Source organism: Alnus glutinosa, chromosome 10 (genome assembly GCF_958979055.1).
Source record: "Alnus glutinosa chromosome 10, dhAlnGlut1.1, whole genome shotgun sequence".
In the NCBI taxonomy this organism is placed as follows: Eukaryota; Viridiplantae; Streptophyta; class Magnoliopsida; order Fagales; family Betulaceae; genus Alnus; species Alnus glutinosa.
In genome coordinates, this window is record NC_084895.1 from 28,592,323 (window position 1) to 28,734,928 (window position 142,606).

The 142,606-nt window shown below is 35.9% G+C and overlaps 10 protein-coding genes and 3 long non-coding RNA genes across 19 annotated transcripts; 4 read left to right on the top strand and 9 right to left on the bottom strand.

Moving 5' to 3' along the window:
- Positions 1–2,454: 2,454 nt before the first annotated feature.
- Positions 2,455–3,160, bottom strand: LOC133880126 (uncharacterized). Its single transcript, XM_062319008.1, has one exon. The coding sequence runs from the start codon at positions 3,005–3,007 to the stop codon at positions 2,630–2,632; it is 378 nt and encodes a 125-aa protein (XP_062174992.1). The 5' UTR covers positions 3,008–3,160; the 3' UTR covers positions 2,455–2,629.
- Positions 3,161–6,568: 3,408 nt separating this feature from the next.
- LOC133880125 (non-specific lipid transfer protein GPI-anchored 14-like) lies at positions 6,569–7,657 on the top strand. 2 transcript variants are annotated; one of them, XM_062319006.1, is made up of 3 exons: positions 6,569–6,984; positions 7,147–7,259; positions 7,407–7,657. In XM_062319006.1, exons 1-3 carry the CDS (start codon positions 6,603–6,605, stop codon positions 7,542–7,544), a joined length of 633 nt encoding a protein of 210 aa, XP_062174990.1. In that variant the 5' UTR covers positions 6,569–6,602; the 3' UTR covers positions 7,545–7,657. The 2 variants fall into 2 exon arrangements, with proteins under 2 accessions (XP_062174990.1, XP_062174991.1); XM_062319007.1 differs by having other exon boundaries at positions 7,147–7,254; positions 7,408–7,657.
- Positions 7,658–9,653: 1,996 nt separating this feature from the next.
- LOC133880237 (uncharacterized) lies at positions 9,654–20,456 on the top strand. The gene is made up of 13 exons (XM_062319149.1): positions 9,654–9,882; positions 11,257–11,439; positions 13,424–13,493; positions 15,813–16,009; positions 16,454–16,529; positions 16,632–16,715; positions 16,796–16,875; positions 17,172–17,292; positions 17,535–17,594; positions 17,696–17,746; positions 17,838–17,996; positions 19,082–19,214; positions 19,810–20,456. The coding sequence occupies exons 2-13, from the start codon at positions 11,276–11,278 to the stop codon at positions 19,980–19,982; spliced, it is 1,368 nt and encodes a 455-aa protein (XP_062175133.1). The 5' UTR covers positions 9,654–9,882; positions 11,257–11,275; the 3' UTR covers positions 19,983–20,456.
- Positions 20,457–25,122: 4,666 nt separating this feature from the next.
- LOC133878781 (uncharacterized) lies at positions 25,123–26,885 on the bottom strand. Its single transcript, XR_009901982.1, has 5 exons — positions 26,795–26,885; positions 26,127–26,168; positions 25,630–25,695; positions 25,454–25,519; positions 25,123–25,293 (listed from the first exon to the last, which is right to left on the bottom strand). It is a non-coding gene; the product is annotated as an uncharacterized LOC133878781 (long non-coding RNA).
- Positions 26,886–27,929: 1,044 nt separating this feature from the next.
- On the bottom strand, positions 27,930–38,952 carry LOC133880769 (serrate RNA effector molecule-like). Of its 2 annotated transcripts, none has more exons than XM_062319766.1 (3): positions 38,532–38,952; positions 32,192–32,286; positions 27,930–28,350 (listed from the first exon to the last, which is right to left on the bottom strand). In XM_062319766.1, exons 1-3 carry the CDS (start codon positions 38,773–38,775, stop codon positions 28,294–28,296), a joined length of 396 nt encoding a protein of 131 aa, XP_062175750.1. In that variant the 5' UTR covers positions 38,776–38,952; the 3' UTR covers positions 27,930–28,293. The 2 variants fall into 2 exon arrangements, with proteins under 2 accessions (XP_062175750.1, XP_062175752.1); XM_062319768.1 differs by lacking the exon at positions 27,930–28,350 and adding an exon at positions 30,782–30,945.
- A 2,861-nt stretch (positions 38,953–41,813) lies between these two features.
- Positions 41,814–43,207, bottom strand: LOC133878858 (uncharacterized). The gene is made up of 3 exons (XR_009902009.1): positions 43,013–43,207; positions 42,426–42,849; positions 41,814–42,144 (listed from the first exon to the last, which is right to left on the bottom strand). It is a non-coding gene; the product is annotated as an uncharacterized LOC133878858 (long non-coding RNA).
- Positions 43,208–79,170: 35,963 nt separating this feature from the next.
- Positions 79,171–80,900, bottom strand: LOC133879648 (uncharacterized). The gene is made up of 2 exons (XR_009902132.1): positions 80,339–80,900; positions 79,171–79,534 (listed from the first exon to the last, which is right to left on the bottom strand). It is a non-coding gene; the product is annotated as an uncharacterized LOC133879648 (long non-coding RNA).
- A 143-nt stretch (positions 80,901–81,043) lies between these two features.
- LOC133879646 (uncharacterized) lies at positions 81,044–90,451 on the top strand. Of its 5 annotated transcripts, none has more exons than XM_062318293.1 (14): positions 81,047–81,280; positions 82,711–82,893; positions 83,159–83,341; positions 84,721–84,790; positions 86,028–86,224; positions 86,669–86,744; positions 86,843–86,926; positions 87,007–87,086; positions 87,380–87,500; positions 87,767–87,826; positions 87,928–87,978; positions 88,071–88,229; positions 89,280–89,412; positions 90,018–90,451. In XM_062318293.1, the coding sequence occupies exons 4-14, from the start codon at positions 84,737–84,739 to the stop codon at positions 90,188–90,190; spliced, it is 1,188 nt and encodes a 395-aa protein (XP_062174277.1). In that variant the 5' UTR covers positions 81,047–81,280; positions 82,711–82,893; positions 83,159–83,341; positions 84,721–84,736; the 3' UTR covers positions 90,191–90,451. The 5 variants fall into 5 exon arrangements, with proteins under 5 accessions (XP_062174275.1, XP_062174276.1, XP_062174277.1 ...); XM_062318294.1 differs by having other exon boundaries at positions 83,159–83,334; positions 84,720–84,790; XM_062318291.1 differs by lacking the exon at positions 83,159–83,341 and having other exon boundaries at positions 81,044–81,280; positions 86,032–86,213.
- A 1,035-nt stretch (positions 90,452–91,486) lies between these two features.
- On the bottom strand, positions 91,487–92,228 carry LOC133880497 (uncharacterized). The gene has a single exon (XM_062319449.1). The coding sequence runs from the start codon at positions 92,109–92,111 to the stop codon at positions 91,689–91,691; it is 423 nt and encodes a 140-aa protein (XP_062175433.1). The 5' UTR covers positions 92,112–92,228; the 3' UTR covers positions 91,487–91,688.
- A 2,891-nt stretch (positions 92,229–95,119) lies between these two features.
- Positions 95,120–99,023, top strand: LOC133879484 (uncharacterized). Its single transcript, XM_062318058.1, has 4 exons — positions 95,120–96,075; positions 96,534–96,788; positions 96,882–96,973; positions 97,986–99,023. Exons 1-4 carry the CDS (start codon positions 95,437–95,439, stop codon positions 98,770–98,772), a joined length of 1,773 nt encoding a protein of 590 aa, XP_062174042.1. The 5' UTR covers positions 95,120–95,436; the 3' UTR covers positions 98,773–99,023.
- Positions 99,024–99,583: 560 nt separating this feature from the next.
- On the bottom strand, positions 99,584–103,145 carry LOC133880759 (protein SOSEKI 1). The gene is made up of 7 exons (XM_062319757.1): positions 102,826–103,145; positions 102,314–102,493; positions 102,145–102,214; positions 101,955–102,067; positions 101,123–101,765; positions 100,907–101,002; positions 99,584–99,904 (listed from the first exon to the last, which is right to left on the bottom strand). The coding sequence occupies exons 2-7, from the start codon at positions 102,435–102,437 to the stop codon at positions 99,742–99,744; spliced, it is 1,209 nt and encodes a 402-aa protein (XP_062175741.1). The 5' UTR covers positions 102,438–102,493; positions 102,826–103,145; the 3' UTR covers positions 99,584–99,741.
- A 9,328-nt stretch (positions 103,146–112,473) lies between these two features.
- LOC133879301 (cation/H(+) antiporter 15-like) lies at positions 112,474–115,497 on the bottom strand. Its single transcript, XM_062317828.1, has 4 exons — positions 115,264–115,497; positions 114,117–115,088; positions 113,282–113,963; positions 112,474–113,192 (listed from the first exon to the last, which is right to left on the bottom strand). Exons 1-4 carry the CDS (start codon positions 115,495–115,497, stop codon positions 112,474–112,476), a joined length of 2,607 nt encoding a protein of 868 aa, XP_062173812.1.
- Positions 115,498–117,482: 1,985 nt separating this feature from the next.
- Positions 117,483–119,611, bottom strand: LOC133879782 (hypothetical protein At1g04090). The gene is made up of 3 exons (XM_062318554.1): positions 119,339–119,611; positions 118,788–119,246; positions 117,483–118,705 (listed from the first exon to the last, which is right to left on the bottom strand). Exons 1-3 carry the CDS (start codon positions 119,454–119,456, stop codon positions 117,606–117,608), a joined length of 1,677 nt encoding a protein of 558 aa, XP_062174538.1. The 5' UTR covers positions 119,457–119,611; the 3' UTR covers positions 117,483–117,605.
- Between the last annotated feature and the right edge of the window lie 22,995 nt (positions 119,612–142,606).

The window sequence follows — 142,606 nt, forward strand, 5'->3', positions numbered from 1 at the left end:
CCAGTCAAAAGAGGTTAGTTGGTTGGGGTGTCTTGATCAGTCTTCTCGACATGGTCAGGGAGCTTGAAGTGGAGCCAGTACATATGTGAATAAAGCATTGGAATTGATTCTACTTTAATTTAAGCTTTCCGCTTTTTACACTTTTTGTGGAGGAGGAGAAGGAAAAAGTAACTCGAGAAACTTTGGATGGATGGGCACTTTATCTACAACTACGTACATCCATGATTTGTGAGCTGAAAATGAGTGTAGCCTAGCTAGTGTTGGGGACGACTCTTTTGAGTTAATATGTCTTGTGTGATGCGATTTTGAATGCTATAAAAAGTTTTGAATTTATTCACTAAACACTAATTAATTTTCAAACGAGATGGTCAAATGCCCGATTCAACCGCAAGAAAACCAAAAAAAAAAAGATGGGTTGGGAGCATGAAAGATGTGTATAAAAAAAACTTTATCCAAATACTTCCCCAACCCAAAAGAAATAAAGAATGGGACAATAGAATTTGTTGTTACTCTTAGGGTTGCAAGCATTCAAGTTAATGTAAACAACAACAACACCACCCAAAAAAAATAAAAAAAAATGGTCCACCTTCTTTCCTCTACATGATTTAATTTGTGGCTCATGTGGCAAGATTGGAAAAAGAAAAAGTAAAAAAGAGGTAGTTGGACCCCGAGCTAGGCTCACCTACGTACCATATATCCGGCCAAACTCCAAAAACCCTTTCAGACCGCTGCCATTTGAACCCAATCCCCAAAGTCCCCAAAAGGGGCCCAAACACCAATTTTCATATATGGTCCCAAGCTATTGCTACTGGGCACCTAAATTTGCAGACAGGGAAAATTCTAGGGCCAGAAACTTAGAATTTCCCACATGCCCAAGAAGCCCAATCTGCTCACAAGGACGAATTGATCTCATTTCGTTTTTGGTTCATCAATCGCAGACTAATCCCAGACCGAAGGCAAGAAGTTTCGGACAACCTGAAATTTAGAGGTCCATTAGAGTAGTTTAATTTAGAGTTTACAGATTAGAGTTTAGGATCGGACACCTATTAGGGCTGTCCATAAATCTGTCCCAATAAAATCAGCTCAAATACCTTCTTACATGTAGGGTCGAGAATTAGATAACTTGGTAACAGAATAGCCATTTTTGTATTTCGCACTAGTACAGTTGGTAAAATTTGAATTTTCACTGACTTTTTTTTGGCAATCAACATTTTCATCACCGATCGATATGTTAGTTACGATAACGGTTGGTAATGTCGGGCATGAGCAGTAGAGAAATCAAAGAGAAATTGAGACAGAAAGGATGAGGGTTTGAGAAATGGGAGGCTTCAAGCCATCTCAAAACGACATCGTTTTGAAAGATAAAAACAATGCCGTTTTAGATTATTATCTATTATTAATAAGTAATCATTTAAAACTGTGTTGTTTTGGCAGATAAAAACGATGTCGTTTCAATATTTTATTGTAATCTCGGTAATGTTGGGTTAGTTTTGATTGAGATACCGGCTTCTTAAAACCTATTCCACCTACCAAGTCGATCGGCTTTGTTAAAAGATCGGCTTTGTTAAAAATGGAAAAAGTCTACCTCCTACTTGCAGCTGGTTAGACGGTGTCGTCGGTTCTCGGCCCGCAGGCCGGTAGTGGGTGTTTTGTTTGCACATGCCTACTTACATGACTTACCCATACACATGTAATAAGCAGGCTCTCATTGGATTCGAGATCCATCTGGTCCAACGCTTTGACATCATTACCAGAATTAGCTGAAATATGAGACCACATGATGTTTGACACTCAACTTTTCATAAAGAAAGTCTCAACAAGTAACTATCAAGAAATAAAGTCCTTTTCCTTCAAAGATTCCGAGCATCAGTTCACAACCTAACAAATATTTGCTTGTACCCATGACGACGAATATATATTAATTAGTCGTGGCACACATTTTATGACCGTTAAATAGGTGGGGCTCGATCAATTTGGACAAATCAAAGTCACAGGGTTGAAAGGATTATTATAAATTAGTTAATTAATTTAGGTTCACATACAGAAAACCTTCGGAGATTTTTTTATGATTTTTTTGTAAATTTGGGCCTTTTATCGTACTAGATTTTCTCCAAATTTTGCCATGCCATGATCATTCCTAGTTCCATTAGTAGACTGATTTTATGTAATAATTATTATTATTATTATTTTTGGCAAAATTTGGTTTTACTCAGTTATTTAAGTACTTTTGGTATTTATGTGAACTCCTCTGTACGTACGGCGCCTTCAATTATATAAGATTTAAGTTGGATGAAAAATTGTGGAGAAACAAATTTGATTATTTAAATACATGCACTAATATTACAGAACGTTCTCAGCAATGCTACACAGCAAAAATCTAATCGGAATTCCTCACCTAATTAAAGAGAGAGAATTGAAGAAGCCAAGACAAATAATAATAAAAATAAAAATTAATAAAGTAATTTTTTTTTGACATGAATTAATAAAGTAAGTAAACGTACAATTTGTGCATACAAAATGAAAACCACATACTCATCGAACTTTTGTTTAACAATAATTACATAACAGAAATTTGATCATGGATGGCGCCATGCATGCATTAATTAACTAATGGTTGCCATAATATTAATTATCTGCTTAGGAGAGGAAACCAGCGTTCTTGAAAGTAAGAGTGGTAAGAAATCATGAAAAGAAGAAGGACAAGCAGAAATCCGACTCCCCAAGGAGTTCCCCCAGCCCTATGGAGGGAGTCTCTCTCTGGCAGTGGGACGAGGTCGGAGAACCGCCGGCGTTCATCGTTGGAGAGGAAGTGGACAACCAGCAGAAGCAGCAAGGGGGACACCACCAGAACCATCTTCACCTGATCGAACAAGCTCTCTAGCACCGGCTCGTAGTTTATGTACCATGACAAGCCCAGGAACATGAGCAGTATAAGGAAGAAGAAGCATAGATGCAAGGGCACAGGAGGCTCACGAGACTGCGAAGAAGAGTAGTATCCTTCGGCCATGTGGATCGATCGATCTCCTTAATTAAAGGGTGCTTAATTTGTTAATTCTTGAGTGGCCGGGTTTGTTTGTGGAGAAAATTCTGTAGTGAATATGGTTTATATATATAGAAGGCTTAGGGAAGAAAAGAGAGGCTTCGGGAGGCTTACTTACTGCAATAAACAATTACAGATTCTTGCTTTTGACAAATCCAGAAGGATAATTCCAAGGGACGGTGGGACTTTTATATGGTTCAGATTCACGTAATGAAAAGCTGACTAGTGAGGAGCTGACACGTACCACCGACCATGCTTCAGATGATAAATAAATTATTTTATAAAATGACCAGATATTTGATCAGGCTCACAGTCACAGATTGGTAGGCCAGGCCACATCGATTTTGTCAAGCTTCCGGTCTTTTATCATATTTTAAAAGCAATTGAAGGAAGATCTGTATATCCATCCACCCCTAATCAGGAAAGGTATTTTATTATTATTGTGGACCTATATTCCTGCAATCGGGGCAGACAATTGTAAAAGGCTATCAATAGAGTTTATGTGCCTGAACAAGTGTTTAGACAAATAGGCCTCTTACAATTATAATCAAGCAAAGCTAGAAGATCCGACATATATATATATATATATATATATATATATATAGCTGATGTATGTCTTGTAAGAAAGAAAAATATCGATCACTTACTCTAGCTTAATTACACATGGTTTACATCCATACACTTAACCCCTAAACATTGATTAGCTAGCTAGTAGCTAGTAGCTAGTGTCTCTCTTTCTACTACTTTTGTGAGAAAAGAAAGTGGGATCCCATTCAGCAACTCTTTATGGGTACGAATTAAGGAGTAAAAAGAAAAAGAGGAGTCTGGGACAGCTTTAGAGCTGCAACCCACCCGCAAGTGTTTGTCTTAAACATATTGCACACACACATAACTGTGGATGCATGTCTTGGATGCTCCTGCTTTATACTGTTTCGCCACATGTGGCAACCACATACATGTATAATATCATATATATTATGTAGTAAATCCACCAATTAGAGATGGCTCGATGGGTCACAAAAGAGTTCTGCTTTAACTCTTTATGAATCATTATAAAGTCGATCTTAAGGTTTAAGTAATTCATATATAGCATTAATTGGACTCTTTTTTCTGAATCAATAAATAATTAAATCAAAAGAAAAAGGCCCCACAAATATCATAGAAGCTCCAAATATATATCCACAGCAAAAAGACGAACAAGTACATGAAAAGGGGGGGGGGGGGGGAACGTGGATCGATGGAATCATCTTTTTGAGATTTCCGTTTGGACATGTGATTTCGTACGTACGTTGGTTAATAGTGAAATTTTAAACAAAATTGTGAAAAATGTTTTGTCTAGAATAGCATTTTTAAAAATTTGTTGTTTGAAAAGTAAAGAAAAATATGCATTTTTAAATTGTTGGCAATGAGAGCTATATCGTAATTTTACCAAACGTTTAATTGCGTTTTTAAAATTTATATTTTTTAAAACGTACTGTAAATTCAAACTCATCATAAGTTGAATTGTCTCAAATGTTGAAGTTAAGAAGAACAACTTGTATGGCCGTGTTGAGGGACTGAAAGAAGGCTTAACAACAAGAGCATCACATAATCAGGTGGGCGTGCATGGGTCAGGATGTCACAAGCAAGCTTTCGCAACTGCTCAAGCTCAACTGCCTTTGATTTTGAATTTAGCTACTTAATTGTCTTTGAGAGGAGGTCTTTCTTTTTATTTTAGGTTCCATGGACCTTTTTCAGGCTTTATGGGGCTCTTTTGAAAGTGTGCCTTTAATTTGATTAAGCCTTAGGCCTTGGGCCTAGACTTTAATTTCTATCCACATGACCTTACATTAGACAAGCCATGGATAATTCATTGGGCCAAGGCCAACACAAGCTTTTGGTGGTACCTCAAACCTCATCCTTGCTTGCATGAATGCATGTCCTTCCTCCCACTAGCTACTTTATCTTGCTGCTCTCTCTAGGGAAGACCGAAGATGATAATATAATTAATGGCCCAAAAATGAGCTCAGGCCTAAAAGCAAATGTGGCCCAAAAAGTGGAGAGAAAGAAGACTGGTCCAAGCTGTGCTAGGGTTGTGGTGATGTCATTGAAACGGTGGATGATATCATATGATTCCAAAGCCAAGAGCATGGATGCTGAGACTGCTCAGTGCTCACATGCATCATTGCCATTGGTTTGTTTCCCTTTGGGTGGGTTGGTGAAGTGATGCACTTGTGTGTCCACGATTCCACTTTGTTGCTTCAAGCCTTCTATTCTCACCTACCTTGCAACTGTGTCTAAAGAAAGAACTAGGTGCGTGCGTGGTAGATTTCATCTCTGCATTTCGATGTATCCAAGTTTTTGGTAAGCATCACAATGGTTTATGCATTTTAGATTTTATGTAAAATGACTAACTAAAAATCTCTAAAAAAAAAAATTTCATCCAATTCTCTAAATGCAATTTGTATTTCATCTTAAATACTTACCCAAATGTAATAAAGCACTGTATCTATATACATAAGTTTTTAATTACATTAAATCATTTGTGGTTACAGAGAAATTCTTTGCTCCATGGACCGAAGAAAAGATGATATCTAGAATTAGATGGAAAGTTAAAACTAGGGTTTTGACTAAGTTCCCTATGAAACTAGCTACCCTTGTAGTGTCTGGATTGTTTTTCTGTTGAGCTTTTTTGGTTGATGTTTTGTGTGTAGCTGAAGTTACGGCTTGGTTGTAATTCTTGTTGGAACTCTTGTTTCCAGTTTTGATTGGAGTGTTGAGTTTGGTTTATAAAGCTCTTAATTCATAAAAATAAAAATAAAAGTTTTTAATTACATTCTCTCTCATGATTAAAAATATTAATTTAATAGAATAGAGAAAAAATTTAGATAAGCCATTAGGATGCTCATCATCACCACTTTTCTTGGCCCTTGCACTCCATTGAGCTCTTAAAATTTAAATAGTGGAAAGAATGTTCTGATCTTTTGGTGGCCCCATTTAACTTAAACTATTAGAAACAATGTGTTTGATGCTACAATTTCGTAGGTTAAACAAGTGTTTTTAAACAAAATAATTGAAGCGTCTCTATTTGGCTGTGCGTTTAAAAAAATGAAAGTATCCAAGTTTTCAAACCAAAAGCAAGAGAGCCTGTTTTTAAAGATCAATTAAATCACTATTTTACCAAAAAAATAAACTTCATTTTTCAAACTAACTGCACATTTTGAAATCACTAAACCTAGCCGACTCAAATTCATCTATTCCAACAATCCAATCAATTTATCAACATCTTTTCTTCTTGTAATTTTTTCCTAGCTTTCTTTGCATCCTCCAATCGTGGCGACGTGGCGTGCCGTATTTTACTCGATATCAATTGTTAAAATCAATATCATTGAATAACGTGGAATGTAATCAATATGTGAAAGTCCAAAAGTACCATGTCGTGGCCTTATTATTGGAGACTAATAATAAAAGAAGTGACTATTGGGGTGCATATGATAGCACACTCCACTACCACTAGCTCCTTCCTTTATATATACCCAAAAGCATAGCTTTGAGTTTGGACCCTCGATCTCTTTCTATCTCTATGTGCTTCTTTTTTCAAACAAAACCGCAATTAATGGGCTTACACTTGCACCACACCACTGTGAGACTAGGATTCATCTTGGTGCTGCTAATATCAGTCATGGTTAGCTACACAATGGCAGATGCAGCCAAAGATAGAGAGGAGTGTCAACAGCAGTTGGTATCGATGGCCACCTGTCTGCCTTACGTTGGTGGTGAAGCAAAAGCCCCTACACCAGACTGTTGCTCTGGTCTCAAACAAGTCCTCAAGAACAACAAGAAGTGTTTGTGTGTTATCATCAGAGATCGTAATGATCCAGACCTGGGACTCCAGATTAATGTTACACTCGCTTTGAGCTTGCCTTCTGTTTGCCATGCCCCTGCTAATGTCTCCCAGTGTCCCGGTACGCGTTCTGTAGTTTCTGTTAAATCATCGACTTATTCTAAAAGCATAAACTAATAGAAAATGATACCCTGCCAAAGAGATTAATGCTAAATATAACTAAAATAGGAAATTGTATGACAGACTTAATTATATGATTTTGCTGATATGGCCGTCGATGCAGCTCTTCTACACATGGATCCTAATTCACCAGAAGCTCAAGTTTTCTACCAACTGGGAGGGAGCTCTAATCAAAGTGTCGGTAGTCCTGCTCCTAGTCCTACATCTACTGGTAATGTTACATACACTAGTCATCTCTGTCCTTTCAATTTACCTTTCACTTGATAGAAGTCTAAGATTCTTAAAATTTCATGTTTTAAAACTGCAAATCCAAATTAATAGATCATAAATGTCGTTTAATTTATGGTAATTTTGCTGGGTGCAGTTGGAGTGAGTCCCACGAGTGGCCAAGACTCAAATGGTGGTTATTGCAGTGGAAAGAGGTGGTTTGGAATGGAGATTGCTACTGGAGGGGTCTTAATTTGGTGTTTCATGATCAGTTCACACTTGTTCATAATATAGGCACTTGGTTTCTCACTTTTTAATAACTTCGGCCTTGACTTCTCTGTTGTATAATTGTCACCCCCATTTTATCTTCCTTTAGTTTATATATAGACACTCTCTGCCCTTCCCCTTGTCTCAGCTTTTTCTCAAAGGGTGTGATTACAATTAAAGTTAGTTGGTAATTTTTTATACCGACTAATGAACTTAATGCAAATTTAATATGAAATTAGTAAATTAAGGTAAAAAAGTCTTATTTGAATTGAGTTAAGGTCCGGAGCTAATCTACCAAAATCAGGTGAGTTCTACAACCTCTACTTTGTTGTTTGGAGAATCAATTTTAAGAGATTTTGATTCCTAATTCAAGTGAAACTTAGGGGAGTTGAGTAAAGCAGGAAGTTTCTTGAAAATCTTCAACGTTCTTTACCTTAGCTAATAGCTAGCCACGTATAAAATCTGCAAATAAAAGGCTTGATATCCGCGCCAACATCCCACCACCACACGAAGTGCCTTTTGAATCCTTACATGGTAAAGTCGTGACTTGTGATTTGGCAGCAAGACTTTCGATCCCCTAAATCTTTTTGGGATAAGCCCAGTACCAGCTATATTGACATGAACCAGGTCTAGGCTCTTCCAAGCCCCTTGGAGTAATTGATATAGTAATCGCACAAGCCTAGTAAAAAGATTTCATTGATGGATTCAGCTCTGGCCCATGACCAAATTTCACTTTTCATCCATAATGTGTGAGGTACGCGAGGGCCGGTGACAGTGACGGTGATGGTGACACGACATGCAAATTCGATAGGAATATAACACAAAAAACTAATGGATTATGACTGAAAATTTTGACCCGATCAATTAAATAGATTAGATTAGATTAGGGTAATACATTTCAAGATACATCGAACATGTAAAAGATAAAGAATTAGTTCATATTTTTTCCCTACATAAGCAATTGTGCGTCTCTCAACCATTATCTTCAAACAACTTTAAAAAGAATCACAACTTGTTAAAGATTATTATTACGCTCGTCGTGTAAAAGATTGAACAATAACAGGTCTTTAATATAACTACAAATTCATCTCTTATCCTTCAACAATCTTTGAAATTAAAAAAAAAAAAAAAAATTGAAGAACAAAATAACTAAGGAGAATATCCCTTTTTAGAAGAAGAAAGAAATTTGTAAATGGATTATATATAGCAAAAGTTTTAATACTCATTTTTTTAAAAAAAGAAAATTAATTTATAAATGGACCTCATCATATTTAGGGTCACAATTCGTGTTGTAAATCTCCCGTTAATTTCGCGTTTAATTCATGTCCAGTTCACAGGTCATATATATAGGTCAACCTTAATTCGACTCATTTAATTAAACATGTAAAACTCATTAACCCTAATTTAGTAATTTCATATCGAATTCATATCATGTTTATAGGTCGTATCAAAAATTGTTAATCATAAATGTCGCGTGTCGGGTTGTGTTGATACATGAGTATAAGACTATATAAATCAACATTAACCTGACTTATTTAATTAAATTGGTCAGTCCCGGCTTCAACTATAATTCACAAATTTTATATTAAGTTTCAATAAATTTGGAGATTTGATTCATACACAACACCATCACAACAATCACACAACAACCCCTCACATGATGGTGGGTCCCAGTATGTGGGGTCCACCATCATGTGAGAGGTTGTTTTGTGATTGTTGTGTTGGTGTTGTAAATTTAACATTTTCACTAAATTTGAGAATCATGTAAATAGTTTTGTCTGTTATAGTCATATTCACCCATTCACAATGACCCACGTCCCACGTAATCTTCGGGTCGAAACTTTTGGATAGTACGTGGGAGTTTTAGGACCGGTAGTTTTAGAATCTGGGCGGAATCAGTTGAAGTTGTGGGGCCCTTCCGCGACGTTTTGATGGATAAAGCGGTTGATGGTCTGAAACTGAAAAAGCATTTAGAAGCCCCCCGGGTCTTGACGTTACCAATAAGAGACAAACACGTCCCTAGTAATTGTAAATGATATCCTCCTTAAAGACAATGATACCCTCCGTGTGATTGTCTATAAAATTGATCTCAAATGGACAATACTGTCTTTTGGCTTGTTCTATACAATAACTCCAAAAACTCCCCTGGCTGAACTCCTCTCCAATTTCATATGAAATGGAGAGGATCGGTTTCCTGAAGCACACACTTCAACGAAGAAAAGAAAAGGAAATTATGGAGAAGAGAACAAACGAATTGCTTAGATGTCAAAGGAGACATGGGTTTCTCTTCTGCAGGAAGGTTTCTTCTGCTAACGTTTGGGAGGCTCTTGTCGATGGGTTCTGTTTAGCTTAATCTTCTGTATTTGTATGTTCCTAACTTTCCTTTGACTCTTTCTTTTCTTTCCGGTTTTGTTTTTTGTTACATTTTCTTTTACTGATTTGTTTTACATGGTTCTTCTTTGATATGGATGAAGGGGATGTTTAGTTAATCATGATTTGTTTTATTAGCAGTTTAAATTCTAAATTTAGTAACTTTCAACTTTGGGGATTATAAGCGTACAGTCAGGGTTTTCTTCCCTTGACTTTTCCGGGGAATGTTATGTGGGTTCTGCTTTGTTCTTGGATTGGGGATGCCTGTGGCTCAGAAAGTCATATTTAGCATGTAAACAACAATTTACTTTGAAAAGATTTGTCTTTTCTTTTGGCTGTTTGATGGAGTGCTTGGGGGGAGGGGGGGGATTTGGTTACTTTTTTTCTATCATACTAAACAGTTTTGATGATTGGGGTTCACATGCTCATCATGGAATTGATCAGAATGCTGTGTGGAGCATAAAATGGTCTAATCCAGTTTCTACATTATCACATGTTTTTGAAAATTGTATACTTTTGACCATTTAAACATTCCGAGCCTATGAGTATATAAGCATCTCTAGCCTCTAAATGAATGATGCAGAAAGAAAATGGGATTATTTACCTGTTTGGCTGGACAACTGGGGAATTTCTTTGATGTGCCAAAAGAATTGCCCAAAGTTACTTTAATAAACCAAATTACTGTGTTGACTTTTCATCAAATGAGGAATAAATGAATGACTTATGTTTAGGGGGTTAGTTACGAACAAGATTCGGGGTTTGTTAAACAGAGGAGATGGAATGGAGACCTAATTTGAGAATAGAGTAGTGGAATAATATGATTATAGGAAGTTTTCCATTTAGATAGCGCAATACATAGTCAGCGCAAAACAGAATTGGTTTTGAGCTTTGGAATTGAAGTGATATCTGAAGACTGAAATGTATATCAGGGTGTGCCTCCCCCCTCCCCTTCCCCCCTTCCTGAAAAAAAATGCACACACACATAGGAAGGGTGCTTCCACCAATCAAATGTAGTCCTTCCTCCAACCCTGCTATCCTTGGAAGTGTAGGTGCTATTGGTGACTCCTTGGGGCTGCAAAAACTTGCTCTTCCATGAGCTTTGCTAGTTCTCAGTAGTCTGGGGTTCCATCATGGTCCTATATGATGCTGACACACAGTTCCCATTTATTTTAACACATGGCCCCTTAAACTTGACTAGCAACAGATTTGTTGGATATATTTAGGGTGTTTAAAATACAGCTTTTTGTGGTAAAATTATTCATAACCTCATTGTATGGATGACAAAGAACTATCATCAGTATAGTTCTAGTTATTCTGGTGAATTCCTACATATGCTTGTTCTCTCAAAGTTTCAGTTCATACTTTTCAGGTTCCCATTTGTTAAAACTATGATGATGGGTAATGATACTGAAGATGATGCTTCATTCTCCAAGCCCCTTGGAAGACGGTCTGTCCTTTACTATGGCATGGGGCACATGCTGAATGACATCACTGCTGCCTGTTGGTTTACTTATCTCTTATTGTTCTTGACTGACATTGGACTTTCTCCAAGGTATATCTTATCAGCTGGTCAGCAGTTTATATAATCAGAATAGTTGTGATACATTTTCCTTTTTAAATTTTCTAGCTGGGCATGCCATGTGTATATGTCTTCTTTTTATGTTGTTTTGGACGAACATTATGTCGAAAAAGAAAGATACCTGAAAGGTGTTACTTGACATCCATCAAGTCACAATCATGTGAGCTGTTTTTTTTATAAAAAATAAAAATAAAAATAAAAAAAAAAAAAAAATTGTTTCAATTTATTTATTTAGTTAAGTTGTTCTTTGTTGCCAGCTTGGCAGCAGCCTACAAAACCTAGCTGCCTAGGTTTTTTGACCTCATGATCAGCTGGTTTTTTGGGAAATTTTTCCCTAAGGCTAGCCGAATTTGGAGTATGCTTAGCTACCTTTTGCCTATTATGTAAACCAAGTATTTGGCATTCAAGAAACAAGAGAAAGACATGGGATGTGAGAGACTCTATTGAGAGGTGTGTCAACGCCAAAGAAAAGAATCTAATTCTCTTGTTATTGTTGAGCTTTTCACTCTCAATTTTGTGAGCCGTACTGCAAGAAGAAAGTGTATAGAGAAGCTTCTCAGTCAGTTGCGTTAAGAGGACTGGAGAAATTTTTTCTTTTGTGAAAGTTCTCTATCATGTGATAGTGAGGCTTGGTTGTACTGGAGTTATGGGTTTTGAGTGATTTTCTACTTCACTATTCTGTACTCTTATCTTTTTCACTACTCTGTACTATGCTTTTTTAATAGTGTAATTTCTTATTGATCATCTATGCCCGTGGATGTAGGCTTTTCAAGCCGAACTGCGTAAATCTTGATGTCTTGTGTAATTGATTTATTTTATTTCGCACTTTTTACTTCTTTCCGATCCAAAATATCAATTTGGCACAACAAAAGGAATATAGAGTTTATCCTAGGTAATGTTGCCTCTGGTAGCTTGGGTTATGAGGTAATGGTTGTATATGGCACTTGTGAAAAGTAAATCTGGTTGTACCAAACTCAAACTCTTCCTGTGTCCAGCATGATGAGATTTATAGTCTCTTGATAATGAATAAGTAGTTTTTTAAAGGGAATTGAAGTGTCTTTTTCTGTTTTTGTTTGTTTATTGTTTTTTTTCCTTTCTCCCCTTATGGCTTCCCATTTGAAGACTGTGTTGGGTATTGTTTTAATATATGTAAAGGAGATATTAAATGTTCTAATCTGGAGTTTCCAATGACTTGGGAATGTCATTCTATAAAGTATTCTGTGCTGAAACAGATTATGGAGCAAATTATACTCACATTGTGCACAAATATATATTTCTTTGAAGAGGAGATTGTTCTAGGACTAAGATTTCCACACAATAGAAGATAGAGTTTATGCTGATATAATAATGAAATATGTTAGTCTCATTATAATGTCCAAAACTGTGCTACGCAAAGGCATTTTCTTGCTGGCTGTTGTTCTGCCCCTGATATGAGGTGGTAAAACACAAAAATGCTCCATATCCTAGGTATTAGAACTGTTAGAAACATGGAAAGCAAATTCAAGAAATAACCTTAAATCTCTATGTATTGACCCTGAATCAAATTCCGTCAGACCACATAGCTTAAGCTATCAAGAAGTGGGCCTACATTTTATATCGAGCATGTGCAGCTCGAAACTTCATGTAAACCTCGAAATAGACATAAAAATAGAAAAAACAACAAAACATAAACAGGAAACAAATGGGAGTTCCAAGGATTTGAACACCAGGACTTTTTGTATGAACCATGGGTAATACAATGTTAGGAACTATTTGGAACTCAGCAAACAATGTATAATAAGCACTCACTGACAACAATAACAAGAACATTTTGATTTCCTTGTGTTTTCATCAAAATTGTTTCTGAATTGGATTAGTTATTTTCAGTGCGTTGGTTCACTGATTCTGTTTACCTTATGGTATACTGATCTTTTAGCTCCTTTACCCTTTTTTATGACATCGATATATTATTTCATAGGGATGCTGCTACGGTTATGCTTTCGGGTCAAGTAGCTGATGGATTCACAACCATATTTGCTGGTGAACTGGTAGTTTGGAACTAAATGTTTACTTTTCTGGACTCAAAATTTAATATGCTGTACATACATGACCAGTTATTGCAGAATTGAAAATACTTCCACATTATGTGTATCCCATCCATTTTTTGTTTTGCTTACTTTTTAAGAACACTCTTTTGTTTTATTTGTGACATCCAAGCATCTACGATTTAGAGTAATGTAGATGATCTTATTGGGTGGTCTTGGGCCTCTCTCAACTCCAAAAGTTAGCTCATGAAGTGAGGTTTTTCCTCACACTTATAAACTGACCACCAACCCCTTCCACAACCAATGTGGGATAAATCCCAACAATCTCCCCCCTTACATATTGGGCTTGGATCGGCTAACATCAGCCCCTTTCATGGATTGGGTTGAGACTTGTTGTAACCTGAGCTCTGATACCAGTGTTGGGTGATCTTGAGCCTCTCTCAACCTCAAAAGCTAGCTCATGAAGTGAGGCTTTCTCTCACACTTATAAACTGATCACCAGCCCCTTCCACAACCAATGTGGGATAAATCTCAACAGATCTGTAGTCACCATTCTGACCATTAACTTTCTTTAACAAGATTTGGGAAGTCTACATTTTTTGAGTTGGTATCTGCAGGAAAACATTTTAGGTGACCTTCTTTTTCGGTGAATGCTAAATTTGAAAGTGTTGGAGTTGGAAATTTTCAGCATATATCACATGAATTTTAAGAATAACGAGGAAAAACATTAAATTTCAAGATAAGCATATATATATATATATAACTCAATCGAAACTTCAAAACAGTGGATGAGTTTGAGTCTAACACACATTAACATGTGCTTCCTAGAATTTTTACCTGGGAAGTCTTCTAATTTAGGCAGTTAATTGTAAACAAATTAAGGATTTGAAGTTTGCAATTTAGCATGTTCTCCTTTGGAATTTTTTCCTTTAAGAATTTATTCTCCTTTGAATCAGATAATTGCCTAGATTGCTTCTAGTACAATATCAAAAAGAAAAAAGGAAACACCAAGCACTTTCTCTAACTGGTGGCTGTGGGTCTTCAAGTGATTTTTCACATTTGCATAACAGAAGCTCCTCTACTGAATTTAAGTTGGTTACAACGTAAATCTGATTCTCTCTCTCAAGCTTTGGTTGAAGCACATAACTTTAGCATGTCCATACCATATCTGTTATGAAATGTCAAAAATGCTTGATATACCCTCCCAATATTCTAGAAAACGAATGAAATTATATGTGTTTATCAAATTGGTAGTATAAAATGGTCCAAAATTAAGCACTAAAACCTAACCGAAAGAAAATCATTTATACAGCACCAGTGAACTAGGGAATAGCTGCTGACATCATTTGGACTAGCTGCTGACATCATTTATAGAGAGCAAAGTAGGGATTCTGGTTTTTTGGTCTTCAATTAACTTTTAATTTCTTTAAGGAGTATATGAAGTTTCTGCTAGTTTGTCTAATTTGCATTTCTTTCTAAATCCAAGTCTGTGTTTGATAAGAACCAAGAGAAAAAAATGTTGACAAGTAGGAATTACCTACAACACAACAATTGTTTTCTTATCGGTAACGAGCATATTAATTAAATGATTAAATCAACTTTTTTTTTTATTAATTTAAGCTTTTGAAAAATTTGATCTCTTCAATCATTCTCATTTTAATTAAAATATTCCACACAGCTTAAACTTTAATTTGGAACAGGTGGAAATTTTTAACATCCCTACATCAATCATTAAAACCCAACAAGTCAATTTTCAGTGCACTTAATACTGTGAACTTGTCACGTGGATCATCAAGCATGCATTTTCAAAAGTACTAGCAATATAAAATGGGAGAAATGGAATGATTATAAATAACATGGATGTGAAGAGTAGCATCAGTTAATAATAAATAATGACAAGTTATGAACTTTCACTTCTAATCGAAGATAATAAAACAAATAAAAAAGAAAAGAAAAAGAGACATTGAAAGCACCATATTCAACAAGAGAATTTTACATATATGCAAATTTTTCTTGAAGAAAGTATAAATTCAGATATCATGTCACTGTGTTATGTTTTTATGTCCTAGTCTAGGCTGTATGTACATATTGTAATTGCTGGGGTTTTGATATTCAGTTGTTCTGTCTTCTAGATGATTGAAATTACTTTACCTTTACAAGTTTTTTATTATATAGATGTTCCTTCTTCTTCTTCTTCTTCTTCTTTTTTTTTCTTTTTTTTTTTCTTTTATTTTTTTTTTCCTTTTTTCTTTTTTGTGTTGAATGGGGATGGTGACTTTCACTTGCTGGAAATAATTTTGCTTCCTATTGTTTCCTTGATAGATAGACAGGTTCGGACATTTCAAAGTATGGCATGGTGCAGGATCCATTTTGGTTGCCGTTTCATTTTCTTCTGTTTTTGGTGGTTGCATACCTTGTAAAATCTTTGCTACCTCTTCATCAACATTGCAAACTGTTGGCTACAGCGTGTTTGCAGCAATCTTCAATGTGGGTTGGGCTGCTACTCAGGTTTCACATATGTAATAATCTTTTCAATTTACAATTTTCTATTTGAAAATGTGCAATTCATCATTTCTATTTTTTCTCCCATATAAGCACAAGGCAAGAGGCCCTGTGCCGCTCCTTTAAGTGGCTTTTATGCTGTGAACCCGCATAATTCTTTTGGGCATTTCTTTGAGACCCAAAACGGGTTAAACTGATCAGTTTCAAATGGACTTTTATTCTTATCTGGCCTTTACGTATATGCGGAGGGACTAGCCTGAAAGTTTCAGTATTTTACAAATGGATGATCGCATAAAATTAACAGTGGGACAAAATGGAAGTTCCTCAAACCGTGTAGACACCATTGAAACTCTTCACCCCCGACCCTTTATGTTGGGAGAAATAAAGAGGAAGAAACACGTTTCCTTGGGCTTGGAAGTATTTTGTCACTAATGCTATGAACCTTAACTGTTTTGTTGAAGGTCTATGGTGAATTGCATCACGCTGAATTCAACGAGTCGAATAGTGCTGAATAGCTGTCGCAATGCTTTTACAATGGTCAGGTCCTAACTGAATTTTTATTTTATTTGTTCTCATCTTATGTTGTTACATAGGGCCAGGCCAATGAAGATGGTGTTGATTTTCTTTTCTTTTTTAAAGGTTGCCAATCTCACCTTATACGCAGTTGCTCTAATAGTCTTTGCTGTCACCAAAGCAGAAACAAATGCTGGTGTTGAAAATCAGGTATGTCTATTAAATGAGTTTTTGATTAATTGTTAAATTTCTTTCTTGTATTTAACCACAGTTCTTTCTGAAATGAGCAGTATCGCTGGATTGCATATTCGTCAATTTTTTTCGGATGCTTCTTCGTGGGTATATTTCATCTTAGAACCAAAGAGCCAAGGTGAGATAAGTGCAGGCATAATTTGACGTTTGATTGTTTTCCTTGGACTTGGATGGATAAGGACCTCATGTTTTAAGACTACGTGTTAATTGTCAAAGGAAGTGTGGGTAGTTTATTGAAGCATTTGGTAAGGAACTGGCCATAAGAAATTTCGACAACAAATACTCATAAATGTTCTTGATCATTTGTTTATGCATTAGACAAATGTGCCAGTTGGACCCCTTAGTCCCCATGTCAAGATTGTCATGCATATCTGCGACTTAATTACAGCAGTTATTTATTTTTATCTTATGTAGATCAAAGGTACAAGGAAATAGTCATGCAAGGATTGCATGGGGTTACTGGTTCAAGAGAGTTCTGTATTATGAAGTTGCTCTTGTTTATGTGCTCACCAGATTAGTAATCAATGTTTCACAGGTCAGCACATTTTCTTGCTTAGTGGTGCTCATTTTTTTAAATGGAAAAATAAAGAAAAAAACTTGGACTTTATTTTTTGTAAGAACATATAAGGAGATGATATTCAAGGTGAAAAGTCCCTTGAAAGCTACCTCCTTGGAAAAATCACTCCCCAAATACTAGCAGCCTATAGAAGAAGTGATTTGCTGAAATGGTTCAGCTACCTTTCTAGTTCTGATATAAACATAGCTTCTTGTGCTCAGGCTTATCTTGCATTCTATGTTATTAATGATCTACGAATGGCCCAATCAGCTAAAGCTCTGGTACATGGACAAACCTTGTCAAATCCTAATTTCTTTCTATCTTATGTCATTTTGAAAAAAGAGTGCAAGGCTGATACTTTTTGTCAAAATTATGGGAGCAGGTTCCAGCCATAATCTACATTTGCAGCTTTATCGTATCTGTGATTCTACAGGCAATCTTACGAACTCAGTTCTTTGGTTGAAATTATTTATGTGTTTTGTACGTATTCTTTGCTTTATTGATATTTAACTTGCACTTTACAGGAGATTGCATGGACCGGCCAACGCCTGAAGGCCTACTATTCTGCTGGAGGCATTCTTTGGATATTTTGTGGTGCAGCGATCCTTCTGTTACCTAGAAGCATGAGTGCTTTCATGTACATTATATCAATATTTATTGGTATAGCAAATGCTTTGATGACGGTATGACCTAATTCTCTGAGCTATTAATCTTTCTCATTTCAAATGATTTATAAGTCCACTTCAATGACATTTTGAAGCATTGTCCTTACTTATCAATAAAAAGTTAAATAAAAAAAAAACAAAACAAAACAAAAAGAAGCATTTTCCTGGTTGTTACAAAAACCCTTTAACTATAACTCTTTATTGACATTAGTCATAATAAGTTAGTGATGGCTATGGTGTAGTTTGTAAAGAGAACCAAATCTTACATGAAATATAAGTGCCTGTCATCATTGATATGTTGGTACAGGGCTTGTTTGTTTCTGTTACAGCTAGTAATTTCTCCCGCATTTTCGTGGCAGTCATGTCAAAAGATATACTTAAAACATAGGCATATTGCCCTTATGATAGTGGAACTGGTTGGATCTTCACATCTGGTTGTTGTTATCACTATATGGCACATACGTGTGGACAATGGATAAAATTTCAATTGTCCTTGTAAAGTGTTATAGAAAGGACTGGTAGTTCATGGAAATTTGCACCTTTTAGAGCATATTAGATCAAGTATTTTGGTTTTGCCATAACTTCGATTGTTCAAGATTTCTTCCATGCTTTTAGCCATTTCAGAGTGTCAACATCTTAAACCATTCACAAACTTAGATGGAACTATGTACAAAATCTCACATTTTCAATACACTTGAAAATTTTGGGAATTTTGCTTCTTTTTTTTTTTTTTTTTTTCCTCTCAGAATCATCTGTGTCAAAGTCAAAATCAAGAAACTTGGGTTGGATCAGGAGAATACAATGTTCTTAGTTAATGCTAAAAAAGCAAGTTATCTGTTATGAAGCATTACTATTCAGGGAAAACATTTTTAAACTGTAAGGTTGCCAAATTGTTATGAAAATTCCTAGAAGACTGGTTGTTTATCATGTCATAATATTATGATTCTTAAATCCAGCATATTTTTTGTGTATATGTGCATGGAGAATGGGGGCAGGGTCCTTGCTGTAAATATCCCAATACCTTAGTTGTATATGATCTCATTTGTAATTACTTTCATTTTGTTATTTTTTAAAATTTGAACTTTTTTTCTCAATCATAACAGGTGACTGGAGTAAGCATGCAAAGTGTTCTAATTGGTGGGAATCTTGGTGGCTGTGCATTTGTGTGTGGATCATTGAGCTTCTTGGACAAAATCTCATGCGGGCTTGCCTTGTATGTTCTTCAATCGTTCCAAAGTAAGTCATCTGAATCTTCATTTTCTGCAACAGCTTAACATAAAGGATTCTCTTATATGATACTAGGTACTTTGTTGAGAGTATCTGCACTTCCATGATTGTTCAACTATTATGGCCCTGTTTATTTCGGAGTACAATATTTTTTGGAAAACAATTTTTTTTTTTTTTTTCCTTTTTTGCGTGTTTGGTGTGGCGTAAAATAGTGGTCAACATGAAAATGTTTTCCATGTGAGTTTAATTAGTGAAGCAGTTGGATATTTTATTACATAAACAATCTTGGAAGCTCATGTAGCTTTATTTAAGTGATCTAGCAGATTTAGAGAATTTGCTTGAAACATTACTTATCTGGGTTTGGAAGTTTGATACTGGTTTTTCCGGACATGTAGTTTATTCTAATTGCCAGATTAATTCCTCTGTTAATTGTTGTCGTCTTAATTTGTAATTTGCTGACTTCATTAGTAGCATTGACACTTCTTTTTCCTTTTTTTTTTTTTTCTTTATTTTTCCTTTTTTGTGTAAAATTCATGAGTTCTTACTCTTAAATGAATAGTTCTCAATTTAAACTCCGTTTGACTTCATATATGCTCATCTGCAGGTCCCTCTCCAGAACTTCATTTGACCAATCCAATGCATGTCTATATTTCAGTTACAAGGATTGGTTTGGGTCTCATACCACCATTTTGTTCACTAGTTGGGGTGGCAGTAACATACACCATGAAACTCCATACCCCCTTTTCGAAACCCATAATGGAGCCACTGTTGGAATAGAGTCTGAAAAAACAATTTCCTTAAGAGAACTCTTACTGTAAGATGTTGGAGCATTTGCTGTAGGTTGGATTATTTCCCTGGAAAAATGCTCTACAGTGAAGCAATTACATAGGAAAGGACACAATATTTGGATACAGATCTGGTTCACAAAGCATGTGAATTCCTTCTTCTTCATTGAATTTAATTCTTTCATTGAAGTCATTGTTGTTATGCCCGCCGGACTTGGTTCTATATATATTCATTGATGAAATTTCATTCATTGTGAGTTTTCAAATTTGAATGTATCCTCACAATTATATGGAAGACATTTTTTTGTTCTAGATTTAAGAATTGAAACTTTTGGGTTGATTTGATGATGTGATCAATGACCTATTGACCTGAGTTGAGCCCCATCACACTAAAAGATGGTTATCTTGAGATTCAATTGGAATTCCATCATTGCTTAGTTCTTGCAATATTTGCTGGCAATCTAAATTTTGTTGTGCACCTATCTTGTTGAGCAAAATAAGAATGGAGTATAATTCTGACCACAATTAGTGTGCACAAAAAAATCACTCTACAGAAGGTAAGATTGATAGATACAAGGCAAGATTGATTGCAAAGGCTAAAACCAGAAAAATGGATTTGATTATAATGAAGTTTACCCACTTTGGATACTGCAAGGTTGATCATTTCTCTTTAGCACGTTATCATTGGAAGAATTATATATATCAAATGAATGTGAGGATGATATTTATTAATAGCTACTTGGGAGAAGTGTATATACCGAACGGATCCACATTCTCAACAATTTGTTGTCTGGATTGTTAGAATTGGGGTAGCAAGAGAGCCCAAAACCTACTCAGACAGGTATGTCCTATAGAAGCTCTTTCACATCAATCATGAAGCACGTTCATCTCCTTGTCTTAAAATTGTCCGAGTCTGTTGAGGTGACTATTCACACTGCCAATATCAAGGTGATCACGTGACTGTTCAGTTGAAAAAACATTACTCACCAACTCCTCGTCTGGTGTATTATTCATTCATTTCCCAGATATTTCATTGCAATGCCTTTGCCCAAACAATTAAATCACGTCAATCAATACACGTGAAAACATTAAAGGTTGGAATGCCTTTGGTTAATGATTTCTAATCTCTAGTGCAAACATTGATAAGTTTACAATAAATTGGCTTTTTTTGAGCGGGGAATGAAATAATTCTTCAAAGTTCAATTAAAAGTCTGTAGTAGTAAATTAGTAATGGTGGAGGCAAGATATATATCATGTCACAACACATTGGGCTCGGGAGAATTGCTAAGGTTATCATATACGGACCCAATTTAGCAAGACCAGATGCCAATATGGATCGTCTCAATTGCTCTCTTTATGGACCTACGAAAGGCATCGGCCCAAAACCTAATGGGTGTAGTATTTGAAAGAGAGCACACCTTTACTATTTAGATGTGTAATAATATTTGTTTTTGGTTTGTTTGGTAATTCTTCGAATCCTTATTATTGTTTTTAAACTAAATGGTTGAAAATGTCATATAAACATTTATGGCTTATAAAATATGATAGATAATAACTCACAAATATTTCGTTGAAATTTTCCAACTTTTTTCTTTCTTATTATTTTTTTTTTTTGGATCACTTTTTTCAGTTCGTTCAATGGGGAATAAGGAAGGTGGCAGTTAAAGCATCCATGGAAAGTATCATCATAGGACCCCACTTAGGACATGGTCTTGTGCAGCCAAATAGATCTGTGTAAAAACCCATTTTACCCTCCATTTACTCGGTCAACTTGACCCTTTTCTTGCAACGAAAAGGCTGAACTGGGCATTCAAAGTCATCGGAGATGCATTTTTTACTTTTCAAGCAGAGATGCTTACTCGCATGTTTCTGCACATATGTAAAGCACATTTTTTTTCCTTGACTGCCACGTCATTGTCATATTTGAGTACTATAATATAAATATAAAAAAATTATTTTCTTAAAAATCACTTGATATTTGAGAGGAAGTTCGGTTTGACACGGAAAGCACTTAAGACAATGAAGATACAGCTTCAATTTCTTTAGTATAATCACTTTTCTTTTCTGTTTTTTTCTAAGCCAAATTGATACATAAAAAATAAATAAATAAAGAAGAAGAAGATTAAAACTCCCTCCCTTTCCTTCTTCTCTTTTTATAGGGATAATTTTTTTGTTGAGTAAAAGTAAAAAGTAATTGATGTGATATAAAATTAAAAGAGTTTATATGAAAAACTAAAAAAAAATTGTATTATGAGTTTTTTATTTAATTAATAATAAAAAATTATTGATATAATATAAAAATTAAAAAATGTTACGAATATTTTAAAGTTGATATTTTTTGAAAAATAAAAAATAAAGAGAGAAACGCGGGGGAGGGGTGTTTAGAGAGTTATTAAATGGGGTCACGTTACCTTTTCTCTATTCACTTTTAAAATATATGCCAGTTAAATAATGATAATAAATTAAAATAAATGCGATATTCTATTTAAGGATTGTGGTCCATCTGTTCAACTTCTAAAAATGGTAAGCTAGCTAGGATTGTGGTCCATCTAAAAGGAGCTTTGCCTTGAATGCCACGCGGCCCACGCTGTTGCAAAAGAATATTGAAAAGCAACACAAACCGGACACACTTTAGCTTCGTACACTCTGAAGAAGACCAATTTCAGTGGACCCCTGGCAGGCATTAATGATCATCGCCTTGCTTTAACAGGTCCCGTGAAAAAGCTGCAGAAATCAGTTCGTACATGGCCCATGCAAAAGATGTGTGGAAGGGGATTAATCCCTTATAATACTTCCACATAGAAATGGCTTCTTGGGATTCGTAGCCTACAAAGATCTCTGAAAACTCAGTTCTTCTGGGTGTTTTGGTAAATTGGTAGGAGGAGGTTACGAAAATAATCATTAAATTAAAACATAACATGTCGTGTGGCGGCTAAGCTTGTAGTTTGTGTACCAGGTATAGTCTTTTGGGCCGTGATTAGGGCTGGCTTAGTATGTTGTGAGGTTTAAAGTGACAATTTGGGTTAAAGCCATGTTATATTTAATAATGTTTTAAAATTTTATATTATATTTATATTTCGATTTTTAGATACAACTTTATCATATTGATAGTAATAAATTTGGTAGAAATTCTTTTTTAGATTTAATTAATTTTTTTATTATTTTATTTTTAACGTTTCTCATATCTAATGCATGCATATTTTTAGTTAACACTTATAAATAAAAATTTTACCCTAGAGAATAATTAAACTTGATTTATCAGCTTATTTTCATAACAAGATAATATAACACTTTTGACCTGCATAATAATTATTAATCTGTTAATTAATAATTGACTATAATCATTTTATTTGCCTAATATTGATTTAGGAATTTAAGTTTTTATTGACAAAAATAAAACATAATACTGTTTTATAAAAATATAAAAATGTAAAATGTACTGTTTATGTTTATGAATAATAACACTTCAATAACCCCTTTTATGTAATTATGTCTTTAATATTAATTTGCTAATTTAAGTTTTATTGACAAAAATAATATAATACTATTTTATTAAAAAAAATAAAAAATAAAGCATGGCTATTAACACAACCCCGAATGATATTGAAAAGTTACTAAAAAAAAGAATACCATTTAATAAAACTAATACTATTTTGAAATGATTGTATCGCCTTAAGCTTCCAGATCCTTCTTCCTTGTCAGCTTTCTACTGTTTCCATCACTCCAGTCGACTTCACGCCATGCTCGATGCTAGACTATTCGAACACTCAAACTCAAATCCCAACATCCACATGCTACTCTTTTCTTCTTATCTCTCTTTTCGTTCGTCTTCTTTCTTCCTCTTACAAAAATGAAAGCTAACGGTGCGAGAGATTTTTGAAAGGGGAGGCAGAGAGGCTAAGGCGAGAGTTGGCTGGGGTCAAGTGGGCGAGCTCGTGGCTGTGGAACATTGCAATGCATTTTAGGGAGTTGTTTTGATAATTTGCTAGAGAGAGACTATTGATTTGTACGTTTGTGTCTGCTTTTTTTTTTAAAATATATATATATATATATATATATTTGTGTTCTTAGATTCTAACGGTTGATTTTTATATGTGGGAGTTCTAGAGTTGTTGAACGGGCAATGATTTTTTTTTATTTTTTATTTTTTTTTACAAAATCGTTGTGTTCCCAAACATGTAATGATTGGTTTTTCTATGCGGGAGTAAAAAAGTCTGCAAAAAGATAAATCACTTTTTTTTTTTTTTTTGCAAAATCATTTGAATATTGTAATTGGGCCATTTTTTTTTTTCCTCTCCCTTTCCTGATTGCAAAAAAAGGAGCTCTTTTTCTTTTTTGCTTTTTTTTTTTCCTCTCTCCCTCTCCTCATTGCAAAAACAAAGATCATTTTTTATTTTTGGGGGCTTAGGCAACTTCCTAAGGGTAGAGCCAGGTCTAACTGTGATACAAGCATTACAAGTGCTCAACTTCTAAGACACGTCAAGGTGGGACCTTCACATGTGAGTTTCCTTCAATATATCTTGAAGGTGTGCAGTAGTTGTGCACTTATTATATTTTTAGCATTTCCCATAGTCTTATGGAGGAGGACGATCATTACATTACTTTCTGTTGTTCCTGTTCCTCTACCAGTTTACTCAGATTTTTTTTTTTTTTTTTTTTTTTAAAAAAAATTTTAATTTTAATTATTGGGTATGAAATAATTGAGGGGCTTATTTGGTTTTCTATCTAAGAAGTCTAGATCTATTTTGGATGTATTTATATCATGCTGCATTGACCCACTTTAGAGAGAGAGAGAGAGAGATATCAAATGATGAACATGGCTTTATCTGATCTTCTGGGCTAGTTTGGCAACTCATTGTAAGTTTAATCATTTTAATAATTGACTATAATCATTTTATTTGCCTAATATTAATTTAGGAATTTAAGTTTTTATTGACAAAAATAAAACATAATACTGTTTTATAAAAATATAAAAATGTAAAATGTACTGTTTATGTTTATGAATAACAACACTTCAATAACCCCTTTTACGTAATTATGTTTTTAATATTAATTTGCTAATTTAAGTTTTATTGACAAAAATAATATAATACTATTTTATTAAAAAAAATAAAAAATAAAGCATGGCTATTAACACAACCCCGAATGATATTGAAAAGTTACTAAAAAAAAAAGAATACCATTTAATAAAACTAATACTATTTTGAAAAGAGAAGACCCTCAGGCAAGGGTTCTCCTTCGGGCTTTGCAGCTGGTAATAACTTCTGACATTCTGGGATTGACAAATCTCTAAAGCGAATTCCCTGTAAGATCAGAAGCCAACCTTTCAGATCTATAGCAGACAGAACTTGAGTCATGTCCAATATTTAATCAATTAATCATTAAAATTCAAGCAAAAGAAGATATCTACTTCAATGAAATTCATCATGAAAACGATCAGGATTTGGTAATTGAAAGGTATACCTCATCTGGGTCAAGTAATGAAGTTTCCCACAGTAACCCTGCCATTCCTCTCATTCCACCAAGCACCTTGCCATCAATGAGAAGTTACAAAAATACTATTATATCTCGTTTCTGCCATTGATATTATTAGATAGAAGCAATAGAATGAACACAAATGTTACAAAAAGCATATGTACCATATCAACGGTGATATTTCCAAGTTGAACCTTTCCATGTTCTGCCTTAAATTTCTTCAGGCGCTCCTGTAACCAAATAAAATTCAAAAAACTGAGAAAATGAACTTATAATGAAGATTATTTCAAAAATATTTTACTAGCCATGATCACGAGCATGATCATTTGTAGCATATTCAACTAGTCTAGAATTGTAACACCAAAACACACCCTAGTCTGACACAGGTTGAATCCTTAGCAATGAAAAGGGAAAGGATTCCTAATTAGCTCTCTCATCAAATGCACATGCCATTTACAGCACTACACAAAATGCAAGAATAGGAGATCAAACAGATACACACTTTGTATCACAACTGGGACAGTTAGACTGCTTTATACTCAAAAGCACAAAACTGAAAACAGAAGAATAATACTAATAAAAACCTAACAAGTTTATCGGACAAGAGGGGAGGGAACAGGAATATGAGTTACAGTCAAAAGCAAAAATTGGTAACACAAACCTGTTGCTCAGGAATCAACTCCTTCAACTGAGAATGAAGGTCCTGTTTGGCAAAAATGACTAGCATGAGCAAGGTTATGGTAGACAATGTTTCAAAAACAAGCAATTACTTCCAAATACAAGCAAGTGTTAACCAATACCAACCCACGAGATATGCTCAAAAGCTTTACCACTTTCATACACTAGCATGTAGATAACATATAGCAGTCAGAGCAATTTTCGTAAAGCAGTGGAAAAACAAGTAAAATACACAGCGGTAGAAGGACAACTGAACAAGTAGAATCCGGTTAAAATGGGTTCAGAAGTAATCCTAGGTTTAGAATCAATTGCTGTGTATTACTGTACCCTAATATGTACCATATTATTAGTTTTCATGATTTTCTTGATATTTTTTTATACTTCCTGTTTATTTGGGTTGCTTCGCTTCTTTTTAATGAAATTTTGATTACTCGTAAAAAAAAAAAAAAAACATATATATGTAGCATACGGCAAGCAACTGAATCTAACGAGCAGGTTGCAGAAATACATCAACTAAAGGCGCTAAAAATTGCGTGAAACACACATCATACAACCGGCAATGTTTCTTAGTAGGAAAAGTTGAGATGTTAATTGTAAATGAACTCACAAAAATAAGAAACAGGGAAAAAGAGAGAGAGAAAGAAAGATTACAAGATCAGAGGAGCTCTATATTTGGAGCCATCTAACGGAACTCTTGAGACTAGGCTGCTCGCCCTGCAAATTCATGTAATCTTTAACTTCCATTTCAATCAAATTCGAACAAGTGCTGGCACAATCGAAGAAATTCAATCCCAAATATCTCTCAATCCTCATGGCAAAGAAAAAAGAGAAACTTACAATGCGAGAGCACAGTTTGGAAAGCAAAGACACGCCTCTGAACATCACTCTCTACGCTAATCAGCGCGCAAATAGATTAAGAGCATTCGCATAATAAATCAGAATAAATCTCCATTCTCCACAAATAACATTAATTTATAACAGACCAAGTGGAGGCCAGACTAGGTATCGATCGAAGAGGAGAGAACATGTCAAATGCATTCGTGTTTTGTTTTTTTTATATTGGATGAAGTTAAGGAAGAGAGGACTGTGAAGGAAAGGGATGTTCTCTTTTGGGTTGGGACCCAGTGGAGACCCTTCTCTGAGTCGTGGCAAGCGAGGGAAGGGTCTGATGACTATCTTCAGCTAAAGTCTAAAGAGAATGCGGTCAATTTCAAACATCTCATGAACTGTCTTTTGAAACTAATCTAGTTAGGACGGATGTGATACCCCAAACTCCAAAGGATTTCGGTATATTAATGAAATGTTGAATATTTAGGTAAAACATTTATTTGAAATTTAGACCCATTTGGCATGCCCCGGTCAGTTAACAACCCACGTTTAAATGATGAGCCCAAAAATCTTACTTCTTTAATTACATGACCATACTATAGTAAAAAAAAAAAGCCAAAAAAATAATAAATAAAAAATAAAATAAAATAAAATCAATAATAATAATAATAATAAAAAAAAAAATCAATACTGAGAATCTCCTCTTCCATCAATCCTCGGCCATTTCCAGAAAAATATATGTAATTATTATCAATCTTTTTAAATATTTAAACATTTTGCATTAATAAGTAATGATGACACCAACCACCATAGGAGATTATATATGGTTTTCAAGGATTAACTGATAAATCGTCAGATATCTCTCTCTATCGCTTTTTATAAGTTCATTATGTATATAATAATACAAATTTCCGTGCCCTAACGTACTGAATAGCACCTAAAGTTTTGTGGTGGCAAACCTTTTGTTTGTTATTATTATTATTATTATTATTATTATTATTATTATTATTATTTTTGGTGCCTGGCAAAAATTTACTACACATCAACGTATTATTGGTGACTGTTGTCTTATTTAATAGTAATTAAGCGTAAATCACACAACCTAGAAGTAGTAAAAGTTGGCAAAAAGGCTGGTACTTCTCCTGTAGCCATAACCAACTCACATATGATTTTCCATGACAGCAAAATTGTTAACAAAATAAGTCTTTGCTTTGCTAATTACACTATATACCATAATAACTAAAGACAACAAAAAGATTGACAACCGAACCCGAGCAAGAAAGGACAATGGAAAGTGAGAAGCTTGCCAGTCAATGACAGAGTCAAGAAAAAATTCCACTATACACCCTTGCAGCCACCTTTCCCAATAACACCTCTATCTGTAAAGAAAATAAAAGACACAATCAAACGCAATGGGTTAATATCTCAAGTTACGAGCTTCACTATATAAATAAACGTCACTCAACAGACAAGTCAACAAAAAATAGACCGGTCTTCTCACATTCTCGACTCTCAGCTCTCTTCTTCCTTTTTTTGATGTTGAATAGCGAGCTTAACGACTCCAATTTCATCTCTTTCCTTTAGGACTCTCCCAGAAAATGTCTTCTAATGATGCAAGCTTAGTATTCTCCCCCTTGATGGCCAAATACAAGCAGATGAAGGCCAAACTCGATAGCGAGTGTGAGGAGGATAGCTCTGACGATGCAAGCTCAGTCACTTCATCTTCTCCAGCAGACACTTTAGCTTCTCCAGCAGACACTTCAGCTTCTCCATCGGACGCTTCATCTTCTCCAGCGGAGGATGTGACTGGCCGTTTCAGGTCTTTCAATTTATCAAAGTTTCCGATTTTAATTGATTTTCATCAAGTTTTGGAAGCTCGTCTTGCTGTCACTTCAGCTTCTTTAGCGGACACTCTAGCTGCTCCAGCGGACACTTCAGCTTCTCCATCGGGCACTTCATCTTCTCTAGCGGACACTTCAGCTGCTCCAGCAGACACTTCAGCTTCTCCATCAGGCACTTCAGCTGCTCCATCGGACACTTCAGCTTCTCCATCGGACACTTCATCTTCTTTGGTGGACACTTCAGCTGCTCCAGCAGACACTTCAGCTTCTCTATCGGACACTTCATGTTCTCCAAGGGTGGAAGTGATTGACTGTTTCGGGTTTTTAAATTCATCAACGTTGCCGTTGCCGCACCCTGAATTATCTGCATCGTTGAATGAATCAACGGAGCTCATTTTTTGCCATCAAGAAGGGATTCGCTTTAGGGTTAGCTCTAACCCTTTTTCCAATAAATTTGCTTAAGGCTCATGACTTGGATTTAAAGTTGCAAACTCACGTATTATTTTTTCATTGCAGAACACCCTTATTGAACGGTTCGTAACGTTTCTCAACACTGCCACCGAGTAAGTTTTTATGTGTTATCAAAGTTTTTATATTTTTTATTTTGCTTAAACTGTCTCCGTATTTGGATTTAAGGCGGGTTTTGTAATGTTGTGAAAGTGGGCTTAAAAAAAATTGAATAGAATAGGAGGGAGAGAGGAATTGACCTAGATTTCTAGGGATTGATCTTGTTTTGACACATAGGCTGCTTTTGAGTTGCTGTATTTTAATGCCACTTTACATGCTAATTTGCTAACCTTTGTGTTTTGTTTATCTTTTTCAATTCTCAAATCAACAGGGATAATTTGTGGAAGATTGAGGTGAACAACACTTCTTATTAAATGTTATTATGGCTACTTTGTATTATGTCATAACTTTATAGAGATTGTTTGTTTTAATATAGGGTCTGGGAGATGCAAGGATAAAATATATCCTTAAACTCCGTAAAGAATCCCCTAAGCCATTTGAGACTGTAAGTGGCTTGAAAAAAAAACTTAAAAATAAAAATGCACTAGATCCTTTTTGGATTTCAGAAACTCATGAGAATTTATTTTTTTTATAAAAAAATTAAATTGAAATTTTTTTGTTTTACAGATTCTTGATTTGGCCAAGATAGGACTCTCAGAAAAATAGAAGAATAATACCTGCTTTTTCGAGAGTCCTATCTTGGCCAAATCAAGAATCTGTAAAACAAAAAAATTTCAATTTAATTTTTTTTAAAAAAAAATAAATTCTCATAAATATAAAAACTTTGATAACACATAAAAACTTACTCGGTGGCAGTGTTGAGAAACGTTACGAACCGTTCAATAAGGGTGTTCTGCAACGAAAAAATAATACGTGAGTTTGCAACTTTAAATCCAAGTCATGAGCCTTAAGCAAATTTATTGGAAAAAGGGTTAGAGCTAACCCTAAAGCGAATCCCTTCTTGATGGCCAAAAATGAGCTCCGTTGATTCATTCAACGATGCAGATAATTCAGGGTGCGGCAACGGCAACGTTGATGAATTTAAAAACCCGAAACAGTCAATCACTTCCACCCTTGGAGAACATGAAGTGTCCGATAGAGAAGCTGAAGTGTCTGCTGGAGCAGCTGAAGTGTCCACCAAAGAAGATGAAGTGTCCGATGGAGAAGTTGAAGTGTCCGATGGAGCAGCTGAAGTGCCTGATGGAGAAGCTGAAGTGTCTGCTGGAGCAGCTGAAGTGTCCGCTGGAGAAGATGAAGTGCCCGATGGAGAAGCTGAAGTGTCCGCTGGAGCAGCTAGAGTGTCCGCTAAAGAAGCTGAAGTGACAGCAAGACGAGCTTCCAAAACTTGATGAAAATCAATTAAAATCGGAAACTTTGATAAATTGAAAGACCTGAAACGGCCAGTCACATCCTCCGCTGGAGAAGATGAAGCGTCCGATGGAGAAGCTGAAGTGTCTGCTGGAGAAGCTAAAGTGTCTGCTGGAGAAGATGAAGTGACTGAGCTTGCATCGTCAGAGCTATCCTCCTCACACTCGCTATCGAGTTTGGCCTTCATCTGCTTGTATTTGGCCATCAAGGGGGAGAATACTAAGCTTGCATCATTAGAAGACATTTTCTGGGAGAGTCCTAAAGGAAAGAGATGAAATTGGAGTCGTTAAGCTCGCTATTCAACATCAAAAAAAGGAAGAAGAGAGCTGAGAGTCGAGAATGTGAGAAGACCGGTTTATTGCTGACAAAACAAAGTTTTTTGTAACTAGATCGGTAACTAGAAAGAACTTCCTAATCAATTGATATGACAACTGAGATAAAATAGAAGGTTGTGAAGCCTATACTTATTAGAAGGTTGTGAATTGATTATTACATGTCCGTTCTTTCAAAGCTTTGGGCCGTTGAAAAGTTTTTCATATTATTATTTTTTTTTTAATTTTTAAAAGAAAAAAAAAGCAACAAGTAATTGAACTTTTATGTCAAATTAAATGTTTATCTCTTCTGTGGTCAATACTCTACAAGTTTTAGGACGTCAATATATTTAAAAGGAATTATATATGAATTGTCGAGTTACAATTCTCATGATGTATTTTATGACCGAGTGCTTATATTGTTATTGACTGAATCATGCTTGACAATGGGCATAACCCACTCATCTCTTAATAGTTGATTATTTGTAATTTGAGGTGGTAGTCCCAGTGGTTTGTTTAGGGTGTATATTTAGATCCAAGTGGCTTTTGTTCTTTTGGCAATTGTGGCTCTAGTTCTTGTTAAAAAGTGGTTATCGATATGTAAGAACTAAGATGGATATGACAACTTAGATTAAGTAGGGCCTGAGACGAATCATTTGATTGTGGAATTTCAAAGTTAGAGTTGATTAACATTCATTTTTTTTAAAAAAAAAAAAAAATTATGTTTATTATATTTTTAATTAGCCCCTTCAACGTAAATTTTTTACTCTGCCACTGGCTAGAAGCTTATGTTGTAATCGAACAAAATTTTATTTACCATGCATTCATTTTATCCATGTAGCAACGATTTACTTGGATTAACAACTTCTGAAGTTTGCCCAGTCGTCATATGTCAAACTTTGTATTTTTATATTTCTTTGACCTTGTAGCCGAGCATTTATAGGCAAGCTAGAGGATTTCATGAGACTTACTATTTAGTATATATGATTTTTTTTTAAAAAAAAAAAAAATTATTTAATTTGTACATGCAATCGATATGTATAGATTTTCGAAATTCAATAATTGATTTTTTAAAAATAATATGATAAGAAAAAAGTAAAAAATAAAAATAAATACAATTATGAAATAGGATAAGGAAAAAGAAAAAGTTCAATAATCAATTGTTATATCCAAGGTTGGAAGAAGGGACAAACCTGCACCATTAACGTCCTATAATTTGTTATAGCAGCCGAAAACCTCCCAATCTCAGCAGCCTTCGAAGTCCGACCAAAGAAAGAGAAATAAAAACCTAAAGAGATCAAACTCCAAAACCAGTCAAAAATTGAAAGGAAGACATTGAGAAAAAACAAAAAAAAAACAAAAACAAAAGGTTGTTTTCTAGGATTTTCTCAGAATGCCTAGCCATAACGGAGAGAACATTAATTTGTTCGAATGAGAGGAAATTTTGTGAGAGAGCAAGATTAACATCCTATAATTTATACCTATAACGTATCTTCAAAAAGAGCTGGTGAATTTGTGAGAGACTTTGAACTATTCTTTGAGAATCAAAGCACAGAAGTCGCCATTGATGGTAAGATCAAGGCGCAATAGCTTTTGTTGTTTCGTTCTCCTTCTTCTTCTTTTTCTTTGGGTCTCTGTGTCTTTTTGGAGAGTACGGAATGAATTGAGTGAGGGAGTGTGTACAAAACGGACAGAGACTAGAGAGGTAGGTACATTTGTCAGACTAAATTCTTTTTAAACCGTGTTTTACGTCCGAATTTGCTAATTTCGATATATTCTAGACTAATATTATTTACGAAACTGACATGGCATTATACTTAGAGTTTAAAATACCCTTCCAGCCACGAACGGATCACTCCAGTAGTCCAGTAGCGTTGTAGTCCCGGCCAGAACGGCCGGATCCCGGCCGTATGTCCGGGATCCGGCCCATCCCCGGCCGGATCCCGACTGTCTGTCTGGGATCCGGCCCATCCTCGACCAGAACGATCGGATCTCGGCCGTATGTCTGGGATCCTGGCCATCCCCGGCCAGAACAGCTGCATCCCAGCCATATGTCCGGGATCCGGCCCATCTCCAGCCAGAACTGCCGGATCCCGGCTGTATGTCTAGAATCCAGCCCATCCTTGGCCAAAACGGCTCGATCCTGACCGGCTGGCCGGGATCTAGCCTTTCCCCGACCAAAATCGTGGTCGGAGTTGTGGTGGCCGGAGTGCTGAATTTCCGGCAATGTGATGGTTTTCGGGGAAGTGGGTTCAACAGGAGATGAAAGGGTATTTTTGTCTATGTACAAAAAATTTGTTTTAACTTATTTGAATACTAAGTTGACATGGAGTCTCTCAGTTTGTAAATTTCTTTTTGTAAAAGTTTTTGTAACCCTGGAATTTTTCTTATTTAAATGGACTGTTAAGGATAACAATCCCTATAATTTCTTTGATTTTCCAATTATTTGAATTTAGACTTTGCCAAAACAAGAACAATTTGAATCAGTAGTTAAACAAGCAACAATTCTGCTCAATCAGAAACCAGATAAGATGCAAAACTGTGTGAAATTGAATAAAGACATACAAGAACACAACAACCATGGAATAGTTTCAATTATGTCAAGCTAGTGGCACTCCTAAAAATCTTGCTTGGGTCACTACTTGAGCAAGGATTCTGTAAGTTGAAAAATAGACCTTAATTTCTAGTTATCAATTAGGAGGGAGAGAGAGATTAATTTTCATATATTACACATCTCTCCCAGTTGCCAGACTAAAAACAGAAGGGATTTACGGACCCTCAATGCTCAAATCTTAACCTTAACACAAGCATGGGCCCTAATTGAGTTAAAATTGGAGATTGTAATACTCAAAACCCATCTCCATTTCAGCTTAAAATCTCATTGAAATTAACACAATATGATCTGAAATCTAAAACCCATCTCCATTTCAACTTAGAAATTAAAAAGAACCATGACGCTCAAACTAATACTACCAGTAAATGAAGAACACAACAGAAAGGAAACAACTGTTACGCAAAGAGTAATGGTCAAACCCTAGACCCAAAACCCAATCCATCCCCAGAGATTGATATGAGAATAAAGCTCAGCCCATATTCTTTTCGCAGCTAATCAGAGAAATTTAGGACAAGCGTAGACAGAGAGAGAAGGAGAAAACTTACAGCAGGAAAACGGCGAGAGAGAGGGGGGTGCTCCGATGGGTGGCGGTCGGTGGGTCTGCAACGAGAGAGAACGGAAAGCTGAGAGAGAGAGAGAGAGAGAGAGAGAGAGAGAGAGAGAGAGAGAGAGAGAGAGAGAGAGAGAGAGAGAGAGAGAGAGAGACCTGGTCTGAGGGGGGAGGGCCGGACAGTGGTCTGAGAGGGCCGGAAGGTGTTGGCCGTTTGGTGGGGGAGCCGGACGGTGGGGGAGGGCGGCAGTAGGTGGTCGGCGCCGGAAATGGGAAGAAATGGGGGGAAGTCGTTAAGCCGGTCGTTGGGCGCCGATCTTCGGTGGAAGCTGGTCGATAGGTGTCGGCCGTTTGTTGGGGAAGCGGGACGGTGGGGAGGGCTGCGGTAGGTGGTCGGCGCCCGAAATGGGGAGAAATGGGGGGAAACTGAAAATTGGGAGGAAAGCCGAAAGGGAAATGATTTTTGGGGGACTTTTTTCCGTCCCCCAACCGTCGTTTTTTATTAAAAATTATCAGAAAAAATCCCTCGTGAATCACTGCTCCATTCTTAGTTTAAACCCCCGTGTTTTCAACATTTTTTTTTTTGTTAAAAAAACAAAAAAGAACGAAAAAAAATGACGCAGTACAAAAACGACGGAAGAGGGACGGCTGAAGGGCGCATGAATAGAACAACTCTTTTGTCCTCTCCTCATTTGCCGATTTTTTTTTTTTAATTAATTAAGAATTGTGATTTTTTTTTTTTTTTTTTTTTTTTGAAGTTTTGATGATAGTATTTAACATTGTCAAGTAAATTTAAGTGGTTTTCGGATGGTTTTCAATCAAGTGAGAACAATATTTTTTGTACCAACCAAATTAAATAAGAGAAGATATATATTTTCATTTTTTTCTTAGACCCATCCAAAAATGAAAAATTATTGATTTTTTGCAAAAGAAAAAAAAATCCTCTCAGAATTCATTTTACATCTAAACAAACACAACCTTCAATGTTTTAGTCAATTACAAATCTGATATGTTGTTGTATGCTTAAATGCTAATTGAGGTGAGGTGTTAGAGATTTTTCAACATGCATGAGACTCAAACTTTATGCTTTCTCGATCTACTTTCAAATACAAATGGTAAGGAACAAAAGAAAAAGAAAAAAAAGGGATAATCGAGACAATCGAGACAGATTTTAGTAAATGTATGAAATAGATTCTTGTGTCTATAAGAAATTTGTCCCACTAATTCCTTCTTATGTCCAGAATAATAATGTGTGTTAAAATAAATATATGAAATATAAAATATATGTGAAAGAGAGAAATAGTGGAAGAGAGAGCGGAAGTATATCCATAACATATTACAAGAGACTATGAGTAGTGACCAAAAAACTCTAGAGTAATAGTAACTAAGGTAGGAAATAAATTCTAATAGGAAAGGCAATAACATATATTATAACAATCCTAATAGAAAATGCAATAATATATTCTAATATCCCCCTTAAATTCAAGGTGGAAGATTATGGAACCTTGAATTTGAAATTAGAAGCCGGATTTAAATGCAGCCGTAGTCGATGCATGGTTAGATCAAAATGGTGCCGGCGAGAAAGGCTGAAAGTAACGGCCAGAGAACGGAGACAAGCTGTTAATCCCATGAGGGGCCAAGCCCCAACTGACAATGATGGTCGGAGAACAGTAACTAACTATCAATCTTGTAAAGGGCCAAACCACATTGTGTCAAAAGGCTAAAGGAGATGGCTGGAAAATAGAGAATATCTGTTAATCCTATGAGGGGCCAAACTGCAACTTACAATGATGGTCGGAAATAGAAATTAGCCGTTAATCCTGTGAAAGGCCTAACCATATTGTGCAAAGTTTTGTCAATGAATTGAGCCGCATATCACAACAAAATAGGCACAAAAAAAAAAAAAAAAAAAAAAAAAAAAAAAAAAATCGAAAAGAGGGGTTTACCTTTTTTTTCTTTTCTTTTTTTTTTTCTTTTTTTTTTTTTTGCTATTGAAGGGTTTGGATCTGGTGCATGCAGGAGCACTATAAGCTTGTGAGCCCTCAAGGCTACAATCTGGTGTGGCGCAATTCAGGTGGAATTGCGGGTTGGGATCCGGTGTGGTGCAGGTGTAGGTGGATGATGGTGGCGGCACGTTATGGATGGCATAGAGTAGATTAGCAGCCTCCGAGCAAGAATCCGGTGGTCGTGCCTACAAATGGCGGAAGGAGGCGGTACGCGGAGTTGAGCAGCATAATTTTGTGGAGGCTTGTTGAAAGGCGTGATCAAACTACTAGGCGCGTGCTGTCCATGAACGGAAAAGATCGACCAATTCTGATCCTGGATTTGTTCTGAACGGCGGAAGATGACAGACAAAAGAAGCAAGTGGTGGTCGGTAGCGGTGTGTGGAGTGCGTGAGAGACCTGCAGGGACTTCTGGTGACGCATGAGAGTGCATGCAGCGTCCTATGGCGTTGATTTCGGCGGCGTTGAACAGCTCTCTGGATGAGCTTTCCAATTGTGGTGGCACCTTGGTGTAATAGTAATCGGAAAGCGAAGTCGGAAAAGGTAGAGAGAGGTGGCGGCGCGTGAGTTAGTGAATGACAAAGTTTCTTTCACGAGAGGGAAATCTCGTACCTTGCAAATCTGTTTCTGAACTTTTTATTCCAAATTGGACTGCAAAAATGCTGAAAAGAACCCCAAACAGTAGCTACCATCACAAAGAGTACCAGGAACTCGCCAAAAATTCGTCAGAAGGACACTGGAAAAATCCTATAGGTCACAAGTCTGTAGCTTTAATACCATGTTAAAACAGCGGCAAAGATGAAGACGTACACTGAGGAAAAGCTCGAAGCTGAGGACTGGTGAAGACCTAGCTAGCTCGTGAAAAGAAGAGATGGCAGTGTTCATAGTTTGGTTGCTTCGCAATTGAAAGAAAAGAGAAGAAAGAAACTACTTTCCGAAGAAGAAAAAAAAAGAACGAAAAGGAAACACCAAATCCAACCCATCGAAGTCTCTCAGTGCCGATCAGATCAGGAACTGGCCGGATAAGTTTTCTGCTGAACAGGAGATGGGTCACGGAATGTTTAAATTAAATATCACTTTAATCTTTATCGCCTCAGAGGGTGAAATTGTGAATTTAAAATAAATCCCTTTTAGTAAACAAACGGAACATAACGGCGCCTTTTTGCTTTTAGGTTCTTGACGACGCGTCGTTAACAGCATGCAAGCCAGATCCCTCCAGTGGGTGAATACTCGTCAACAAACAGAGCGTGATCTGAAGAAGGAGAAGAGCAAGCATGAAACCATTGAGTTAATGTGTCAGGTCTCTCTGTCTCTCTCTCTCTCTGTGATTCTTTAGATAATAATCTAATGTAGTATGTATATTTCTCTTTATTTATATTCACTTTGCCTGTTTTTTTTTTTTTTTTTTTTTTTTTAAAGCAAAAGTGTGGAATATGATGAAACCATATGTTTTATTTATTTATTTATTAGTATTTATTCTACATTAATTTGAGTTCACAATATTTATTTTAACATTACAAGTTAATTAAATGGCTTGATTGCACTATTTTTTTTATTTGACTCTTAGAAACCCCTAACTCCTTATACAGAAGATGGTTGTTAATTTTGTTGTCTCATCAAGTGCTTTGCAATCAGCACAATCCAAGTATGCGAAAGTTTGGGAGGTAAGTCGATCTAGAGTATGTATTTGGAAAAGGTCGAGATTAAATTTTCAAATTGCATGTGCTTAAGTTTCTAGAATTTCGCTCCAATGTTTATTTTACTAGATTATGGAGTGGATGTTCAGTTTTAGGCTTTTGCAATTTTGGAGGAACTTACAGGATCCCTACTATTCTTTCCCCAAGAGAGGGGCATCATTTATGTAAGATCCTTTAGAGGATCGTTGATCTATTTCTGTTCTCCCTGAACAAAACAACCAAAATGTGCCGTTTTTTAAAAATTAGCATAATATCCTTGAAATTTTAGCTTTCTTAGAGATGGAGTCTCATTGTTTTCGAAAAAAAATTAAAAAAAAAAATCTCATTCTTTATGCCCATCCACGCTAATAGAAAGAGAGATTTAAGTTTTTCCACTAAAATATCCCATCTCCTATCATAAATACCCTTATATATTCTTTTCCCCGGGAACACCTCCACCTAAGTTACAGTAATGCTATAAAAGTTTTTAGGTCAATAAATTTCCCTCCTGTTTCTCGTCAAGTAAAAAAAGGATCAAAATCACCATTTTCTTTACAAAGTACATTCCTGAAATATTATTAAATGGTATTATCAATTGCAAGATAATATATCCTAATTTGAAATATTTTGTATTTACACACCTCTTTCTCTTGTGCTTTGGATGAGGAAACAAAAGAAAAATATACATACCAGAAGGTTCTGCTGAACGATTCATAAACCGGCCCTTTTCATCAATAAATCCAGGTCTTCTCCCCATCTCACGTTCATATCCACCGCCGTCGCAGGGGCTCCGCCGCCCGGACCGCTTGAAAGGCGGGGGCGAGCGGCGTAAAAGCTGGGAGTAGCGACGGTCCCGATACGACAGCACGGTCGCAGGCGGCGGTGTGTCGTCGTTAGCGGAGGGGTTGGGAGACTGTTCGACAGCGTTGTTCATCACCTCTGTCGAAGCCTGTAAGGGGTTTTCCGAGAGGAAAGTTTAATCTCTACAAAGCCCTTGATTCAAGGGTCGATGATCTCCGCTCGCTCGCTGTGGCGCTGTTTGGGTTTTCAACTATTTATTGGATTTCCTATATACCTTGTGCGACGGTCGTATTAGAGACAAAGGAATAGAAATAAAGGTCAACGACGGCTTATTATTATAAAGGAATCCGACGACCTTTAAGAACCTAAAAGCAAAAAGGCGCCGTTATGTTCCGTTTGTTTACTAAAAGGGATTTATTTTAAATTCACAATTTCACCCTCTGAGGCGATAAAGATTAAAGTGATATTTAATTTAAACATCCTGTGACCCATCTCCTGTTCAGCAGAAAACTTATCCGGCCAGTTCCTGATCTGATCGGCACTGGGAGACTTCGATGGGTTGGATTTGGTGTTTCCTTTTCGTTCTTTTTTTTCTTCTTCGGAAAGTAGTTTCTTTCTTCTCTTTTCTTTCAATTGCGAAGCAACCAAACTATGAACACTGCCATCTCTTCTTTTCACGAGCTAGCTAGGTCTTCACCAGTCCTCAGCTTCGAGCTTTTCCTCAGTGTACGTCTTCATCTTTGCCGCTGTTTTTGCTTGGCTCGATCTCCTCTGGTGGTCTCGCTAGGGCTCTCTCTCTAAAACCCGAGTTCATGTCCAAACTCAAAGTGCTATTCCTGGCCCTTCTGGTCTGCCACTTCTTGACATGTTTACGAAGCATACGATTTGATTTTCGGTGCTTTGGGGCCTTTCCTGATCAGTAGGATATCATTAGTGATGATGAAGATGAAGAAGACGGATCAAGAATATCGAGAAAATCGAGTGGGCGCTGAGGGAAGTGATGGAAATAGAACTTCAAGAACTGTCTTCTCCAAGTGGTGTATGGTATATACAGGAAAATCAAAACAATAAGTTGTGCAAAGAAGGTAAAAGAGAGAGAGAGAGAGAGAGAGAGAGAGAGAGAGAGAGAGACAACCCAAGTGATAATGAATCTATTTCTGCACCTGCGCGCTGCTCCTCAACCAAATCATTTGTTGCTTATGCGCTGTAGATATATCTGCTCTTCCAAAAGGCAGGTTGGAAGAAGAAGAGGAGTCCAGGAGGAGGAGGAGGAAGAAGAAGAAGAAGCTGAGGATGAACATGAAAAAGGTAGAGAAAAAGAACGGAGAAATGCAAAGAGTTTGAAGTCTTTAATGGCTTGGCTTGGTTTTCACTTTCACTGCGTCTTTGACCAGTGAGTTCTCACTAACCTTGCGGAGGCTTCTAAGGTGAAGCCATTGATGGCATATCATTGGGCCCGGTTCCCTTGTTTCATCATCTCAAGTCAGTTAAAAAAAAAAAAAAAAGAATAAGCTTGTTTAAAATAAATTCCTATTTGTAAACAAACGGAACAGTCTCGATCGCCACTTTTTCCTTTAGGTTCCTGAAACGTCATTAGAATAAATTTGTTGTTGTCAAATCTCGACCGTCAAAGTTTTTACAGCAGATGTGCTGTTAATTTCATTACAGCATGCATGCCAGGAGGAGGAGGATAGGTGATGAGCCCCCAAGAAAAAGCAAAACGAAGTAAACGCTTACGGAAAAAAATAGATAAAACAGGAAAGAAAGATCATACGGTTTGAAGAGGATATATATATATATAGGTGATGAGCTGTGCTATGATCCCCCCACCGGCTCCCAACAGCCCGTTGATCAAAGCGTCTGACATATTTTCTCGGGAAATTTGTTGAGAGAGGCCTTATTTTTTTGGGAAAATGTGTTGAGGCATTAAGGGAGAAAGGTAGATCGAACAGTCTACTATCATTTTCGTGCTAATTAATTGTATGTCAATCATAAAACAAGTTTACTAAATAGTATTAATGTAAGAGAAAAGATAGTTAGAGAGATTTACGGGTGGAGAAAATGTTGAATATTTCGAATATGAATAATATTCTGAATCTGTTTGTGAATTTCGAGGTAATGAAAATGTGTTTGGATGTTGAATAAAATTCAAATTCTTTTTGAATATGTGTTTGGGTATTGAATTTTTGAGATTGGAAAAAAAAAATGTTTTTTAATGATAAAAAGTGAATAGAAATGATTGGATTGTATAAAAAGTTGTGTATAATGATTGGTGTTATGAAAATAAGTGTTAAACTTTTGAGATTGAAAAAAAAAATTTGATAAAAAAAAATTGATTTTCTTCTCAAGCACACAAGGAAGATCGGTGCCCCGAACCGGCCACCCAAACCACCCAGCACCACCACCCTAGAACACAAACCGCCCACCCGAACCACCCGGCACCACCACCCCGGAACACGAACCGCCCACCCGAACCACCCAGCACCACCAACCCGGAACACGCCGGCACCGCCACCTCCAAGACAGTCATAGCCGAGCGTCCATTTCCGCAGGCCATGGACAGGCGGCGACTGAGCTCGGGAAAGATCCTGCAGGAACCCAAGCAGACCGGCGTGGGCTTGAGAGATCCAGTCGGAAACTTAGATTCGAATGGAAAACCACGCCGTCCAAATCCCGAACTGCCCAGATCCATCCATGCGTCTCGATCCAAACCCATATATGACCAGAAAACCGCCTAGATCCGGGCGAGCGTCCCGACCTGTTATCCCAATCCCGTCGTCCCAATCTTCTTCGCCGGCCGGAGAGAACGAGAGAGAGAGAAAGAGAGTTTTGTTTTTAAAAAGAAGAAAACAAAAGAAGAAAAAAACGGCGGATTTGATAGTAGCAATCAATGCTATGAGTCTGAAAAGCAGGTCCCACCATGTCATCATTTCACCTCAAAATTCAAACTATATTCAAGCATCATCCGGGTTGGTTCTAGGTTTTTGAAAAAAAACCCAACTTGAATGTTGAATAACATTCGAACCAAACACACAAGAAAGCTAGGCTTGAAATACAGTCATAAAACAGTGGAAAAAAATAATACTCAAAAAGCCATGCTGAATAACAGTAGTAAAACAGTACTGTACTAAATATTATTAATAGCAAGAGAAAAGATATATAGTAAGAGAGATTTACGGGTGGAGAAAATGCTCAAAATTAAAGCCATGCTCGGAGAACAGAAACGGATCGCTCGGGAAGGCCGCGTTGGGGGTCTCCAAGGGTGGCTCTCCTTCATGCTTATTTGCTGAAACGCCCACTGTTGCCTGAGCGGTTGGTCAAGAACCCTAAGCCTTGGTGTTTCTCCTCTACTTGCGCCGGGTGCAACGGGATCTTTCTCACCCATGGCTCTCTCTTGGAGGCCTGAATCTGACCGGCAATCCCATCTCTCAAACATTTGAAATGCCTTGAGATTGCTTTCGAAGCCAACGCGAAGTAGACCGTGTCTGTACCTTCTGTCCACCTTAAGAAGCAGATCGATAGAGAAGCCATGAGAATAGTAAGCTTGAAAATAAGGTGCCATGAAAAGGAAAGGAGGTGGGCATTAATGAAAAGGCCCACAGTTACCAAATAATTAGTTCAAGAATCTATCCATCAACCACCGATTAAAAAGTTACAAATGTGTTTGATATTTTTACATATTTATTTCCATATTTTGAGGAACGAATGAAAAGTTGTGGGGAAAATGGCAAAAAGGAAGGAACTTTAATGGAGCAAAACAAGATCTGAGACATTTATATGTACCTCTTCCAGCATTGGAAGCAGTTTTGTTTTACTTTTCTGTAAGCCCATGTATTCGAGGGAGAAAAGAGCCAGCTTTCTGGAAGAACTACTGCTGGCATTATTATCATCTTCCCACTGTTCGGCCTTGTGGGATTTTTGCTGCTTCGGTGGATGATGATCAGTTTGCTTTGTTCGAAGGCTACAGAACTCGTTCAGAAGCTCCTGAACAGGGGCTGTTGGACTCAAATCCTTGGATCTGGTTTACCAGATGAATGGTCGGGTTACTTGATGAAACATCAGAGTAACAAAAAGCCAGCTGAAGAAACCATGGTCCCTGATTTATCTTCACAGTGTTCTTGAGCCATGCATGAAACAAAAATCTTCTTTTTCTGTATATATTACTCTTGCTTGTAGCCAGCTACAATCTCATCAAGATCCAGTACTCCTACAACAAGACCAAGAAAACTTTATCAACCCACAGTGGGAGAGCATCGAGCAATTTCAAGGGTCAAAATTTATGCGACCAAAAAAAAGTACCCTTTTGATTAATCAGATAAAGAAAAAAGAAAAGAAAAAAAAAGAACAAAAACTCTGTTTTGGTTTCTTACCAGCTTCCTTTTCTCAGACTTCTTCTCCTTATAAGCCAACGCGGTATACCATGAAAGCCAACCTCGGAAGAAAGATCATAAAAATCTCCTCAGAAATAGAAGATCAGATAAGCGTGATAATGACTTCAAGCCATGTTCATCATTTGATATATGTCTCTCTCTCTCTCGCTAAAGTGGGTCAATGCAGCATGATATAAATACATCCAAAATAGATCTAGACTCCTTAGAAAGAAAACCAAAATAATCCCCTCAATTATTTCATACCCAATAATTAAAAAAAAAAAAAAAAAAAGTAGTAAAACTCAGTAAACTGGTAGAGGAACAGGAACAACAGAAAGTAATGTAATGATCGTCCTCTCAGATTGTCTTTCACATAGAGAGAGAGAGAGAGAGACGAGAGAGAGAGAGACGAGAGTGAAGAGATGCTCCTGGGGTTGAGCACAATTGTTCCCAAAATAAGGACCTGTGTGGGATGAGATGAGGTGGTCCAATGTTTCTCCATCTTATATTTCTCATTAATTCGTGTATTAAAGCACTCCACCCATCCCCTCTCTCTCTCTCTCTCCCTTTCTCTTCTCTCTCTCTCTCTCTCTCTCTCCACATTGCATGGGACCGCATGTATTCTTTTTATTATGATGAAAATAGGCCAACTCGACGCGCAGAGTAGAATATGGGGTGTCATTGCCAATAACACAAACCCTGCTTCTATCAGACTATCACCATGTTTTTAAATTGAGAAATGCAAGCTGTCAAATCACCATTCATTTGTAGTTAGTTTAATTGTTTAACTATTGAAATATTTAATTAAAATAAAGTGTGAATAAGAGAGATAATATTTGAATTCATGATTAAACACTCTAAAAATTTAAATTGCTTAATTTAATAATTTAATTAATATTTTAACATAAGCTCAAAGCACATGAAGGTAGTTTAGACCTACTAATTAATTACTTCATAATTCCTTTCAATTTTTTATGGATTTATTGTCGAGTAAGCTTTTGTTTAATTGTTTGTTAACTCTTACCCCCACTCCTTTTTTTAAAAAAAAAAATATATAATACTTTAGATATATGGTAAAGGAAAACTTTTGGATTTCAAAATTCTTAAAAGATAAATGATTCAAACTTAGGACATTTGTTTTTCTATTATGTTAAATCATCTTTTATCTCAAAAACTTAAATTTATAGAAAAATGATAATTTTAATTATTTAACTAATAATATTCTAGCATTTTTAACATGTTAAAACTCAAGTTTAGAGAAGCACTATAATTAACTTATATCATAATTAAGAATCTCTTTTGACAAAGAAAGACAAAAGAAACTAATTTTTAAGTCGGAATCAAAGCAAGGCTCATTTTCTGAATATAATTTTCATAAATAAATTCTAATTCAAATTGTGAATAACTCAACCTTTCCAATCCATTTTCACTAATTAATAGGTCTGAATTTTAAAAAATAATGGTATGCACGTACACTATATATGTAGCGCCTTTAAGATTAACAGCCTTTATTTTATTTTTTCCTAATTTTAAGATTAACAGCCTTTAGTTCCTGAGAATTACATCCTACACGTTTTTTTGTTTTACTTTCATTTTTATCATTTTAAAAAAAAGGTTTTTAATTCATCCCCATCAAACCAACAACACATAGAGATGTCCAACAAGTTTTGGTGTTGGAATTGTTAAAAATTCATACAGTAAATATAAGAGAGTTTTTTTTTAAAAAAAAAATAGATTTTCAAATTACGAAATTTATGCCGTTTCTAGGAATCGAAACATTGGGAAAACATCACTTATTAAAAATATGGCACGTTACAGTTCAGAATTGTATATTCTTTCATTAGATTTTTGCTCTATATATTGTTAAAAAAACTTTGACCAAACATTGTCATTTCGTAATTTAAGATTGTGTTGAAAAAATGTTATTGAAAAAACATTGTCATTAACATTTTTACAAAAGTGAAGAAAAAACGTTTTAAAAAAGAAATTATTTCTAGATACTTCGATAACTTACCACATTTTTAATATATGGCATTTTCTAAGTGTTTCAATGCTTAAAAGTAGCATAAATTTCATAATTTAAGAATTTACAATCTCTTTACGGTTATATGAAAACCTAAATCCCTAAATTAATTTGTTTGAACAGGTCGCTCACTTCTTGCTCAGATTGACGGATTCAACATTGAAAGTACTCCATGACTACACGCGCCAAGTATGAGAGTGGGGCTTTACAAAGCCCATTAAGAGTCTTAATTCTTTCTCCGCCGCCTGCCATTTGCTTCTCTCTTTAACCCTATGCCCTACACCATGCTGACGACATTTTCCTCTTTGGCTTTCCCCTGCTTGTACGTATACTCTCAAGACACTACGCACCCCTGCATGCGCACAACAGAGGAGCTCGAAACTTGTAAACTATGGCAGATAGGGGTATTATAGGGATTAACAGGGTGGTCCTCTTCAACACATCTTTTGCATGGGCCATCTACGGACAGATTTCTGCAGCTTGTTTGTTACTTGTTTAGTACTAGTTTAGCCGGTTCCCTCTTTCATGATTATCCATTTCAGCTCAATTAGTTACGGTCACGTAATTAGTAACCTTTTGGACAATTATCACACAATCGTAAGACATATTTAGTGAGATTTACTTGTGAGACCTATATACGTGGGTCTTAATTATAGACATATTTAGTAATATGCCCAATCCCTGGTCTCCTACCCCTGTTTAGACGGTTGTAAATCATTTTCTCTGTAACAAAAAAATAATAATAATAATAATGCTGAAAATGACAAAAGTCATACGCCTTTGGCTGTTCTTCTCTCTGCCAGTACAGTCTACAGATATATATCCTTTACGTAGGCAGGTTGTGCTTTAAAGGCACAGGTATCCCCCGTGATCTTCGCTTGTTTCGGAAGAGAAGAACACTCAATTAACGGACGCATATGGAGAGAGAAAGTAATTGTCAGTCTGCTTTTTATGCAGTAAAAATCTCTCTGCCATGGCCCATCCTCCATTGAGCTTTTCTCCCTTTTAAGTTTTAACAATGAACGTCCTGCATGTCTTTCTCTATTCTTTCTTCTATTTTCTTATTTTCGAAAATCACTATTCCTTCTATAAGTTTCATTGTAAAATCCACGTGAACAGTACTGGGCTTGTTAGTAAATTCTTTTTTCAAAAAAATAAATAATAATAAATTTCGAAATATTCTATTTTTCATCCCATATTAATTAATCATTTTTTTTGCACTTTTTATATCATATAAATTACTTTTATAACTTTATTTATCACATTTTTTTTTTATATAAAAACAGAAAATTCAAAATTTCTTTACAATTTGTATCAAATCGATCATTCCTTACTAATATTAAAGAAATGAGAGCTTGCAGAAGACAATTGAAGAGAAAAGGAAAGAGACACTTATTATGAGTGATTTTAAAGAAAATAATTTCTTATATTTATATTAGAGTGCGTTTGGGATTGCGATTTCGTAGACAATAAATGCGATTTTAAACCAAATCGCAGAACATAGATCGTTTGGGAATTGCGTTTTTAAAAATTGCGATTTGAAAACGCAGAAAATCTAATTTTTCAAATCGCAGATAAGATGATGCTTTTTTGAAAACGCAGAATTTTAAAAGGTAAATTCGCGATTTTAAAGGCTAAACTGTGATTTTGCCAAATGCTTAATTGCGTTTTTAAAAATCACTTTTTTCAAATCGCACATTTTAAAATCGTTATTTTAAATCGCACTTTTTAAAATTGCAAACCCAAACGGACCCTTACACTAGTCTAATATGACAATGACGGAACAGTCGAAGAACATGTGACAAAGCATCTTGCCCAACGTTTGTAGGAAATTTCTACTAATTGGTTTGTAGGAAATTTCTCTCATTCTTTAAATTCTAACATTTCAATTATTGAAACAAGACTTAAAAATTTAAATTGCATTAAATATGATAATTAAACAATATATATTAGAGTCATTCTTGAATATTGAATTTAATGCTAATTAAAAAAAAAAAAAAAAAAAACTATTTATCTCCTTTACGTGTTGATAATGGGAAAAAATCAATAGCATTAAAAAACATCTTGCCCAACGTTTCATTCTTGAAACAAAGCATAAAACAATGGATAGCATGAAATAAAACAATCAAGCAATATTAAAGCCGGCCATTAATTAAATGCTAACAAGAGGAATATTCAATTTTTGAAATAAAGCAAAGAAATAAAACAATTAAAAATTGTAAGATTACGAAAAGAGACTGATCATCAATTCACATATAATTCGGTAATTAAAAGAGATTTTCACGAGTTTGTCATTTTTTTAATTTTTCCTTTCTGGTGGCAGACTCATATATGGTAAAGGAAAACTTTTGGATTTCAAAATTCTTAAAAGATAAATGATTCGAACTTATGACATTTATTTTTGTATTATGTTAAATCATCGTTTATCTCAAAAACTTAAATTTATGAAAAAACAATACTTTTAATTATTTAACTAATAATATTCTAGCATTTTTAACACGGTAAAACTCAACTTAACTTATATCATAATTAAGAATCTCTTTTGACAAAGAAAGACAAAAGAAACTAATTTTTAAGTCGGAATCAACGCAAGGCTCATTTTCTGAATATAATTTTCATAAATAAATTTCAATTCAATTTTGTGAATAACTCAACCTTTTCAAGCCATTTTCACTAATTAATAGGTCTGAATTCTAAAAAATAATGGTATGCACGTACATTATTTATGTAGTGCCTTTAAGATTAACAGCCTTTATTTTATTTTTTCCTAATTTTAAGATTAACAGCCTTTAGTTCCTGAGAATTACATCCTACACGTTTTTTTGTTTGACTTTCATTTTTATCATTTTAAAAAACAAACACAAAAAAGGTTTTTAATTCATCCCCATCAAACCAACAACACATAGAGATGTCCAACAAGTTTTGGTGTCGGAATTGCTAGAATTCAGATAGTAAATATAAGGGAGTTTTTTTTTTAAAAAAAATAAAAATAAAAATAGATTCTCAAATTACAAAATTTATGCGGTTTCTAGGAATCAAAACATTGGGAAAACATCACTTATTAAAAATATGGCACATTACAGTTGAGAATTGTATATTCTTTCATTAGATTTTTGCTCTATATATTGTTAAAAAAACTTTGACCAAACATTGTCATTTCGTAATTTAAGAATGTGTTGAAAAAACGTTGTCATTAACGTTTTTACGAAAGTGAAGAAAAAACGTTTTAGAAAAGAAATTATTTCTAGATGCTTCGATAACTTACCACATTTTTAATATATGACATTTTCTAAGTGTTTCAATGCTTAAAAGTAGCATAAATTTCGTAATTTAAGAATTTACAATTTCTTTACGGTTATATAAAATCCTAATTCCCTAAATTAATTTGTTTGAACAGGTCGCTCACTTCTTACTCGGATTGACGGATTCAACATTGAAAGTACTCCATGACCACACGCGCCAAGTATGAGAGTGGGGCTTTACAAAGCCCATTAAGAGTCTTAATTCTTTCTCCGTCGCTTGCCATTTGCTTCTCTCTTTAACCCTATGCCCTACACCATGTTGACGACATTTTCCTCGTTGGCTTTCCCTGCTTGTACGTATACTCTCAAGACACTACGCACCCCTGCATGCGCACAACAGAGGAGCTCGAAACTTGTAAACTATGGCAGATAGGGGTATTATAGGGATTAACAGGGTGGTCCTCTTCAACACATCTTTTGCATGGGCCATCTACGGACTGATTTCTGCAGCTTTTTCACGGGACCTGTTAAAGCTTCTTTAGTGGGAGTCGAAGCATGGCGATGATCATTAATGGCTGCCAGGGGTCCACTGAAAAATGGTCTTCTTCAGAGTGTACGGAGCTGAAGTGTGGCTGGTCTTTGTTGCTTTTCAATATTCTTTCTGCAATAGCATGGGCCGCGTGGCATTCAAGGCAAAGCTCCTTTTAGATGGACCACAATCCTAGCTAGCTTACCATTTTTAGAAGTTGAACAAATGGACCACAATCCTTAAATAGAATATCGCATTTATGTTAATTTATTATCATTATTTAACTGGTATACATTTTGAAAATGGAGAGAGAAAAGATGACGTGACCTCATTTAATAACTCTCCTTCCTCCTCCTCCTCCCTCTCTTTCTTTATATTTATTTTTTTTAAACTTCAAAACATTTGTAACATTTTTTACTTTTTATATTATATTAACAATTTTTTATTATTATTTAAATAAAAAAACTCACTACAATACAATTTTTTTTTATTTTTTCACATAATTTTTTTCTACTTTATATCACATCAATTACTTTTTACTTTCACTTAACAAAAAAAAATTATCCCCATAAAAAGAAAAGAGAGAAAGGGAGGGAATTTTAATCTTCTTCTTCTTCTTTATTTATTTATTTATTAATAATTTTTATTTTTTTATTTTTATTTTTTTTTATGTATCAATTTGGCCTAGAAAAAAACAGAAAAGAAAAGTTATTTTTTATTTTTTATTTTTCATTGTCTTAAGTGCTGTCCGTGTCAAACCGAACTACCTCTCATGCTTTTTCTTACCATAATGAAATGAGTTCAACGCTGTACACTAAAAGCACTGCCAACCACCTACTCCAATTTAATGGCCGGAGAGCATTTAAAAATCAGTAATGCTAAAACCACAACTAATTTGCACAATTTCATCACAACCCCACTCACAATGATGTGAAGCTCATACACAAAAACTCCACACCTTTGTGAGTAAAGTTATGATGAAATTATAAAGGAGTTGTATCACAATCATCTCCCTTTAAAAACTCCTGCTATCAATCGGTCGAAATTCAGAGAACTGTAAAGGGGATGAAAGTACTGCATTCGGGGATGAAGTCCAATGAAATACAGCTGCATTCGGGGCCCACGGGTCTGTTAAAGTACTGTGTAAAGTGTAAACAGTACAAAATGCCAGGGGAAGTTGTGAGGAAGAGATTGCCAAAGGACCGAAACGATTAATCTGACTATTCATACCATATTTTAAGAATCTAATATATATATATATATATATCAAACATTTCAGTATTTAGAATTAGATTAAACTAAACCAAACCTTAATACCTGATATGGATATGGGCTACACTCGAACAACATTCTATATGAGGTCTCGTTTGCAATTCCTGTTCCCCCTTCCCCCATTTCTCCTTGACTTTTATATTGTGTCCGTCATGCATATAGGCTTTTGAGAGAGAGAAATGCTAAGTATCTAAACATTTTTTTTTTTTTTTTCAGAATTTGGTTCCAAATTGATGTGTCATAATTTTATAAGATTCATCATTTTAAAAAATGTGTCACAATTTCATAAGATTGTGACACATTATATAAGATTGTGACACATTAATTTGGAACCAAATTTTTAAAAAAAGTGTTTGAATATAGCATTTGTCTTTGATAGAACAACGAAAAAAAATATGATTGAATGTGTTTAACAAGATAGTAAAAATTTCAATTTTCTCATTTTATTTCTAACAGGAAAAAAATTAGTAATACACACCATAAACATGCAGGAATACTACTTTGTTGTTTTTATGAGATTGTCAGATATCCGTAGTTTTCATTTGCTTGATAATAATAATAAAAAATTATTGATGTGAAATAAAAAGTTAAAAAAAAAAAAAAAAAAAAAAAAAAACTGTTTTCTAGTTGACTTTTTTAAAAGAAATGAAAAAAATAAAGGAAGAGTGAGAGTTGTTTGTCAAACAAACTAATTCAAACTTGAGGATTGTTGGTCAACAACTTAAAAGGAAAGTTATGACGATTAGCAGGTTCGTGAAATGTATATATATATGGACGGAAATTTCTTACAAACTGGTTTATAGAAAATTTTCTACAACCCACATATAAAAATGACATGTGTCCCTTAAGCATGTAAGAAATATATGTTATTTTAATAGCATGTGCTTCTTACAAACTTTTTTAATAGCATTAATAAAAAAAATATGTGCTTCTCACATGCTTAAGGGATACATGTCATTTTTATATGTGAATTGTAAAAAAAAAATTATAAATCAATTTGTAATAAATTTCTGTCTGAAAAATATTCAAGGTTTGAACTTGATTAATCTCCAAATACTTACAATTATTTCCTTTAACACGCATTAGACAATTATGGAGTAATATTATATATTATTATTTGATTATGAGGATAACCCAAAAAAATTACTATTCTATCCTTTCACACAAGTCTTGCATAGCACCATCAATGTAAGTTTACCTTAAAAACACCCACCTTTGATTAATTTTGACATAATAATATGACATTCCATTTTATGAACGTTTTTCTTTGACCAATTAATTATCTCTTCTTCCTTTCTTTTTTTCTCTTTTTTTCTCTTTTTTTTTTTTTTCATCTAATTTTGAGCATTTCCATTTTCCAGCAATGGCATGAGACCGTACGTGAGCATTAAAGTTCATTTTATTATTATTCTTTTTGTTAAAAAAAAAAAATGTTCATTTTATTGCATATAGATCTAAAATCGCATGGCATTAAATTTCTGACTTACCGAAACAAAATCTCTCCCTCTCTCTCTCTCTCTCACTCATATATTACAGCTTGATTAGTTGTTTAGCGTATTTTTTATGAAATGAAACAATTAATGTGGTTTAAGGCACTAAAAGTAATAAAGAATTGCTGTTGCCGGGGTGATCAATTTTAATAAATCTTATTAATCCACGTAAACTATCGTAACAGTTCACAAGTATGTATTCACCAGCTAGCTGGAATTGCGAGTCCTTTTTGTTTCTGTTTTTTCTAATTGAAAAGGGGAAAAGTGTTAAAGGGGTGAATTGCGTGTCCTTGAAGTAAGTCCAATCTGTGCCATAAAAAAATAAAAAATAAAAAATAAAAAATAAAATGGGAAAAAAAGTCCAAACTGTGAAAGAAGGACACGTGTCCCAATATAGGAATTCTGACAGTTAGGAGCCAGCTGCTTATTTCTTACTTGTGCTTCATATCTCTGGTATTTTTGTAACACATGTATTTAAGTCCAATTCTCAGTCACATGGCCGATTGATTCCCAACCAAAAGTATTCGGATAAGTAAAAAATATACATATTTTTTGAACATAAATATTTTTTCATAAGAGGGATAGTTTTGTCTTTTTGAAGGATGAGTATCGAAAACACCGAGTGAGCCACCCCAGATGGGGCCAGGTAGGTGTGGGCACGGGGCAGGACGAGGTGGTTTTCGGCCCTTTTTACCCCCACCCCGCAGCCCTGCGAGTTGCATCTTTTGGACCCGTAAACCGCAATTTTTAAGGGATAATCGTGCGGTGCAGGTACATTGTGGGGAGGTTACATGCGGGGCCAGAGTACGGGTTTGATGAGGCGGGGCGGGGCCTGCGGAAGATTGGCGCTCTGGTGGAAGAATAGGTAGTGATTGTGAACTTGTGGTCGCTCTGATAATCCTTGTACAGAAGATCTAAACCCAAACAAAATATAACCAAAACAAAATTTATAACCTGAAATTAAACTACAAAACCCTAACATTACATATACACATATACACGCAAATGATTCACAGTTGAACACCTCAGGCTTTCTTGCCGATGTCAGAGTAGAGGTGAAGAGAAGACGGAAGATCGGCACAAGGGGAGGGGAGGTTGTGATTCTATGAAGAGAGAAGAACTGGAGAAAAATGAAGAGAAGAATAAGGGCTGCGGCGCTAGGAAGATTGATTTATTGCTCCGCTTCTTCGGGGAAAAATAACAATGAACTTTTTTTTTTTTCGTTGCACGATAATAGAAATTTTACTTGAGTGTCTACTATTCTTTGTGGATCGACCTCAGTCTTATCGAAAATTTTTATTACTCGCGATAAATTGCACTTGAGTTTTACAAACTTTTTGACACGGTGACCACCCCTTGTCTAAAGAAAAATGTAAGAGAGGAAAATGTTGGCTCAAGGATCAAAAAATAAAAATTAAAAAAAAAAAAAAAAAAAAGGAAATGTTGGTTTAGGATCGTTATAAGCATTTATTTTAATTTATTATCATTATTTAACTAGTATTTTGAAAATAGAGAGTAAAATGGGGAAAGTGATATTGCTCCTTCACTTTAGCCAAGGAAAATAATTGTGATAGACCACTTATAGAATTCACCTAATCGTATAAGTGATTGAGTAGTCCAATTTTTATTTTATCAAATGAGTTCTATAAATAATATTGAACAATCATTTATAATATTTCAAATTCAGATAAATAATTATAAACTATCCCAAAATTTAGGTTAAAGCCCACATACCCGGCCCTTCAATTTACCACTCAATTGACAATTTTTCCTCCAAACTTATAATTTGGACAATGTCCTCCCAAACTATAAAAAATTGTCAATGTCCACCCAAATGACGAAATTATCCTTAATAAAAAAAAAATACAAAAACATACAAAAAAAAAAAAAAAAAACCCAAGAGTGGCAAAATTTAAAAATTAAAATAAAATTAAAAATTCTTTGTTTTTTTTAAAAAAAAAATTAATTTTGTTAAGAAATTAAAAAAAAAAATGTTTTAAAAAATAAAAAAATTTCGTTTTTTTTTTTTTTTAAAAAACATTAATCCTTTTTTTTTTTAATTTATAGGAGTATTTTGTTTTATTGAAATAAATTGTAAAGTTATTTTGTCTTTTTATTGGCTTTGGGGGATACATTGATAATGTGTTGATAATTTGGGGGAGACATTATCCTAATTAAAAATTTGAGGAAACATTATCAATTGAGTGATAGTTTGAGTGGAGTGCGTTGACTTTTCTCATAATTTGCTTCTCTTTAGTATAGCATTCTCAGTGGATTATCTCTCTCACTTTTAATTCAAATAGCTAAGCAAAATCATAAAAAAGCATTCCATCCCATTATCTACTAAAAATGCAAAATAGATTTGTCTTGGACTTGTGAATAGTGTAATTTCACATGTGGAGCTATACTATTCACAAATACATATTTGTTTTTAATATTTCTTTTGGGCCTCTCTCCTTCTCTCTCTTTCCCTTTTTTTTTTTTCTTTTTTTTTTTTTTTTTTTTTTTTTTTTTTTCTTTTTTCATGGTTTGCTTATGATCATAATTAATTATATAGTAGTTCTTTTTTGCTTCTCCACAAAAAAAAAAAAAAAAAAAACTTGTATCGGCATTTACAATTTTTTTTCAATTTCATTGATAATATTAGTTTTAATTGAACTTGGTCACTACAGTATAAACAGTTCAAATATTGCAATTCTAACCCAACCATATTCTATTGTGGATCAAGGAGCAAATATCCTTGACATTTTCTGTGATGAGACTGATGTCTGAGTTCCCGGAACATGTTGGTCCTGAACCTTAACTATAGAAGTTGAATCTTGGTCTCACAACATGTCCATTCCTGAGACTTCATATAGATGATCTGCTTGTCATGTATTATTTTTGGGGTTGACTACTTTGGGCATCTATATCTCGGGATAGGCGTATCTGGGAGTCCTGTTGTCTCGACTTGGGGCTCACAATTCTCTTTGGCCCGATACTAACTTGAAGGCCCATAGTCCTTTAGATGGGCTAATCTAAGTGAATTTATTCCCAGCAATAAGCATGATGCGTCTTGTCCATACCAGTCAAATTAATTAGTAGGATATAGATGATTAATTTATCAATTAAAAACTACAAAGTATATATAATGATCAAATCACCCATAAATTAATGAGCTTAAGTTTGTCAGTTGAGAATTTTAAAATAACAAGGATAAATAACTGTTCTGATGGCATACCATTTATATTTGGAGACAAGGGAATGATGAATGCTTTATAATTTGTTCCAATAAATATGCATAATGAGAAATATGAGAAAATAATATGGTGATTTTTATCCCAAAGCATTTTTTATAGGGCATGAAAAATAAATAATAATATAAAGATGAGCATATTTAAAAGCCCTATTATGTCCTATGCTTTCTGTACTTTCATAATCAATTTGATTAATTTGTGCTATGAAGAACAATATATAATGCTACCATCCATTTGGCTTTGCTTGTCTGCTTTGTTTTTGCACTCATTACAAACATGTGGTGGCACAGACGTTCCACATAATTTTCCGGACATTCGGATAAAGCCAGACCAACTTTAAGGGAAAGATACTTTAGGAGTAATTCTAAAGATAATTTGATCAAAATTTAATAGTGATTAACATAAATTTAATTGTAATTTTAAAAGTTATATTACTATTGGAAGGACACAATGATGACTTATAACATTACTCGTCACATTAGTAATAGCTCCGATTCAATTAATCCTGCTTCATTTTGCTTCTATTATGTTGCATGCAATAACTTTCACTTTATCAAGAGTTACGCTATATATGTATCATTGAGTTGATGAGCATTGTCACACTTTGATCAGCCTTTATTAAGGAAAAAAAAAAAAAGAAGAAGAAGAAGAAAGATTTCAAGGGTTCAATTCAGTGGTACGAGAGTGAGATAGAAGATAAGTATTTAGAATTTTCCCTTTTCCCTCTATCGATTGTGTGGTTGTAGAAAAAGCGTAGGCTGACCTTTGTCTCCATGTTAAAAACATAAATCAGAAAAAAAAAGAAGAGAGAATTCATTTTATAGTGAGAAGTAGATTATATATATATATATATATATCTTTTAATCAACAAAATAATAATGCACGAAATTAACTTTTAAAAACAACGCTCTTATGTGATTTTATAATATTGTGAAATATTTTCTTGCTATAATTTTAATCTCCTGCATTCTATGTATCTTATTGCTAATTTTTGAATAGCCCTATATATAAGCAAATTACAAATATATACTATATATTTAGAGTGAATTACACAATATAGCTAGCAGAATAATTTTTCCTAGAATTGGGGTTTTGGAGCTGGATGTCATTGCTATCGTGTACGTTGGAGGAGATGATTGCTCTCTTTTTCTTACTCATTAGACGATAAAAATGTCATCGATCACTCTTAAAAATACATCACATTTATTTTATATTATAAGCCTTTTTTTTTTAAACAGGAGTTCTAATTGGATGGATGATGGACCGATAGTTGATAGGGAAAGTGATAGAAAAGATAATTGTGCCCACATCTGGTGGCAATATTATTGTTTCATAGAGATCTCGATGGTCTGTTTCTAATTACCTTAGAAGGAAAAAAAAAAAAAAAAAAATTACCTTGAATTAGATAGTCTGTTTGTAATTTTAAACTTTTTTTTTATGTTTATCTTATATTTTAGTTATAAATACAATAAAAAAAAAAAACAAAGCCCACGTTGATACATTGCAGACAATCTTTATTGTTCATTATATAGTATAAGCCTAAAGACATGTATCAAAAGGACTCAATCCAATATCAAAAGGCTATTGTGGAAAGTATTACACTAAAGTTGTCACGTAGGTTTTGGAGTTGATTTTTTTTTTTTTTTTTTTTTTTATTTTGGCACATTTGGAGTTGATTATTAAGTCGTATTTGTGCAACTGCAACACCATCTAAAGAGATTATTTAAATACTTATTTCATCATTATGAAATGATTTGTCATTATTTTAAATTTTTTAACATTACCTTGAAGGAAAAAAAATAAAAAAATAAAAAAATCCGAGAGTGCACCAAAATTTTCAAAACCCTGCAAATTTACTGCGAATCCTTTATTTCAAAGTTGAAAAGACATCGAACTTAATTAAAAAAAAGACATCATTCGAATCCTGCAACAAAATCGGTTTGTATCTTTGCAAAAAAAAGACGTCATTGTGGCTTCTGAAGTATTGTTTTGTTGAAAGGTCCTTGCTTAAAGCTGCATTCCTCGGTCAGATAGATGCATATCAAAAGGCATGCCTCGATCAGATGACCCATGGGCTCGGGGGGGTACCCACGGAAGAATTGTCAAACATCCCAGCCCCTAGCTCCAAGTTGCGCATCAGCCCAATGAGCCTCAATGTGCCACAAATCTGAGTCATACACGTGCACAGGAACAGCAATCGGTCTCGTTGTGTACGGTTATTGGCTAATTTGGCTGGGAGTTTGTTGGATAATTACTTCAGAGCACTCTAGCGTTGTCTCCTCATTCAACTTTCAAGAATACCCGTGAAAGGAATCAGTCGAGGACCTGTCTTGCTTGGCCGCCGACGATAGGACATGATTTGACAGGATCGAGATGCATAAGAAGCGTAGGGTCAGAGACCCTTCCTAAAATGGAAAGAAAGGGCTTGTCAAGTATGCGAGAAGAGTGATGACTTTTCAGGACTGTGTTTCGAGATATCAAATCGCTTTTTATGTGACATTTATGATCTCTACAAAATCTTCGATTTAATCAAATAATTTGAACTCTAAATAATTAAACTGATCTGTTGAGTAACTCTACAGTCAAATCACTGCACCCTCATAATTTTATCAACTTATGTTCACGATGTTTTGTACGATTTTAATTGATTACTGACAAAGTATTACGATTTTTTTTTTTTAAAAAAAGCAAAAAATCTAAAAATCAATAACCGCCGGATCGGTTTGAGATGGACATGGCTTTTAAAATCGAGAGGCCTATATCTACCCGTCCAACTACTAATATGAGGTGTTTACTCGATCACTACCAATACCATGGTGACTCTGTCTAATTTTAAATAAAAAATATTTTTTTATAATTCTCACACAACTTTTATATAATTACTTTTTACATTGTGTGGGGCTAAAATATGAGACCCATAGCATAAGTTTCATACAATGTGAGAAGAGTTGTGTGAAAGTGATTATAAGAAAATTACTTTTCATTTTAAATTCGTGTATATCTTTATTCCCTCTTCTATCTCCAATCACATCTGCTCCTCGTTGGTCACATCGTCTCAAGTCTTTTCCCCAATGATTTTTTTTTTTTAAAAAAAATAAAGAGTTAAAATTCACAAAAGTCCAACTCATAGGAAGGTCGATGTAAGTTTAAGTGTTTGTCAAGAATATGACAATAATTCTTAAAAAAAAAAAAAAAAAAAGGAGTCTAATTTAAAGTCTAATTTGCCATGTTCCTCCTAACCAAGCGACTTTGTTATCCTCACAAACATCTACTACCATCATTGTCCTTGAAAACTCGGAACACAAACAAAAACCCCAATGAAAATTGAATAATGATTCAATGCTACCTAAATATACAACTTTTTACCACCTTGCCTATGTGGCAAGGTGGTCCCCCACTACTTTTTGAGTTTTTTTATTTTTTAAAAATAAATTAAAGTAGAGGATTACCTTGCCACATAAACAAAGTGATAAAAAATTGTATATTTAGGTGGTAGTGAATCATTACTCATGAAAATTTTGATCTCTCTGTCTCTGCCTGACCATTCCTCTGTGGACAAAACTGGGTTCCTGCCTTTCGGAGAGACACCGTACTGAAGTGGGGTCCAGTGCCACGTTGGCGGAAGGCATTGCTCGCGTCGCTATCACGAGGGGGGGGCAAAAGCAAGAGACATCGAGCTGTGTGCAAGAAGCTAGACGGGATGAGGGATCCCCACCGTTGGTTGGGTTGGGATAAGATCGGGACCGTTGATTGGGTACCACGGGAATTTGTGCGATGTGGCTTTTTGTGATTATAGAAATGCCACCATCTTATCGCGTGGATTAGCAACCTTTTTCACTTTTCTCATCGAATAATTGCTTTTCCCTTCTCTTTTCTTCGTTGCCCAAATAATTAAAAATAATTTCTTCAAAAAAAAATAATAATAAATAATAAATCTTCTTTTCCTTTTTTATTTCTTAACTGAATTATATGAAGAATTTTTGAAACCTTTATCTTTTCTTTGTGTCCCGGTAGGGTTATGGGGACGAGTGAAAGGCCAACACGTGTGCACGTGCGGTCTTGTTTGTAGAGGGAAGTGTACTGTAGCAGAGCTTTTTACGATGCTTTTACGGTTTACCTCGAGCCTCACGGGCATTGCTCGCCCATATTCCCCACAGTTTTTACCATCATGATGTCGGGTCCCACGCCCATCCCGCAATGAACTCTCTAATTTCCTTCTTAGTCAAACCGAACTACCTCTCATGCTTTTTCTTTTACCATGCCCGTTTACTAACTCCCTCCCCTTCCCCCTTCCCTTCCCTCCCCTTACTTTTACCTTTCCCAAAAAACATCAAATTTAAAACATTCTTTTCTTTTTTACTTTTTATATCACATCAATAATTTTTTATTATTATTTAATTAAAAAAATCCACTACAATACAAATTTTTTCCACTTTTCCATATAAATTCTTTCTACTTTATATCACGTCAATCACTTTCTATTTTCATACAACAAAAATATTCTCACAAAGGGAAGGGGAGGGGAAGGAGATAGAGAGGATTACTAAACGGGGCCAATAATGAATGAGTTCAATGCTGTACACTAAAAGCACTGTCAACCACCTACTCCAATTTAATGGCAGGAGAGCATTTAAAAACTTTTGCTATCAATCGGTCAAAATTCAGAGAACTGATCCACTGTAAGAGCATTCCTAGCAGCTTCCCTTCCCTTCCCCTTCATTTTCCCTAAATATAAGGAATAAAATTACTTTTTGCTTCCCTATCAAAAAACACCCCACAGCAGCTTCCCTTCATTTTTCCCTATATCATTAAAATATTATTTTGTTACTTTTACTTTAATTAAAAGTAAGAAAAGAAAGAGATAAAGTAAGAGAGAGGTTATATTTTTAGAATAAACAATTGAATGGGAGGTGAACAGTGCTTTCCAATGCATTGGGAAGCACTGTTCACTTCTTAGGGAACAGATAATTGTAGGGAAGCTGCTGTGGAATGGTTTTTTTGACTTTTTAAAAATTTTTCTTAAAATTTAGGGAACAGATCCATTGTAGGGAAGCTACTAGTAATGCGCTAAGGGGATGAAAGTACTGCATTCGGGTCAAGATGAATGGCAAAAGGGGAAGAAAAAAAAAAGGTTGCATTATTAACAGAAACAGTCAAAGAGGTACAATAGTCAGGAATCTTTTTTCCCACAGGCTCGATCTCTCCAAATGCATGAGTTTGACTGTTTCTCATACAAGACTCGTGTGGCAGACTTCCCTTCCTCTGTAATTAAACTAACGTTAAAAATTACACTTATATTTTACTCACTTTTTTTTTTGTTTATTAAAAAAAAAAAACTTATTTTATTGACACATCAGCCTTTGATATTTTTTTTAGTTGAGCTAAACGGCATTGCTGCATCAACCTGATAGAATTGTAGTGGAATAAAAATGTAATTTTTAACATTACTCGTATTATTAATATCATTATTCTTCAATGAGAAGTTTTATACATCTCACTTTTATATAATTTTTATTCAATTTTATTGACGTGGCACTGTTAATTCGTCATTAGTTCAGCTCTTGTTAAAAAGAAGAAGAAAAAAAAATTCATAGACTAATCGACAATATCACATCAAACAAAATGAAATAAAAATATGGTGTATAGTATTAATCATTTTCAATTTACAATGAACAATGCAAGTCCTTATCAACACCCATGACAATATCTTAATGGTAAGAAAATTTATTTATTTTATAATTGATGTAATGAGTGTCATACAATCTGTCACCTAATTTTTTTTTTTTTTAATAAATTAATAGTAAAAATTATAATACCTACCATTACTCTTTGTGACAACAATTTCACTATTTGTTCAAAAGAGAACGATAAACATGGGATTTGGAACCACTAGTTTGATTATTTAGCCATTAGTGGTGAAATAACTCTTGGAGACATGACTAACTCATATTTCACAATAGGCAACCCACCTATTATAGGGTTTATAACCAAAACCCTTCGTGTGCTTGAGTGCATCAAGTTGGATTTTGGTTTTCTTGAATATGTAGTATGTATGATTTTGAAAAGAGACTCATTAGTTGTGGAATCTAATGAACATTGATGAACATTCATTTGATTGTGGAATCTCATAGGTTAAAGTTGATGAACGCTCTTTTTTATAAATATATATATATATATTTATATTGTGTTTATTATATTTTTAATTAGCCCCTACAATGTAAATTCTTTTTGACTCCGCCACTAGCAAGAAAGTTTATTTACCATGCATTCATTTTATCGATGTAACAACGATTTATTTGAATTGACAACTTATGAAGTTCACCCTGTCCTCAAATGTCAAATTTAGTATTTACATATTTCTTTGACCTTGTAGCCGAGCATTTAAATAGGCAAGAGGATTTCACGAGACTTACTATTTACTATATTTGATTTTTAAAAAAAAAAAATATTTAATTTGTATGATTTAATAAGGTATATGCTTCAGCTTGGTCCGATAAAGTTCAAGAAATGAGACTTCGCAAAGAAGAGTCTAAGATTTGCAAATAACTTTTGCCTAGGCATAATTAAAGAGAAACTTATAGAGGAACTTGCTTAAATCCTTTTTTTCAATTCAACAATTTGCGAAGATTCTCAAAAGTAAATTATTGAAGAATTTTACAAGTTCATGACTCAATTAATGACATTCAAGAAGCCAAAGAACAACTTATTACAAGGTATCTTGGTTGGTTAACAATGCCAATTCATGATAAAGTTGAAATGTGATGCTTATGGAGGGTTAATGATGATTATTGACTAGTCTTGTAAATTGAGGTTAAAGTTTATTGTAATAGTACAAAGAAATTTGTGGAGATTCACATTCTTTATCCATCTTTCGAATGTGACTCTTCACTTAGTTGAGCTATTAACTTTGAGCTCAGAAGTGTGATTGAAAATTTCATAAAATTAGCTTTTACTAATTAGAAATCAACCTAGTCACTCTGACAATTCTAATTCTTGTTTCAAGTATGTACAACTCAATTTTGTTTGACATATTATTGTTAATAAAATTGTTTATTTTCTTAGATTAACTAGAACATCGGGCATTGCATATTTATTAAATAAATATAGTCCATAAGTAACATTGTATATGGTTTAAGCGTGTTGATGAGATTAATATACGTCAGATCTAAATCATAATCCCTTAAAGTCTTATAAATCCCAATTCATTTGATAAGACTATAACCTATCAATCATGATAATTTATCTTGAAATATAAAATGTTATTTATACTATTGAGATACAATAGGGGCACAACACCCGTTTACATGAGGGTGAATTTTAGTGTATAAAACTCACCCCATATAAGAAGGTGTTATGTCCCTGTTGTGCAAATAACCAGCTGCAGACAACCATCCCAAAATGAAAAGAGTCCATTAGCAAGATGGTGAGAGAGATTTTAAAAATTCAAGACCGAAAAAAGAGCAAGAGAGGCATTAAGATGCTGGCGTCACGTTACCTTTTCTCTCTCCATTTTCAAAATATATACCAGTTAAATAATGATAATAAATTAAAATAAATGCGATATTCTATTTAAGGATTGTGGTCCATCTGTTCAACTTCTAAAAATGGTAAGCTAGCTAGGATTGTGGTCCATCTAAAAAGAGCTTTGCCTTGAATGCCACGCTGCCCATGCTAATGCAGAAAGAATATTGAAAAGCAACAAAGACCAGCCACACTTCAGCTCCGTACACTCTGAAGAAGACCATTTTTCAGTGGACCCCTGGCAGCCATTAAAAAGCTGCAGAAATCAGTCCGTAGATGGCCCATGCAAAAGATGTGTTGAAGAGGACCACCCTGTTAATCCCTATAATACCCCTATCTGCCATAGTTTACAAGTTTCGAGCTCCTCTGTTGTGCGGACGTTGCTAATGTGCGCATGCAGGGGTGCGTAGTTTCGACCAAGGAATTGAGCACCACGAAAAAAATAATAATAAAAAATCCCAAGAAGGAATCGGATGCGGGTTTGGTGATTTCACATGAAAGCAGGTGGAGTAGTTGACCAGACAAGCCGGTGGCTGAGAAAATCTCTTCACTTACTTTGATCACGGAGACTAGAGTTTCCCGCGACGTCCGCATCCCGCCGCTCCTATTTCGCCCACCGGTTATATCCGGTTGAGTTTTTTATAGCATCCAATCCAAGCTTTTTGACCTGCCAGGCTCTCTTTTCTAGTCACGGATTTTCTTCACCCCACTCAGCGCGTGCACACCACACTAATTAGTGTTTGTTATTCGTTTTTTTTTTTTTTTTTTTTTTTTTTTTTTTTTTTTTCTATTGTGTAAATATCAGTTAGGTAGTCAAGATTTTTCTACAAATGAAATATTTTAAAATAAAAATTTCAAACCAGATTTTATATAACTGTAAAGAAATTGTAAATTCTTAAATTATGAAAGTTATGCTGTTTTTAGGCATTTAAATACTTAGAAAATGCCATATATTAAAAATGTGGTAGGTTATCGAAGCATCTATAAATAATTTCATTTCTAAAATGTTTTTTTTTTTCACTTTTGCAGAAATGTGACAATGTTTGGTCAAAGGTTTTTTTAACAATATATAGAGCAAAAATCTAATGAAAGAATATACAATTCTCAACTGTAATGTGCCATATTTTAATGAGTGATGTTTTCCCAATGTTTTGATTCCTAGAATCGGCATAAATTTTGTAATTTGAGAATTTATTTTTATTTTTTTTAAAAAAAACTCTCTTATATTTACTGTCTGAATTTCTTGCGATTCCGACACCAAAACTTGTTGGACATCTCTATGTGTTGTTGGTTTGATGGGGATGAATTAAAAACCTTTTTTGTGTTTGTTTTTTAAAATGATAAAAATGAAAGTGAAACAAAAAAACGTGTAGGATGTAATTCTCAGGAACTAAAGGCTGTTAATCTTAGAATTAGGAAAAAATAAAATAAAGGCTGTTAATCTTAAAGGCGCTACATATATAATGTACGTGCATACCATTATTTTTTAGAATTTAGACCTATTAATTAGTGAAAATGGCTTGAAAAGGTTGAGTTATTCACAAAATTGAATTGGAATTTATTTATGAAAATTATATTCAGAAAATGAGCCTTACTTTGATTCTGACTTAAAAATTAGTTTCTTTTGTCTTTCTTTGTCAAAAGAGATTCTTAATTATGATATAAGTTAAGTTGAGTTTTACCATGTTAAAAATGCTAGAATATTATTAGTTAAATAATTAAAAGTATCATTTTTCTATAAATTTAAGTTTTTAAAATAAATAATGATTTAACATAATACAAAAATAAATGTCATAAGTTCGAATCATTTATCTTTTAAGAATTTTGAAATCCAAAAGTTTTCCTCTACCATATATCTAAAGTATTATATATATATATTTTAAAAAAAAGGAGTGGGCGTAAAAGTTAACAAACAATTAAACAAAAGCTTACTCAACAATAAATCCATAAAAAAATTGAAAGGAATTATGAAGTAATTAATATTACTAGGTCTAAAGTATCTGCATGTAATTTATTCGCCATTTATTTTAATTAAATATTTTAATAGTTAAATAATTAAACTAACTACAAATGAATGGTGATTTGACAGCTTGCAACTTCAAAACCAAGTCCTCCGTTGTTTTTCAGGTTTGGCCATTTTCTATCAAATTTAAAAACATGGTGATAGTCTGATAGAAGTAGGGTTTGTGTTATTGGCAATGACACCCCATATTCTAGTACTCTGCGCGTCGAGTTGGCCTATTTTCATCATAAGAAAAAGAATACACGCGGTCCCATGCAATGTGGAGAGAGAGAGAGAGAGAGAGAGAGAGAGAGAGAGAGAGAGAGAGAGGGGATGGATGGAGTGCTTTAATACACGAATTAATGAGAAATATTAGATGGAGAAACATTGGACCACCTCATCTCATCCCACACAGGTCCTTATTTTGGGAACAATTGTGCTCAACCCTAGGAGCATCTATTCTCTCTCATCTCTCTCTCTCTCTCTCTCTCTCCCACCCTCTCTCTCTCTCTCTCTCTGTGAAAGACAATCTGCGAGGTGCCTGAATTTTATTGGTTCAGATAAAAAAAAAAAAAAAAAAAAAAAGAGTACAAAAAAAGGCAGAAGGCCCCTCAGAACCCTCTCACTGAAACCCATCTGAAAAAGCCTGGAAACGACTCCCACTTAGAAATGGGCCAAATGGCTTCTTGTGATTCGTAGCCTACAAAGATCTCTGAAAATCCATTTCTTTTTTTGTAGGATTTCCTATGACTGCATGTGGCTCATTAAATTAAAACATAACATGTCGTGTGGCGGCTAAGCTTGCAGTTTGTGTACCATTTTTATTTTATTTTTTTAATTTGATTATAATAATCCTTTTTTTAAAAAAAAAAAAAATTATTGGGTATGAAAGAAGGATAATGCTTTCATCCGGAAATTTTGCTTACCCATGGCATTTTTGTAATTATAAGTAATTACACAAATGCCATGGAGAAGCAAAATTTCCGGATGAATTCCGGAAATTTTGCTGTTCCGTAGCATTGCCCATGAAATAATTGAGGGACTTATTTTGGTTTTCTAAGAAGTCTAGATGTATTTTGAATGTATTTATATCATGCTGCATTCACCCACTTTTGCGAGAGAGAGAGAGAGAGAGAGAGAGAGATATCAAATGATGAACATGGCTTGGAAGTCATTATCACGCTTATCTGATCTTCTATTTCTGAGGAGAGTTTTATGATCTTTCTTCCGAGGTTGGCTTTCATGGTATACCATGTTGGCTTATTAGGAGAAGAAGTCTGAGAAAAAGAAGCTGGTAAGAAACCAAAACAGAGTTTTTTCTTTATCTTTTTTTTTGGTCGCATAAATTTTGATCCTTGAGATTGCTCGATGCTCTCCTACTGTGAGTTGATAAAGTTTTCTTGGTCTTGTTGTAGGAGTACTGGATCTTGATGAGATTGTAGCTGGCTACAAGCAAGAGTAATACATACAGAAAAAAGAAGATTTTTGTTTCATGCATGGCTCAAGAATACTGTGAAGATAAATCAGGGAACATGGTTTCTTCAGCTGGCTTTTTGTTACTCTGATGTTTCATCAAGTAACCCGACCATTCATCTGGTAAACCAGATCCAAGGCTTTGAGTCCAACAGCCCCTGTTCAGGAGCTTCTGAACGAGTTCTGTAGCCTTGGAACAAAGCAAACTGATCATCATCCACCGAAGCAGCAAAAATCCCACAAGGCCGAACAGTGGGAAGATGATAATAATGGTAGCAGTAGTTCTTCTAGAAAGCAGAAACAAAACAGCTTTCAATGCTGGAAGAGGTACATAAAAATGTCTCAGATCTTGTTTTGCTCCATTAAAGTTCCTTCCTTTTTGCCATTTTCCCCACAACTTTTCATTCGTTCCTCAAAATATGGAAATAAATATGTAAAAATATCAAACACATTTGTAACTTTTTAATCGGTGGTTGATGGATAGATTCTTGAACTAATTATTTGGTAACTGTGGGCCTTTTCATTAATGCCCACCTCCTTTCCTTTTCATGGCACCTTATTTTCAAGCTTACTATTCTCATGGCTTCTCTATCGATCTGCTTCTTAAGGTGGACAGAAGGTACAGACACGGTCTACTTCGCGTTGGCTTCGAAAGCAATCTCAAGGCATTTCAGATGTTTGAGAGATGGGATTGCCGGTCAGATTCAGGCCACCAAGAGGGAGCCATGGGTGAGAAAGATCCCGTTGCACCCGGCGCAAGTAGAGGAGAAACACCAAGGCTTAGGGTTCTTGACCAACCGCTCAGGCAACAGAGGGCGTTTCAGCAAATGAGCATGAAGGAGAGCCACCCTTGGAGACCCCAACGCGGCCTTCCCGAGCGATCCGTTTCTGTTCTCCGAGCATGGCTTTAATTTTGGGCATTTTCTCCACCCGTAAATCTCTCTTACTATATATCTTTTCTCTTGCTATTAATACTATTTAGTACAGTACTGTTTTACAACTGTTATTCAGCATGGCTTTTTGAGTATTTTTTTTTTCCACTGTTTTATGACTGTATTTCAAGCCTGGCTTTCTCAGCATTTCCTCCACCCGTAAATCTCTCTTACTATCTTTTCTCTTACATTAAATACTATTTAGTTAACTTGTTTTATGATTGACATACAACTAATTAGCACGAAAATGATAGTAGACTGTTCGATCTACCTTTCTCTAAGCCTTAATGCCTCAGCACATTTTCCCGAAAAAATAAGGCCTCTCTCAACAAATTTCCCGAGAAAGTATGTCAGACGCTTTGATCAACGGGCTGTTGGGAGCCGGTGGGGGGATCATAGCACAGCTCATCACCTATAGATATATATATATATATCCTCTTCAAACCGTATGATCTTTCTTTCCTGTTTTATCTATTTTTTTCTGTAAGCGTTTACTTCGTTTTGCTTTTTCTTGGGGGCTCACACCTATCCTCCTCCTCCTGGCATGCATGCTGTAATGAAATTAACAGCACATCTGCTGTAAAAAATTTGACGGTCGAGATTTGACAACAACAAATTTATTCTAACGACGTTTCAGGAACCTAAAGGAAAAAGTGGCGAGCGAGAATGTTTCGTTTGTTTACAAATAGGAATTTATTTTAAACAAGCTTATTCTTTTTCTTTTCTTTTCTTTTTAACTGACTTGAGATGATGAAACAAGGGAACCGGGCCCAATGATATGCCATCAATGGCTTCACCTTAGAAGCCTCCGCAAGGTTAGTGAGAACTCACTGGTCAAAGACGCAGTGAAAGCGAAAACCAAGCCAAGCCATTAAAGACTTCAAACTCTTTGCATTTCTCCGTTCTTTTTCTCTACCTTTTTCATGTTCATCCTCAGCTTCTTCTTCTTCTTCCTCCTCCTCCTCCTTGACTCCTCTTCTTCTTCCAACCTGCCTTTTGGATGAGCAGATGTATCTACAGCGCATAAGCAACAAATGATTTGGTTGAGGAGCAGCGCGCAGGTGCAGAAATAGATTCATTATCACTTGGGTTCTCTCTCTCTCTCTCTCTCTCTCTCTCTCTCTTTTAGCTTCTTTGCACAACTTATTGTTTTGATTTTCCTGTATAAACCATACACCACTTGGAGAAGACATTTCTTGAAGTTCCATCTATCACTTCCCTCAGCGCCCACTCGATTTTCTCGATATTCTTGATCCGTCTTCTTCATCTTCATCATCACTAGTGATATCCTACTGATCAGGAAAGGCCCCAAAGCACAGAAAATCAAATCATATGCTTCGTAAACACGTCAAGAAGTGGCAGACCAGAAGGGCCAGGAATAGCACTTTGAGTTTGGACATGAACTCGGGTTTTAGAGAGAGAGCCCTAGCGAGACCACCAGAGGAGATCGAGCCAAGCAAAAACAGCGGCAAAGATGAAGACGTACACTGAGGAAAAGCTCGAAGCTGAGGACTGGTGAAGACCTAGCTAGCTCGTGAAAAGAAGAGATAGCAGTGTTCATATAGTTTGGTTGCTTCGCAATTGAAAGAAAAGAGAAGAAAGAAACTACTTTCCGAGGAAGAAAAAAAAAAAAGAAAAGAAAAGAAAAGGAAACACCAAATCCAACCCATCGAAGTCTCCCAGTGCCGATCAGATCAGGAACTGGCCGGATAAGTTTTCTGCCGAACAGTAGATGGGTCACGGGAGGTTTAAATTAAATATCACTTTAATCTTTATCGCCTCAGAGGGTGAAATTGTGAATTTAAAATAAATTCCTTTTTGTAAACAAACAGAACATAACGGCGCCGTTTTGCTTTTAGGTTCTTGACGACGTCGTTAACGGCATGCAAGCCAGATCCCTCCGGTGGGTGAATACTCGTCAACAAACAGAGCGTGATCTGAAGAAGGAGAAGAGCAAGCATGGAACCATTGAGTTAATGTGTCAGGTCTCTCTCTCTCTCTCTCTCTCTCTGGTTACGTTCTTTAGATAATAATCTAATGTAGTATGTATATTTCTCTTTATTTATATTCACTTTGCCTGTTTTTTTTTTTTTTTTTTTTAAAGCAAAATTGTGGAATATGATGAAACCATATGTTTTATTTTTTAATTTTTAATTTGAGTTCACAATATTTATTTTAACATTACAAGTTAATTAAATGGCTTGATTGCACTATTTTTTTTTATTTGACTCTGCTTAGAAACCCCTAACTCCTTTTTCACCTCGTACTTAATTAATTTGTAATTAGTTACAAGAAGCTGGTCGATCGAAAAACCTCACCAGATTGTCTTCAAGCTTTCAACCAACTCTTTTTTTCTTTTTTCCTTTTTCCCCCTCATTTCTGCTAAAATGCTTGAAGTTCCAAACACTGCTTCCTAACTAATTTATAAAAGCCACGGCTTAAAACATTTTCTATTCCCTTTTAAACTTCTCCAAACGTACACTGCTTCATCCCTACCGATACAAAGCCAACACCATATGATCTGCAATCAAACCCAAAAACCCACTTGCCCGGCCAGATAGAGAAGACTCAACTCCTAATTTCCATCATCTTAATTCACCGACAAGTTTATTGTCTTTTCTCTTCTATATAAATTAATATTATCACTCTCAAAGTTACGCAAAGTCTTCTCACATTCAGCTAGCCTCATTAGATATCTCTTCACTAGCTCTCATCTCCCTGCCTCTGATCATCTCTCTCTTCACTCTTAAAAGGAGAGACACTGTAACTCAATCTTTGGTGAAGCCGTCATCTGCTTGACCTTGGAAGACCATTCACAAATCAAAAGCTGTGCCCGGTGATTTTTTGTGCACGGGTTAGGACACGCGCCGGTGGCTCTGGGTCATTTTTGGTTGGAGCCAACGAGTTGGTAATTGGGGTAGGTTTCGGTGTTTTTGGGTGATTTTGGGTGGGTGGGAAAATCGTTGGGTTGTTGCCGTGGAAGGCCGGTGGACAACTGGTTTGGTGCTGGTTGGGGTTGCGGGTAACGGGGTGGAACGGTTTGTTCTGCTGGTTTTTGGTCGTTGGGGCTGTTTTGGGTTGTGGGTCTTGGGTTGGTGCTGGATTTTCTGTAGGTTGTGGGTTAAGGTCTCGAGCTGGCATGTGCAGTTTTCATATATGAGGGATAGCTCTTGCACTTGTTGAACAAGCATTTATAAAAGACGGGTTCTTTCTGTCATGATTGGAGCTGTTTGCTCTGGATACCAATTTAATAGGTAGTCACTATGTAAAGACATGAAATTAACACCACCAAGACAAAATATTTTTTTCCCTTTGTTTCACATTTTAAAGACTTAGTTTTACGGTCTCGAGAGAGTTCTTGAGAACCTTTCGTCTTCTCTGTTAAACCAGAGAGCCCAAAAGCCATGGGAGGGAAGCTTGCTTCCCCCCCACCTCTTTTCCTTTCGTTTCCTTTCCCTTCTCTATCCTTCTGCTCCTGCCTCCATGAGGCCCCTACCGCCTCCCATGAGGCCCCTATCCTGCTAGGGTTTTCCCTGGCCATATCCACCTCTTCAGAGGTTTTTTCCTTGCTTTTTTGTTTGCTTTTTATATTTCTTATCTCTGCAACATATCCACCATGGATCATATGCCGGAATCGGGTAGGGTTTTGGGTCCAAGTTTTTGAACTTAGATCTACAAGTCAGCTCCAACTTTTGTGTGTCACACACATCTCTGCTGTGCTGCCCATCGCTTTCCGCCCCCACCAACACCACACGATCATCCTTCGGCGCTCCCTGGCAGGGAGCGTCTTTCACACGCCAATGAGTGTTTCACACTCCCCAACACGTACTGGCTCCTCGCTCCCACCCCCCCCCCCCCCCCCCCCCACAACAACTTTCCCCTGACGCTACTGAAGGCGATTTTTTGCTGCTTGCAACGTCCTCAGCCGGAGAGAGGTCTTCCAGTAGTGGCATGTGGTTTACACGGGCCAGCACCTACGACTCCAGATCAGCCTGTGTTGTGTGTTGTCTTGTTGTTGGTTTTATATTTTCTCTTTTGTGTTTCTATATAGTTGGACTGAACTTATGCGGCCCCTAAGTTCTTAGATCTACTGTTTTTTAACTTAGATCTACTAACTTCGATCAGGAGGCCTCTCTATCATATGCTCCACCCCATCGGACAGAGTAATATGTTAAAAAAAACAGAGATGCATACACGTACACCGAAGTAAACTCACAAGATACAGACTTTTAAGCATCATGGAAACAAGAAATCAAAGTATACTAGTTCCTTTAATTGGTTCCATCTCTAAGGTTATTTCGACAATCCTACCATGTAAAAGGATAATTTTATTGCATCCCTAACAGCTTCTCCTTCTCTACCCAACCAACAATAGCATTAAGTAACCTTGAATAAAATGAAATCACCCTACCTCCAATATCTTTTTTTTTTTTTGACGGAGAACTCCTCAAGGCTTCATGTACCCACCCCGGCCGGACTCGTACAAGTCGCCTTACACGGACTTCAATATCTTTGTAAGTCTACCTAACCACAATCTCCAAAGGAGCAACCACCTAAAGACAATTGTAATTCAATTCATCCTCTTCAAGAATTTTATAAAAGAACTATAACGACCATATCAGTATGATTACACGAAGGTGTATTTTTTCCTGCTATGCATTAATCATAGTGCTACGTACTATACGATAAGTTAATACTATTTGGGCCCCTATTCTAGTCTTGAGCACTCCACCCATCCGGATAGTAGTAAATATTTGCTCATTAATAGGTGCTTTCTTGCTATCGATCTTCATCTATTTACTGCCGTTAATCTGTTTTTGGGATGTACATTAGTGATGGAATTTGGGGCTTAATTAATTTGTGTCAGTTCAGTTATTAGGATTTCTTCTATTCCGACGGAGGCTCTTCTTCAGATGCGTGCGGTTTCTTCGAGTAAGGACAGTCTCTTCGATGGGTCTTCTCCAGTTTTGTTGGTGATCGATGCGTAGGTTTCACCCCCTGCTGCTTTGGAGTCGAGGGATGTTTTGAAGTCCTTAGAGTCTGCTTTGAAGGTCACAAATCTTGAAGCTTCAACGGATTCGTGACTTTTGGATTGGTATGATGGATATAACTCGGATGTAGAGGATGGTCTTGACTGGGTTGAGGAGGAAGGTATTGCTTGGGTTGAGGAAGGTGATGATTATCCGTGGGAGGGTGATGGTGTTTTTATCCCCAGGATCAGAAGGCTAGGGATGATGCAGCTATTGCTATGTTTCTGACGGGCACGTGGTCTTTTCCTCAGATGCTAGATGGGTTATCTCGGGTCCCTTTCCTATGAAATGTTATTAGGATAACGGATACATCCGTACCACTTTGTATCAAGTTAATGCCCCGGCCAAGAGCTTTCGTTGATGTAGGGTAAAAAATGAATGTGGCTTCTGTTCCAACACCATCATCAGGGAACAAAGGAAGGACTCGGCAAAAAACACATATTTTCTTTTAGTTCCTACAATAAGAGGCAATTAAATGTAAGTAAAGCCTCATAAACCCTGAACAATAAGAGAGGGATATAGACTTACCAGAATAGTGTTGTGTAGTTTTTTTCTTAACTTCTCTCCTTCACTAAGCTGGAACTCTGTGTCTGAAAGACAATCTTGTAGTTCACGCACAATTATCTTTTGTGCTTCAAATTCTGTTCTTATTTTTGAGGACGATAAATTAGCCATCTAAGAACAAAAATAATCATTATTGTGGGGTTAGCTTGATCAAATCCGAAATACATATCAGAATTATTAAACATGCTAATGATGCCATATGAAAAACATGAGAAAACATAAGCAACCTTCCTACAATCTGTGCACAATCAACATTACCTTTAGTTTTTCATTTGCAGCATCAAGCTGAAGCTGCAGTAAGCCAATCTTCTTCCTTCTAGAAGAACATGTCTCCTGTAAGAGAGTCTAAAATTTTACAACTGCTGAAGGTAGATATATACGCATTTCGTTTATGCATATTGAATTTGTTTTGGACATTCTTACATTTAATTGCCTCTTATTGAAATTAATCAATAAGCATGCATATTGAATTCCACTCTTCGAGGTTACCAATGTAAGAATGTCCAACATAAGAACAAATTCGATCAATATTCATAAACGAAATGCCTATATACCCACCTTTAGTAGTTGTACGATTTTGGACCCTTTTACAGGAGGCATGTTCTTCTAGAGGGGAGCAGATTGGCTTACTACAGCTTCAGCATGATGCTACAAATGAGAAACTAAGATAATGCTAATCGTGTACAGATTGTAGAAAGATTGCTTATGTTTTCTCATGTTCTGCATAGGGCATCATTAGCATGCTTATTGATTTTGACATGTATTTCAAATTTGATCAAGCTGGCCTCACAAGAATGATTATTTTTGTTCTCATATGACTGATTTATCGTCCTTAGAAACAAGAATAGAATTTGAAGCACAAAAGAGAATTGTGCGTGAACTACAAGATTTCCTTTCAGATACAGAGTTCCAACTTAGTGAAGGAGAGAAGTTAAGAAAAAAACTGCACAATATTATTCTGGTAAGTCTATATCCCTCTCTTATTGTTTAGAGTTTATGAGGCTTCACTTACATTTAATTGTCTCTTATTGCACGAACTAAAAGGAAATATTCGTGTTTTTTGCCGAGTTTGGCCTTTGTTGCCTGATGATGGTGTTGGAACAGAAGCCACAGTTATTTCTTACCCTACATCAACTTAAGCTCTTGACCGAAGCATTAACTTGATACAAAGTGGTACGGCTGTATCTGTTATCCCAATAACATTTCATAGGAGAAATATTTTATTGTATTCATTTTGTTACACATTACAAGTTTGTTGTTTATTATTTAGTACGAAAATATGGTTTTGTAATTTAATGTACCTAAATTACATTTTAATGTTTAGGAAATTCTCTTTAAGCGTAATTTATCACAATGCTCGTGGGAATGATCTTGTACTTGCTTACTATACTATCGTTTTGATATTGTGCACTTGCGAGTAAAATGTACAATTATTTACCTATTTATTTAGGTAGATATTTGAACAAATTTTTTGAGCCGTTGCCGGGGATTGTGTTTTTTAAAGTTTTTCCTTTTATTTTTGTTATTTATGTGTGTTCATCTAAAAAAAAAGTTATTATTCTCATCTGTTTTGTTTAGCTGAAGACTATAAACTTAGCACTACTTGAGAGGTAGCCCAAAAGAAGAATATGGCACGAGCACCACATCCCAGACAGAAGTACTGATGTTGCTGAATGCAATGCCATCTATTTTTCTTCATTTTTGTTTTTATTTTATTTTGCTCTTTACCTTATTGTGTGTGTTTGTTTTTTTTTTTTTTTTTTTTTTTTTTTTTTTTTTGTGTTTTAACACTGGATACAGTAGTACTGATGCTACTGTATGCATATTTCAATTTTGTTTTGTGTGTTTTCTTCTTGTTTTCGTTTCAGGTTCGACTACTACACAAAACATGCACTCGAGCCACGGGACACTGTGCTCGAGCGACATCTTCCAAGATAGTGGTACTGAGGCTACTTCATGTCATGTGCGATTGTAACTTTGGAACATTTTCTTTTTCTGTTTTTGTTTAATTTTTTACTGGTTATTTTTAGTTTGTTCTCATATTTTTAGTTTTTCATTTGTTTTGTATAGTATTTGGTTTTTCAAGGACAAGTGTTCTTACATTTAAGTTTAGGGGTATGCTATGAGCCATGCCTCTCCATTCAGATTTCCTATCTCCCTAGTATGATCTTTCATTTTTTTCGACACATTGATGACAATGTGTAATTTAAGTTTGGGGGTATGGAAAAGACACACACACTTTGTCAAAAAATAAATGCATATTCTTGTTATTTTTAAGAATTTCGTTGATCTGGAACTGTGATTCAAATTTCATTGGCGAGCTTAGAATGTTGAACACGTGATCATATGACTAAGATTCTGAGTCTTGTTACTCACTTTTGGCAAAATGAGAATCACTTGTTTCAATTTGATTTACCACGAGCACATTAACATATAATTTGTGAGGTATGATATGTGAACCTGATTGTATATGTTTTCAATGTCTTGGGTGAAGTTGGGTGACTTGTTGGATAGGATATCTTGGCGCGCGGACACACATATTTTTGAATGTTTTTCACTGAGTAACTGAACTTCTTGCCTCATTAAGTAATGAATGTTCACGTCAAAAGGTGAGAAGTTTAGACTGGTTAATACCATGACTAATTTAGTTTCGTAACCTTTTTGACTCGAGTTAGTAAAACCGTAGGGGTATTTTTACACCTAGTGCCCTAAAACCATTTGGTTTGAGAAGCATTGGCTTAACACTCGTTATATGGGTCAATTAGAAAGCTAAAGGAAACTAAGTATTGTACGGCCCGAAAAAAAAAAAAAAAAAAACTCATTATTGTGCCATGGTTATTAAATCTAATGGAGACCCCAATAAACTTTTAGATATTGAGTCATTGCACATTAGAATTAATTTAAAGCCACATAATTATGTGCCAGTTCACCTTACACTAAATTGAACTTGTGATTTTGGGAAGCTCTTGTCGATGGGTTCTGTTTAGCTTAATCTTCTGTATTTGTATGTTCCTAACTTTCCTTTGATTCTTTCTTTTCTTTCCAGTTATTCAGAATTGTTTTTTGTTACATTTTCTTTTACTGATTTGTTTTACATGGTTCTTCTGTGATATGGATGAAGGGGATGTTTAGTTAGTCATGATTTATTTTATTAGCAGTTTAAATTCTAAATTCAGTAACTTTCAACTTTGGGGGTTATAAGCGTACAGTCAGGGTTTTCTTCCCTTGACTTTTCAGGGGAATGTTATGTGGGTTCTACTTTGTTCTTGGATTGGGGATGCCTGTGGCTCAGAAAGTGGCATATTTAGCATGTAAACAACAACATACTTTGAAAAGATTTGTCTTTTCTTTTGGCTGTTCGATGGAGTGCTTGGGGGGGAGGGGGGGAATTGGTCACTTTTTTTCTATCATACAAAACAGTTTTGTTCACATTATGATAGAAATTAAGTGACCAAATCCTTAACACCTTGCTTTGAGAACTTGTGGCTGGTGAGTCTTTGTTGATGTTGGAGTTCACATGCTCAGTATAGAATTGATCAGAATGCTGTGTGGAGCTTAAAATGGTCTAATCCAGTTTTTACATTATCGCATGTTTTTGAAAATTTTATACTTTTGACCATTTAAGCATTCCGAGCCTATGAGTATATAAGCATCTCTAGCCTCTAAATAAATGACGCAGAAAGAAAATGGGATTATTTACCAGTTTGGCTGGACAACTGGGGAATGGAGATGTGGTGTTTGTTAAACAGAGGAGATGGAATGGAGCCTTAATTTGAGAATAGAGTGGTGGAATAATATGATTATAGGAAGTTTTCCATTTAGATAGCGCAATACATAGAGCAAAACAGAATTGGTTTTGAGCTTTGTAATTGACGTGATATCTGAAGACTGAAACGTATATCAGGGTGTGCCTCCCCCCTCCCCTTCCCCTCTTCCTGAAAAAAAATGCACACACACATAGGAAGGGTGCTTCCACCAATCCAATGTACTCCCTCCAACCCTGCTATCCTTGGAAGTGTAGGTGCTATTGGTGACTACTTGGGGCTGGAAAAACTTGCTCTTCCATGAGCTTTGCTAGTTCTCAGTAGTCTGGGGTTCCATCATGGTCCTATATGATGCTGATAAACAGTTCCCGTTTATTTTAACACATGGCCCCTTAAACTTGACCAGCAAAAGATTTGTTGGAAATATTTAGGGTGTTTAAAATACAGCTTTTTGTGGTAAAATTATTCATAACCTCATTGTATGGATGACAAAGAACTATCATCGGTATAGTTCTAGTTATTGTGGTGAATTTCTACATATGCTTGTTCTCTCAAAGTTTCAGTTCATACTTTTCAGGTTCCCATTTGTTAAAACTATGATGATGGGTAATGATACTGAAGATGATGATTCATTCTCCAAGCTCCTTGGAAGATGGTCTGTCCTTTACTATGGCATGGGGCACATGCTGAATGACATCACTGCTGCCTGTTGGTTTACTTATCTCTTATTGTTCTTGACTGACATTGGACTTTCTCCAAGGTATATCTTATCAGCTGGTCAGCAGTTTATATGATCAGAATAAAGTTGTGATATATTTTCCTTTTTAAATTTTCTAGCTGGGCACGCCATGTGCATATGTCTTCTTTTTAGTTGGGCACGCCAAAGCCGGCGACGAGCCAAGCCGAATCACCACCACCACCGCAGACGACTCCGACGACATCCACCATAAGGTCTTCTCTGTTTTGTTTCGATTTTCCTTTGGATTTTCTCTTCATACAGATCTGGTTTTTTGAGTTGCTTGATCCATCCGCATCTGCATCTCTTCCCACTGTACAGATCCGAAATTTGTTGCATATTCTGCTTCCGAAATGCTTGTTGTTGTCAAAGAAAATGAAGTATTTAAGTGTTGCAGAATGGGTTTTTTTTTTCGTCTCTGTTTGTTTCATTCTTTTTTGGGTGAGACTTTCCAAGCCACGAAAGGTAGAGTTCGAAAATACAACCCAAGCCAAAGGTCAGATATGACCAAGGGCGTGTTTGGAAGCAAGACAAATTTTTTTCGTTGACCAAGGGCGTTGCAACTTTGGTATTTAATCGAATTTGTTCAATTTGTATGTCCTGGCCCTCCATAGTAGTAAGTGACCTTGCATTGAAATTGGAGTGTGCTAAAGTGGAGTCACGGACCAAGATTTCCTCGTTTCTCTTTGTCATTGCTTAGTAGTAAGTGTCCTGGAAATCAGCCCCATCTCATCTGTCTTCGTTTTTTTTCATTATCACATAGCTGTAGCCTATTTTTCGAAGTAGTCCTTACTGAACAGTCTTCAGTTTTTCATTTTTAATGTCCAAGTTTTCTTTTGATCTTGTATAAAGAGCTGGTTTTTTTTGTCTCTTTCATAGTTGATACTTGGTTATCTCATATATTATTTCTTTATTGGTTGCAACAGCTTTATCACATTTTAGTAGTATGTGTTAGTTAACATTTATTGAATCAGAATAATGGTCTTCATGATGCATTATTTTGTAAATTTGACGAATGTTTTTTTTTGTATAATTTCGTCTTATGTATGTTTTTTTTAGTGATGTCTCATTTATCATTTTACCGTTATTCTAGTGCTGGTTTGTTTGTGTGTTTGTGTATATTTCTATATGACTTTTAACCCCCCATTATTTCTTTATTCACTGCAATCTATGGATGATTGAGAGCAGAGGAGACTTTGATTGGGACTTGGGAGCATATGATTTGCAGCTGAATTCACTTTGATTTGTTGTTTGTTAAAGTTTTTGTAGTGCTGTTTGGGTTTTGCACTTTTTCTTGAGTTTGATATTGTCGCTTTGGATTGAATGGGTAAGACTTTGAATTGGGAGTCCATTTCTTCAAGCTTTGTTTGTAATCCGTTGTAAATTGTAATTAATTGTCTTTTTACCTCTGGTTAATTTTCTCCAGAGGATGCATGGAATACTACTATGTGGCAGCATTTAGACGAGAGTCCTCATCTTGGAATAAGTAAGCAGCCAAGAGTTGTACAAAGGAAAATTGATGGGCCATGGTGGGACAACTCAAGGCTTGTTTGGATGCAACCCACTCGAATAAGGCCCTGGTTTTCGCAGCTCAAATCATATCTGAAGAAAAGGGGGAGAAAAAAAGGATTCTGTAGGAAGGTTTTGGTGTGAATGTAGTCCAGCACTATGTAGTTGGTAGACTTTCTGACATGTCGACTTGCTTCAGCGACGTTGTTCCGATGCTCTGTAAATATTTGTGTACATTTATTGTCTTCTTGGATTAATGAGAAATAGCAATTCATAATTCTACCAATTTTATGTTACTATGAATTTGATGGATTGAAATTTTTTAATCAGGTACACTCCAAAGACAGGCAAGGGCAATGCCTTATGCCCACATGAATGGTGACACTCGCAATTGTTATGTTTACATTTTTAGCTGTATCCGATTATAAAAATTAATCCGATCCCAAGAATATAAACCTAAGATTATTATTCCAATTGTAGCTAGGGAAATATATTCCTGATTATACAGCAATTATAAAGGGCTTTAAACTGTAACCACCCGTGCATGTTTTTGTTAATACAACTTATTTTGCAATGCAACTTTGCTTCCTAAATTTTCATTTTGTTATGGAGCATTATGTTATTTGTACACATTCATTCAACAGGTATACAGTTTACCAATTGAGTAATACAACTTATTTCTTAATTCCTTCATCAACATGAACTAACTGAATCTATCAAAGCACCCAATCCAGAGAATGCATATGGTATTATTTACACAGATTTCGTGATTGAGAACGGAACGAGATTAAAGACCAATCACAATTGATTTTGTTATATTCATGTATGGAATCCATTTTTTGGATGAATGAATTTTATTAACCAAATAAGAGAATTTTATGCCAAAAGGCTACAAATCGGCAAACAAGCCAAAATATCATAAAAAATAATACAATTCTCTACTTTTGGCTATCTATACAATTTGCTACCAGTAGCTAAACAGTATTCACAACTCACAATGGAGAAACCAACAAAACTAAACCAACCAAACAGTCAATTATCTGAAAGGACAGCAACAGCACTGAACCAACAACTTCTAGCAATTTCCACTTTACAGAAACGCATTCTACCTTGATTTTCTTGGGCACACCTTGAGTTGTTCATGGAGCTGCTTTTGAATTTCAATTTGTAGGCGCAAAGCCTCTGTAACTAACATGTCTCTGCTACAAAAAGATGACTTGAAGTAAGTATACAGTCTATAGAAAAGGGAAAAAAATAAAAAATAAACACTACAAAATTCGACCTTGTCATACATTCCATGAGCACCCAAACAGTAAAATCAACGACATGGACACCAACAGCAAAATCAACCAAACAAAGAAACCAAGAGGATTACAAAGAATAGTCAAACCAACAGAGACAAGCAAACCCAGAACAATCCACAAATCTTTTTTGATAAGATTTTTTTTTTTTTTTTTTGAGAACAACCCACAAATCTTTAAAGAACAACCCTGAGAAACCACAATTTTAAATCTTGTGGTTTAGAAGAAAAAAATGCAAGCTCAACCAATGTTTCATGATTCCATTTTGACAGAGATGTTTTATCAAATCTTTGAAGTAGATAATGATTTGGTTGTTATCTATCTATGGTTTAGTTAATCATGCCCGCAGTACCAATTTTTGCTACAAAGGAAAAAAAAGAAAGAATAAATACAAGATGACATTGAGAATCAGAGATGCCTACACATGCCATTTGTGCAAAAGCATAATACTCAATGGCGTCCATCGCAACCATCATCACAAAACTTAAAACAATAATATTTCAAAAAAAAAAAACATTAAACTCTGTAGGAACATCTCAATACATGAACTGAAACCACAATTTTGAATCTTCTGGTTTCCTTTCATTTTCTCGGTAACCAAACAAAGGGTTCGGGAGAAAAGCAAACCCAGAACAACCCACAAATCAGACAAACAACCCATGAACTATAACCAAAATAAAAATCAACAAAAAAAATAGAGACCTGCGGGTTTGTGGTTGGTCGAGCAGAGGATGAACCAGCCATGGAGAGAGGTCGAGTTGGAGGAGCGAAAAACGTCCAGGCGAGTCCAGATCTGGAACTGGGGGCTCGGGAACCTCGCAAAAATCGCGGTCCCAGGAGGTTGAGGAAATCGCCGGGCAAAGGTACAGGTATCAGGCGACTTTTTCCGGGAAATGTACAGGTATTATCCCAAAATTTTCTGCCTAAAACCTTGTCTCCATGGCATCAAGCGAATTTTTCTGGAGAAAGAAGAATGGGTCAGGAGAAAGGAGAATGGGTAAGAAAAAAAAAGAAAAGAATCAGGAGAAGACTGAGAGAGAGAGAGAGACGCGGACCGAATTTGCCATTTGGGGAGGGAGAAGGTTTCTTCTGAGATTTGACGCGGATCGATGAGGTGGCGTCTTAATAGCCGTTATTTTAAATAGATTTAATTGGACGGCCTAGATTGGAAAAATTGTGGCTGGGCAATTTCTTTGGGGATCCCAATCCTGGATGGATAAAGCGGTGATGGTCTGAAACCATTCCGAAGCCCCGGATAATGTTGACGTCAACAATAAGAGACAAACAAGGCACACCCAAATTCAACACCGCACCTGGTCCCTAGTAAATGATATCCTCCTTAAAGACAATGATACCCTCCTTGTGACCGTTCATAAAATTGATCTCAAACGGACAATACAGTCTTTTGGTCTTGTTTTCTAGGCTTCTAGCTAATTACTCCAAAACTCCCATGGGCGGTGCTGGAGGCTGGAGCACACCCTTCAACGAAGAAAAGAAAAGGAAATTATGGAGAAGAGAACAAACGAATTGCTTAGATGTCAAAGGAGACATGGGTTTCTCGTCTGCTTATCCAGGAAGGTTTCTTCCGCTAACGTTTGGGAGGCTCTTGTCGATGGGTTCTGTTTAGCTTAATCTTCTGTATTTGTATGTTCCAAACTTTCCTTTGACTCTTTCTTTTCTTTCCGGTTTTTCAGAATTGTTTTTTGTTACATTTTCTTTTACTGATTTGTTTTACATGGTTCTTCTCTGATATGGATGAAGGGGATGTTTAGTTAATCATGATTTGTTTTATTAGCAGTTTAAATTCTAAATTTAGTAGCTTTCAACTTTGGGGGTTATAAGCGTACAGTCAGGGTTTTCTTCCCTTGACTTTTCAGGGGAAAGCTATGTGGGTTCTGCTTTGTTCTTGGATTGGGGATGCCTGTGGCTCAGAAAGTGGCATATTTAGCATGTAAACAACAATTTACTTTGAAAAGATTTGTCTTTTCTTTTGGCTGTTCGATGGAGTGCTTGGGGGGAGGGGGGGATTTGGTCACTTTTTTTCTATCATACTAAACCGTTTTGTTCACATTATGATAGAAATTAAGTGACCAAATCCTTAATACCTTGCTTTGAGAACTTGTGGCTGGTGATTCTTTGTTGATGATTGGAGTTCACATGCTCAGCATGGAATTGATCAGAATGCTGAGTGGAGCATAAAATGGTCTAATCCAGTTTCTACATTATCACATGTTTTGGAAAATTTTATACTTTTGACCATTTAAACATTACGAGCCTATGAATATATAAGCATCTCTACCCTCTAAATAAATGATGCAGAAAGAAAATGGGATTATTTACCTGTTTGGCTGGACAACTGGGGAATTTCTTTGATGTGCCAAAAGAATTGCCCAAAGTTACTTTAATAAACCAAATTACTGTGTTAACTTTTCATCAAATGAGGAATAAATGAATGACTTATGTTTAGGGGGTTAGTTACAAACAAGATGCGGGGTTTGTTAAACAGAGGAGATGGAATGGAGCCCTAATTTGAGAATAGAGTAGTGGAATAATATGATTATAGGAAGTTTTCCATTTAGATAGCGCAATACATAGTCAGCGCAAAACAGAATTGGTTTTGAGCTTTGGAATTGAAGTGATATCTTTGTTTTTTGATAAGTAAAATATTCAATAAAATGCACACACACATAGGAAGGGTGCTTCCACCAATCAAATGTAGTCCTTCCTCCAACCCTGATATCCTTGGAAGTGTAGGTGCTATTGGTGACCCCTTGGGGCTGCAAAAACTTGCTCTTCCATGAGCTTTGCTAGTTCTCAGTAGTCTGGGGTTCCATCACGGTCCTATATGATGCTGACACACAGTTCCCGTTTATTTTAACACATGGCCCCTTAAACTTGACTAGCAACAGATTTGTTGGATATATTTAGTGTGTTTAAAATACAGCTTTTTGTGGTAAAATTATTCATAACCTCATTGTATGGATGACAAAGAACTATCATCAGTATAGTTCTAGTTATTCTGGTGAATTCCTGCATATGCTTGTTCTCTCAAAGTTTCAGTTCATACTTTTCAGGTTCCCATTTGTTAAAACTATGATGATGGGTAATGATACTGAAGATGATGATTCATTCTCCAAGCCCCTTGGAAGACGGTCTGTTCTTTACTATGGCGTGGGGCACATGCTGAATGACATCACTGCTGCCTGTTGGTTTACTTATCTCTTATTGTTCTTGACTGACATTGGACTTTCTCCAAGGTATATCTTATCAGCTGGTCAGCAGTTTATATAATCAGAATAAAGTTGTGATATATTTTCCTTTTTAAATTTTCTAGCTGGGCATGCCATGTGTATATGTCTTCTTTTTATGTTGTTTTGGACGAACATTATATTGAAAAAGAAAGATACCTAAAAGGTATGACTTGACATTCATCAAGTCACAATCATGTGAGCTGTTTGTTTTTTTTTTTTCAAAAAAAAAATTTGTTTTAATTTATTTATTTATTTAAGTTGTTCTTTGTAGCCAGCTTGGCAGCAGCCTACAAAACCTAGCTGCCTAGGTTTTTTGACCTCATGATCAGCTGATTTTTTGGGAAATTGTTGAGCTTTTCACTCTCAATTTTGTGAGCCGTACTGCAAGAAGAAAGTATATAGAGAAGCTTCTCAGTCAGTTGCGTTAAGAGGACTGGAGAAATTTTTTTCTTTCGTAAAAGTTCTCTATCATGTGATAGTGAGGCTTGGTTGTACTGTTGTTCTGGGTTTTGAGTGGTTTTTCTTCTTCACTATTCTGTACTCTTATCCTTTTCACTATTCTGTACTCTACTTATTTAATAGTGTAATTTCTTATTGATCATCTATGCCCGTGGATGCAGGCTTTTCATCCCGAACCGCGTAAATCTTGATGTCTTGTGTAATTGATTTATTTTATTTCGCACATTTTACTTCTTTCCAATCCAAAATATCAATTTGGCACAACAAAAGGAATATAGAGTTTATCCTAGGTACTGTTGCCTCTGGTAATTTGGGTTACGAGGTAATGGTTGTATATGGCACTTGTGAAAAGTAAATCTGGTTGTTCCAAACTCAAACCCTTCCTGTGTCCAGCATGATGAGATTTATAGTCTCTTGATAATGAATGAGTAGTTTTGTAAAGGGAATTGAAGTGCCTTCTTCCGTTTTCGTTTTTGTTTTTGTGTTTTGTTTTTTTGTGTTTTTTTTTACCCTTCTCCCCTTATGGCTTCCTATTTGGACTGTGTTGGGTATTCTTTTAATATGTGTAAAAGAGCTATTAAATGTTCTAATATGGAGTTTCCAATGACTTGGGAATGTCATACTATAAAGTATTCTGTGCTTAAACAGATTATGAAGCAAATTATACTCGCATTGTGCACAAATATATATTTCTTTTAAGAGGAGATTGTTCTAGGACTAAGATTTCCACACAATAGAAGATAAGAGTTTATGCTGATTTAGTAATGAAATATGTTTAGTCTCATTATAATGTCCAAAACTGTGCTACACAAATGCATTTTCTTGCTGGCTGTTGTTCTGCCCCTGATATGAGGTGGTAAAACACAAAAATGCTCCATATCCTAGGTATTAGAACTGTTAGAAACATGGAAAGCGAATTCAAGAAATGACCTAAAATCTTTGTGTATTGACCCTGAATCGAATTCCATCAGTCCACATAGCTTAAGCTACCAGGAAGTGGGCCTACATTATATATCGAGCATGTGCTGCTCGAAACTTCATGTAAACCTTGAAATAGACATAAAAACTGGAAAACAACAAAACATGAACGGGAAACAAATGGGGGTTCCGAGGATTTGAACACAAGGACTTTTTATATGAAGCAGGGGTAATACAATGTTAGGAACTATTTGGAACTCAGCAAACGATGTATAATAAGCACTCATTGACAACAATAACAAGAACATTTTGATTTCCTTGCGTTTTCATCAAAATTGTTTCTGAATTGGATTAGTTATTTTCAGTGTGTTGCTTCATTGATTTTGTTTACCTTATGGTATACTGATCTTTTAGCTCCTTTACCTTTGTTTTTGACATCGATATATTATTTCATAGGGATGCTGCTACGGTTATGCTTTCGGGTCAAGTAGCTGATGGATTCACAACCATATTTGCTGGTGAACTGGTAGTTTGGAACTAAATGTTTACTTTTCTGGACTCAAAATTTAATATGCTGTACATACATGACCAATTATTGCAGAATTGAAAATACTTCCATATTATGTCTATCCCATCCATTTTTTGTTTTGCATACTTTTTAAGAACACTCTTTGTTTTATTTGTGACATCCAAGCATCTACGATTTAGAGTAATGTAGATGATCTGTAGTCGCCATTCTGGCCATTAACTTTCTTTAACAAGATTTGGGAAGTCTACATTTTTTTAGTTGGTATCTGCAGGAAAACATTTTAGGTGACCTGCTTTCTGGGTTAATGCTAAATTTGAACGTGTTGGAGTTGGAAATTTTCAGCATATATCACATGAATTTTAAGAATCACGAGGGAGAACATTAAATTTCAAGATAAGTATAGACATATAACTCAATAGAAACTTCAAAATAGTGAATAAGTTTGAGTCTTAACACATTAACATGTGCTTCTTATAATTTTTACCTGAGAAGTTTTCTAATTTAGGCAGTTAATTGTAAACAAATTAAGGATTTGAAGTCTGCAATTTAGCATGTTCTCCTTTGGAATTTTTTCCTTGAAGAATTTATTCTCCTTTGAATCAGATAATTGCCTAAATTACTTCTAGTACAATATCAAAAAGAAAAAAGGAAACATCAAGCACCTTCTCTAACTGGTGGCTGTGGGTCTTCAAGTGATTTTGCACATTTGCATAACTGAAGCTCCTCTACTGAATTTAAGTTGGTTACAACGTAAATCTGATGGTCTCTCTCTCAAGCTTTGGTTAAAGCACATAACTTCAGCATGCCCATACCATATCTGTTATGAAATGTCAAAAGTGCTTGATATACCCTCCCAATATTCTAGAAAATGAATGAAATTATATGTGTTTATCAAATTAGTACTCGTATACCCATTTAACCGGCTACATATATGCAATTTTTTCTTGAAGAAAGTATAAATTCAGATATCATGTCACTGTGTTATGTTTTTATGTGCTACTCTAGGCTGTATGTACATATTGTAATTGCTGGGGTTTTGATATCCAGTTGTTCTGCCTTCTTGATGATTGAAATTACTTTACTTTTACAACTTTTTTATTATGTAGATGTTCCTTTTTTCTTTTCTTCTTCTTCTTTTTTTTCTTTTTTTTTTCTTTTTTTTTTTTTGTGTTGGATGGGGATGGTGACTTTCACTTGCTGGAAATAATTTTGCTTCCTATTGTTTCCTTGATAGATAGACAGGTTTGGACATTTCAAAGTATGGCATGGTGCAGGATCCATTTTGGTTGCTGTTTCATTTTCTTCTGTTTTTGGCGGTTGCATACCTTGTAAAATCTTTGCTACCTCTTCATCAACATTGCGAACTGTTGGCTACAGTGTGTTTGCAGCAATCTTCAATGTGGGTTGGGCTGCTACTCAGGTTTCACATATGTAATAATCTTTTCAGTTTACAGTTTTCTATTTGAAAATGTGCAATTCATCATTTCTATTTTTTCTCCCATATAAGCACAAGGCAAGAGGCCCAGTGCCACTTCTTTAAGTGGCTTTTATGCTGTGAACCCTCATAATTCTTTTGGGCATTTCATTGAAACCCAAAATGGGTTAAACTGATCAGTTTCAAATGGACTTTTATTCATTTCCGGCCTTTATGTATATGCGGTGGGACTAGCCTGAAAGTTTCAGTATTTTACAAATGGATGACCGCATAAAATTAACAGTGGGACAATATGGAAGTTTGTTAAACCGTGTAGACACCATTGAAACTCTTCACCCCAGACCCTTTATGTTGGGAAAAATAAAGAGGAAGAAACACGTTTCCTTGGGCTTGGAAGTATTTTGTCACTTATGCTATGAACCTTAACTGTTTTGTTGTAGGTCTATGGTGAATTGCATCACGCTAAATTCAACGAGTCGAATAGTGCTGAATAGCTGTCGCAATGCTTTTACAATGGTCAGGTCCTAACTGAATTTTTATTTTATTTGTTCTCATCTTATGTTGTTACATAGGGCCAATGAAGATAGTGTTGATTTTCTTTTCTTTTTCAAAAGGTTGCCAATCTCACCTTATACGCAGTTGCTCTAATAGTCTTTGCTGTCACCAAAGCAGAAACAAATGCTGGTGTTGAAAATCAGGTATGTCTATTAAATGATTTTTTGATTAACTGTTAAATTTCCTTCTTGAATTTAACCACTGTACTTTCCGAAATGAGCAGTATCGCTGGATTGCATATTCGTCAATTTTTTTCGGATGCTTCTTCGTGGGCATATTTCATCTTAGAACCAAAGAGCCAAGGTGAGATAAGTACAGGCATAATTTGATGTTTGATTGTTTTCCCTTGGACTTAGATGGATGGGGACCTCATGTTTCAAGACTACGTTTTAATTGTCAAAGTGTGGGTAGTTTACTGAAGCATTTGGTAAGGAACTACCCATGAGAAATTTCGACAACAAATACTCATAAATGTTCTTGATAATTTGTTTATGCATTAGACAAATGTGCCAGTTGAACCCCTTGGTCCCCATCTCTAGACTGTCATGCATATACTGTGACTTAATTACAGCAGTTATTTATTTTTTCTTATGTAGATCAAAGGTACAAGGAAATAGTCATGCAAGGATTGCATGGGCTTACTGGTTCAAGAGAGTTCTGTATTATGAAGTTGCTCTTGTTTATGTGCTTACCAGATTAGTAATCAATGTTTCACAGGTCAGCACATTTTCTTGCTTAGTGGTGCTCATTTTTTTAAATGGAAAAAGAAAGGAAAAAACTTGGCCTTCATTTTTTGTAAGAACATATAAGGAGATGATATTTTTGGGAATTTTCTAGAGACTCCATGGTGAAAAGTCCCTTGAAAGCTACCTCCTTCTTGGAAAAATCATTCCCCAAACAATTGCGGCCTATAGAAGAAGTGATTTGCTGAAATGGTTCAGCTACCTTTCTAGTTCTGATATAAACATAGCTTCTTGTGTCAGGCGTATCTTGCATTCTATGTTATTAATGATCTACGAATGGCCCAATCAGCTAAAGCTCTGGTACATGGACAAACCTTGCCAAATCCTAATTTCTTTCTATCTTATGTCATTTTGAAAAAAGAGTGCAAGGCTGATTCTTTTTGTCAAAATGATGGGATCAGGTTCCAGCCATAATCTACATTTGCAGCTTTATCGTATCTGTGATTCTACAGGCAATCTTACGAAACTCAGTTCTTTGGTTGAAACTGTTTATGTGATTTGTACGTATTCTTTGCTTTATTGATATCTAACTTACACTTTGCAGGAGATTGCATGGACTGGCCAACGCCTGAAGGCCTACTATTCTGCTGGAGGCATTCTTTGGATATTTTGTGGTGCAGCGATCCTTCTCTTACCTAGAAGCATGAGTGCTTTAATGTACATTATATCAATATTTATTGGTATAGCAAATGCTTTGATGACGGTATGACCTAATTCTCTGAGCTATTAATCTTTCTCATTTCAAATGATTTTTAAGTCCATTTCAATGGCATTTTAAGAAAAGGTATAAGTGAAGCATTGTCCTTACTTATCAATAAAAAGTTACAAAACAAAAAGAAGCATTTTCATGGTTGTTACAGAAACCCTTCAACTATAACTCTTTATTGACATTAGTCATAGTAAGTTAATGATGGTTATGGTGTAGTTTGTAAAGAGAACCAAATCTTACATGAAATATAAGTTCTTGTCATCATTGATACGTCGGTACAGGGGTAGATTGTTTTTGTTACAGCTAGTAATTTCTCCCGCATTTTCGTGGCAGTCATGTCAAAAGATATACTTAAAAAACATAGGCCTTATGATTGTGGAATTGGTTGGATCTTCACATCTGGTTGTTGTTATCACTATATGGCATACGTGTGGAAAATGGATAAAATTTCAATTGTCCTTGTAAAGTGTTATAGAAAGGACTGGTAGTTCATGGAATTTTTCACCTCTTAGAGCATATTAGATCAAGTATTTTGGTTTTGCCATAACTTCGATTGTTCAAGATTTTTTCCATGCTTTTAGCCATTTCAGAGTGTCAACATCTTAAACCATTCACAAACTTAGATGGAACTATGTTAAAATCTCACATTTTCAATGCACTTGAAAATTTTGGGATTTTTTTTTTCTCAGAATAATCAGTGTCAAAGTCAAAATCAAGAAACTTGGGTTGGATCAGGAGAATACAATGTTCTTAGTTAATGCTAAAAAAGCAAGTTATCTGTTATGAAGCATTACTATTCAGGGAAAGCACTTTTAAACTGTAAGGTTGCCAAATTGGTATGAAAATTCCTAGAAGACTGGTTGTTTATCATGTCATAATATTATGATTCTTAAATCCAGCATATTTTTTGTGTATATGTGCATGGAGAATGGGGGCAGGGACCTTGCTGTAAATACCCCAATACCTTAGTTGTATATGATCTCATTTGTAATTACTTTCATTTTGTTATTTTTTAAATTTTAATTTTTTTCTCAATCATAACAGGTGACTGGAGTAAGCATGCAAAGTGTTTTAATTGGCGAGAATCTTGGTGGCTGTGCATTTGTGTGTGGATCATTGAGCTTCTTGGACAAAATCTCATGCGGGCTTGCCTTGTATGTTCTTCAGTCGTTCCAAAGTAAGTAATCTGAATCTTCATTTTCTGCAACAGCTTTAACATAAACGATTCTCTTATATGATACTAGGTACTTTGTTGAGTGTATCTACACACCCATGATTGTTCAACTATTATGGCCCTGTTTATTTCGGAGTAAATTGTTTTTGGAATTTTTTGGATTTTTTTTTTTTTTGTTTTTTTTTGCGTGTTTGGTGTGGCGTAAAATATTGGTCAACACGAAAATATTTTCCATGTGAGTTTAATTAGTGAAGCAGTTGGATATTTTATTACATAAACAATCTTGGAAGCTCATGTAGCTTTATTTAAGTGATCTAGCAGATTTAGAAAATTTACTTGAAACATTACTTATGTGGGTTTGGAAGTTTGATACTGTTTTTTCCGGACATGTGGTTCCTTCTAATTGCCAGATTAATTCCTCTGTTAATTGTTGTCTTCTTAATTTGTAATTTGCAGACTTCATCAGTATATAGCATTAACACTTTATTTTTCCTTCTTTTTTTTTTTGTGTGTGTGTGTGTGTGTGTAAAATTCATGAGTTCTTACTCAAATGCCAATAATAGTTCTCAATTGAAACTCTGTTTGACTTCATATATGCTCAACTGCAGGTTCCTCTCCAGAACTTCATTTGACCAATCCAATGCATGTCTATATTTCAGTTACAAGGATTGGTTTGGGTCTCATACCACCATTTTGTTCACTAGTTGGGGTGGCAGTTACATACACCATGAAACTCCATACCTCCTTTTCGAAACCCATAATGGAGCCACTGTTGGCATAGAGTCTGAAAAAAAACAATTTCCTGAGAGAACTCTTATTGTAAGATGTTCGAGCATTTGCTGTAGGTTTGATTATTTCCCTAGGAAAATGCTCTATAGTGAAGCAATTATATAGGAAAGGATACAATATTTGGATACAGATCTGGTTCACAAAGCATGTGAATTCCTTCTTCTTCATTGAATTTAATTCTTTCATTGAAGTCATTGTTGTCATGCACGCTGGACTTATTTATGAATTTAATTCTTTCTTCTTCTTCATTGAATTTCATTGTTGTCATTGATGAAATTTCATTCATTGTTAGTTTTCAAATTTGAATGTATCCTCACAATATAAACTTGTCAAAAAAAAAAATGTATCCTCACAATTATAAGGAAGACATTTTGTTCTAGATTTAAGAATTGAACATTTTGGGTTTTATTTGATGATTTGATCAATGAGCTATTGACCTGAGTTGGGCACCATCGCACTAAAAGATGGTTATCTTGAGATTCAATTGGAATTCCATCATTTCTTAGTTCTTGCAATATTTTCTGGCTATCTAAATTTTGTCGTGCACCAATCTGTTGAGCAAAATAAGATTGGAGTATAATTCTGACCACAATTAGTGTGCACAAAAAAATCACACTGCAGAAGGTAAGATTGATAGATACAAGGCAAGATTGATTGCAAAGGCTAAAACTAGAAAAATGGATTAGATTATAATGAAGTTTACCCACTTTGGATACTGTAAAGTTGATCATTTCTCTTTAGCACATTTTCATTGGAAGAATTATATATATCAAATAAATGTGAGGATGATATTTATTAATAGCTACTTGGGAGAAGTATATATACCGAACGGATCCGGATTCCTAGCAATTTGTTGTCCGGGTTGCTAGAATTGGGGTAGCAAATGCAAGAGAGCTCAAAACCTACTCGGACAGATGGGTCTTATAGGAGCTCTTTCACATTTGCTACTCGAAATTTAGATAACAAAATTGGTGGAGATCGCTATCTATATTGACTATCCAAAGATTATCTAAAGAAAGGCTTGGAATAAATGTCTAGTCTTACCTAGAGTTATTTATATAGTCTAGTCTTACTTAGTAAGGAATAAATGTGGCACTTAACATTCATGCAATACTTTCACAATCCATCAATCTTGTGCAGGATTAAACTTTTTAAGGTGTCACACTTATTAGTTATTATGCCACTTGCACAGTTTCTTTTTGTTTTTGCAACCAACATTTGGTATTTGAGGAGTCGCACTCATCAGGTTAAACAAGTGAAGCCATAGTTATGAATGTAACAACAACCGGAAAAGAAGAAACTCATGAATTACTAGTAATTGATTGCTATAATGGATGTACGTATAACGATAACAACACCTCATATAAAATAAAAGCATATATATATGCTACAAATAAAATAATCAAGGACTTGCAGTAAAATATGGGAAAAAGGAGAGGCTGACACAATCAATCAAAAGATGATCAGCCACTTGGCTGTTGAATGCAATCCTACATTTTCAGTAGGAGAAGAGGTTTTTTCCGGGAGTCTCCCTTAACCTTGATCAGATGGCTTAAAACTTTGGCATAACGACTCACCATTCTCTTAAGCTTCAGTCCTTGAACACCCTCTTGTTGCTGCTTTGTGACCAGTTGAAGTTGCTTTTCTTCTTCAGTGAAGTGTTGGCCAAGGGAGCTCCTGCTCTTGATAAGCTGCTTCAAGCTTTTTTTACGATCATTCTCTTCTGCTTCATCACCAACTCTTGAGGGAGAACTCCCGTCTCCTTCATGCACAACAGCTTTGACAGGGCCATCATTCCCTGGGGAAACTGTAGTGGAATTCTGGTCAGCATCTTGGCCTTTTGATGGCTTTCTGGTTCTCTTTGACATGGTAATGTCATAGTGGTGCTTACTTTCATTGCAGCCACTTCCCATTGCCCGGCCTGCAAAAGTGGCTAGCTGAAGCTAGGCAATGTTGCTTTTAGCTCGTATAGATCGAAGAAGAACCATCTTCCTTAGAAGATCGATCGAGATTACTTAGTGAACAAATTAAGTGGGTAGTTTAAAGGCCTCTCAAAAAGGTGGAATGTCTGTTTTCATAGATATTGTCCATTTTTCACGACTGAACCACCGACCTCCCTCCCGCTAGAAGCAGCTGACAAGTGATAATTTGATTTTTTGTGTATTCAGTACTGTTCACCAATCAGGTCCACCAGATTGTAGGAGGGTGTGTCCCCACACGATATCAAATGGTGCGGAGGAAAAACATCAGCTATAGTCGTCTATACATATCCACCGTACCCTTCATTGAGTCATTCATTCCTCGCTTTCAATAATCAATGCTTTTTTCTTCCTATTGTTTTTTCGTAGACCTACCTCATTTGAGTAGGTGACTCTCCTCCTTTCATCTGCAGCAAGCCAGCAACCACTAAAAGTCAAGCTATTTTCTCCGCCACCTTTTTAGCTTTTAAATTTAAAGGGTTAAATACGTTTTTGGCCCATGTGATTTAACGCCTTTATTTTTTGTCCCCCGTGGTTAATTTTGTATTGTAGATAGTACTTCATTTATGGTTAAAGACGTACGGAGATGGTACCTCCGTCTAAAAATTGACGGAAGTCCACATCATCGCCTCTCAGAAGTTGGCACGTGTCCTATGCATTAAAAATAAATAAATAAATAAAAAATGCATTAAAAAAATGAAAAAAAAAAAGAAAAAAAAGGGGGAGGGGTGGCTGAACTATCCTCATGGCCCTTGGGGGTGGAGAGAAAATGGGGGTGGCCGAAACTATCCCAAAAGCTTTGGGCCACCTCCATTTGGCCTGGGGGTGGGTTCGGCCACCCCAAAAGACCATGGGGGTGGCTCGAGCTATTCCTCCCTTATTATTATTTTTTTTTTTTAAAAAAAAATTAATGCTTTTATTTTATTTTTTTAAGTTTTATTATTATTCCTTTCTTATTTTTTTTAATGCATAGGACACATGTCAGCTTTTGAGAGGTGTTGACGTAGACTTCCGTCAATTTTTGGACGGAAGTACCATCTTCGTCTTTAGCCATAAACAAGATATTATCTACGATATGAAATTAACTACATACATGGGGCAAAAAATAACGTTAAACTACAAGTGGGTCAAACGTATTTAGCCCTAAATCAAAATCCTTTCTCACCAAAATAGTAAAATATTCAAAAGTGTTTCATTTCTCTTTTTAATAAATAATTATAAGGAGAGGAATATTAAGTGTCAACACACGTGACCGCGCACAGAGATTTCGACCAAATATGCCTGCAACATTTATAGGTGAAATGTAATTGGAAAAGCTTGCCCAAATGTAATTGGATGTGAGATTGTTTTGAGGGGATGATAATGGAAATCGAAGGAAGCTTAGCAGGGAAAATATGGCTAGAATGGAAATCCTATGTGTGATGGATCGGATGCCCTCTATTTCTTGAGTCTTATAGAACATGGATCATTTTCCTGTGTAACCGTCCAGCCAGGTGGTACCCTTTGATTGGGTATGCTCTGGTTGTACAGAACATCTCATATGCGTCGGTACACTCATGCACGTCTCATGGCAGCGATCCTCTACAGTGCAATCTCCTTTAGTATTCGAAGGATCAATGGGCTCATGGATTTGTCATGGGCTTTGAGGGCGATGGGCCTTGCTTCCCTATCCCGACGGGCCTCTTCCATGCTTAAGGTCCGAAGGGCCTTGAGGAACTAGGTAAAATCATTGAGAATTATCTTGCATGCGACAAGAAAAGATCTTGCATGCGACAAAGAGCATGACCACCTATTATGGTGCTTGTCTTCCTGGGCACCTACACCACCTGCCATTTCACATTTGTTGCTCGTATTACGGCTAATTGAACATGATATTCTAAATTAGTGAATGTATAACTAACATTGTTAGGAGGCTAAATATGTATCAAGCTGTTGGATAGTAGTTAGCACGTCTGCTTACGTCCACTAGGAATTGTTCGTTTGTCCAATTCCATGATTGTTGCTTAGCATGTTCTTGGTTTAGGTCATTCATGTTTGCCGGTGAAGACAGTGACTCATGTTTATAGTTGACCTTGTGCTGTCATTAATTTTATTTTTATGCACGAGAATGGGCTGGGCTTCTCAAATCAGACTGGTTCAAAGCAGGTCCATGGTTTGACTAATTGATTTGCTGTCATTTCCACTATGTTGCTAACGAGTAACAACATCAATTCAAGGAGGTCGATCGCTGGTTACAGTTCAAACATGATTTTTTAGCTTCGACTGTTGCAGTGTATAGTTAATTGAATCCAACCCTTCAACCAAAATGGTTTAGTTAGACAAGCAATCATTATCATTGTGAAAAACATCCCGGCCATGATAACAGCAGGACACATCAACAGAAGAAACTACACCTTACAACAATATACTGTTTATGCAGATTTTTGCACGTACCGCCTAACTAAACACAATGGTAGATGCAAACTAAGGAGAAGACTTTTGGACTGACGTTGGCCAATCCATTTTTTTGGTAGAGTAGGACTAGAGTGTTATTATTATTATTATTATTATTATGTATTAAACACTAATTTTTGAGGAGCATGTTAGGTTGGACAAAGGAACTTTATATAGAATGTAATACTGAGTGGCAGGTCATGATGCTGGAAAATGTCTACCGACCGGGTAGGCTTTGGCACTCCCTTGACCTTCTTTGCACACTTTTTTTTTTTCCCCATCTCAGTGTTAGTAGGTATGTCCCAAAGTTTGTTCAAAAAAAAGGTATGTCCCAAAGTTGAATGGCTCTACATTTGAACTTGTCCAAGGTTAGCGCGTGGAGGAGCGTAGGGGCGGGGTGGGATCCGACTACTACAAGCCTAACCTATATAGTACTTCTGTCTCTGTCACTGTTACTGTCACTGTCCTAGCTGCTCTGCTAATTGCATCTTCATCTGTACAAAGGCAACACAGCGCCTGAGTCTAAACAAAAAACAATCTTTTGCATTGATAAATACGTACATCCTGTCCTGTCCTCTTTAGCTTTTGTTGTGGGGATATTATTAAACCTGGGAACTCGTGCTCCCCATCTCTCTCTCGTTCTGCTTAGTACCCTGCAGAAAGTGCAAATCTCAAGCAAACCACATCTCCGTTTGACACGTGGCTAAAAGACTCCCCCTGTGCCCACTTTGAGATTCGACAGCACAGCGATTTGTCCGCTACCTCTCTCTCTATGGTGGCGAACTTCTATAACCCATAAACAGATAACAGAGAAGCAGAGCTTTTTATGGCGTCTCTAACCCCAGGCGTGCTTTCCAAGCTCCTGAAAAATGCAGGCAACAAGGACGTCAAGGTGACCGGAGAGCACCGCTCGGCGCTGCTCCAGGTTATCGAGATCGTTCCCTCCCTCGCCGACGATCATTGGAAAAGCAGAGGCTTCTTCTTGAAGGTCTCCGACTCGCTCCACTCCGCTTACGTATCCGTTTCCGACGAAAACGACGTCGAGTTGATCCACTGCGGCAAGGTTCAACTGGGTCAGTTCGTGTACGTGACCCGACTCGACTCCGGCTCGTCGGTTCCGGTGCTTCGCGGCCTAAGGCCCGTGCCCAAGAGGCGCCCTGGCCCTTGTGTTGGCAACCCCACCGAGTTGGTGACCTGTGATTTGTTGCCCATTAGACCCACCTTTGGTTTCAGTACTAGCGGCAATGTGAATGCCAAGGTGAACGCAAAAGCGAAAAAGGCTAACGCCAAGGCCAATGACACGACCAAGAAGTTGGAAGTGAACGGTCTGGATTTGAGGAGGTTGAGTTTGGATGATTCGGCGAGGAAGGTTTGGGATCAGAGCTCTACCAGGAGTAATGCCACTGCTCACACTACTTCGTCTTCCAAGTCCAAACAAATTTCCACTTCTTTACATTCTGCTTCTGTAAGACTCCATTTTGAAACTTTTGACTGACTTTCGTTTTCTTTGTGTTTTGCATTGTACTATTGTGGCTATTTCTTGTTCTGTTTCTTTTTCCATTTTGACATTGTTTGACACTCGTGCATATTTTTTACTCTTATCATTCTAACGTTCTTTATATTGCTTCTATGGAAATTGAATTGATCCCATTCTGAATTGTGTGCGCCATTGAAATTTACATGAGAATTGGAAGTTTTAATGGTAATATGGCATCAGTGGCTGCCATTGCATAAATGGCACCCATTCAAGAGGATGTACTCGCCTATAATATCCTATAAGCAGCACAGAGGAGCAATTCCTCTTCCATGGAAGCCCCAAAGGGGAGATGTATGGCATGTTTGAAATAACTTTTAATTTTTGCAACTTGGTACTCCTTTCTGCCCGTCCCTCACCTTTTATCTCCATGACTGGATGTGCTGCAGCTGGACTCTGATAAGAAGGCTTCTAAAAACGATCCGACAATGAAGCGTCCAAGTTTGAGTATTTCACCTTTGAAAAACAAAAATGATATTGTTTCTCCAACGTCAAAGAGCAAGACTTCTAAAGAGGATTTAAAGTCATTATCTGGGGCCGCTATTCTGAGCCGTCTTATTAAGGTGCCCCTCAATTTCAAAACTCGGTCTGACCAGATGATTTTGTGGAAAGCACTCCCTTCTACCATACACGATCTTGGAAAGGTATGGAATCATGTCTATGTTCATCATGTTCCACACTTCCATTTCTTCAAATGCCAAGTTCATATTGTTTTACATCCTATTGTCCTCGACCAGCAATCTGTGTCTCATAGGAATGTTGCATTTTTGGCTGCTGTACGTGCGTTAGAAGAAGCATCAGCTGCAGAGGGTGTCATTCATTGCATGCGGTATACATTTATTACGCTTTTGCCTTTGGCATTATATTTGTTGCTAGTACTTTTTCACAGTTGTTTTCATCTTTCTATGGATTAATGAGCCTTAAGTTTGATTTTTTCTGAATTCTATGCAGTACATCCCTTAGCTTATATTTGGCTTGATAAACATGTTGAAATACCCCACAAGAGTCTTCCAGAGTTCCCAATCTTCAAAAACCAGCAATGATATCTTCATAATTTTTCCTGCATTGTCCATCAGTTCTATATGGCATAAATTTCTTTAATAACATCTATGTTAAGTGGAAAAGTGATCACTTCTTGGTGAAGAGGACACCATTGCAACTGTCTTAGGAACTTTAAAGAACAAAATCTGATATCCATTTGAAACATGACTTAAAAGAGATGAATTAAAATTGTCAGACCAGTGTGAGAATGTCTGAATAATCTAAAGGGCATTCCCCCACAATATTCTACCAAGTTAGCTGTTGCATCCTGATATCAACAGTGCATGAAGGTGTATTAGTGCCTAGCTGTCTAAGATATTAATTACATAGGTTTCTTCTAACATGTGGACACTGGTTTTGCTCGCCTACTATAGGAAACATTAGCAATTTCACATTATATTAGTGCACCTCATTGCCTATATTATATGATTTTTACTATGGAACTGCTTGGAGAGTAATGTGCTAAATTTGCATATTCCCTTACGCAGATTTTCTAATTTTTCAGCCTTCCGTTTTCTCTATGTCTGCAGACGATATTTCTCCACAACCTGGACTTATGAAAAAAATTATATAATATTTTTAGCACCTTTTAAGGAGAGATTCTTTTGCAGGAATCTCTCTCTCTCTCTCTCTCTCTCTCTCTCTCTCTCTCTCTCTCTCTCTCTCTCTATACATCTTCTACCCAATTTTCCCGAGTGTTTCTGTCATTATGTTGTTTGTGACAAAAGTTTCTCCATTTGACATATCTGTCCCATGTTCAAGTTTGCAATATATGATGACCTTGTTTTAATTTTTTTCAGCATGTTTGCGGAACTCTGTGATACCTCTCAGAAAGTTCCTGCAGGACTACTGGTCGAGCAATTTTTGGACCTTCATCAAAATATGCAGAGAGCTGGAAAGGTTGTTAATTCCTTATTGAACACAATGCCTCCTGAAGCAAATTCAAGCAGTTCTTGTAGCCCACAGTGTTCGTTGCCAGATGTGTGTAAAAGTTTCACTAATAAAAATGCCACATGTTGGGTTCAAGCTGCAGTAGGTACTAATCTTTCCATGTTCAATCTCTTCAGAATGCAAGAAAAGAGTGAACTTCTAAATGGTGAGAAATGTCATTATGCCGTCATAGAGAATACTCTAGAGGAATTGAATTGTGAGAATAATTCACCTCAAGACAAACAAAGGCAGAAAAATCATGGAAGCTCTTTATCGATTTCAAATGCTAAGCAGATACCTTCAAGTTCACGGCGGCATCTTTCATCAACAAAGAAGACAAATACTGTAAGAGAGGAATGGTCTAAGGGAAGTAGATTAAAAGGGGCTGCAAGTTTAGCTGAAAAACTGCTCTTGGTTTCTTGTGAATGGTTCTTTAAATATTTGGAGGATTCATTAAACATGGGATTTGCATTGGGCAGGGAGGGAGAAATATCAGAAATTGCTTATCTTCTCAGGCAGCTTAAAAGGGTGGATCAGTGGTTGGATGACCTAGTTGATGTTGGAGTAGAGGTTGATGAGAGGAAACAGGACTTGAGGAAGATGTTATATGGGTTCCTACTAGAGCATGCTGATTCCACCATTGTTTCCAGTAGGTAGATATAACCACAAGAAGTAACAGAGGTTACATTTTTTAATACATACTCTATCAATCGCTAATCTCTAGTTCAGGTAGGGGTTTATGGTCAAGATTCTTACGGCACAAGTTGGTATTCCTGGCCTGGACTCTGGAGTTCCATCCCAGGATACGTCCTACAAGATTTTCTTTTTCCTACTGTCCCTAACATTTACTAATTCCAAAAGGCTGACTATCAGAAATATGATGATGACTTTAACATGTCTTTTTATGATGTGATCAGAGGCGCACAATAGTCCTTACTTTTTTAGTTCTACTTAATTTCTGGACTTGTGTTCTTCTCTTTCTCCCTAATTGGGAGTATCTCTTCTATACTTTATGGTATTTGGTTGCGCCTCTGTGCTTTCTAATGAGATTGATATACTTAAAAACTTTAACCTGTCCTATATCATTTATACTTATAGTTCAGTTCTACACCGTTTACTGCTGAATTCTTTCTTATTTCTCATTTGGATCACCATTCTTTTTCGTTGGTTCTCCTCTCAAAATATGGCTTGTTGTGAAGTATGGGATGAGATACGGTACTTTTGTCCCCTTTTTTAGGTTTGCAAAAATTCTTTTGTTGACATTGACTGAACAGAAATGTCTTTACATTGAGACACTATCCCCTTGAATTGATTATCCTATTTGAGGTCTTAGATCCATGTCACTATGATTTGCCTGCCATTCCTTCTCTTGCAATCTTTTGCCTGAAATGAATGTGATTATGTGGTAATATTGGATTATGGAAGCATCTTAACCTCCATAATAGGGGACCAGTTGTCAACAAACGAGTTATGTAAGATGTATATGGAATTTCTACTTTGATCACCCGCATGTGCCCTGCATTCTCCCTATACATTCGAGAAATATTTTGAAAAAAATGAAATGTAGGCTTTCTTTTCCCTCAACATTTTGAAATCAACAGAATTATCAGAAAACATCTAAAATGTTCAGTTGGTCAATAAATAACCATAAGCTGATTCCTTTTGAGAGGAAGTCATTGATCCGTGGGGTTGGGTCTTCTCAGTAGTGGTCTTTGCCAAAGCTTTCATTCCCCTACAGGACTTCATGTGAGAATGCAATTTTTCTGGCTTGAATGACTTTCCACATTGCCTGCATTAATTCAGAAACATTTTGGTCAACTTACGTTGCTCATGCAGTCATATTGAAGTTAATGAACTACAAAATGGAACAGGCGGACTAACAGGTCAATTTGTAAATGTGGTAAGTGTTTCAAGGATTACCACATTAATTTGTAAGGAATTTGTAATAAAAACTGTAGTGTCCCTAACAACACATTGATAATATCAATCCATGATGGTGATATGCTCCTAATCTTTCTATTGAATTAGGATGGTTGTTAGGATGATTGTTTTAACCACATTATATTAGTAGCAGCATATAACCAATGGATTCAGCACAATAGATAAAATATGAATGTGGATAGAAACCAACATCTTAATCGTGGCATATATAATTAATCAGGCAGTGGACCACAGTATTAATGGGTATCATAATCAACCCAATCAGGGACTCTCTCTTCTTTTTTATTTGCATTTTGATTTTAACTAGTAAAACAAACAGAAACATTGACTTCTGCTGAGTGCTGACATATATAATGATCATTTTCCTATGAGGCAATGTCTTTTGACTTTAAAAAAGATTCCCATTGGTTGGACACTTTGCCACTTGTCATACTTTGCAGTGATTGTGGCTTTCGTTTGACATGGCTTCTCCTTATCTGATCTGATGATTCTCTTCTACAAAAAGAGCAGGTCAGCCTGTATCTTTGGGCTCGCTCACCTCAGTTGAGCTTCTGTAGTCAAGACTCAAACCCCATGGGTTTTATTTTGGAGCTCTTCACACTCGTTTACTCATTTATCACACTTATTTTATATTGGTTATTTTAAGTGACGAACGCTTAAAGCTACCAAAAACACACCGCATCAATCAGTGCTAAATTGGTGCAAAGAGTAGTATTGCTCTTTATTCTGACTATTGCACCCTTCACCCTCATTTTTAAAACAAATGGACATTCCTGTCATTTGCCAATTCACAATGACATTATTGGTGTCCCCGAATACTATTACTAGCAAGATAGGTTGCGTCACTTACGAGCAATTTGGCTTGAAAGCAGTAGACACTGGTTTTTGTTTAGAGAATCCACTCTGCTTCTTCTTCTGTGAACCCTGTTTTTCATCAAAGCCTTTCCTGAACCAACAAATCCCAACCCAAATAAACAAATATTAATCTCTCTTCATTAACACTATATAATGCAGCAAATGTACAGACTTGACCAATTGTGATATGACCACCGTGAATTTGACGTACCAAGAACTGTGTTGCTGTTTTTGCTGCTGCTGCTGATTCCAAGTAGTCCCATACACCCTGGCAGACCCTCCCAACTTCTCTCCTTGAAAAATATCATCTTTAATATCGGATTTGCTGGAAGGCTTAGTTCTGCTGTCAGCCCGATTCAGCTTGACAAACACTGCATCATTGGTATCCGCAGCACCACAGCCAATCAAATTGCGTAACATGCTAGACGCTCCGCTTGAATAGCTCTTGCTCTTTGTAAACGGGGGGGACTGAGAAGACGATGATGATGAGTGTGATGAGGATGGTGTACCGGCCGCCTTTTCCACTTTGTCGTTGTTGCTCTTCTTTTTATTCTTCTTGCTCGGCAGTGTGGAACAGAAAGAAGTTTCGAGTTTCCCACCATGTTCATGCTTCTCTTCTTGGAGCTTTATTGAATCATTGGTTAGTGTTGACCTCTCAGAGCCAAACAAAGTTGACTCTTCATTGATTTCAGAAGAGAAATCTGTTGAGGTGTTGGTCTTAGAATCCGGGTGCGTTTGGAATGCTTCTTTGGGTGAAGGTTGCTGCTGGTTTTGGTCTTTAGCTTCGGCTTCAACCTCAACAGGCTGCTGCTTTTTCAAGATGTATGCTTTATTTTCACAGTACGAACCATGATCTGTAATTTCTAAGAAATCAATATGAGGAACTTTAAAAGGGAAGGATTTGTACAACATGAAAACAATATTAAAGGGAAGGATTTGTACAACGTGAAAACAATATTAACTATACCAATTACTAGTTTAATTCCATAAAGGGATGAGAATAGTCAAATTGAACCAAATCTCAGCAAATTTAACTGGCTTACCAAATGGGGTAGAGACAATCTCGGATCCTTTGATGACATATTCGTTGTCAGAGAGAGGGGTTATAAGGTCATCATCCAGCAAATCTTGCCAAACATAGCCTGTCTTGTACCTCCTGCCATTTCAATTTCCAATCAAAATTATGAAATAATCACAAATATCGAACTTTTTAATATGAGGAAAGATACATACCTCTTGTAGGACCAAGCAAAGGTTTCTGGCATGTCCTTTCCCCTCAAATCCGCAAGCCACCTCTTAACATCTTTTGCAAATATGAAAAAACAGATTTTAAACAATACCCATTAATCAATCAAGACAAAATCTTGCAGTGAGAAAGCTAGAGACTTTTTTGACTAGTCACCTCGCAGATAGACACCATTGCGGTTGAAATGGTGAACCCGAATGAGATGGGGATGCTCAACCCGACCCATGTGACTGAGGAAGTAAATGATGTGTATGCGCCTCACTTCACCTTTGGCTTCCATTCCTGTTCCTTGTCCTCTTCTTGTTCTTCTGCCGTTGTTGCTGCCGCTACTGCTTGCTGTACAAACACCACCAACAACAGCAACAGAAATCCTCTTCTTTTCAGACAAAGTCTCTCATTGATTAATCAACAAATTTTCAAAATATAATATTTTAGAGGAAAAGAAAGAGAGAGAGAGAGAGATCTTTGTCTCTCTGCCGGCCTGCTACACAGAAAGCCGAAAAGAAAACATATTCATCATGCTTAATATATAACTGATTATAATAATGGTGATCAATATTGATTGATGCAGGCCTAGCTACACGACTACATATGCAGGGACTGTAAGATAATAAAATAAAACACCACTTTCTCGCAGAAACAAAAGAATCATTGGTACTCGAGATTACCCGCCGAGTGTTTCCTTATGCTCACACTTATCTTTTCCTTCTCGATCTGCTCTAGGCAGCCTCTCTGTTTGTGTGTGTGTGTGTGAGAGAGAGAGAGAGAGAGAGAGAGAGAGAGAGAGTATAAGTTTAAGGAAGCGCCACAATATAAGGAGGATTGACCAGATTTAGAGCAGCTATATATGGAGACAGAAGATTGCTAGTTTGCCACCCGCGGGCTTTATCAGATTTCCCGCTATTTGACAAACATAACATGCAAAGCATGGATCGGAATTCTCTGAATTTGTTAAGATAATCACTGAGAAATTCTTGAAATTTTCTATTTAGAAAGTTCAGAATTTGTCTCTGTTGACATCTTATATACTTACATGACTTACATGCAATGTCTATGTCTTCAAAGCAAAAAAACTAAAATCCTCTTAAAATCTTGTTTCGTAAAAATAATAATTACCATTTTAGTAATTCTATTTATGAAATTACTATATATATAATAAATAAATAAAAACCTATTAGCCTTTATTTCAACGACCTTTAATTTCGATAATTTCGACAACCTTTTTACAAATTTAACCGTAAGTTTTGACCAAATATATATATATATATATTTTTGCGAGGACTAGCAAAATTAATTAGGTGCAATTCGAATAGTAAATTTGAGGGGGTATGATCCTAATAATTGCCATTGATACACTGCCTCCCTTGTTTTCTCCTCCTTTGAAAAATAATATTAATTTGTTCCTCTACGAACCGGGTCGATAACCTAACCCAAAATTTTACATAATGGACTGAGTGATCGAGCAACAATTAATACTTAATTCCACTATCTACTATGTTTGATCAATATAATATATATATATATATATATATATATATATATATATATATATATATATATATAATATTAAAGAGATTCCAATTCCCAAATTCTTTTCGTAGAAATCTCTTTTAATACGTACCCCATATTCGAATTAATTATCATATTTTCATGTTAATTAATGCCATATCTATTTAATGATAACCTGCTTGTTATTATATATAAGGCCTACCCTTTTCATCTAATTTAATGGTATGTAACATATATGCATATATAAAATATTGGTTAAGAGAGTTTTTGATCCGTAAGCATGCAATTTGGAACCCTGCATGCCTACACATTGATAAGATCGACCTTATTATTCTAATAGAGTAATAGGGACAGGGGTCTGGTGAACCATTTAGCTAACACATTAAAGTCTAAAAAATAAGTGATGATCGAAGGTGAAGGAGAAGGACAAAAATCTAATATATAGGTTAATTAACCAGGGAATTTAAGTATTATTTAAAGTGTACAAGGGTTGGGTCACCGACTGCATGTCAATAATTGATTGGTTAGTCCAACCTCATAATTTATGCTCTCATCTGTTTCTATATATATGTTGTATTCTACTGGTAGCTAGGAAAGTTAAGACAATTCTATACATATTGGTTGCTCAAATTGAATAACGAAGAACAAGAGGGAAAGTGCAAACAAAAAAAGGTTCAAATAAGCAGATAATCAAAACATGCACCTATTTTTTTCTTTCTCATTTAATAAAGAAAAGAAAGTAGTATTCTGAATGTTCCCTGTTCATGATGCATGGGCTCCTTATTCATAAATGCTATATATTAATCCTCCTTCACTCCCATCGCACTGCCACTTATCCAGCTTTTTAGAGCGTGTTTGGCTTTGTAATTTGAAACGTACTTAAAATGAGAGTTAATTCTTTAATAAAATGGGGGAAAAGGATTTTGTTTGGGAGTGCACAATTTTAAAAGTTGAACTGCAATTTTTAATATCAAACTGTAATTTTATCAAATGCTAATTAACTTAACTTACATTTTTTAAAATTATATTTTCATATATCACGCACGTTATAAAACCGCTAAACCAATTAAACACACTTATAGTTATTATCAGAAGTTTCTCATTGTCGATCTGTCTTTATGCAACTTCAAAGTATGACCATGCAACGCATGGTCAATTAGAAAGGGTACGGTACTGACCACTGACAAAGCAAAAAAACTAATTCATCAATCAAAATTAATAAGTTAACAAAGAGTATTTTTGTTTCTCTTTCTATGGTACGTATCCTAATTAACCAGCAATAAACTTGCATATATATTCAGAGAGATACTTGGGAATCAATTGCGCGCATGCTAGCTAGCATTCATCTATAAAATATCTAATTAATAAAATTTGATGCTGAACATTAATTAATGAATAATGTGATCACTAAAACAAGAAACATATCTGAATATATACTCATGTCAAAAAAATAAAAAATAAAAAATCTGAATATATACTAGCTAGCTAGCTAGATAGAACTAGAAAAATAAAAACATTTAGCTAGGGAGCGGCCGCCGGCCATGTTAGTTAAAATTGTATTTTCTGTTTTCAAAACTGTTGTCATTTTTATGTTATGTCAGAACATTTTTTTAAACAAAACACAATCATCAAAATACGTTGACAAACATGCTTCGTTAAGGATTCATCTTTTATATATATATATATATATAGAGAGAGAGAGAGAGAGAGAGAGAGAGAGAGGACATTGCTTTGTTGTTGGGTTATTTGCACCCAACAAAAACAAATTAACCATAGAATATATATATATATATAGATAGAGAGAGAGAGAGAGAGAGAGAGAGAGAGAGAGAGAGGACATTGCTTTGTTGTTGGGTTATTTGCACCCAACAAAAACAAATTAACCATAGAATATATATATATATATATATATATATATATATATACATACATACATACATTTGTGGTTGGGTGAATTGAGAGGAAGAGGAACGTTCATGGACACCTTGGGCGTGAAGGAGTGTTTGATGCTGATATATATATATATATATATATATATGCAATCTTTATATCTCCAACAACGTGTCGTTGCAGTACTTGAAACTCAAATTTGCTGACTGATATGACGAGTGAATTAATGGATGGATCCCTTAATTTGTTAGATGTGAATATATATATAATTCGAGACCCTATAATATTTGGTGGGATATGATAGGTTAGTACACACTTACTGATGTAGATGTTAATGGCCTTAATATTGTAACCTTCCCATCCTCAAATTTCTAGCTAACTAATAGTCGTTCGGTTCCAACTTGATCATAAAAATTATATTTACTAAGGTTGTAGACGTACATCATTGACTGGCTTGCTCGTGTGGGAAAAACAATATCAAAATTTGTAGAGTACTAGATATTTTACTATAAATTTACATGGTAATATTTTCGTGGCGAAAAAAGTAAGCAACAAAATTTGTTAGAAAAATTTAATGAAAAATGATTGGGATGCTAGACATTTTACTACAATTCCCTTACAAACTATCGTTACAGTCCATAATTATTGATAAAATGATTAAGAGTGTATAGTTGACGAATCAACTATACTAACTAATTAAATTGACACCATAGATTTTTTTACTTAAACATTTCATCAATTCTAGATTGTCACTCAAATTGTAATGGAACTTGTAGTAAAAGTTGTAGTATCCTTAGCAGCAGTCAAATTTAATATTTTAGTGACAATGTAGTAAGTGCCACATAGACTCACTTAGAGTATCACATCAGTTTGTAAGTAATTTGTAGTAAAAACTGTAATATTTTTAAGAAATAGTCATATTTCTCGACAAAAATAAAATGGGCCCCTTTCAAATGCATAAGGTCAAAATAAAATATAGGTGAACACACCTCAGATTGTACACCACTTAATTGCTTTATATTAGTCGGTCAGCTCTATACGATATTACCTATAAAAGTAATACTAGAAATGACATTGTTATCCTACAACTATCTCACATGTTGGGGGGGACTAGCAAGGACAAGCTGACATTTTTATTTCACAACCATCTTATGATACTGACGTGGTAGTCTTAACTAATACTAAGATCAGTCATTGTTTAAAAAGATAAAATAAAGAAAATAAAAAATTGAAAAATTGATTGGAACTGTCATATCAACATAGTGAGATAGTTGTAGGATAACAATGTCATTTCTAGCATTACTTTACCCTATAAATTTGTTGAATAATGCTACATACCATACAAACATTCTACAAATATTTCACAAAGCTGATGTGACAAGGTACGTCTAGTAGCCATTGGATTTTTTTTTTTTTTTTTTTGGTTAAGGCTGTTCCAAGACTACTAGACTCTAGTATCTCAACTTTGTAAGATATTTATGGGATGTTTGTGTTGTATTTAACATTACTCAAAGTTGTTCATTGGCCCCGAGAGGGGACCTAATTTGGGTAGTTTGGGCCTAGTCTTATAATGAGAGATGCAAGTCCGAGCCCAACTCAGTCATTTATGTTTGCATTCACAAATTCTTTTTGAAGGAACGAACGTCTTGCTAATTCTTTTTTTTTTTTCCTGCGCAAATAAGGAAGGGTTACATGGAATGAAAAAAATTGAAAGAGGGATAAGCTCCCCAATAACAAACACAAAAATGAAAAACAATGCTAAAATTACACTAAAGTAATAGGAAGTAGGTCAAAAAATTATCTGGTCCTCTATATCTTGGTACAAAACCAAGGTAAATGCCATACAAAATGGTAACAAAATGGGCACGAGGAAGGGCACGAACCTCAAAAAGTCCATCACCCCTGCCTGATCCCCTTCTAGGCAACTGCAACATCCACCGAGAAGAGACTGTTGAATGGGAGGCATTGAATTTCCATCTAGATCCAAAAAAGATGAGTAAAGAACTCCAATAGTACAAATCTCCACAACAAGATCATACCACATATGCACAAGGAGATTATAACCTACAAAAACCCTAAAACACAACAATAAAAACAAAAACCCGAAGCAAAATACATAAAAGAAAACAACCAAAAACCCATCGATAGCAGCAATGGTGTTGGAGCATAGCTTCTGGATGGCATGTGGGGGTTAGATGGATGTATGGAAGGGGTTGTCATTAGGGGTAAAAACCCGGTTACGTACCAGTTATTGGCTAAAATTGGTAACCGTAACTGGGGTAGCCGGTTAGCCAAAATCACCAACCAATCCCGGTAACCGGGTATGTAATAATTGGCGATTACCGATTGATACCCAGTTATCCGAACAGGGTACTGAAATTTTTTTTTTCTTTTGAAAACACTCCTAAGCTGCCAGAACTAGGCTTGGCAATTTTGACACGACCCGCGAATCCGACACGAACATGACACGAATATATAGGGTTTGGGTTTAGGCTATGACCCGTTTATGACACGTTTATGACTCGTTTATAACCTGTCAACCTGTTTATGATACGATTATGACTTGTTTATGACCTATCAACTCGTTTATGACATATTTATGATGCGATAATAACACATTTTTTACCAAATTAGCTAAACGGGTTGACACGCTAACTCGATGGGTTGACACGCCAACCAAATGGGTTGACACGACAACCCGAATTGCCAAGCCTAGCCAGAACCAACAATTGAAGTAATTTGATGAATAACTTCTTACCTCAACTCAGCCAATTCCAAGGATGTCTTTAGGTTATAACCCATAGAAAATTCTGTTGTTGCAAATCATGTTATCTTTCAAAAAATAATACTATTCATCCAAGAATCAAATCAAAGTCTTAAAACCTATAAATTAGACTGAAGAATTTCTCTACTTCTTTTGTTTCCACATATAGTTCGATTATAGGAAAAAAGAAAAAAAGAGTTTAAGAGCAATATTGAGATTTTTCACTTCTTTTTCCCCTGAAATTGAATTTAACAGACATCGTATACATCAAGTTAAATTACAAAATTTAACTTAAGGCTAATTTAAATTTTATTATTTTAAATTTAAAATAAAGAAAGAAAGAGAATCAGATATGTGCAAAACTTAGTAAAGCCTAAGGCTAATTTAGTAATTTTATTTTTTAAATTTTTTAAATTTTATTTTATATATATATATATATATATACCCGATTACCAGTTATAACCGGGTATGTATAATTGGTAAAACCGGTTGTGACAATCCTTTTTTTTTTTTTTTTGTATACAACACACAAAATGGATTATCACAGTAGTGTGACTATTTGTCACAAAGCCAACATATGGTACACATCCTATACTATGTACCTGGTAAATTAGAGTATAACATCTATCTATCTATGCAATGGAAAGCATAAACCTAAACAACAAAAATCACATTTTATAAATCTGTCACAAGTTATTTACAACAATCAGAGCCATTTAACATCTATTTGTTTAAGACTTACCAAAATATTAAATACATTACAAAAGAATGGCTTTACCAAATAATAAGTGACACAAGCGTCACAAGCCATGTACAAAAACTACAAAAGAATGAACAACCCGTGGTCCAACAATTACGACCGTCGCGATGAGCTTCAATCATAATATCCTAAATACAATGCTACGGGATCATTGTCTACATCTAGAGTACATGCAGCCAAAGGAACAATGTCTATACAGTCGTGGTGTTAGCCACGTCTGCATAGGTGAAGGTGTGAGCTCACCACCTCAGCAATATAATACTCACTAAGTTTTTGCATGAAACCGACATTTCAATTTATCATTCGTTTATAATAACAGCTACCCTTTATATATAGTTATAAAAATCCGTCCCTTAAAAACATGTTGTAGCTGATAACGTAAACACTGATAATTCATAACCATGTAAACAACATACTACATAGCTATGAATATATATACGCATTCCAATCTACCACTTGGAGTACATATATACAAGCCCATCTACACTTCTTATCTTTTTACATACATACTAAGTGACTTAGGTATACAAGTATACAAGTTTTCCAAAATTTGGAAAATATTAGCATACAAGTACGTCTAAGTATAAAACATGTGGCATCATGCATAGCTATACAAGATACAAACATTTCCAAACCTTTGGGAAATACAAGTAACTAAGTACATCTAAACATATAACAACCCAACTATACGCAAATACGGGCATTTCTAAACCTTTGAAAAATACGAGTATCTAAACACAATTAAGCTTAGTGCCTTTAAAACATTTTATGCAGTTTCATCGTAAACATATACATATGTGCTATTCCATTCAACCTCATAGGCATCTAAGTACATCTAGCATGAAAACTCATCAATGTAATGTAGTCGAATGTCACTATACATATGTTTTCCATCCCATACCAGAAAACATATGCATACTAATACGTATAGCCATGACAACAACTTAAAACATCATAAAACTATGCCACGCATGCTCATGTACATTTTTCTTTCACTATGGGACTTGTCTCGACGGCTTTTAGGATATCCTTTCGCGTACACATACATAACATTATGGGGCTTGCCCCGAGTCAGTGAGAGCTTGCAACTCACTCCTTCCAAGGACTTGCCATTCATAACATCATTAACATTCTATTCACAACATCGATGGCTTGCCTTCATGGACTTGTCCATTAGTGTGATATGCTGGAGACTTGTCTCGATTCTTATAGTGTCTTATGCATTTTACTCACATCCAAGCTCATGCTTCATGCTCAAAACATCATACATTTATTTTCATGATCATGCTTTTAACACACAACTTTCTCATGAAACATGAACACTTCAACAAGTCATTTTTCTCAACTACAAATCACATAATTTATATCTCAACCCCAGCATACATTAAAACTCAACAAATCATAGCTCAAATCATTCTTTCATAATCATATCTTAAACTCATTAAACATCATCCTTATATATCAACATAATTGAAAATATTCAATTCATCCAAAACACATATCATCAAACTATCGCCGGTTCGAATTAAAACAATTATATCATTTCATTTCTATAAAATATTCAAAGTGTAATAACTTTTCTCAATTAGTAGAATACTCACAATGGCTGCGCGAATATTAGGCTCAACTTATGGATTCCTAGACAACGACTTGCAATGCACCACAAAAATTCACCCAAACGCAACCGGGTACCAAACCAGTTGGCCGGTTACCGGCCGACTATAACTGACAGGATTTACACCCCTAGTTGTTGTGGAGCGGACTGGCTGATGAAGACATTGGTGAGGCACATCGGTGGACTGGACTAGCAGAGGATGACAAATCGGGCTTTTAGAAAGACATATTTGACAATCACGCTAGTACCAAGGTTGAGAGCACTGGAGGATGGCAGGTGGGCGGGGAAGAAGTTGAGATCGGCAGTTCTGTGGTGGAGAGCATCAAGAAAACCAACGAAACCCATCAGTAAGAGAACCAGTGTTGTATTGAGAAGGAGACCGACAAGGGAAAATGAAAAAACGAACAAAACCAAAGAAAGAAAGAAAAACGGAGAAGGAGACCAACAAGAAGGGGGAGAGAGGAGGAGAATGGAAGCAATACCTCCTTCTCAAGGGGCATCACTGACAAGGCGATAAAGTTTCAACGAAAGAGACAATGAAGAGCCAAAATGGTTCAGGGATTCTCTCTCTAGTCAAGAGAGAGAGGTGGTTCAAGATGGGCTATACATCTTGCTAACTGTTTTGATATAGACACATTATGCCTATCCATTATAGTCTTTCAAAGCTTATATTTACAACAGAAAAGTATATATCCCCATGTTTTATTAAAAAAAAATTAAAAAATGAAAAATAAAAATCTTTCAAAATAGATTTTAAGTTGAAGTTAATAAATGGACACTACAAACCTTTTAAGGTTAGTGTAATTAATTTTCGAGTATACTGCATACTACACCTCTATATCACTCCACCCCTACGAAATAGGATCCTCTTCATTTCATTTAATGAAATAGATACTATCCATTTTAAATGAAATATCAGGATTTAAAGTTGGTGTATCTAACGCTGTATATGAAGTCAATGTTGACACATCTTTTGAAATTTTAAATAATATAAAATCATGTACACCATTAGATGTATTAACTTTAAATCTTGACCATAAAATGAATAATATCCATTTCATTTGAAATGGAGAGAATCTTATTTCCCATCGTACTAGATTGATGTGGCAATATTCATCGATCCTTGAATTTTATTTTTCTTTTTTAACAATGATTGATTTAATGACTAATAAACACTACTACATCAACCCCAATAAAATAATAATAGAGTATTTAGCATTACTCTTAATTTACATACCATCACGATTTTTGCATAAGACAAAGAAAAGACTACACATTTGCATATATATTACTTGGATTTTAACTAAGAAGCATAATATACCTAAAAAACAAACAATGATGATGATGATGATGATGATGATGATGATGATGATGATGAGGAGGAGGAGGAGGAGGAGGAGGAGGATAAACAAATAGGCTGTGAGGAAAGTAGTACATATATCTTTTTCATTTAATTTAATTTTTATTTTTTTGAGTTGGCACATATATCTAAGGAAGTAATGGTGCATTAACAAAGATTCCACCTTCCATTATCACTTAAAATCTGTTAGAGGGAGGTGAAAAAAGTGTCTTCAAATTAATAACAATTAGAACCTTAAAACTGAAAAATAACCACAAGCCTGGCCTCTTATATGACTATATGCATGGCAAACACACATTTCTTTTCCACTCTACATTTTCAATAATCACATAAAACTAATTAACACTGTGCAACAAATAACATTGAAAAGTACTTAAATTTTAAAAAATATGTGCAATTAATAAATAACATTGAAAAGTCAAAAACTATCATCATCCTCGTGATAATCGCCTCCTGCACGGTGAACAAAGGGATCCTTATCAGCATTACCCTTCGGAGGTGGCTGCCAAGTCATGTGCCCGAATTGCTCCTTAAGATGTCCAGTGTGCTGACGTTCAGCATTCTCTGTTTTCTCTCCTCCTCCACCACCTCCATCACCACCACTACCGCCGCCGCCACGACCACCAACATGTTGTTGTATTATCAGGACTGATACATTTGATGAAAAGCTGGAAGACACCAATGTGTCCCCTAAAGCTCCAAGCTCTGGGAAGTCACTCCACTCTGCCAAACCAGATGTCAACGGCGACACCATTCCTTCCCTTCTTCCTACTATGTATAGATCATATTCATGCTCCAAATTACTTATCGTTTTCAAAGTTTCTTCCCCATTATTCGCCACCTTCTCCATATATGTAATCGAGGGGTTGCTATTGGAACTTTGCCTGAACTCCGCTATGTACTCATCATCCCGCTGCTTTTCTCTATCACTTTCTTTTGGAGTAGCTAAAATCTCTTCCTTGTCGTCGTCGTGGTCTCCTTGGTCGTCGTGATTTGTTGGGTTCAAATGGTCATCACCTGGAACAAACCGTACTACGTCTAACCTCACAGCTGGGTTTCCTGACAGCTTCCACGCATAAGCTAATGCCTCATGGTCATCCCGACCGCCAATGAATAGCATAGCTAAGCGTATATTCTCTGGTAAAATATTAATTAAATAATTAAATTTTTTATTTTTTATAATTAAGTTACTCTTTTGAGATAATATACATGTAATTTAACATTACCATGGTTAGACTCTCTGATCATCACTGACGTACTAAGTCCACGGTCGACAAAGATACCAACTGAGCACGGTGCATTTGCCAACACGTGTTGGTTGACTCCTCTCAAAGCAGGGTTGGAATCCTCCATTCCACCATCGATGGTGGGTTGTTTGTGGAAGGGAATGAGTATGAGGATCACGCGCTTGTCCTCCGCAAGGCTGCAAATGTCTTCATGCATTGAGTCAAAAGCGGACACAGCGGTTAGAGGGTGGACGCTGACGCCATTGCTTTTGCTTTCTAAGCTCTCAAAGGCACCCAAAATGCTGTCAGGATGGGCAGCTCTTATGCGCCCAGCACTAGTACCCTTGTTGTCTGAAGACTTGCCGTAGGTGTCGTGCACAATGAGCATGGATGAAGCACGGCCGGTGAGTTCGACTAGGTGGACGGCGAAGATACAAACGGGGGATAGTCCATTGGCAATGGAAGCCTGGAGGAGGGTGATGATTCCGGATACATTGCGCATGGAATGAACACATGCAAGGATTAGAAACTCGCTGTCTTGCTTTGCGCTTTGTATGTTCCTGCGCTTGCATTGCTTGCCACGCCTTGTGCGCTTGTAAGTGCAAGCCAGGATAGGCCCTATCACAAGCGTCATCAACCAAAATGCCACCACCATCACTGTAAACGTTTGGTTGTCCAAAGCCTGCAACAATTACATTAATTAATTTAACAATTATCTATAACTTCAAATATAATATATAGTTAATAATTGAGCATATATACATGTCACTATATAATGAAGCTAAGGCACAATTAATAGGACAATTAATATATATATATATTTATTAATATATACCTTTCTGGTCCGCCCCGAGGTAAGAATAATGAAAGACAATAAACCTTTAGTGGTCATAAGTAGCCCAAGAGCCAGACCGTCAAGAGCTGACATTTTGAAGAACAGAGAAACGAGACAAGTGCTCAAAATCTTGGGTGCGCAAGCTAAGCCTATTATCAGAATGGCGTGTCTGACAGTGATGCCAAAGGTGATTTGGTCAATATGGGTTCTGAGCCCAACGATTATGAAGAAGAGGGGCATCATGAACCCGGACACAAAGTCTTCTACCCTCTCCATTACCGTATCTTTAAGCTCCCCTTTTGGCATGATAACTCCCAACATGAAAGCCCCAGCAATGGAGTGTGCGCCGCATGCGTCCGAGATGAATCCACACAGGATTACCCCCGTCAGAACACAGCATACATGGAACTCATTGTAGTTGTCTTCTTTTGATACGCGCTGAATCACCCATTTTAGAGCTGGACGCACTGCAAATGCAAGGAACAACATGAACGCGATGGTGGCCACCACTGCAATTTGCCTTCCCTTCTCCAGTACCGCCTGTGTTAGCACCAGAAAAACCCAACAGGATAAGTCGCTGATCATGGACGAAGTCAACGCCGTCCGTCCCACCTCCGACCGGAGAAGCTTCACGTCTGCGAGGATTCGAGCCAGCTCTTGGAAGTTGGTGCAGGCGAGACCGATGGCCCAGAACAAACCACTCCCTGGGATGTCTGGCTTAGGTCGGATATATTGAAACAGGCCGTACCCAGCAGGGAATGCAAAGATAATTCCAGCGAAGGCGACACAGTAGGCCTTCTTCCCAGCGCGTAGTATTAGGCTAACGTCTGTCTCTAGGCCCACAAGGAACATGTAGTAAACCACGCTCAAGTTTGCCACCGTCTCTAATGCCACAATGCTTTTAAAAGGAAACACGTGGCTGAAAAAGAAACCTATGGCTCCAAATCCAGATTTTCCCAGTAACACACCACCCTACAAGGGACGGAGCCGGCCAGAGATAAAGCATCAATCAAAAAAAAAATTAAAATTGAAGATTCAATTTATATATATTCAGTATTAACCAAAAAAAAAAAAAAAAAAACAACGTAATGGAGGAAAAAATTCAAGTAATAAATTAACATTAAAAATGACAAGAACATGTACTTACAAGAATCTCAGCCATTATACGAGGTTGGCGCAAAGGCTTTAGGAGGACCGAGATAATGCGAGTGATAAGAATGATGAGGAATAGTTGGAGGACGAATTGAGGGAGAGAAGTAACCAAGGCGTTTTCAGCCCGCCAGATGCCTTTGCTTCCGGTTATGTTTTTCTTGTAACATACCTCAAACTTATCTATTCGGCTGGTTACAATCCACTCATCCTTGGTCACGTTGCCACCCATTTTGATTAATATATACCTTCTTATATATATATATATATATATGTGTGTGTGTGTATATTTAGATGTACGTGTGTACGTAATGATAATTGTATGCACTGTTCTTCCCTTAGGCAACGAGCACGGCCCCCTAGCTCCAACAAGTGGCCTCTTTAAGAATGTTTCTGTATTTTGAATTGTTTGTTTGTAAAGATCGAAAAAATAAAAAGATAGAAAAGAAGGTTTTGATGATGTCTTTCTAGCTAGCTCCGACGAGTAGCCTCCTTAATTAAGAATGTTTATATGTTTTGAATTGTTTGTTTGTAAAGAGAAAATAAAAAGATGGAAACGAAGTTTTTGATGATGAAAAGACAGATAGGGCAGCCTCTTAATTAGATGTGCTGAAAATTTGTAATGTATGGTTGTCCGCTGAATTTGGGTGGCATTTCTCTCTTTTGGCTGTCTTTCGTGTTGATATATGCTGGGTTCTTTCTTCTCTTTATTTATATATAGAACATTCTCTACACTAATTAACTAACTTCTCTAGAAAAAGACAATGTGAATTAAGTTGGTTAGATCCTGTCCTATGTGTCTTTAGGTGCATGTCTATTAATATTCTAGATGATCAATTTATAATTAACCATATTTTTAAAACGTACGATAATAATTGTTAATCAAATTATAATAATATGGAAAACTGATTAATTGGTACGTATAGTAGGTCCAATTAATTGAAAGGTCTACAAATAAAATGGCCTGCATTTCTAAGCCTAAAAATTTGAAAAGTAATTGTAGGTTACAGTTTGCAGAATTTTCCTTTTCCAAAGATATTTGTTGTTTTAAACCGACCACCATGCGTACTTTTTTTTTTTCGACAAATGATCGATCGAAGACATGAATTGAGACCGATCATGTGCAATACTTAGCATATTTTGTCAGTGAAATATCCTTAGTATTTATGTTGTTTATTTAAAATGAATGGCCTAGATTAATTGTGACAGAATAGCGAAGAGAAAAATATAGTTTGCACGCCATGCCACCTGGGTAACTAATTTGGGTGCTCGAACTACCCTATAATTAAAAAGGTGGTTCGGGATAGTTTAGCAACTCGATCCTAACGGGATGCCCCCCTTGTGATTTTTTTTTTCTCTCTCTTAAGTGATGTTGTAATCTAATTAAGTCCTTTATTTTAAATGAACAACCTAAATAAGAAATATTGCACCAACTAGTGATAATGATAATACCTTAGAGATTTCTTCAAAAAAAAGAAGATAATACCTTAGATATAGATTGCACTAATTAAATCGATCTGAATCCAAAACCAACTTCTTCCTAGTTTGAGATGGCCGGTTCAAATGACGTGAGATTAACAGAATTTGATAATGCAATATTACTAAAGCACTCTGTCACAAGCAAGGATATAGAAACTAGAAAGTGGACTTTGGTGCATGTTTGTTATAAGGAGTTTGTTGAAGGACTTACCGCTAAAATATTGAATATCAGACTTTTGCCACATTTCAGGAAGCCTAATTCTTACAAGTAGGGCTGCATATATATCTTAAAGTTGATGTCGCTTTTAAAATCATAATCAAATTAAAGTCTTTTAATAGTAATACATCCAAAATCAAAGATAATTTTAAAAGCCACGTAAATTTTGAGAGAATAAAAAGATAATGTATATATGTAACATCACTCTATTATAACATACAGGGTTTCCAATTGCTGGGGCAATTGAAAAAGATGGATTCTACCTATGAGAAATTGGCTTGGAGGTCCAGATCGCTAGCAATTTGTTGCTCGAATTATTAGCAATTTCAAAGAGTATAAGTGTGAGCGTTTTTATGGGGCTAACTTATTCAAGCAGGTAGATAGACAGTTCAAAATTTTATTATTTGAACAGATAGATATTGTATTATCTTTCTCATATTTAGTGACTGAATTGGGTGTTAACAATCTTGACAGCAAAATTTATAAGAATAGGCAAAGAATGCATTCTCTAGCAAAAACGGTTCCCAAATCCCAATCTGTACGCATAAATCATGCATGATACATCCACAACTTCACTTACAAAAGCAGATTGATAGATAGATAAGACATGAAAGATCTTAAACCTTTAAACTTAATTAATTAATTCATGATTCATCTCCACTCCAGTTGTTCTTCATCTTGGGACCTGTAGGCCCTTCCTCCCCGAGTACTTCATTTGGGAGGCTCTTGACAAATCTCTCAAAAGCAGATTTAAGGGGTCCAGGCAATGCTTTCTCCACCTTTTTAATCTCCTCCGCTGTGTCATAAGCAATTCTTGGACCCCATTCCCTACTATAGTTCAGCCAAGGTGGCTCAGTAATAGCTGAGCCCAAATACTCTGCTGAGACCAATGAAAAACTCACTCCAGTATCCATCACAATCTTACTCTTTTCAGTGTCGTTCCTTATTCCTATTCCCCCGTTCCCTTGCAAAACAAGTCCTGGCTTTGCATAGAAAGCATGTCCATGCAAGGATGCATAGGCCACGGCTTTGTTAGCATTCTGAAACTCAAGCTCCGGGGCATCCACCCATGTTCCCCCACTGTGTTCTGAAAAGTAAACCCTCCTCAGCTCCCCATTGAAATTGCTGATTCTTAAGGTCACATGCTCCCAATCACCTACATGTTCACCTATCTTACCTAATGAGACATTGACAAACTCAACCTTAGCCCTGGCAGGCCCATTGAATGGATAGAAGACCCATATAGCTATGTCTGTGAATGTTGCACCCATCATGGGTTTCACATGTACATAAACCTGGGAGTTCCCTAAATCCCCTTTCTTGACTCTCTCTTTGGCCCCTTCGTCCACAGGTAGGTCCAACCAATAGGCACCATCATTTGAAGCATCCTGGGGAAGGTTCAAGCCATTGGGTTCAATTGAAACAGGTTTTGACTCTTCAGCACCCTTCTTGTATAATAGTGCACCATTCCCAAAAAACCAGTTCACTGAAGAAGGAAGGTACTCTTCATCTCCATGGAAGTACACCAATGGAGAGTAGGCTTGAATTAATGCCTCAATCTGCTTTAGATTAGGCATGCAACATAAACTGGAATTGGTATTCTTCAAACAAGCTATAGACAGAGAAGAGGCCACCCCACCAACTTGGGCCACAAAAGTACCCACCGATACACCCAAAGCTTTGGTCCCCCTTGTGCTGGGCCTCACACTATACACATTGAATCCATTCGCATCTCTCGCCTTGCCTATTAAATCACCAATAATTTCAAAAAGTACGTTTAAATAAATAATAAATTTAAAATTATTGAATTAATAATTTAACATTACCTGGTCCCCAGATCCACGAGTCAACATCGGACTGATCAGTGAGGTCGGATCGAACGCACATGATTTTATCTGGAGACGGCTTTTGAGGCGAGTTTGTGACAATGTGGCCTATGGCTTTGTACCCATCTGGGGGTGTCGGCAACCACACATAGCCATAGCCATCTTGCTTCATTTGCAAAGACTCACTGCTCCAAATAAGAGTGTAATCAAGTGGCTTCTTTAGAGCTCCACCTGAGCCGTCATCTTTCCCTACAAGAATCCACCCGAAGAAGGGCGTGTTGTTGGGCTGGCTGTAGCAGCCCAGCATAAAGAACCCTTGAGGCATCCGTGAGGGTTCGAAAAACGTAGCGCCGAGGTTGTCTGGACCACCTTCATGGGTTGCCCAAACTTTGTTTAGAGATGATATCTGACACACTTGTAATCCTCCGAGATCGATGATTCCACTTGCAAATCCATCACCTATATATATATATAGCAAGACCAAAACTTTAACCAATATTAAAACAAGAGATCGATCATGTTGAGAGTACAGAGAGGCCGTACGTACTTACCCTTTGGCCAAACTGGTATTGGAGAGGGGAGCTTGAAAATGTTTTCAATGGGCAGAGCCTTGCTCTTCTTGGACAGATTCTTGGCTGCTGCAGGAGGAAGTTTAAGACAATTCCCCATTAATGCTAGCTAAGACTTCCAGAGAAAGATTGAATATAGACTAAAGTGGATGGGGTGGGGGCAAGAAGCGTATTCTCTGTTTCTGAGTGGTTGAAAATTAGACAGTATGAGATAGAGAGTGGGAATAAAAAGGAGTTGCTAGCTTTGGGATGAATAATAATGTGTCGTGCAAGAAAGCAAGCGTGTTGGTTGTACATAAATGCTTTCAAACCTTGTTCAACTTCACGTTTACACCAAGTTAATTGCTTTTCTTAATTAGTATATTTATATAGTTGCTTGCTTTCTTTTCCCGTCTACCCAATTATTGAACAGTGCAAGATTGTCAGCTACATAAAAGACTCTGATAGGAAGCTCCAACCTTTATACGTGCGGTACAGCTGAACCAAATTAATATTTATCACAATCCCCACTCATGCATGTAGCGGACTTTTTTTTTTTTTGCTGGATTATCCATCTCTAACTTAATTTTATACCAAGAGCTTGTTTTGAATTTGAGCCTCATATTGTCAAGACACAGCTGATGTTCTAGTTAGCTTTAGGGGTTTTTTTCTTTTTTTTCTTTTTTTTTTTAAAAAAAAAGTTACCACGTGGATAAAGGTGATCAAAAATTGTGTCTTGAAGTAGTAATCTAACATATCTCATCAACTTAACCTTTAGAGTCTAGCTTAGACACAAGCTGGGTGATTTAACATCCTTATCATATGTAGAGACTTATACGGTAGGTGATCATGAATCTGTTTCAATTAAGCATCGATCACATGGATTTGGTTGGAAAGTTGCTTACTTTTAAACTATATCTTTATGTGTAGCATACGATGAGAATTAGGAAGGCAGGGGTCCAAATATGGACGATATGAATGCTTACAAAATATTTAGCTTAGCCGACAAGGAAAGAGAGGCGCCTCCAAAATCATGCAGATCATATTTCCCTTGTGGATGCGTTTAACATGTGCAATTAATTGGCCAATTAAAGCCGCATATAACAAGAAAGTTCTTACGTTGCTTCCCCTGCTTTGCTTCCTTCCTAAATACGACTAGTTAAGTTCTAATCTGACTTGACTTGTATGCAAGCAAAATAAAACCGACTGCTAGCTCATGGGTCTCAAATGTTTTGGCAAATATGCAATTGATGCTTTGTCCTTGGGACCATTTGGATTTCGAAATGTCCAAAAGATGGCATTAGTGCCATGCGACAAAGGCTTTATTCCTACAAATAGGGGCCAACTAGACATTTAAGTGATAGGGAAATTCTTGTTACTAATTATGCAAAATAACTTTGTTTCCACAATAGTTTAATGAGCAATGCTAAAACACTTCCTTGTTATTTTCACCTCCCTTACTACTTTGACATGATAGTGCTCATTAGTTACAAATATTAAAAATAAAAAATAAAATAAAAATTGCCCTCTTATTACGTGTGTAGTCATTATTAGGTAATGGGTCTGTTATGAAGTATTATTTATTAGGTCATTCAGTTCTGTAGTATTTTATTGTTTTACTAGTTTTCCAGTTCATTGGTTGTTTTATTAGTTTACTATTGTTGTATGGGTAGAAGTATATCTCATGGTTATATTTTTGAGAAATGTCTCTTGCACATACTTTGTACATAAAGTCCTGCGTGGCACTTTGTTTTAATTTATTTTAAAAAAATATACAAAGTGTATACAAAAAAATCTTGCCACGTATGACTTTGTATACAAAGTGTGTGTAAGAAACATTTATCTATATTTTTATTTTGTTATTTGGGTAAGATTAGGTTTATCTATTTTATCTTTTTTAGGAGTCTTGCTGACAACAAGTTAAGTTGTTGAGTTATGAGTCAAATATAAGTTCTATTTCATGTTTAACTCTATTTTATATTGTATTCCATTCTTTTCAATATTGTTTTTAATTGAATAAAATTAATCAATCAAGAAAATTATCAATCCTTGTATTTGTGAGTTGAGAGCACGTCTAATTGCTCATATAAGATATAGGATTCCTCGAAAATCCTACAATCCTAGTGTACATTACGTCCTATCTCCTGGTTGGTACCACCCTCAAGCCTCAAAGACAACAAAAGATGATTGTAACCACATGGAATGGTGGTAGTAACCACTAGATCATTCATGCTCAAGGGTTGGTGGGACAACTTCACAGATACGATTGGAGTCGCTGACCACCCTATAAGATAGGTTGGTCAAATTTGTGATGCATCTGATAAATATTTATTAGGGGACGCAGAAAAAACTATCTAATATATACTAAGGAATTTTGAAAATGCTGAGATCTACATACTTTGAAAACTCTCTCAAGATAACTAGTGATTTTAATTATTCATGTACGTTACAAAGCTCTCAGCTCACAACTCTCTCCCCCCCCCCCCCCCCCCCTTTTTTTGAAGTTGAATAGCGAGCTTAACAACTCCAGTACTTATCTTTTTCCACTCGGACTCTCCCAAAAAATGGCTTCTGAATATGCAAGCTCATCAGCCTCCTCCTTGATTTCCAAATTCAAGATGATGAATGCCGAACTCGATCGCTTGCTTGAGGAGGATAGCCCAGAGGTTAGTCTGCTTGCATGAGTTGTAAAGTTGCTTACTTAATTAGTTTAAATCATGAAAATTCTCTCATGATAACTAGTGATTTTAACTATTCATGTACATTACGAAGCTCTCAACTCTCAGCTCTCTCCTTCCTTTTTTTGAAGTATAATAGCGAGCTTAACAACTTAAATACTCATCTCTTTCCTCTCGTACTCTCCCAAATAATGTCTTCTGAAGATGCAAGCTGATCAGCCTCCTCCTTGATATCCAAATTCGAGCTAATGAATGCCGAACTCGATCGCGTGCTTTAGGAGGATAGCCCTGAGGTTAGTCTGCTTGTATGAGTTGTTGAAGCTGCTAACTTAATTAGCTTAAATCATGTTCTAAAATCGGCAATGCATCTGCTAAATATTTATTAGGGGATTTAGAAAATGCTGAGATCTACATACTTTGAAAACTCTCTTATAATAACTAGTGATTTTAATTATTCATGTACGTTACAAAGCTCTCAACTCTCAGCTCTCCACTCTTTCCTTCCTTTTTTTGAAGTTGAATAGCGAGCTTAAGAACTCCAATACTCATCTCTTTCCTCTTGGACTCTCCTAAAAAAATGTCTTCTGAAGAAGCAAGCTCATCAACCTCCTCCTTGATTTTCAAATTCAAGCTGATGAATGCCGAACTCGATCGCGTGCTTGAGGAGGATAACCCTGAGGTTAGTCTACCTGCATGAGTTGTAAAAGCTGTTTGCTTAATTAAGTTAAATCATGTTCTAAAATTTGCGATGCATCTCATAAATATTTGTTAGGGATGTATCCTAATTAAGGGATTTAGAAAATGCTGAGATCTACATACTTTGAAAACTCTCTCATGATAAATGGTGATTTTAATTATTTATGTACGTTACAAAACTTTCAACTCTCAGCTCTCTCCTTGCTTTTTTTGAAGTTGAATAGCGCGTGTGACAACTCCAATACTCATCTCTTTCCTCTCGGACTCTCCCAAAAAATGTCTTCTAAAGATGCAAGCTCATCAGCCTACTCCTTGATTTCCAAATTCGAGCTGATGAATGCCGAACTCGATCGCGTGCTTGAGGAGGATAGCCCTGAGGTTAGTCTGCCTGTATGAGTTGTAGAAGCTTGTTACTTAATTAGCTTAAATCATGTTCTAAAATCTTCGATGCATCTGATAAACATCAATTATGGGAAGCTGAAAAAACTATCTAATGTATCCTAAGGGATTTAGAAAATGTTGAGATCGACATACTTTGAAAACTCTCTCATGATAACTGGTGATTTTTATTATTCATGTACGTTACGAAGCTCTCAACTCTCAGCTCTGAGCTCTCAGTTCTCAGCGCTCTTCTTCCTTTTTTTGAAGTATAATAGCAAACTTAACAACTCCAATACTCATCTCTTTCCTCTCAGACTCTCCCAAAAAATGTCCTCTGAAGGCCCTAAGGTTAGTCTGCCTATATGAGTTGTAGAAGCTGCTAACTTAATTAGCTTAAATCATTTTCTAAAGTCTGCAATGCATCTGATAAATTAGGATATTTATCCTTAGGGATTTAGATAATGTTGACAACTACATACTTTGAAAACTCTCTCATGATAACTGGTGATTTTAATTATTCATGTACGTTACAAAGCTCTCAACTCTCAGCTCTCAGCTCTTTCCTTCTTTTTTTTGAAGTTGAATAGCGAGCTTAAGAACTTCAATACTCATCTCTCTCCTCTTGGACTTTCCCAAAAAATGTCTTTTGAAGACGTAGAGCTCGTTTGGCAAATCGATTTCTATTTTTGTTTTTGAAAATTGTTTTCGAGAACAAAAACAAAAAACAATTTTCTATTGTTTTTCGTTAAAAAATGTTTGGCAAACTGCTTTCGAAAACAATTTTTTAAAACAGAAAACAGTATCTAAGGCATTTGGACAATTGTTTTCAAAACAGTTTTTACTTACGAAAAAAAAAAACTATTAGAGTGTTCTACATTTGAGTGGAGATTATTCAATATCCCTCTTTCTTTTAACTAATGTGCTTCATCTGCAAACATCTATAAACTGATGCATCTATCTTTACTAATAGAGATAATCTAAATTCAGCATTAGAGTATACAAAAGCAAAAACTATTAGGATGATCTACATAATAATCAAAGAAGAAAAACCCATCATCCCTCCCCCACCCTCCACCTGAGGAAAAAAAAAAAAAAAGAAGGAAAAGAAAATGACACACACACACAAAGAAAACAAATGGAGACAGATCTTTTGTAACGCCCCCAAACCGCTAAGGGTTAGGTTCGTCACTTTCTCTTTTAAAACTGCAAAGATTCGTAAGGTCTGCCAAATATCTTAACTAATATGCTGATTTAAATAAATAAAAATAATAATGATTTTAAAACTCAGAGTTTTTAATAAATGCGGAAACGGTCATTTAGAAAATTTAATTATAAAAGATACAATAACTGAAAATTTTAGGGTAACATAAATGAAATGTCCTAATGCATTCCTAGATCCCATCCCGGCCACCTACGTCTCTCTGTTCATAACCTGAAAATAAAAACAAAATAAGGGGTGAGCACAAAAACATGCTCAGTAAGGAAATCCTCAACCATAAAATAGTTGAGTTAAATTCATTTTCTTTAAAACCTCAAAACATTTGTCAAAAACTCCTTTTTATACACAAGATAATATATATATATTTGAAATAATCATTACTCATAGTATGCCCAGTACACTATTACGCCCTGTGTACGTAGGGTTGCGCGGTCGATGCGGTGACCTTGGGCGGGTAACGCGATTTACCTGTGGCCACAGGCCCCACCCCCGTCAGCTAATTAATTGAAGTGCACTTAGACTGACATAGAGACAGATACCGCTGTCACTAAGCGAACCAGCGGGTGCGTTTCCATCTCGAGCTACGGTACCGAGCTAAATCTTGAAGGGTCTCGAATCTCTGCGGGTCTAGGGCCCAAATAATAGTCTCCTCCACACACGTGCCCTTTTCAAAAATATTTCTCCTTTATATATAACTCAAAGAGTTTTCTCCCAAAACTTTCTCATTCTTTTCTTGTATAACTTCTCACAAAAACTTTCTCATTCTTTACTAGTATATATAGGGCAACGTGTTGGAGGGTTTTTTACTCAAAATCACGATTTCAAGAATATCATTTTTATACTCAAAACTTTCATATCAAAACCAACAAATCCTTTATATAAATAAAAGGGTTAAATATATTTTAGCCCCTCAAACTACCACCCTTTCTCCGGATGGCCCCCTAAACTACCAATGCTTAGATTTTGGCCCCCCAAACTACCACTTTCTGATTTTTTGGCCCCATCCGTCCATTTATGCCGTCAATTTTAAACAGAAACCCGAAAATACCCCTCTTACACTTTGAAATTCCCACGGTTAAGGGAGGGGTATTTTCGGGTTTTTGACCAATTTCTGTTAGAATTAACGGCATAAATAGACGGATGGGGCCAAAAAATCAGAAAGTGGTAGTTTGGGGGGCCAGAATCTAAGCATTGGTAGTTTGGGGGGCCATCCGGAGAAAGGGTGGTAGTTTGGGGGGTTAAAATATATTTAACCCTAAATAAAATAATTTGAAATACCGAATCAAAATAGTTAATCGAAATTTTGCAAATAAAGGAATAATTAAAATAATATGATAATTTGAGAAGGGGTAAAGGGTTCCCTTACTTGGACTTCCCATTAGCATCGGAATCGAGCTTTTACCAAAATACTTCCTAGCTCACACTTCATGCCTTAAACCACACAAAACTACACAAATCTCACCATTTTCTCTCTTGGTCTTAGGTGTGTGTGTGAGTGAAACTTGATGGGTATTGTGTTCCATTTTGGGTTCTATTTATAAGAGAATGAATGGTTAGGATCAAGTAGACACATTTTGATCCAATGGATGGGAATTAACCTTACCTACCTCAATGCACTCAAAAATGCACTCAAACTTACCTACCACAATGCACTCAAAAATGCACTCAAACTTACCTACCACAATGCACTCAAAAATGCACTCAAACTTACCTACCACAATGCACTCAAAAATGCACTCAAAAATGCACTCAAACTTACCTACCATAATGCACTCAACCTTACCTACCACAATGCACTCAAATTTACCTATCACAATGCACTCAACTTTAATATATTATTCTAACATTATTATTATTATTATTATTTAACCATTCTCATTGCTAGACCAATTTACTATGCCTAGTTTCTCACTCAAGGAAATTACTATTATCTCAAAGGTGGGTTGGGTTTGTAGATAGCAAATGAAATGGGTTGGGTTAAGTTCAAAGATGGCCCAATAATGAATAATGTGAATTTAACATGTGAAATGTGGGTTGGGTTTGTAGATAGCAATTGGAATGGGTTGGGTTAAGTCCAAAGATAGCCCATTAAAGAATAATGTGAATTTCCGTCCAGAACAGAGGTCCTATTTTTCACGGATGTTTTCGGGTATCAAATGAAGTCTAAAAATTATGAAATTTGGAGGATAGCTAGAGGACTTCAAGATGAGCATCCAGAATTTTGAATCGACCAAAACGGAGTTCGTTTGACCCTGTTTTCGTTATTCCAAAGTTTAAGGTCTGTTTTGAGTTTTTATCAAATTGCAACTATAAACGTTTCTACAAACAAAAATACACATTTATTCTTTTTCCTTATTAAAATGTTTTAAAATTAATTTAAACCATTATAATATATGTCTAAAAATCTGGGGCGTTACATTCTTCCCCCCTTAACAGAATTTCGTTCCCGAAATTCGAAAGCTATAAAGTTTTCTCCAAACAAAGAAACTAATGCATATTTTATACTACCTTGTCATAACTATGACTTCCAATGTAACCATCACTATCTACATCGTTTCCATTTCCATTAGAAAATCCTTAAACGTTATTACTAAATCCAACTGTTCCTATCCTTAAGTAAGACAGTCTTAATTCTTCAAACCTAAAAAAAAACATAGATCATATCTTAGACACGTAAATCAAATCAATCATAACTATCCTTAATATCATGACAAAGGTATAAAGGCTTAAGATCAGGTCCTACAATATAATCTTTATTTCCTTTATCAACAAAAAGTGTGTAAGATACTATCATTTTCCAAATCTTGTCTCCAATCATAGGTGAACCTTAAATTATAAATCAGGCAATATCCTTGCATTCCATTGCAAGATTTAACCTCGAAGTATAGATCAATTAATCATCAAAGGTATACTTAATATAGAGATGCAAAAATTCTAAGATCATCAAGTATAACATCACATCTGTAAATCAGTAAATTTCAAAATCTAAGGCTTAATCCTCAAATAACATATTTAGTTTCCTTAATCATATTAACTGATATATAATTGATTCCATTTACTGCCATGTAGTATTCCTCACTTTCTAAAAATCAACTAAGCCTCAATATCAGAAATGCATCGAAACCTAGTCTCCATATTTGACATTACAATCATCACGATTTCTGTCAGAAACAGTATTATCCCATAAAAATTATTCTGGTCCAAATAAACCTCAAAATGGGATTTAATCATAACATGTTGTTTTCCAACAATAATTATGCAAATCATATTTCCATAACACCAAAAATTCCTCCAATAACAAAATCATATATTTCTAGTTCCGTAATTCAGAATTGCCTTAAAATATTAACCTATCATCAAAATCCGTAATCACTGGCTACTATCATAGAATTGATATTAATCTTTTAAACCTCAAACTCATCCTATATAAATCAGATTGGAAATCTTTCTTTAGAATCTCGACAGTTCATCAAAATTTCAATATACTCAAAAGTATTCGAATCAGCCAAAACATATCATATTCATACTTCAAAACATCATCATAATTGAAAATCTAAACTTCATTTAAGAAATCCTCATTACAGGAAAAATTTCTCGTATAACATTTTCCTTTGTGCAGATGTTTCCAGATAGTTATGGTGGAAAGCTTGCCAAATGAGAACATGGAAGCCTCGAAGGAGAGGAAGATGGGGAAGATAAGGTCTTGCATGATCAAGAATAATCTTGCTTCTGGATAGTATGATCAAGAATAGTCTTGCTTCGTTGTGTTTGTGAATCTGGTTGTGATGCTGCATTTTTTTCCAACTTTAGACTTTGGAATTTGGTTATGAAATTTCATCTTCCCTCTCAGGAAGCGATGAAAGCTCAGACCATAAGAAAAATTTTGGCTCTCAAAGTATGAAGAGTTGAGAACTCAAAGGTGTGCTTTGCAATGGAGAAGATGAGCAAATTTATAGAAGAGATTTGAGAAGGGTCGATGCAAGTGGTACCGACAGTGGATCGTAAAATCTTCCTACCTTTCTCGAAACGCTCATCCAGCTCATTCTTGGGATGCCCTTCTACGTCTGCTAGGCACGAAAAGTGCGGCGAGAAATCCGGAAAAGTCTTGGGTGAATTCGGAATTCGAGAAGGTGAAAATGGTGAAAGTTGAAAAAGAAGGAGAGCTCGTGATTCGAGAGCTGTCTACTAGTGGTAGTGGCAGCTGCGCTCAAATTGACGTTGATTAGACTGCGTCTCGTTCACTGATTAAGTTCTCTTTTCTTCCTTCAGATCTTTCGAATAACCGCTTCATTTCTATCTTTCTCCTTCAGATCCTTTGAAGAGTATCATCATTTCCTTAGTTTTCTAAAAATGGCTTCCTCATCCTCTCAAAATAATTTTGATCTGAATGATGCGCCTGTAGTACCAAAAATTTGGCGTCCCTTGTTCCTATCTCAGAGAGGTCCTCTTCTGACAAATGACTCTGTGATGCTGAGTGATGCAGCAGCTGCATCCGTGGCTCAAGGCATCATAACTCCTCGAGATGAAAAGTTGTTGGCGGATAGGTCTGATGCTCAAGCCATCAATGACTCCTTGGCTTTCAGTATTCAGGGTGCTTCCTCTGTTGCAAATATGGCTCGACGTTTGCAAGTTCGAGGAAATGAAATTCAAGTGCAGAAAGTTCAGATCTCGACCTTGCAGCGAATGTATATAGATTTTAGACGAAGAAATCGGGTTCTTCAGCAAGAGAATAAAAAGCTGAAGAAGGTGGTAGATTCGTATGCGAAAGACTTGGAAAAGAGGTATGCTGACTTGGAGCAGAACACTAATCGCCTCCAAGAACAATACCAGGATCTCTTGCGTGCAGTCCAAGATCTTAGGGTTTTCCGCTCTGAGGCTTAGCCAGGTATTCTATTTGATCTAGCAGTTCTTTATTAACTAAAATAAATAACTAACTGCAGTACTATGAAATACTCGCAGGTATAAGCATACCTAACTCTCTGGGAATGATGCAAAAGGTCCGATTGCAAGTCTATGGTTTTTTTTTTTTCTTTAAATCTAAAGTGGTTCATCTAGTAAGACAATAATTATTCTCTATGTACTATTCTTATCATCTAATATGTCTGTAATCCTATGATCTTAACTCGGGTATAATCCTTATGGTACTATGTTCTTCTTTCTATTTCTGCATAACTACTATCATCCTCAAATTGCAATAGATTAAAATCTTAGTATTTACTCCAACTTAGTTATGCAGTCAATCAATACTCATATTTGCTAATTATAAACTTATCTGCCAAGCAAGGATATCTAAGAGAACCAATGAATCACATAATCAAAATTTTACTTGACTTAAGCTCCATAAAGACCTCAAATATATATAAACTTCTCCAAAGTTCGTCAGATGCATAGGGAAAATAATCTCTCCAAAAATCATTAAATCATTTGATCAACTAATTTCCTCAAATATATATAAATCAGTCATCTCCAAAAATCAATGTGTTATCAACATCTAATAATCAATTATCATATTCCTGTAGCCTAATTTAGGAACAACTTCCTTTTGTCCTTCACATAGCATTACTCACTTTTCTAAAATCCAACTAGGCATCAATATAAGTGGTATATCATAACCTATTCTCCATATATGTTCATCAATAGGGGTCGAAGTTTCCTTCCATTAGGAAATTCTTTAACATAAGTCTAAGTCTAACCATTCTTATCTTCAAGTAGACGATAGTCGTTCATTCTTAGACCTCAAATACGAAAATCACATCAGGAAATTACACTAAGCATCAATCTATAAATCAAGATATGGTTTACCTCAATCATCCTCAAATTGATAACTAGAGCATTTCTCAAACTTAAGATCTTCCGAAAGATTCATCTTATCAAGTGGATTATCTTATCCTCTGGAAAACTTCAATAATTCCTCAATATATTCTATCTTCACTAAAGTTATCTGATCACAAAAATATAATTGCTCCAAATATCCTCAATTTACTCGATCAACTTATTCTCTTATATGTCCTTAAAACACATGAATCAGTATCTATAGATTAAGTGTTTATCTCCAAAAGAATACCAGATTCCAGATCATAAATATCTTTGTTTACATCCTATAGTAAATCAAGAAATCTCTAAACCTCAATATAATCACTAAGCACATAAAATATCTACGTGATGCTTAATATATTTATTGACTTAATATCCATAAATCTGCCAAGTTATTAAGCATCCGAATTTCTATAAATCTTTATCTCTAAAAGCATTTCATAAATCATGATTATACCTCAAAAATATTGTGATCATCAATACCTAATCATCCAAAACAAGTTGGTTTATAACCGATGTAGTTTGCTATTCCTTGAGAAAGATTGTACAACTTAACACTTAGTTAAACAGGTCTTGAAAATCTATCATACTTTGATACTGATCATAACTTATTCCTTAGTATTGATTCCAACTTAGAGACTTCAACCTTAATAAGATCAATCCTAGGGTTCACAAAGTCAAACTGCTATGATGCAATTCCCTACAGGGGTAGATTTTTGCTAGGTCTTCATCTAACTACTCAGACATCAAGTTATAGTCTCGTGAAAAAGAGTATGACATAAATGAATGCGTTGTACCAGAGTCAAAGAGCACAGTAACCTGGTGGAATGAAATCAAAAGTGTACCCGTCACTACTTCGTTTGACGCGGCTACATCACCTGGAGTTAGGGTATATACACGTGCAGGCGTAGTATTCCGTTGTTCCCCTGCAATCCTTAGCGAGGTGTTAAAAAAAATAGGGAATGATTCCCTAGCACTGAATACAAAACAAGAAAAGACGGACTCTGCTAGGCCGGAATGTGATTTCCCATTACCCCACTAAGTCTATCTTAATGATCTAGCTCCTAAAGTCTACAGAACCTTATAACCTTTGCTCTGATACCAAAACTGTAACGCCCCCAAACCGCTAAGGGTTTGGTTCGTCACTTTCTCTTTTAAAACTGCAAAGATTCGTAAGGTCTGCCAAATATCTTAACTAATATGCTGATTTAAATAAATAAAAATAATAATGATTTTAAAACTCAGAGTTTTTAATAAATGCGGAAACGGTCATTTAGAAAATTTAATTATAAAAGATACAATAACTGAAAATTTTAGGGTAACATAAATGAAATGTCCTAATGCATTCCTAGATCCCATCCCGGCCACCTACGTCTCTCTGTTCATAACCTGAAAACAAAAACAAAATAGGGGTGAGCACAAAAACATGCTCAGTAAGGAAATCCTCAACCATAAAATAGTTGAGTTAAATTCATTTTCTTTAAAACCTCAAAACATTTGTCAAAAACTCCTTTTTATACACAAGATAATATATATATATTTGAAATAATCATTACTCATAGTATGCCCAGTACACTATTACGCCCTGTGTACGTAGGGTTGCGCGGTCGATGCGGTGACCTTGGGCGGGTAACGCGGTTTACCTGTGGCCACAGGCCCCACCCCCGTCAGCTAATTAATTGAAGTGCACTTAGACTGACATAGAGACAGATACCGCTGTCACTAAGCGAACCAGCGGGTGCGCTTCCATCTCGAGCTACGGTACCGAGCTAAATCTTGAAGGGTCTCGAATCTCTGCGGGTCTAGGGCCCAAATAATAGTCTCCTCCACACACGTGCCCTTTTCAAAAATATTTCTCCTTTATATATAACTCAAAGAGTTTTCTCCCAAAACTTTCTCATTCTTTTCTTGTATAACTTCTCACAAAAACTTTCTCATTCTTTACTAGTATATATAGGGCAACGTGTTGGAGGGTTTTTTACTCAAAATCACGATTTCAAGAATATCATTTTTATACTCAAAACTTTCATATCAAAACCAACAAATCCTTTATATAAATAAAATAATTTGAAATACCGAATCAAAATAGTTAATCGAAATTTTGCAAATAAAGGAATAATTAAAATAATATGATAATTTGAGAAGGGGTAAAGGGTTCCCTTACTTGGACTTCCCATTAGCATCGGAATCGAGCTTTTACCAAAATACTTCCTAGCTCACACTTCATGCCTTAAACCACACAAAACTACACAAATCTCACCATTTTCTCTCTTGGCCTTAGGTGTGTGTGTGAGTGAAACTTGATGGGTATTGTGTTCCATTTTGGGTTCTATTTATAAGAGAATGAATGGTTAGGATCAAGTAGACACATTTTGATTCAATGGATGGGAATTAACCTTACCTACCTCAATGCACTCAAAAATGCACTCAAACTTACCTACCACAATGCACTCAAAAATGCACTCAAAAATGCACTCAAACTTACCTACCACAATGCACTCAAAAATGCACTCAAACTTACCTACCACAATGCACTCAAAAATGCACTCAAACTTACCTACCATAATGCACTCAACCTTACCTACCACAATGCACTCAAATTTACCTATCACAATGCACTCAACTTTAATATATTATTCTAACATTATTATTATTATTATTATTTAACCATTCTCATTGCTAGACCAATTTACTATGCCTAGTTTCTCACTCAAGGAAATTACTATTATCTCAAAGGTGGGTTGGGTTTGTAGATAGCAAATGAAATGGGTTGGGTTAAGTTCAAAGATGGCCCAATAATGAATAATGTGAATTTAACATGTGAAATGTGGGTTGGGTTTGTAGATAGCAATTGGAATGGGTTGGGTTAAGTCCAAAGATAGCCCATTAAAGAATAATGTGAATTTCCGTCCAGAACAGAGGTCCTATTTTTCACGGATGTTTTCGGGTATCAAATGAAGTCTAAAAATTATGAAATTTGGAGGGTAGCTAGAGGACTTCAAGATGAGCGTCCAGAATTTTGAATCGACCAAAACGGAGTTCGTTTGACCCTGTTTTCGTTATTCCAAAGTTTAAGGTCTGTTTTGAGTTTTTATCAAATTGCAACTATAAACGTTTCTACAAACAAAAATACACATTTATTCTTTTTCCTTATTAAAATGTTTTAAAATTAATTTAAACCATTATAATATATGTCTAAAAATCTGGGGCGTTACATCTTTGTATTGATTAAATGATTTAACAGGTTGCCAGGTGGTAGAGAGAATATATATATAGAATGATAAAAGGAATAAGATGAAACAATATGACAATGAATCAAGATACTTTCGGTTAATAATGAAGCTATAACTGTTACCATATTGAGTTTTGAGTCCTGGAACAAAATTTGCAGACTCCTTGAAATTTTTGTAGATCCAAAATTTTTTTGTGAATGGTTAAAGCACGAGGTATATATACAAAAGACTGCATCCACTTCACTACAAGCTACAAGGAATCCTCAGTTCTAATACAACTACAGAGTTTTGACTAATGATGTCATATATATCTACAAAGATTTAATATACATGCATGGATCTCTTGTTAGACCTAAAGGCCTTACTTCAGCTGAGCATTTATTTATCTTACATTTTCAAAACAAAGAACACGGCAGCAGCATACTTAAAATAGGCCTCGTACAGCTTACAAAGAACAAAGAACATAGCAGCAGCTTACTTCAGATAATTCTGAATCACAACATATTTTAATTCCACATCAATCTATGATTACAGATGGGCCTTGTACATCAACTTCCACGTTGCCAACCACCCCTCCACATGTAACATCTTCACAACAATCCACTCCTTCACCAACACAAAGCCACAACACATCACGTGTCCACCACCCATCACCATTATCCCTCACAATTATCAATTCCTATATCCCAACAACCTCCTGCATCAACAGCACATATACCACATGTCTCTACCTCTCCTAATCCCATTACAACCTCATCCTTCTCCTCCCAATCATCAATTACGTTAAGCCAACCACCTCCTGTTTTACTTGTTTTTGTTTTCTTACATTTATGTTTTTAAAACCGATTGCCAAACACCGTGTTACAGTTGTGAAACGTGTTTTGCTGTTTTGGAAACAGAAAACCTGTTTCCAAAACAGCAACCAAACAGACTCATATATGTGTTGTTGATTGAGCTGTATCCTGTTTCAGAGTTCTGTAGTTTGAGTTGTAGTGTGATGTTTTCTGTTTGTTTTTTCTGCTCTTGTTAGCGGTGTGCATTTTGTCCTCTGTTTTGGGGAGGTGTTTCTAGTTTTAACTGGAGAGATGATGTACATTTGATGAGTTTGGTTTTATACAGATTTTATTCATCCAAAAAAAAAAAAGAAACAAAACAACAACACCTTCCTCTTTGATTTAATACCTGCATATTGTACGAATCAAAAAATAAAAAATAAAAAAAAATACATGCATATGGTGATCAGTCCAGAATGAGGGGTTCTCGTAGACCTCAAAGCTTTGGACGGTCAACCATCCGGAATCGCCAGTGCAGTTTACAGCGTTGTCTTCGTTGCCGGAGAGATTCGACGGAGATATCCGGACCGACGGTGCGGAGTGGTCATGGAACCCGAACGGGAGTGTGATTGCGGGAGCCGAGCCCAATATGAACCGCATAATGTGCAAAGCTAGCTAGAAAAGACGTGGAACCTAGGGTTTTGGGGTGGAGAAGGAATGAAGAATTTGGTGTTTGGTTGTGTTTTGCTACTGTCTTGTTTGTAGCTGCCGGTGGTTGTTTTTTTTTTTGGCTGGGAGAAATAGAACTGTTTCTTCGAGTTTTTGTAGGTAGCTCGTATATATAGACATTGGTGATGTGATCCAACGATGGAGAGTGGTTGAGATTAACAGTCGAGATGGTTTGGATTTGAAAAGGGTTCGGACCGTACGTGGAGCTATAATTAGTTAGACATGTTGGTACAGTTTCCGGTATGGTGACGTGTCGTCTGATGATTCGCTATCTCAGGAAATTAGTCTTATTTCCTAAGGCCTGATTGAAATAAAAAAAAAAATTGAGAAGATAGGGGAGAGGATGACACAAGGATTTAAGTGGTTCCCTCAAACCGAGGTACATCCACTGTAGGAGGCGTAGAGAAAATTCACTATTAAGTAGTTACAAGAGAAAAATCACTCGTAGCCCTAAGCCCCGATACACCCAGGTTTCCCTTTCTTAAGTTTCTCTACTTTCTCCTCTTTGTGCCTTTGTTTTTCTATATCTCCTTCTATCCCTTGCATCTGGTGCGATGATCTCTATTTATAGGCCGGGCTCTTGGCCTTACCATACTTGCCGCCTCCTTCCAATTCTTCATGCCTCGTTTTTCTAGGAGCTCGAATTCTGGCTTAATTTATTCTGTTTGGAGCGTCCATCTTCCCATGTCTGCCACCTTCTATTTCTTTAACATTTGTTTTTGTTGTGTCCTCGAGTGGAGAGAGTGATGGGAGATTATTTAATGATGAGTGGGGATGATAATGAGTGGAATGAAGTTGGTCGAGAAGTGCATGGTCTTGGAAGGAGTGAGTGGACGGTTATTTTATGATTGAGTGGGATTATTTTATTGAGTGTATGCATTGTCCAAGAAGCTTGGAGGAAGTGCTGCCTGGGATGGAGGAAGGTGTTGCTGTCCAGCAGAGTTTCTTCCTTTTGCAGGTGCTGCCAGCTGTTTGGGAGGAGTGCAGCACATAGGTGGAGAAGCTTAGGCCCACATGTCTTTGGAACTGATTATTTCTTCAACCAGACTCCGAGATAATGATGTCCGAGACATGCCCGCTTTGCCTTGGAGATCTCGGGATGTCGCCGCACCATAACGGAGTTATAAAAAGCCGAGATGTATTGTACCGACTTGATGTCGCCTCCAAGGCGATGTTACTCCGAGACACAAATATCCGAGATGTGCTTGCTGATTAGGAGACCTCGGGATGTACTACGTACCGTGACCTGGAGTGTCAAGACCGAGACGTTGTTATACCTCCGAGATGTATTTGTACCTAGGCAGTCTTTTCTTTGTCAGCTGAAATAAATGTCCGAGGCACAGCCCCGAGATGTTTCTGATTCCACGTGTCTCTAGGGTTAATTTTATCCCTAACAAGACAGATCTCTTGACATAGTAATTAACTGTAGTAGTATTATTTATTTCAACACATCTTGATTAATTAGGATGTTTTTCCAGAATTTCAGCTATTAAAGACACCCATAAACATCAAAATCTCGAGTTTTCTCCTTTATTCTCTTCTTATAAAACTAAGAACTGCTTCTTCGAGTGTTTGTAGGTAGCTTGTATATATAGACACCGGCGATGTGATCCGACGATGGAGAGTGGTTGAGATTAACGGTCGAGATGGTTTGGATTTGAAAAGGGTTCGGACCGTACGTGGAGCCATAATTAGTTAGATAGATCTCTTGACATAGTAATTAACTGTAGTAGTATTATTTATTTCAACACATCTTGATTAATTAGGATGTTTTTCTAGAATTTCAGCTATTAAAGACACCCATAAACATCAAAATCTCGAGTTTTCTCCTTTATTCTCTTCTTATAAAACTAAGAGCAAAGCTCTAGTGAGCGAGAGTTGAGAGCTGAAGATGCAAGCTCATCAGCCTCTTCCTTGATTTCCAAATTCAAGCTAATGTTAGTCTACTTGTATGAGTTGTAGAAGTTGCTTACTTAATTAGCTTAAATCACGTTCTAAAATATGTGATGCATCTGATAACTATTTGTTAGGGGATGTATCCTAAGGGATTTAGAAAATGCTGAGATCCACATACTTTGAAAACTCTCTCATGATAAATGGTGATTTTAATTATTCATGTACGTTATAAAGCTCTCAACTCTTAGCTCTCAGTTCAAATTCTATATTCCTTCTCTTTGCAAACAATGCATTCTTTATAAAACGGTAAAACCAATCAACATGTTATTTCTCAAACAACTTTGCGTAATTTAAATCTCAATAACAGTAAGCAATCAAAAAATTTCAAATCAATTCAAATAACGCTTTTCATTCATGCAACAACTCTCATAAACATCATTGCTATATCTCAACATAATTGAGATATACTTGACATTTTAATTTATTTTCAGCAAGCTTTCCAAGCTTCTTTATCGGATGAAGTGACTGAATTATCGAAAACGTTAACTGAATCATCGGAGCTCTTTTTTGGCAATCAAGAAGGGATTTACTTTACGATTAGTTCTAATATTTTTTCCTATAAATTTGCTTAATGTTCACTTGGATTTCAAGCTGCAACTCACGTATTATTTTGTCATTGCAAAACACCGTTATTGAACGGTACCTAATGTTTCTCAACGTTGCCAGCGAGTAAGTTTTTTTTTGTTTAAATTGCCACAGTAATTTAATGAAGGCGTGTTTCCTTGTAATCTTGTGAAAGTGGGTTTGATCTAGTTTTGACACATAGGTTGCTTTTGAGTTACTGTATTTTATGTCACTAAACATGGCCTTTTTTTTTTTTTTTTTCTCAAATCAACAGGCAGAATTTGAGGAAGATTGAGGTGAACAACAGTTCATGTTTTTAAATGTTATTATGGCTACTTTGTATTATGTCATAATTTGATAAAGATTGTTTGTTTTAATATAGAGCATCAGAAAGAGGGTAAATTTTATTCTTCAACTCCATGAAGAATCCCCTAAGCCATTTGAAAGTGTAAGTGTCTTGCAAAAAGATTTTTAAAAGAAAAATGAACTACTTACTTTTTGCCTTTCAAACACACCACGAGAATTTTTTTTCTTGGATTTTTCCTTGAGATTGCTCTTTATATATTATGTTTACATTTTTCTTTTCATTTTTGATATTAATGAAAATTCACTTATTTTGTTAACAATTTTGATGACGAAGCTCTCAGCTCTCATCTCTCTCCTTCCTTTTTTTGAAGTTGAATAGCGAGCTTAACAACTCCAATACTCATCGCTTTCCTCTCAGACTCTCCCATAAAATGTCTTCCGAAGATGCAAGCTCATCAATCTACTCCTTAATTTTCAAATTCGAGCTAATGAATGCTGAACTCGAACGTGTAACACACCTGTTAGTCTCTTAAGACTTTAATACAGAAAATAAGGGAAAATGAGGAAGAAAGAAGAAGAATTGAAGATGAAAGAATGTACTTTTATTAAAGAGCCGGTTCAAGATGGCTAGTCTCCACAATCTTAGCAATTCAAGGAGCCAAGTGCCTCCATAGTTCACAATGAACTGAATACATTTCAGAATACCAAAATCATCCTATCCTCTCCTACTTATACAACACAAGAACTAACAAGAAGCTAACTAACATAAATACTACTTCTAACTGCTACAACTACTAACAGCTAACCACATTTCTAACTGCAGCTTGTATCTCCTTCAAGCCACGTGTACTGCTCCAATTGGCCTATTACAGATCACGTGCTTGAGGAGGATAGCCCTAAGGTTAGTCTACCTGTATGAGTTGTAGAAGCTTGTTACTCAATTAGCTTAAATCATGTTCTAAAATCTTCGATGCATCTGATAAACATTAATTATGGGAAGCAGAAAAAACAATCTAATGTATCCTAAGGGATTTAGAAAATGCTGAGATCTACATACTTTGAAAACTCTCTCATGATAACTAGTGATTTTAATTATTCATGTACGTTATGAAGCTCTCAATTCTCATCTCTCAGATCTTTCCTTTTTTTGAAGTATAATAGCGAGGTTAACAACTCCAATACTCATCTCTTCCTCTTGAACTCTCTCAAAAAATGTCTTCTGAAAATGCACGCTGATCAACCTCCTCCTTGATATCCAAATTCGAGCTGCTGAATGCCGAACTCGATCACGTAATTGAGGAGGATAGCCCTAAGGTTGGTCTGGCTGTATGAGTTGTAGAAGCTACTAACCTAATTACCTTAAATGTTCTAAAATGAGCAATGCATCTAATAAATATTTATTAGGGGATTTATCCTAAGAGATTTAGAAAATGCTGAGATCTACATACTTTGAAAACTCTCTCAAGATAACTGGTGATTTTAATTAGGGTTAAATACAAAATTGTCCCCTGTGGTTTAAAAACTTTATTTTTTGCCCATTGAGTTTTCAATTTTATCATAAGTGGTACCTGTGGTATAGGAAAATATGAAAATGGTATCTCCGTCCATTTTTTCATCAAATCTACATCAGTGCCACGTGGTACCATTCAAAATGCGACAGCGACATGTAGTCACACTATTTTTTTAATTTTAAGGCTTTTTTAAAAATTAAAAAAAAAAATTGTAGGGGTGGCTTTTGGGCCAAATGGGGGTGTTGGACACCCCCATTTGACCTAGGGGTGGTTCGGCCACCCCCAAGAGCAAAACAGGAAAGAAAAAAAAATGATTTACTTTAGGGGTGGCCGAACCACTCCCGTGGCCCATGGGAGTGGTTTGGTCACCCCAAGGGCAAAACATAAAAGAAAAAAAATTGGTTTTTGCCTTAGGGGTGACCGAACCACCCCTAGGCCAAATTGGGGGTGGCCACCCACTCCCATGTGGCCCAAAAGGAGCCACCCCTACAATTTTATATATTTTTTTATAAAAGCTCAAAAATTTTATTTTTTTAACATAAAATAAAATAAAGTTAAAAAAAAAAAAAATAGTGTGGCCACATGTTGCATTTTAAATGGTATCACATGGCGCTGATATAAATTTCCGTCAATTTTGGATGGAAAAATGGATAGAGATACCATTTGCATCTCTTCCCATACCACAGGTACCACCTATAATAAAAATTAAAACTCAGAGAACAAAAAATAAAATTTGCAAATCACAGGGGCAAGTAGGTATTTAACCCTTTTAATTATTCATGTACGTTACAAAGCTCTCAGCTCTCAGCTGTTTCCTTTCTTTTTTTGAAGTTGAATAGCAAGTTTAAGAACTCCAATACTCATCTCTTTCCTCTTGGACTCTGCCAAAAAATGTCTTCTGAAGATGCAAGTTCATCAGCCTCCTCCTTGATTTCCAAATTCGAGCTGATGAATGCCGAACTCGATCGCGTGCTTGAGGAGGATAGCTCTGAGGTTAATATGCTTGTATGAATTGTAGATGATGCTTACTTAATTAGCTTAAATCACGTTCTAAAATCTACAATGCATCTGATAAATATTTGTTATGGAATATATCTTAAGGGATTTAAAAAATGCTGAGATTTACATACTTTGAAAACTCTCTCATGATAAGTGGTAATTTTAATTATTCACGTACGTTACAAAGCTCTCAACTCTCACCTGCCCAGGAAAAACCAAAGAAAAGAAATTAATTAATTAAAATTAACGTTGTAGATTGAAAATGAACAAAATAATATACAAAACATTTTTTTTGATTTGGAACTATTTCATCACATCAACCCCAAGCTAATAAATTAAATAGATTTTAAATCCATTTTGTGGTTGTTAATGCTCATGTATTCAAACCATTGAATAACGCCTTGCTGACAAGTGACAAACATCTTATCAATTACTTCTTTTTCGTTTCATCATCAAGCTTCTTTTTTTCCACCACGAATTACTGTAATTTCTTTTAAGTTTGGGAAATTTACCACCTCCTTCTCTCCAATAAATTACTGGAAGAGCCCTTAAAACGGAGTCAAAATTTCTTGAAACAGTTGAAAAAAAAAAGTTGATAAAGAATCTTAGAAAGAAAAAAAACAAAAAAATCATCTTTAGATCACCGCAACTGGTAGGCCGGTTAACGATTAATTGTGTTAAAATATTAATTAAAATGATTAAATTTACATATTCTTATTGGTTTAAGTTTTTAGAATAAGTATTGATTTAATATGATATTCGAGCTTAAACGAGTTGGGTCACATTTTATTAAATTATTTCACATGTTAGGCCTCATCTATTACAAGGAAGTTTGAGCGCACGTGAAAGTGAGTGTTAAAGTATGATTAAATGATTAAATTTACCTCTTCCGATAAGCTTAAGCTTTTGAGACAAATGTTGATTTAACAAACTATAACCAATGGTTATTGAAGGCCGAAAATTAACCGGTAACCATTTTTTCGTAAGCCTATCATTTCCAAAAGCAGCTGCAGCCTCACTCTTGGCTTGCTGCAAATTGAATCAGACTCAAGTTTATACAAATTTCACAAAACCTGCAAATAAATTGGGGTAATTACCTTTTCCCCCATGAACTACCAAAAAATACGCAATGCCCCCATGAACTACTAACTCGACCAAAATAGAGCATTCAACTACCAAATACAACCATTTTCTCTCCTTCCATTAGTTAGAGGGGTTAAAAGAAAAAATTAAGGGAAGTTATTGTGTAGTGTTTTTAAATAGGAAAGTAAAAAGCAACTTTGTCCTCTAAATTTAAGAAAAATGGTTAGGTGTCTGCTGCTACTAGTGCTCTAACGACAAATTCGTTATACATGACAACAGGACCAACTTGAGGGTCGGGATGCAACATCCTCAGCAGCAAGTGTAATGTGGCTTCTACACTGATCCTACAAGGATCGGAGGAAGTTATTGAGGTGTAGCCACTGAACATGTCTTTTAGCAAAAGAAAAAAAGAATTTCTCAACAATGCTTATTCTCAAACAATGGCTCAGTGTGTTGTAACGTACATATACACCTTTTGGTTTTAATTAATATTTCTTTTATAGATTTTAAGTATATATAATATATTATAAATTCGTCTACCTGTTACTCGGTTATTAACCGCTTTTGTTAATTCTTATAACTGGTAATTGCAATCAGCCTAATTGCTCACCGGTTGCGATTATTTGTAGTTAGTGGTTATTAACAGTTAATAACCGTTCAGTTTGCATACTCCTATTGGTTGCAGTATATCGAAGGTGGACTTTGTACACAACTGGATGGAGAACCACTTTGAAGAAGAAGAATATGAATCACGTTGGAGAACTTTCGTAAGAATCACGTTGATCTGATGTTGTCGCGATACCCGAAGGATGTGAAGAATCACGTATATCTCGTGTTGTCGTGGACTCGTGGAGAAACAATGAACTGAATCTTGATCCTTCACTCCTCCTAATCCTAGAAAGGTTTTTCCGATGTAATGTTTATGCCCCTTGATGAGTGACTAATGTCTCATCTAACAATTTTTATTGTTACTCATTTAATAAAAAAATAAAATAAATAAAAATTAATTAATTAATTGGGGCAAGAAATGTGATCTTTCTTAATTTTTTTTAAGAGATAACCATGTTCTTTCTTTCTTAATATTGAATAGACTCAGATTAGTACAAAATTACAAATGCTAAATCATCTTTTCCCGTGAACCGTGGCCGGTACGAATTGGTTAGTTGACCATGACTGCCTGACTGGTGTTGGCTTTAAGAACAGCATTTTATCTTCGTTTAGTACCGACCAAGAATAGGGTCTTTGACTTTTGGGCCGTAGCCCCAAAGCAAAACTCCAAGAAATAAACGGACAATTTTTTAATTTTTATTTTTTCTAAATTGAATTAGA

What these genes read in the sequence shown, in the direction of transcription:
- LOC133880126 (XM_062319008.1), bottom strand. Translation starts at nt 3,007, where the DNA reads ATGGCCGAAGGATACTACTCTTCTTCGCAGTCTCGTGAGCCTCCTGTG.
- LOC133880125 (XM_062319006.1), top strand. Translation starts at nt 6,603, where the DNA reads ATGTGCTTCTTTTTTCAAACAAAACCGCAATTAATGGGCTTACACTTG. An exon ending in TAATGTCTCCCAGTGTCCCG is followed by an intron (nt 6,985 to 7,146) that starts GTACGCGTTCTG and finishes CCGTCGATGCAG; the next exon opens with CTCTTCTACACATGGATCCT. An exon ending in GTCCTACATCTACTGGTAAT is followed by an intron (nt 7,260 to 7,406) that starts GTTACATACACT and finishes TTGCTGGGTGCA; the next exon opens with GTTGGAGTGAGTCCCACGAG.
- LOC133880237 (XM_062319149.1), top strand. Translation starts at nt 11,276, where the DNA reads ATGATGATGGGTAATGATACTGAAGATGATGCTTCATTCTCCAAGCCC. An exon ending in GCTACTCAGGTTTCACATAT is followed by an intron (nt 16,010 to 16,453) that starts GTAATAATCTTT and finishes GTTTTGTTGAAG; the next exon opens with GTCTATGGTGAATTGCATCA. An exon ending in CCCAATCAGCTAAAGCTCTG is followed by an intron (nt 17,595 to 17,695) that starts GTACATGGACAA and finishes TTATGGGAGCAG; the next exon opens with GTTCCAGCCATAATCTACAT.
- LOC133880769 (XM_062319766.1), bottom strand. Translation starts at nt 38,775, where the DNA reads ATGAACAACGCTGTCGAACAGTCTCCCAACCCCTCCGCTAACGACGAC. An exon ending in TCGTTCAGCAGAACCTTCTG is followed by an intron (nt 32,287 to 38,531) that starts GTATGTATATTT and finishes TGATCTCTTTAG; the next exon opens with GTTTTTATTTCTCTTTCTTT. An exon ending in ATAGGACGTTAATGGTGCAG is followed by an intron (nt 28,351 to 32,191) that starts GTTTGTCCCTTC and finishes TTTTCTTTACAG; the next exon opens with ATAGAGGTGTTATTGGGAAA.
- LOC133879646 (XM_062318290.1), top strand. Translation starts at nt 82,730, where the DNA reads ATGATGATGGGTAATGATACTGAAGATGATGATTCATTCTCCAAGCCC. An exon ending in GTCGCAATGCTTTTACAATG is followed by an intron (nt 86,745 to 86,842) that starts GTCAGGTCCTAA and finishes CTTTTTCAAAAG; the next exon opens with GTTGCCAATCTCACCTTATA. An exon ending in TAGTAATCAATGTTTCACAG is followed by an intron (nt 87,501 to 87,766) that starts GTCAGCACATTT and finishes TTCTTGTGTCAG; the next exon opens with GCGTATCTTGCATTCTATGT.
- LOC133880497 (XM_062319449.1), bottom strand. Translation starts at nt 92,111, where the DNA reads ATGGGAAGTGGCTGCAATGAAAGTAAGCACCACTATGACATTACCATG.
- LOC133879484 (XM_062318058.1), top strand. Translation starts at nt 95,437, where the DNA reads ATGGCGTCTCTAACCCCAGGCGTGCTTTCCAAGCTCCTGAAAAATGCA. An exon ending in CTTCTTTACATTCTGCTTCT is followed by an intron (nt 96,076 to 96,533) that starts GTAAGACTCCAT and finishes GATGTGCTGCAG; the next exon opens with CTGGACTCTGATAAGAAGGC. An exon ending in CCATACACGATCTTGGAAAG is followed by an intron (nt 96,789 to 96,881) that starts GTATGGAATCAT and finishes GTCCTCGACCAG; the next exon opens with CAATCTGTGTCTCATAGGAA.
- LOC133880759 (XM_062319757.1), bottom strand. Translation starts at nt 102,437, where the DNA reads ATGGAAGCCAAAGGTGAAGTGAGGCGCATACACATCATTTACTTCCTC. An exon ending in CAATGGTGTCTATCTGCGAG is followed by an intron (nt 102,215 to 102,313) that starts GTGACTAGTCAA and finishes TATTTGCAAAAG; the next exon opens with ATGTTAAGAGGTGGCTTGCG. An exon ending in AAACAGCAACACAGTTCTTG is followed by an intron (nt 101,003 to 101,122) that starts GTACGTCAAATT and finishes TTGTTGGTTCAG; the next exon opens with GAAAGGCTTTGATGAAAAAC.
- LOC133879301 (XM_062317828.1), bottom strand. Translation starts at nt 115,497, where the DNA reads ATGGGTGGCAACGTGACCAAGGATGAGTGGATTGTAACCAGCCGAATA. An exon ending in CCTCGGGGCGGACCAGAAAG is followed by an intron (nt 113,964 to 114,116) that starts GTATATATTAAT and finishes TAATTGTTGCAG; the next exon opens with GCTTTGGACAACCAAACGTT. An exon ending in GATCAGAGAGTCTAACCATG is followed by an intron (nt 113,193 to 113,281) that starts GTAATGTTAAAT and finishes ATATTTTACCAG; the next exon opens with AGAATATACGCTTAGCTATG.
- LOC133879782 (XM_062318554.1), bottom strand. Translation starts at nt 119,456, where the DNA reads ATGGGGAATTGTCTTAAACTTCCTCCTGCAGCAGCCAAGAATCTGTCC. An exon ending in AATACCAGTTTGGCCAAAGG is followed by an intron (nt 119,247 to 119,338) that starts GTAAGTACGTAC and finishes ATATATATATAG; the next exon opens with GTGATGGATTTGCAAGTGGA. An exon ending in CTCGTGGATCTGGGGACCAG is followed by an intron (nt 118,706 to 118,787) that starts GTAATGTTAAAT and finishes GTGATTTAATAG; the next exon opens with GCAAGGCGAGAGATGCGAAT.